Source organism: Bufo gargarizans, chromosome 1 (assembly GCF_014858855.1).
Source record: "Bufo gargarizans isolate SCDJY-AF-19 chromosome 1, ASM1485885v1, whole genome shotgun sequence".
NCBI classification, from domain to species: Eukaryota; Metazoa; Chordata; class Amphibia; order Anura; family Bufonidae; genus Bufo; species Bufo gargarizans.
This window is the reverse complement of record NC_058080.1, coordinates 303995296-304117191: the sequence shown is the minus strand read 5'-3', so window position 1 is coordinate 304117191 and position 121896 is coordinate 303995296. Positions and strand designations below refer to the sequence as shown.

Below are 121896 nucleotides of genomic sequence, written 5' to 3'. Positions count from 1 at the left end.
ATGTATGCAGTGGCTAGTAGATAGGTGGAGACAGCAGAACCATTGCCTTGCCCAAGTGCAGTGTTCCCCAGCCTGTGGTTCGGCTGTTGCAAAGCTACAACTGCAATCATGCCCTGACAGCCAGTGGCTGATGGCAGCTGTAGTTCTACAACAGCTGGACAGCCACAAGTTGGAGATCACTGCCTCACAGAGCGGAAAGCGACAGCTACGACATAAATCTTCGCCGAGTACCTAACGCGCATGCGCACAGCGGCGCCCACTACTGACGAAATAAGTGTTCGCCTACACTTCATCCTAACCATGGCCGGGCTCGGGGACTGTGAGTTCCTTGTACGGAGGGCGCGGGAGCTCGTCCAGGAGGACACCTGTGCGGCCCGGGCATGGCTGATCACCGCCCGCACCCTGTACCCGCAGGACTTCAATATCCAGGTGCCTGGAGCTGTAGCTAGGGAAGACCTATGAAGGATGAGATGTGCAGGCCCTCCATAGTCCTCCTGTGCCTGCACCCCTCATCCCCTCCATGGTCCTCCTGCTGTGCCTGTACCCCTCATCCCCTCTATAGTCCTCCTGCTGTGCCTGCACCCCTCATCCCCTCCATGGTCGTCCTGCTGTGCCTGCACCCCTCATCCCCTCCATGGTCGTCCTGCTGTGCCTGCACCCCTCATCCCCTCCATGGTCGTCCTGCTGTGCCTGCACCCCTCATCCCCTCCATGGTCGTCCTGCTGTGCCTGCACCCCTCATCCCCTCCATGGTCGTCCTGCTGTGCCTGCACTCCTCATCCCCTCCATGGTCCTCCTGCTGTGCCTGCACCCCTCATCCCCTCCATGGTCCTCCTGCTGTGCCTGCACCCCTCATCCCCTTTATAGTCCTCCTGCTGTGCCGCGCACACCTCCATCCTTTCCATAGTCTTCCTGCCCTACTGATCATTCCTATCCCCTCCATAGTCCGCCTGCCACACCCCCCCAGCTCCTCCATGCTTTCCATAGTCTTCCTGCCCTACTGATCATTCCTATCCCCTCCATAGTCCGCCTGCCACACACCCCCAGCTCCTCCATGCTTTCCATAGTTGTCCTGCCCTACTGATCATTCCCATCACCTCCGTAGTCTGCCTGCCGCACATTCCCAGCCCCAACATCCTTTCCATAGCTGTCCTGCCCTACTGATCATCCCTATCCCACCAAAAGTGTTGCAGATTCCATCATGTCACAAGTATGGTGTGCTGTACAGCTGTCAGTCCATGACTTCTAGGGGTTGCAGGTCTGGGATCATTGCATGCATAAGGCCATGTTTGTGTCACATTCTCCTCGTGTTGCCTTTGTGTAAAGGTACAAATAGCCTGCAATATGAAGTGATCTCATAAATAGGATGTGATCTTGCACTTGGATCTCATGTGATCCCATCCATTCATCTCCATGGAGCCCTAGTTTCAAAATGAATGTGCATGCAACTTTCATGAGTTTCAGGAGCCTTGAATTTGGGTGGCACATGTGTGGTGACCTCACGTCTGTTTTTCCCTTCTTCAGTATGAGATGTACACTATTGAAAGGAATGCAGAGCGAACCGCCTCAGCTGGAAGGCTGTTGTACGACATGTAAGTCTGCTTCACCAGTAGTATTTCTATTAGTGTATTAGGGCTGGGAGTAGTAGTACATAGCGGCACAATGAGTAGATTGTCTGATATTTACAGTTTAGATGAGGCAGGTGTCAGACACCCTTGTGGCCGGTCAAATCTTGCTTACTTCACACCAAAAACGCCGCACTTCATTAATATATTTGGCTCATTTTTTTTTTAACTGGACAAAGCAGTCTCCTTTTTATAAAGCTTTTTTTTTTTTGTGGGGGAAAGGGGGAAAAAGTGTATAATGCTTCATGCACAAGTCTGTGAAACACGGACTGTGTGATACCGGCCTGGATTTCTTCTGAGTGCAGGAGTGCACGGCGTCATTGGTTGCTATGACCCCGTGCGCTTCCTGCTGCCGCAGTACAGTAATACACTGGTATAGATCATAGCAACCAATGACGCCATCCTCTCCTGCACCGAAGAAATCCAGGCCGGTATCACACAGTCTGTGTTCATGAGGCTTAAAGCAGTGGTTCTTAAAGGGAACCTGTCACCTCCTAAATACATGTAAACCCGCCCGCAGTGTGATGCTAATCATACTTTTCATCTTGCAGTCTGATGCTGCATGAGGTCAGAAAACTATCTTTTATCCTCCGTCCGTGCCAATTTGCATGTCAGCTTGAAGTCAAGGGGGCAGCGGCCTCCTTGATTCAAGTCAAGATAACCACGCCCCTGTTGCCTTTGAGTGACAGCCTGCAATTCGGCTTCACTTTCTGAAGTCTCGCGCATGTACGGTGCCCTCTATTTTACTGCGCGATCCCATGTCAGGGCAAAGCCAAATTGCGGGCTGTCACTCAAAGTCAAGAGGGGGCTTTATTACCTTGACTTGAATCAAGGAAGCCGCTGCCCCCTTGACTTTAAGCTGACATGCAAATTAGCGTGGACGGAGGAGGATAGCTGTCACACTTAGACCCTAATTTCAATTTTCATATATGTAGTTACTAATACCATGATATTCCAGAATCAGTTACTATTAGACTGACTTACCCCATATTTAATAAGATTCAGCCCTTAGCAACCAGTCTGCATAAAACTGCAAGTTCACTATTCAGTTAAGATGGCAGGCACTGCCCTCACCCTGAGGCTAATCCCGCCTGCCCTCACTAGCCAGTAACAATAGCCCCCCAAAAGTGTCAGTAACCAGAGCCCTCCCCCTAAAGGGTTAATCTCCTGCAGCACAAAGGAGTCCTCTTACCACATGTTGCTTTCATTTATACACTGAGAAGACGGCAGATCTCCCTTCCCTGGTCTGCTCTGCTTCGACTCTGCATTCTCCAGCTCTGCTGAGCGAGGGAGCGTTTGCCAAGCGCAGGGACAGGGAGAAGTGCACACAGCCCAGGCACTGTTATCAGCTGCTGGGGAGGACCTGGCTTTAATCATTTACTTACAGTCCCTGGCTGTCAGTAATCTGACCTTGCACGCAGCATGCTTCTGCGTGCTCCGTCCTTCAACACATAGACGGACCCTGCATAGCAACCTGATTTTAAGCACAGGTAAAAATAGGCAGTACAGGGAACAAAAATGTGGAATTAAGGGTTAATTGAATACACAGTGAAAAGTTGAAATAGGGCCACCAAGGTGATATTAATCACCACAATCCAATACTCCCAAAAAATATATATGACAGTTAAAGGCCTCATGCACACGACCGTTGTGTGCATCCGTGGCCGTTGTTCCGTTGTTCTCAATGGGTCCGTTGAAAACTCGGAAAATGCACCGTTGTTCATCAGCGGCCGTGATCCGTGTTTCCTGTCCGTAAAAAAAAAAATATGACCTGTCCTATTTGTTTGACGGACAACTGTTCACGGACCCATTCAAGTCAATGGGTCCGTGAAAGAACACGGATGCACACAAGATTGGCATCCGCGTCCGTGATCCGTAGGTTACTTTCATACAGACGGATCCGAAGATCCGTCTGCATACAAGCTTTTTTCAGAGCTGAGTTTTCACTTCCTGAAAACTCAGATCCGACAGTATATTCTAACATAGAGGCGTTCCCATGGGGATGCTTCAAGTTAAAATATACCCTCGGATTGGAGAAAACTCTGATCCGATGGTATAATAGGGACTCCTGACTTTACACTGAAAGTCAATGGGGGACGGATCCGTTTGCAATTGCACCATATTGTGTCAACGTCAAACGGATCCGTCCCTATTGACTTGCATTGTAAGTCAGGACAGATCCGTTTGGGTCCGCACGGCCAGGCGGACACCAAAACGATTTTTTCTTCATGTCCGTGGATCCTCCAAAAATCAAGGAAGACCCACGGAAGAAAAAACGGGCACGAATCACGGAACAACGAAAACAGTTTTTGCGGACCGCAAAAAAAAAACGTCTGTGTGCATGAGGCCATACTTTAAAGATCGTTTTCTGACCTTATGCAGCATCGGACTGCGGGATGAAAAGTATTAGTATCACACTGCGGGCTACCCTGAGGGACTGCTGGCGGGTGTACTATGGTGATGGATCATGTGACGGACCATGTGATGAACGTAGTGACGTCATCAAAGGTCCTATTCTTCACAAAAGAAGACAGAAGAGATGCCAGCTGCGCGAACAAGTGGATTAAGGTGAGTTAAATTTTATTTATTTTTAACCCCTCCAGCGCTATTGTACTATGCATTCTGTATTCAGAATGCTATTATTTTCACTTATATCCATGTTATAAGGGAAAATAATAATGATCAGGTCTCCATCCCGAAAATATAGCACTGCATCTGCACTTGCTTGGGGATGGATGCTTACGATTTTCACGCAACCCCATCCATTTCTATGCGGCCTGCGTTACATGAAAAATGCACAAAGAGGAGCATGCTGCGATTTTCATGCAACGCACAAGTGATGCGTGAAAATCACCGCTCATGTGCACAGCCCCATAGAAATGAATAGGTCCGGATTCAGTGCGGGTGCAATGCGTTCACCTCACGCATTGCACCCGCGCGGAAATCTCGCCGGTGTGAAAGGGGCCTTAGTGTTAGTGTAAAAAAAAAAAAAGTGTGTTCCTTTGTATTAAAATGTACCGGTCTTATTTGTTTGAGGCGCCCTTTCTTGGAGAACCTGACAGATTTTTACAGTTATATTTGTATTTTTAAGGTTTGTGACCTTTTCGGACCAGCCTGTGGTTTGGAGGGAAATTAGCGTGATAACTGCTGCTCTTCGGAATGATTTACAGGACAAGCAAACACAGTTTTTAAGAGGTAAAATTGTTACCTGGAATCTTTAAATACTTTGTTTTGATGTTCGAAATATTGCATGCATTATCTTGGGCGCGGATTGTAGATCCAGGTCATAGAAAACAATGAGGCACATTTATTAAGACAAAGAAAATGAAAATATGTAGGGTATTCACATATAAGCTGGTAATGTATAATAAATTCAAAAAATTGGTCTTTCTCGCCCAGTTTCCTTGGGGGACACAGAAGACCTTGGGTATAGCTCATCTCCATAGGAGGCGTGACACTAAGTGAAGACTGTTAAGCCCCTCCTCCACAGCTATACCCTCAGCCTGGAGAGAGAGACTGCCAGTTTTTGCTTAGTGTCCAAGGAGGCAAGACACTCCCTGCTCTGCAGGGCTGTTTTCTCCTTTATTGTTTTAAAATTTTTGATTTTTACTTTTTCTTTTCTTTTTGTTCCAGAATACGGGACAACAGAGACGCACATGACCTCTCTGTTTCTCCCGGGGTTGAGCTGCGCCAGTGCCGGTCATCCGCACTGCTGCCTCCCCCACAGAAGGCAAGGTGGACCAGGGCAGCCCAGCTCCCCTGCATCCCGCCAGCGCAAGGGTCGCCCGCACGCCAAGCCCCTCTTCCAGCGTCCTGCCACTACGGTGCCAGTAGCTGAAGGGGCGACCCTGCTGGAACGGACCGAGGGTGAAGACATCTGTGGTGAGAGAGTGGCTTCTCCAGCCCTACGTCCCCTCCCTCCCCGGTCTCCTGCGTGACTGACCCCCATACTGGTAGCCTATCCGAGCAGAGTGGCTATAGGGTGGCCCTGCTGGACCTAGGGTGGTCCCTGGGGTGCCGCAAGGCGGCAATCTGCTCCCTCTCTTCCCCGCCATAGATCATACCGCTGGTGCAGGACGCGCGCAAAGAGGGGGTGCTTACCGGTGCGCTGCTCAGGACCTGCTGCCGCTCCTGACGGCATGGGTAATCCTGGGCGCCGCCAAAATTTAGTCCAGGCTTCGCGGCCTGCTGGCCCGCACCATCCGGTGCTCCTTCCTCGGGCCCCTGACTCTTCCGGGCCGCGGGGTGGGCACCCGCGGTCTGCATTGCATGTGCGCACTATGCTCTAACTAGGCCGGCCGACCATCCGTCCGGTTGGCCGGACGCCGCAAATTTGGGCCCAGACATCGCGGCCTACTGGGCCGCACCTCCACGCTCCTCTCGGGTCCCTGATTCTCCCGGCTGCCGGGTGGGCTCCCGCAGCCGGCATTGGATAGCGCTGTGTTCCAACAGGTCCCGGCCGGCCGTCGGTGCATTCCGGCCGGCCGGGGCGCTGCATGGTTTGTTCAGGCTTCGCGGCCTGCTGCGCACTTCCGGCGCTCGGGTTGGGCACCCGCGACCGGTACGGGGGCTCCCGCGCCCGGCTTAGGCCGGCCGATACTTTAAATACTTGCGGCCCCGGTCAGCCGGGCGACGCTAAAATTTAGGCCCCGGCCTACTAGGCTGCAACATTCTGGCCTCTGGGGGGGGGGGGGGGGGGGGGGGGGGCGGGAACTCTCCAGGCGCGGATTCTTCCCGCCTGGAGGTTCCCCCACCCCCAGGGGTTCGCTGCGCCGCCCCCAGGCCAGATGCCTGTTAACCCTTTGGGTACTGGCCGGCTCCTGAGGGCCTGTACGGCCTGTGCCCCTGTATGGTGGCCCCCTTTCTGCCTCAGGGAGGCTGTAATATTAATAAATAAATAATAATGATAATAAAAAATAATAATAATAATAATAATTCTATTATTTTGTTTTAAACAACTGGACTTGTGGGCTGCGCAGGACGCGGCAGCCTCATCATTCAGTACTGCTGTCTGTATGCATGCCCCCCTCTCTTAGGCGGTGTGTCGTGTTCCCCGGCCGCGGCGCCTCCCAGGCGTTTTTTCTAGCCCTCTCCCGGGATTCGGCGCTTGCCAAGTGCATGCAGATTTTTTTCTGACCAGACTTCGTCACCCACTCCAGTTCTGGTGGCTGCAGGTGCATGACCCTCCTTCCTAGGCGGAATACTGCACTCTCCCTGGCTGCGGCCTGGCCTCGTGCATGATCCCCCTTTTCTAGGCGGACTGCTGCACTCTCGCCGGATGCTGTGTTGGCCATATGCACGACCCCCCTTCCACAGGGGGACGCTGCACTCACTGGATTCGCTGCCGGCTATGTGCATGAACCCTTCCATAGGTGGAATATTGCACTCTTACCGGATACGGTGCTGGCCATGTGCATGAACCCCTTCCATGAGAGGTATACTGCGCACTCCCCGGATAAGGAGGTATACTGCACTTTCCCCGGTTACGGTGCCGGCCATGTGCATGAAACCTTCCATAGGCGGAATACTGCACTCTCACCGGATACGGTGCCGGCCGTGTGCGTGAACCCCTTTCATAGGTACACTGCACTCTCACTGGATCCGTTGCAGGCCATCTGCATGACCACCACCCCCCCCCCCTCCCCCTTCCGTGGGCGGTGTGCCGCACTCTCACTGGATTCGCTGCCGGCCATGGACATGTCTCCTTTCCTCAGGCGACATACGTGCACTCTCATCCATGGCGGCGCTCTCACTGGATGCGTGGCTAGCCATGTGCATGACCCCAACATTTCTGGGCGGAATACTGCACTCACTGGATGCGTTGCCGGTCATGAGCATGCCCTCTAACTTGGGTGGAATGCTGGCACTTCCATTGGATACGGTGCTGGTCTTGTGCATGGCCCCCCATTATTCCATGGGCGGCATTTTGCACGCTCACACGATCCACGGCTGTCCTTGTTTATGCTGTGCTGGACTGGTACACGTCCCCCTTCATTGGCGGAGTGGTGCACTCTCACGACATTCGGTGTTGGGTGGATTTTTGCACAATCACTTAATGATAGAATAACCTGTGCATGCCCCCTTTCACTAAAGTGGACCTTCCTGCGTTCTGCTGGATATGTGCGGCCATGGGCATGGCCCCCTTCTGGGCGGAGTATGGTATGTCCTACCTTTCCGGAGTAGGTACTGGCCTTGGCATCCTCCCCTTTTTTTGGGCAGGCCTCTGCAGTGGTTGCCAGGTATATTTTCCCCCTTTTCTGGGCGGACTGTTTGCGTTCCATCGCATGCCGTACTAGTCTTGTGCATGACTACCTTTCGGGTTGCACTTTGCACTTCCATTGTTCCGGTTGGACTCTGGCTGATTCTTCGCTGAGTGACTATTTTTTGCAGTGGGCGGACTTTCTTGTGCGCTCTATCCGTTGTTTGGGCCGTGTATGCCTTCTCCTCCCATAGGTGGGTTGGCCTTCTCACTGCTTACGGGGCTACTCGTCCGTATGCCCCCCTTTATCCTGAGATGTACTTTTTTCTCTTGGGATATGGTGCTTCCAGCAAGCCTTGCACTATTCTCTAAAGAGCTCATTCGGTCCAACTGTGTGGGCCTGAGGTGGTGTCCAACAAACAGCAGATGAATGCCCAATGTATTCAAAGGTATATACCTTTTTTTATAAGTAGACGGGCTCTACTTGTTTGCTACTGCACCTAGCTGGGTGGTACTCATTCCTTTCGTGGCCCTTCCGCCCGGGGTGTGTTCGTGGTCCCTAGATACGTACCCATTCGTCCTCCCGCGGCATTGTTCCCCTGCGCTAGTGGTCACATGCTCGGGAGTGCTGTTGTCTGCAGCGCCTCTCGAATTCTTCGTTGGCTCGTGCAGGACTGCGATTCCCTTGCCTGCTGCAATTTCCTCCTCTTCGGATGCAGTGTGGTATGAGTCCTTCCTCTTGGCGCCTCTGCGCTTCTGTCTGATCTGCTGCCAGGTTCGGGCTGCTATTCTCTGGAAGGTCACCCAACTTCTCTTGGGTGCTCGATTACCCAGGTCCGGAGGACCTCCGCCTTGGGTTCTCCAAGGTATTCGCCTTCTGCGAGGCGGTGGACCGGGCGTCTCTGTGTAGCGGGTTCTGCTTTTCAGCTGGCCTATGGCTTCCCTGTTGCCCACTCCTCCTCCTTTCGGTTGGAGGGTGTTATGCCGGCCTCTGTCTCCACTGCCTTATCTCGCCGGCTTTGTTTGGCTCCCGCTCGGTACGGATCACTCCGATGTGGCTTCCCGCCGGACTTCAGAGGCTGTTCTTTCACTGTCCTCCCCTCTGGGGAGAGCATGGTTGTTCATGTGGATGGTTCCGGTGTTCCTTTTGGCCTCGTGCTGTCTCCCTGGTTCACACTGGCTGTATTAGCTGTGTGCCTATTTACCGAGTCTACCGCGTGCTGTCCTCCCGCTGAGTGCAGATTGCATGGTCCTGCTGTAGACTTGCCTTCTTGATAACTTGGGGGGACTACCTTTTTCGATCCAGATTGTCCTTTGATCTCCCACACCGGGGCTGTACAACGTGGTTACATCAGCATGGACTTTTGCCTGTCTTCTCCTGGTATCTGGCGGATCCTTTGGGTTCTTTCCATCTGTCCTCTGCTCCCCCACTCGGGTGGATACGGGACAACGTTGTTCGAGGGCCGACGGGGCTAGTTTTGTCGACCCTTCTGCCCGTGTTACTGGTCTGCGCCTGATCACATTGGGTTTTCGCCCGCTTGCCAGGCGACTCCAGCGGGTTCGCTACTGTCCACTCCTGGCTGTGTTTCGTCCAGGATCTGTCGTAAGGCTTAGGGTTTTTTTGTATGGGGTTCTGTGGGAAGCTGTGCATTCCCCACTCTGAATTTCTCTCCCCATGGTTCTGTCTTTTACTTGGGGTGTCAAGTGTCGGCGCTGTTCTTCCTCTTCCAGCGTTCCCGGCCCTCTGGGCCTGCCAAGACCTTCTTCCTCGGAGTGGCTCTTTGGTTCCTCTGTACTGTCCTTCGGTACCGCCCTGGGACTATATACTGAGCTCTCGGCGCTCCAATCTTGTCCTTGGGGCCGTTACAGAGGTTCTCTCTACCCCTTCTGTCCGGTACGGTTGTGTTCTGTATCAGTCGTGTCTCTGACGGGTGCCGGAATGGCCCTTTTTTTTGTTACGAGCCTTCTGTCTTTTCCGGGACAGGGCTGTTCTACATCCCGTTTTTCTTCGTTCCTTCCTTCCTTCTGAAGGTGGTGTTTGCCTTTCGCTTCAACACCTCACCTATTTGGACGTTGTTTGGGCCTTGCCGTTTTTTTTACTTGGAGATCTCCGACTCTTGTAGATGTTCGGCCTCTTGGGTTTCCAGGAGGTCTGTGCATAGGGTTGACGGACTCCAGGGTGGTTGTCCTCCGCTTGCTCAGATTGGCTATTGCTGAGGTTTCCGCACCAAGGGCAGGATTCTGTCTTGGTGTCACCGTTCATTTCACCAGAGCGGTCGGTGCCTCCTGGGCCGGAGGCATTGGGCTTCGGCCATGCATTTGGGCAAGGCGGCCACAGGTCTACCTTGCACGCCTTGACAAGTTCTACAGGGTGCATACTCTGACTTTGGCAGATGCTGCCTGCCCCGCCTGGGTTTGCGGGCGGCGGTTCATTGATGCCTTTCGGGTGCTTCACCTTGGTGCTGTGGTCCCTCCCCCTTTTGGACTGCTTTTGAACGTCCCAAGGTCTTCTGTGTCCCCCAAGGAAACTGGGCGAGAAAACGAGATTTTTGTATAACTTACCAGTAAAATCTCTTTCTCGCTCTTTCCTTGGGGGACACAGCACCCACCCATTCATTGTTTTTCTCTGTACGGTTTCCGAGTTTTTGTTACCCGTTGGGTAGTTGGCTTGTTGGTTCCTTGTTGGACTTTGCCTTTTCTCACTGCTTGGACACGCAACTGGCAGTCTCTCTCTCCAGGCTGAGGGTATAGCTGTGGAGGAGGGGCTTAACAGTCTTCACTTAGTGTCACGCCTCCTATGGAGATGAGCTATACCCAAGGTCTTCTGTGTCCCCCAAGGAAAGAGCGAGAAAGAGATTTTACTGGTAAGTTATACAAAAATCTTGTTTTTTTAAGGGGTTTCTTTTCCTATAATTTCACGCGAGCTCCAGTTCATGCACCGGTGCTCTACCTTGCCCTGTGCAGGATCGCGCAGGGCAAGGGCTCTTTTATTTACTATAATACACTGTGAGGCAGAAACTTCCGCCCAGCAGTGTGTTCAGTGATGGGCGGGCTTTAGCACTCCCCTAGCCGTTTTACAGGCTAGAGCAGTGCTAAAGCCTGCCCATCAGTACCCATAACGTCACCGGAACTCCACAAAATGCCTTTGCCCTGTGCGATTCAGCGCAGGGCAAAGGAGAGCATCGGAGCATGAACCCTGACAACCCCTTTAAGACCCCAGCAATGACATTGTGGTGTACAGCTGGGATAAAACTACGACTCCCATCAAGCACACTTGCTGGGCTGCTCTTGTAACTCCCATAGAGGTGACTGGAGCTTGCTAGAATTTGTAGTTTCACAACTGTTGGACTGACGGAGGTTGCTGACCCCTGGTGTAGAGCATATTTAAAAAAAAATAATTAAAAAATTGTCCTACTGGTAGGACCCTCACAAATCTAATAGTTATCCTCTACCCTGTGGATAGGGGATAACTTCTAACAACCAGAATACCCCTCTCAGGGTAAGAGGTGTCGGGGTATGTTCACATGCAGCAGATTTGTTATAGAAATTTATGCAACTGTCCCATTCATCTGAATGGAGCTTGTAGATACACACGCTTATTAAATTAAATTAAATAAAAAAACACACTTTCTGATGAGTGGATTGAATGTTTCAAGGTGTTGTCTCACTTCAGCAAGTAACATTTATTATGTAGAGAGAGTTGATACAAGGCACTTACTTTGCTAGCTGGCTTTATTTTTCCATCACAATATGCAATGCTTGTTTCCATGGTTATGACCACCCTGCAATCCAGCAGTGGTGGTCATGCTTGCACGATATATGAAAAAAGGCTGGCCTCCTGGTGGCCGAGACCGTGGGACTGCACATAGGATAGTGCTTTTTCCTGTAGTGTACAAGCACGACCACCACTGATGGATTGTAGGGTGGTCATAACCATGGAAATGAGCAGTGTATGTGATGGAAAAATGAATCCAGCCAGCAAAGGAAGCAATCTGGACAAACACAATACATTAGTAAGCGGCTTGTAATAACTTCCTCTACATGATAAATATCATTTGCTGAAGTGACACAACCCCTTTCAGTCACAGATGTGATGCCAGGGTGCTATCACTGCTAGCTTCTCCCCTCCCAGGAAATAAACCCTTTCAATCTGCTCCCAGCACCCTGAGCATTGCTTCCTGATATAATATGGAGATCAGATCTAAGTACCAGGTCTTGTGTTTCAGTCACAGCAGGTGTTGAAAGTCAGTAGTGCGCCAGAAAGTCAAATTTACACCAACTATAATTTTTGATAAAGTTGAAATGCTGTGGAAGGCCATGCCCCAGCTAATAAGCCCCACACTTCAGGAAATAAGCAAGCATGGCATTGAACCCTTTTCTGGCCTGCACAGGGGTTGATGTCTTGCACACGTCCTAGGATATGATGGCGGTAGTGCATAAACCTCTCCTTCACTCCATAGGAAGCTGTAGCTGCACCCACGTTCTTCCTTCTCCATGTCTTTAGTTTGGTGATTGAGGAGGAATCTGTGCAGGCTCTTCGTACAGTAAATGCAGACTGAGATGGAAGGGGAGGAAAATGTCCCTTTCTCTTAAGTTTGTTTACAGAGTTTCTACTTCTGATTTAGAATTGGCGCACAAAGACATACGGTATATTTATTTTTTTCCGCACCTGATCTGCATTTTGTCCTGGTCGGATGTGGAATCTTTCACTTTAATGGGGACAGCACATGGTGTTGGGGGGGCAGCGTCTGTTAGGCATTTTAATACCAGTAAGGGCTCATGCACACAGGCACCGACTGTGGGGCAGCCGCATGCGGATTACGACCCATTCACTTGAATGGGGTCCGCGATCCGCATCCGACAGTCCGCACTGCAAAAAATTAGTGCATGCACTACTTTTTTGCATTGCGGAGGCACGGGCAGAAACAACACGGAAGCACTCCGTAGTGCTTCCATGGGGTTCTGATCCGTGCTTCCGCACAGCATCTCCGGGTTTGCGGACCCATTTGCACATGGCCGGTGCCCCGTGTATTTCGGACCCACCATATGGCCATGGCGGGGCAACAGCCGTGTGCATTAGCCCTTAGGGGCACAGACCATTTACAAATGCCAACATGTGAGAATATAGGGCATACAGAGATTAGGAAAGTGGGTGGCAGTGCGCAGCCACAGACATAGCAAACCAATCTAAGTTCCTGCCACAGAGACATAAAGCAGGACGCCAAATACAGTAGTATCACGGTGCCAAAACTGTGCCTCCTACTGATACTTTTATATATGTCCTCATCAAGAAGATATATTAAAATAGAAAAGAATGAAAGTTAGGTTTTAATTCTTCTAGCAGGTGGAAAAAAGGCAATTGTTGTTCCAAAAGGACTATATGTAAATAAAGGGTGTCTGTTCTGTGGCACTCACCGAAAAATAGAACATGTGCTATTCTTGCCCCTTTTATGGACAAGGATAGGGCTATTCTTCAAAATGCAGAACGTACGCGGCCGTATCCGTGCTTTGCGGATCACAAAACAGGCTATGGTCGTGTGCATGATCCCTTCTGGAGAGCTACATCTGAAGGTAGATGTTTTAGAATAGCTCTACGTATACGGTGCAGTAGTCCAATATTCCATGTCCTGATTAAGTGTTGTGTTTTCCAGGCCTGTTTGAGGCACTTCCCGGTCGTGTGCAGTGTGAAATGTTATTGAAGGCTACCGAGCAGTGTTTTAATACGCTGGAACGGGCAGAGATGCTGCTCCTTTTGCTGAGAAGGTTTCCGGAGACTGTAGTACAACATGGGGTAAGGAGATTTACATTAGCCTCACTTACACACAGCTAAAGGTGCGTTTACACCGGGTGAGGAGTAGACGCTTGTCGGGAAAGAAGTGTTCCTTCCCAACAGTCAGCTGTTCGTTAAGTGGAGGAGACCGCTACATTTACATGCAGCGATCACCTCCATAGTATGAAGACAAGCAATCGCTGCTGCTGTCTTCCGTCCCCATACAAAATCTGTTCCTGGGCGGCACAGTGCTGTTTATACTGCTACCTGGGAACGATGATCGAGGGGTCTGCACCAACTATCATTTCACCCAATTAGCGAGTGTTTCACTCATTCATCGGGTGATCTGTGGACCTTTAGATGGGCAGGTTATTGAAACAAGCATTCCTATGAACGTTTGTTCACGATATTTGGGCCGTGTAAATTCAGCCTAAAGTTTTCTCTCATGACAACATATCTCCTATCCACAAAGTAGAGATAAGTGTCTGATAGATGGGGGTCCGTCTGCAGGGGTCCCCACTGATCACTAGAAGAAAGTCCTGTGCTGCTCAGTTTGCATAGAGCTGCAGACATGCATGCGTGTCCACCACTCCATGTAACTCTATGTGGCTGCAGGAGATGGCCAAGTGCATGTACTCAGGCATCACCATAGAATTGAATGGGTTATCGAACATGCATGTTCTCCACTCCACTCATACCGCAGAGTGTTGCCCTCGTTCCAATGAGCAACCATCAGTTATCAATGGGTGGGAGGCAATAAATGTCTGGTCTCTGAGGTATGAGATGATCCAGGAGAGGACCAAGTCTGTGCTACCAAGAGATGGGTAAATCCTCTAACAGAAGGGACTGATCAGCTTTGCCAAAGGCAGAGGACAGAGTAATGTCATTTCGCTTTAGCAGGTCTTTGGTTAGGGCGGTTTTAGTTCATTGGTGTGATCAGAAGCCAGATTTAGCTGGTTGAAGGAGTAGGAAGAGAGGTGGGAGGATAGCTTAAAGTGGACGTGTTCAAGTAGCTTTAAGGCATTCGGGAGATGTGATATGGAGCAATAGCTAAAAAAAAAAAAGAGGATGGGTCAACAGAAGGCTTTTTAAGGATGAGTGTGATGGTAGCATGTTTAAAACGGGAAGACACCAGTGGTTAGAGATGGGTTAGGCCAGGGCTAAACACTGTGGTGAGGTTGGGGGTGAGGTGGGATGGGATTGGGTCTAGGGCACAGGTTGGGAGAAAGTTGGAAAGTTTTTCTGCTGAAATGGTGGAGTAGGTAGTTTTGGAGAAAAGGGATGGAATAGTTGTATAGAGGGGCTGCGGGGACTGTAGGCTAAAGCTTCCTCTCTGTCTTTAGTTTGTTGTGGCAAAATTTTGAGCTGAGGGAGTGCATTCCTTATTTATAACATTACATTTTGGAATAATTAAATTTTGTGCACTTTCAGGAGCTACACATTTAACCCCCTTCACTACCAGCGCTGTACATGTCCAGCGCTGGAGCGATAGGCTCGTGCATGCAGCAGGCACCATGGCCGGCGGGTCTCTGCTGCTTCAAACAGCAGAGACGCGTGGCTAATGACTGCGATCTGCATTATTGTCTGTAAAACCTTTTAGCTGTCGTGATCGTGGTGCTTCTTACTGACATCATCTGTGGCCAATGAGGATGCCGGTAATTGGTTTCAACACAGCTGGGTCTCTCCAGGGTATTGAAGCTGCAATTCTTATTTTGGTCAGCAGGTGGCATGCCAACATAAGAAGTGAGCAATTGTGCTCTCATCATTGATCTATAAGAACCATGATGGTTCAGAATCAAAATAAAAAAAATAAAGCTTTGTAGCCTCAAACATGAGCTGCAAAACCATTATATAGTAAAATAAATTAATAAAAATACATAAATGACAAAATAGTACCTTTTTTATAAAAAAAAAATCTATAAATAACAAAAAAATCATGGGCATCAAAGCATCTGAAAACGCCCGTACTATTAAAATATAAAAAGATTTTTTTTAATACGGCGAATGGGGGGGGGGAGATAAAAATGGGCAATTTGCCTTTTTTTTTTTCTCCCATCTCTTCGCTTACCCAAAAAAGTTGTAAAATGTGATCAAAAAGTCGCACACACTCTGGGAGTCGGCCCCCCTCTAATCTGATCTGTTATTGATGACCTGAGGATAGGTCATCAGTATTTAGAGAAGAAAAAAGAGAATGTACACTACAAAAAGCCACATCCTTAGGCCTCATGCACACGACCGTTGTTGTGTCCCGTGTCCGTTGTTCCGTTTTCCGTGATTTTCTGCGGACCCATTGACTTTCAATGGGTCCGTGGAAAACTCTGCTAATGCACCGTTTGTCATCTGTGTTTCCAGTCGGTGAAAAAAAATGACCTGTCCTATTTTTTTTTTTTTTTCACGGACAACGGTTTGCGGACCCATTCAAGTCAATGGGTCCGTGAAAAAACACGGATGCACACAAGATTGTCGTCCGTGTCCGTTTTTTTTTCCTATCATTTGCATGGCAAACTAAACTTAGATTTTTTTTTTTTTTACTTTCCTTCATGTTTGGAGATCCTCCAAAAATAAAGGAAGACACACGGAAACAAAAACTGACACGGATCACGGAACAACGGAACCCCTTTTTGCGGACCGCAAAAAAATACTGTTGTGTGCATGAGGCCTTAGACACAGCATCTGATATGGTGCCTGTCGGCTAATGGGGCCAACTGGGGTGTAGAAATGTAGGATCCACAATATAACATTAGTATCCATCCTTTGCAGCACAAGGTATAGTGGTGCTGCTGTTGCATTAACATAGTAGAGGGGGGCGCCTGCTTGACTTTTCCATGTTCACACCTTAGAGTGTCCGTTCTGTCTTTTTCTCTTTGACAGGTTAGCTTGGGTGAAACCTTGTTGGAAGCTGAGAGTCTGGAAGACCAGGAATCCCCTGTAAACTGTTTCAGGAAATTGTTTGGTAAATGCAATGGCATAAAATATAACTAGTACATCATCAAATATCTGAAAATGGGGTTGCTGCCTAATCCCTTCCTGCCCTGTGCCCCAATATTACATTAGTGTAAACTAGCATACTGGTAAGGCCCTGTGCAACCACTTGCTGGCACCCTGCGCTAACTGCAACCACTGGAGATAATCTGGATCCTGGTCATTTAAACTCATTTGGGTAGAACTGGCTTATTTGCCCATCGCAACCAATCAGATTCCACCTTTCATTTCTGACAGCTCCTTTGGAAAATGAATGGTGCAATCTGATTGGTTGCTGTGGGCAGTTTGATAAATGACCTCATAAATGACCCATTGTCTCCCAGTCTGCAATTTTAGGGTGCTGAGGGATGCTGTAGCCTAATAGTGGCCCTCCCATGCTGCCATGTACAGATTACTATTCAGCCTGCCTTTGGCCTTTTTGCTGCTATAATGCCCTACAATACAGAAGTTTTGCAATGTTTTACGTTGAGAAACAGAATCTCACACATTACTCACTGTGTTTTGAAAAATGAAAAAGGGAGATTTTTTAAAAAAAATTATACTTTATGTAATTAAATGCATTTCTAAGACAAAAAAACCTGTACATAATTGGTATTGCCACACTTGTAACAAGCAATACAGTAAAAAATGATCACACTATTTATCCCATGCAGTGAACATTGTGGGGGGGGGGGGGGGGGGGTGCCAAAATTGCTGTTTCATCACCACTGAAAATTACAACTCATTCTGCAAAAAAAAAAAGTCTCCCCTCAGCTCTTTGTAACTAGAAGGAATAATAAAGGGATGGCACCAGATAGTCATAAGAATAGATGCTGTACAGCTGTTACAAGGGGGATGTAACTAATTACCAAAACAGAAAAAACGTGGATAGAACAGCACCCAAAAAAAAAGCGAATTCCTTTATTGATTTAACGGACATGTCAGGAGAGGTACAGGTCTGCTTTAACTTCTTTTTTATTTATTATTTTTTTTAGTGTGTGATGTTCTCCCTCTTATTATTAACAACCTGGATGTCCGCTTACCCTCCAGCCTGTTATACAAATACCTGAACAAAGCTGCAGAATTCTATATCAATTATGTGACGCGATCGCCACAGACAGATGCCCAGCATCAAGGTATAAAGGACTGAATTCTCTAAATGTTACTTATTTACTGTGAAATGCAGTTTGGTAATTGTTTACGCTCATTTCCACTTATTTTAGATGTCTGCTTTAGAACATTTTATATGTTTGACTGCGTTATGATGTTACGTTCCTTCATTCTCAGGTACACAGGATACATCTGATTTACTGTCGCCTACCAAACGAACCTCCCAGAAGTACATCATCGAGGGTCTGACAGAGAAATCTTCACAGATACTGGACCCTTGGGATCGACTTTTTAAAATCATATCTGTGGTTGGCATGCGATGTGAATGGCAGATGGATAAGGGAACCAGGTTGGAATGTATAATGTGCTAATCATATTAATTCTCTCATTTCTTGCTCCATAATAACTGATGATATAGAAAAACAGTTGTTTCTTCAGAATATATAGCGCGTCACTGTTGTATGGAGCGCTTTTAAAGGGAACCTGTCAGTGGCAAAAGCCATCCCAAACCGCCAGCAGTACCTTTAAGTAGACGGCAGTGAGTTTCAAATGATGATTTTCTTACTGCATTCTGATGAGGCAGAAGTATGAAAAACGTTCTTTTATCCTTTGTCTGTGCTTTCTTCCAGTCAGGCTTGAAGTCAAGGGGGCAGTGGCCTTCTTGCTTCAAGTCAAGGTGACCGCGCCCCCTTCCCTGCCCCTTCGCTGTGACTGACGGCGCTTATGCCCCTACAGCCAGCTGGCTTTGCCAAACAGCCGGCTGTCAGTCACAGGAGAAGGGAATGGGAAGGGAGCGCGGTCACCTTGACTTGAAGCAAAGAGGCCGCTGCCCCCTTGACTTCAAGCCTGACTGGAAAATTGCGTGGACGGAGGATAAAATAACGTTTTTCATACTTGTGCCTCATCAGAATGCAGTAAGAAAATCATCATTCGAAACTCGCTGCCGGCTACTTGAAGGTACTTCTGGTTTGGGATGGCTTTTGCCGCTGACGGGTTCCCTTTAAGTCTGTCAGCAGTTTTGACCATGCCAAACTGCTGACAGTGCTAGGTAAGGGGCTAGGAAGAGCAGGACAAACACACCTTTTGCCAAGCTTTTATTTTCAGGAGTAGTGTAAATATGGAATTTTATTCTGCCCTGCACTGCTTCTTCAGGTGGACTGGAAATGGAGCTTCATTGTGAAGTGGGACAGCTTGATGCTAATGTCTGTAAAGCGCTGCAGAATATAGTAGCGCTATATAAGTGCATAAACTAAATAATAAAAGTGCTATCTACACTGAGCTGCTTCACAGCTGATCTCTGTTCTATGAGGCAGCTGTAGCATCCGACCAAGAGACCACTACAGCAGTCACTCGGCAGGAGAAGCGCGGTGAAGCAGAGGGCACTTCACAGTAAAGCCCTTCCCTGGGCAGTTCCAGGAGTAGAACCTGGCAGAATAAAAGTTCATGCTCTCACCATTCCTAACTATAAAACTCCACCATAGGTAGTACTTTAGTGCTCTCCCCAGCCCCTACCTAGTGCTGTCCAAAACTGCTGGTTACTCCCTGTAAATCCACTTTTACGTACTCTATCATTCCTATTTGCCTTTGTATTATTGAAGCTATTGGAAGGTTTTGTGGGATAATTTGTGTGTTGTATTTTTCTATGTAGGACTTTTAATGACCTTTTTAATCGCGTCAAGGAACTCTGTCGTTACATCAGCAATTTTGACAATGAAGCTCATGCAAAATATAAGAATCAGGTTGTGTACTCCACTATGCTGATATTTTTCAAAAGCGTCTTCCAGTACATCAGTGCTATTCAGCCTTCCCTCTTCCAAGGTGTGTGCTTTATATATGTTACTGTACCCTGATAATGACCATACATCGTACATGTACAGGAGCTTTAATCCAAGGCACTGTATGTGTATGGCGCAAGATTAGTTATTTCAAGAGCAGGTCAGGTCCCTGGCTGTATGTGACAGCCGGGAACCCCAAGAAGAAGACAGAAAAAAGGAGTGGAGCTTGGGTGCAACAAGAGCAATGGAGGCTCCCTCATTGCATTAAAGGCCTAATTTGCATATTAAGAAAAAGTATCATAACTGGAATGAACCCTTTAAAGTTGAAAAGTGCAAAATAAAAAAAATTGTTCCCCCTCCCCAGAGGTTTTTTAAGGGCATATTTTGTTTTTCTCTCTATAAGGCACACCTAGATTTTAGAGGAGGAAAATAAGAAAAAAATATTTTTTCTCACATCTCACTCCCAAATGTTAATTAGATCTTAGCTCAGTTCCCCAAAAAGACCTCAGATCAGACCCCCAAACAGACCTCAAATCAGACAAAAAAATAAATCAGCTCAACTCTCCTGCTGCTCCTGAGATCCAGCACTTTTTCCTGCCGCGCTGTGCTGGAACCTGACACCACTCCCTATTCCTACTGTACGAATAAGCACGTCCATAACCCTAAGTTTACAGCGCGTTCCTACGCGCTGTAAAACGCTCAACAAGGAGAAACCAATGCTTCCCTATGGGAATGGTTCTCACCTGGGCGTTTTACAGCGCGTACGATCGCGCTGTAAAACGCCCGACGCTCAAACAAGTTCTTGAGCTTTTTTTGGGGCGTTTGTCACGCGTTCCCGCACATAGATATTCGGGAACGCGCGACAATGTGTGCACGCCTGTCTCTGTATGCGCGATTGTAAACGCCTGTACAATCGCGCATACAGAGCGCTCGTTTCAGAACGCTCAGGTCTGAACCCAGGGTAATGGAAGCGCTCATTAGTGTTTGTCCTATAAGACGCATTGACATTTTTCCCCCAATTTTTTTTTTGGGGGGGGGGGAGTGTGTCTTACAGGGCAAAAATACTAAAAAATGTATAATAAAATACAAGTGAGAAAAAATACTAAAATACCCATGCAGACTGAAACTGCCTCCATTGTCGTCCCATGCAAGTGTAACTATTATTATTATTATTATTTTTTATTATTATTAATAATAATTTTATTTTATTTTTTATTATTATATCAAAAGGACCCAAAAATAGGGAACCCATTTTAATTTATTTTTGTCAGTTTGCATATTTCAAGAATACATTTATGATTTTATTTTTTTGCAGTTTTTCCTAAATAAAGCTTAAAGGGAAAAGATCTCTAACAAAAAGTTAATAATGACCCCTAGGGCTCATGTAGAATATCAGTCACCATAAATTATTTTGGTAGTCCAGCAAATAAAGTGAGGACGGTTTTGCTCACAAAACTTGTCTGCTCATTAACCCCTTCACACTCCATGCAGTAAATGTACGGCCATACATTTACTGCATGGAGATGGCAGCAGCTCCATGCTGGGACCCCCATCGATCCCAAGAATGGAAACCCTGTATCTCCTGCAGCCCCCCCTGAAATGAACGAAGCAGCCATTCACACATGTGGCTATCTTCAGAACTCCCATAGAAATGAATGGGGAGGCCACACACAAGTGCAACTGGGCACTCCATTCATTTCATGGGGTCTGCAGGGGATACGGGCCCCATTCTCATGACCGGTGGGGGTCTCAGCAGTAGGACCCCCACCCATGTAATGTTTATCCCTCTATCCTTTTGGATGGGGGATAACTTCTACCAACTGGAATACCCCTTTAATTATGTATTCTAAGAGGGATGGAAAGGATGGGACTCCTAACTGATTCAGAAAGTAATACTGTTATATTTACTTATGTTTTCAAGGACCAAACACTCCCAGCCAAGTTCCCATTGTCCTCCTGGAGGACACCTCAAACGTTTTCAGTGAAGTTGAGATTAATTCTGGAAAGCACTTGCACAAAAGGAGGAAACTCGCAGACAGCAGGGAGAAAACCATGGTAATTTTAATTTACTTTGTTTGCATTTTATTTCCGTATGAACTAAGCACACTGAAAACAATTGCTGAGAATAGTTTAGATGAAAAGCATGTTTTCAACCAGCTTCAACTCTAAAACTGTAGTGAATAAGAAATACATACAGTGAACCCTCTGTAAAAACCCACCTCTTTGAGCAGACACCTCTTATCCAGACCAGATTTTCAGTTTTGCCATATATTAGGCATACTGACCATCTTACTAAGGGTACTTTCACACTTGCGTTTTTCTTTTCCGGCATAGAGTTCCGTCACAGGGGTTCTATACCGGAAAATAACTGATCAGTTTTATCCCCATGCATTCTGAATGGAGAGTAATCCATTCACTTTGCATCAGAATGTCTTCAGTTCAGTCATTTTGACTGATCAGGCAAAATATAAAACCTCAGCATGCTACGGTTTTATCTCCGGTGAAAAAAAATGAAGATTTGCCTGAATGCCGGATCCGGCATTTTTTCCCATAGGAATGTATTAGTGCCGGATCCGGCATTCAGAATGCAGGATCTGTCCTTTCTGTCTGCGCATGCGCAGACTTAAAAAAAGGTTAAAAAAATTATTGCCGGATGACACCGGAAAGACGGATCCGGCATTTCAATGCATTTTTTCGACTGATCAGGCATTTTTAAGACTTATAAGGATCCTGATCAGTCTTACTAATGCCATCAGTTGGCATACATTTTGCCTGATCCGGCAGGTAGTTCCGGTGACGGAACTGCTTGCCGGATCTCTCTGCCGCAAGTGTGACAGTACCCTTAGGACTACTCCCCTTTACAATGCAATTTTGGATGGTTGCTTCAAAGGCATCGCTGTATTTTGTTTGGTTAAAGCAATATTTAGGTGTTTCTGTCATTTTTGTGGTCTTTCATAGACATTAAACTGTTATATAATCCAGTGTTGGACAGGGGTGCCTAGGGCCCACCAATGAAATTCCTTTCTGGGCGCCTACTGTACAGCCCTATTCACATTAAAGCTGTTCTGTCCTGTAGCCCCTGTCAGTATCCTGTTGACTAGCTCTTGCCTTGAACACCTGTTCACACAGCGGCAGGCAGCAGCAAGGTGGCTGATATGGGGCTCCCCTTAGCAACTCTGAGACGATGGGTCCCTGGGGAAAGAGTATATTGGCTGCCCTGCTTTTTCACCTAGAAGTCATCTCATATAATCTATGTGGGAACATGTTCACGTTAAACATATTTATTGTATTCTTTAGAGTTCAGATGATGAAGACCTCTCAGGAAAAGGTCGAAATCGTCATGTGATTGTTAACAAGAATGATCTTGCTAACCCTAACGAAGTCTTGGAGAGCTTTAAAACTGCAAGAGAATGCTGGGATCTTCTGCATTCTTCAGAAGCTCTTGACAAAGGTAAAACCGAAAACTTAACGTATCGTACCAATCTCCTCACTTCTGCTTCACACACTGGTACCAGTGGCCCAGTTCTTCAGTTTCCATTACTGCCGTGCCTTTTTTTTTTTTGTCCTAATCAAAGTGCCACTTCCCATTAACACATGGAAAAGCAGTGTAACTGCCCCCCTGAGTAGTGGTACTAGAACCCACCCTTCTACCTACCAGCCACAAGTAGTGGGTAGTGAGGTAATGTAAGTAGCAGTTGGCACCGTTAAGCCCTTAGATGCCTGCTCTCAACAGCCACCACAGCATCTAAGAGGTTCGACAGTTGTGTTGTCACACCTAATGTCCCCTCCAACATCATTACAGGGTACAGTTGGCTTGTGATACCAGCCAAGGGGGTCTGAAGGCCCCTTTACACTGGGACATTTTGCAGGCGATTGTCAGAAGGAAGTGTTCCTTCCCGGCAATCACCTGCTTGTCAACGAAGACTGCTGCATTTACATGCAGCGGTCTCCTCCACAGTATGGGGAGCAACAATTGCTAATGCTGTCGCTCATCCCCATACGGACTTGTTCTTTACACAACACAATCTGCTGCCGCCAAACGACACTTTAGCTGCCTATACACATGATCCAATTACCTGCCGAACCAGTGTTTTGCCTGTTCATCGGCGGCACCTGTAAAGCGCCAGATAATTTCCAACGAGCGTTGCTATGAACTTGGCAATTATCTGGCGTATTCTCAGCCTGTGTAAAGGGCCCTTGAAAATGGCCTATGGTCAGCTGCCTACCGAAACCTAATAGGCATTCCGTCGTTCAGTACTGACAAGTATTGCAGTAAAACCATGATCAGTCTGTTCCAGCCTCCCAGTGCCATAATCGTACTAACCCATAGAATAAAGTAACATGTTATTTATGTGCAAAGTGAACGGCAACTTAGTTCATGAGAATTGCTGATTTTTCCATTTCATCCACCATAACGGCTACAGAGTAGATTGACCCATTGACCTCTGTACGGGCAGAAATGCACAAAGAGAGTTTAAAAGCCCCCACCCACTTTCTCCCTTCACTGTTTCCTGTGACTACGGGGGCATTACACAGAGGCCTCCCAAAAGGAAGGTGAAGAGTTTTAGTTTTATAATTTTGTTCTTTTTTTATTTTCCTTTAACCCCTTCCCGCCCAGCGCCGTAATAGTATGACGCAGCGGGACGTGAGTTGCCGCCCAGCGCAGTACTATTACGGCGCGTTGATCGGGCAGGTGCTGCGCCCGCCCGATCAGTGGCAGGGTCCGGAAGTCACTGATAGCCGGACCACTGCTGTATGCGCCCGCATCGGTGAAAACTCTGATGCCGGCGCATTAACCCTTGATTTGCCGCGGTCAGTGCTGACAGCGGCACGTGCCGCTATGTGGAGAGGGAGGGGGCTTCCATCGGGTCCCCGCACTGCTGTGACGGGGACCCGATGGCAGGGAAGGCAGCCTGATGCCTTACTTAGGCCTTACTTAGGCAGCGTGGCTGCCTTCCATGACAGCCTGTGAAATCCATCCTGTGGTTAATAAACATAAAAAAGTCCTACCTAATCCCATCATCCAACAGAAAGTTTCTGGGAGTAATGTTGGACTCGGTATGCGCACTGTGCCACCAATGAGTTAAATGCAATGGAGGGAGGGAGGGGGGGCCGCACACTGGCCACCAATGATATTCAAACTGGGGAGGGAGGGGGGTCTGCCCCCTGCTGCCTGGCAGCCCCTGATCTCTTACAGGGGGATATGATACGCAGGGGGCAGTCATGTACACAGTTTTTCAGTATATTCTAACTAGAAGCGTCCCCATCACCATGGGAACGCCTCTGTGTTAGAATATACTGTCAGATATGAGTTTTCACAATGTAACTCAAATCCGATGGTATATTCTAACATAGAGGCGTTCCCATGGTGATGGGGACGCTTCAAGTTAAAATATACCATCGGATTGGAGAAAACTCCGATCCGATGGTATAAAAGGGACTCCTGACTTTACATTGAAAGTCAATGGGGATGGATCCGTTTGCAATTCCACCATATTGTGTCAACGTCAAACGGATCCATCCCCATTGACTTGCATTGTAATTCAGGACGGATCCGTTTGGCTCTGCACGGCCAGGCGGACACCAAAACTACTTTTTTTTTTTTTTCATGTCCGTGGATCCTCCAAAAATCAAGGAAGACCCACGGACGAAAAAACTATCACGGACCAACGGAACCCCGTTTTGCGGACCGTGAAAAAATACTGTCGTGTGCATGAGGCCTTAGGCAAACCTGGATCCTAGGGAGTTGGAACAAAAAACTGTCATCCCTAGACAGAAAGATAGTCATTCCATACAGAGTCTGATCTAAATTCATGGAAGAAAAATATAGATCTATCAAAGGGCGTCATCTAGCTGAAAGACCCAGAGATACGGATTGTGACAGACGCAAGCATGTAGGTTGGGGAGCAAAAGAAGCCTCCTCAACCTGGCAGGAAAGGTGGTCAGAAAAGATAAAAAACAGATCCTGAAATTACAGAGAGTTGCGAGTGGTCTGGGAGACTCTAAGACCCCTTTGCAGACGAGCGAGTATTCCACGTGGGTGCAATGCCTGATGCGAACACACTGAATCCGGACCCATTCATTTCAATGGGTCTGTGTACATGTGCGTTGGTTTTCACGCATCACTTGTGCTTGGTATGAAAACTGCAGCATGTTCTATATTTAGCTTTTTTTCACCCAACACTGGCCCCATAGAAGGGAATGGGGCTGCGTGAAAAAAACGCATCCGCACTTGCTTGCGTTTTTCACGGATGGTTGCTAAGAGATGTTTGTATACCTTTTTTAGTTTTTTTATCACGCGCGTGCAAAACGCATTAAATCGCATTGCACCCGCACGATAAAAACTGAACGCGATCGCATACAAAACTGAATGACTTTGCTTGCAAAATCTCGCATTTTTCACTGAAAGCATTCGCGATGCATCCAGACCTAATCCGCTAAGGCTCGTCTGCAAGGGGCCTAAAGGTGACTCAAGGTCTTCTAAGCAAAAAACATCTAAAAATATTTTCAGACAGTACAATAGCTGTCGCCTATTTAAACCATCGGGGGGGGGGGGGGTGTAACAAGGTCCCCAAGTTTGAGATCTGTAGAGGGAAAAAAAAAATTCTGGGCAGAAAAAAAATGTCCTATACTTTACAGCGGTTCATCTCGGTATCAGAAATTTTAGAGGCAGATTTCTTGAGCAGAAAAACCCTAGACCCAGGGGAATGATTTTTAAATCCACGAATCTTTCAAGAAATATCTGCCAAATGGGGCTTACCGCAAATAGACCTGTTCGCCTCAAAAAAATAAATAAAAAGTCAAGCGTTTTTACTCCTTAGATCCCAGAGAGAGGCCATGGGCAGTAGATGCTTTTTCCATAAAATGGACATGAGATCTAGCATACACCGTCCCTCCTTGGGCTCTAATTCCTCGTGTTCTACAGAAAATTCTAACAGACCCAGTAATGGTGATATTTATAACCCCCTACTGACCCAGAAGAAGCTGGTTCTCCATTCTAAAGAAAATGGCACTGGAGGATCCTTGGTTAATACCCTTATAGAGGTATTTTCAAACTGTCAGCCTGGATCCCGAGAGCGAGATCTTAAGGAGTAAGGGACTCTCAAAGTTATATGTACATTAATGGCCAGTAGAAAGGAAGATTACTTCAGCTATCTACCTATAAATCTGGAAGTAGTACTGTAGTTGGTTGGGGGAAGACTCTCCAAATATATCCTCCCCATGTATTCAAAAGATTTTAGATTTTCTTCAGAAAGGGCTAAACCCAAGTCTTAGGCCAAGTACCCTTACCCTGCTTTCACACCTAAGCGTTTCTCAAACGCGCGTTTCTATGCGCGTTTTTGTCGCGCGTTTTTATGCGCGTTTTTTGTAATAGTAAACGCGCGTTTGACGCGCGTTTGGGTGATTGACAGCAGTGTTGTCCAAAGAGTCTATGGCCCAAACGCGCGTCAAACGCGCCAAAAAAAGCTCCTGTACTTGTTTGAGCGTCAGGCGTTTTACAGCGCGTTCAAACGCGCTGTAAAACGCGAAAATCTGAACCAGCCCCATAGGGAAGCATTGGTTTTCATGTGTTGCGCGTTTTACAGCGCGTAGGAACACGCTGTAAAACGCTCAAGTGTAAACTTAGGTTAAAGGTCCAGATCTCCACTCTAGGTGCATTCTATGATACAAATCTAGCTGATCATAGATGTGTTAGAAGGTTCATAAGAGTAGCATCCAGACTTGGACCATCATTAAATCCTAAGGTTTCTCAATGGGATTTAAACTTAGTCCTAAATGGGTTGACAAGAGAACCTTTTGCTTCCATTTCAGACATTTCCATTAAGCACCTCTCCTTTAAGACTGCTTTAATAGCCATAACATCAGCTAGATGCCTGGGAGAAATCCAAGCCCTTTCATGCAGAGAACCTTATCTTTGTTTTTTCCGAAAGGATAGTTCTAAAATTGGATCCAGGGTTCCTTCCTAAGGTGGTTTCAAACTTCCATAGGGACCAGGAAATAGTCTTGCCATCTTTCTGTAGTGACCCAAAAAGCCCCACAGGAGAACAATTTCATCTTTTAGACGTGAGGGAGACTATTACCTGGCGGCCGCTACCGTAGAGCTTTTAGGAAAGATGACAATCTATTGATTCAGTTTGCAGGACGCAAAAAGGGGAAGAGGCTTTCCAAAGCATCCATAGGTCACTGGATAAAATCCACTATATCATGTTGTTATTCCCTAATGGGTCTCACTGGTCCTACTAGAATAAAAGCCCACTCCACCAGAGCTATGGCTTCTTCATGGGAGGAGAAAGCTGGTGTATCTCTGGATCAGATATGTAAGGCCTCTACATGGTCTAGTATCAATACATTCGTAAGACATTATTGTCTAAATATCTCTGCTTCTACATATCTGGCCTTTAGACAAGTTCTGCAAGCAGTATTCCCCCCCCCCCCACCGTATAATCTGTTAGGTCTCACCTGTAGCCGTCATGGTGGATTCAAGGAAACAGAATTACCGGTAAGTCTAATTGTGTTTTTTTTCCCCCCCTATTCCCCCCAGAAAGAGTTAATAAAAACTTAAAATCATCGTACACGCAGACACCTTTTACTCTATTTTTCTACTTTTTGTAACCTTTGCAAATTATATCTGTTCTCCACTCCATAAATGTAGAGTTCTCCAGAATTTGTCTACCGTGGAAGACAGACACTTGGTTGTGGTTAAGGATATTCCTCACAGATATGGTCATTTATCAGGTAAGCACTTTTTCGTCTGTGTAAGTTAAATTCTACTTAGTCCATTAACCACAGAGATTAATCTTTTCAGAGTGTCTGGTCTTTGTTTGCACTCATTATTGTTTGCATCACATTCTTAGTAAATCTACCCCAGTATATCAGTTTTCCCTATAGGCTTATCTTAAAGGGGTTCTCTGGAATTGAGAAAATGAAAATACTTGAATATTACTTCATTATAAATATATCCCCAAATACCTTTCATTAGTTATAATGGCTCGGTTTGTCCTGGGAGCAATCATTAGGAAAAATAAAATGTCCGCCGTCCTACTAGTCCACACAAAACCTGGCCTAATTACACAGGAGGACAAGTTAAAGAGCTGCCCCAACTTCCTCTCTTACTTGTCAGGGATTATGATCCTGAATACAGTTTAATATGATCTTCAGATGAATCTCTGTAGGAATGGAGTTCATTAGGAGACATGAATTACAGAGAGGATAGTGGGGGTGTAGATAATGAGCAGCAGCACTTGTATGCAGTCTCCATTACCACAGTCTGTCCTCTGCACTTCATGCCTCCTCATAAACTCCATTCCTACAGATCTTCAGCTGAAGATCTTATCTGTATTCAGGATCATAATCCCTGACAAGTAGGAGAGGAGGATGAGGCAGCTCTTTACCTCAGTGTCCGGAAGTAACTTGTCCTGCTGTGTGGTTAGGACAGGTTTTGTGTGTGCTAATAGGACGGCGGCCATTTTATTTCTCTTAATGATTGCTCCCTAGAAGTGTTGTCACAATACCAAAATTTAGATTCGATTTGGATCGTAAAAAAGTATGGCGATACTCGATACCACGCGAAAAAAATAAAACGCCCAAAAAGCCACGTGCAATTCCCATTTTATGGAACGTCCGGCCCATAATCGAACAGTCCAGAGCTCTATTAGGGTGATTAGGACACTCTCCCTGCTGCCCTCTGCTTTGTGCACACAGCAGCAGGGAGATTACCATGGCTGCCAGGGCTTCAGTAGCATCCTGGCTGCCATGGTAACCGATCGGAGCCCCGCGATTACACTGCCTGGGCTCCGGTCGGAACTTCCACCAATGAGGATGGGAGAGGACCCTGTGGCTACTGCCACCAATTATTTAATACTGGGGGGGTTGGGGGCGCACTGCGCCACCAATGATTTAATACTGGGGGGTGCACTGCACCACCAATGTTTTTTTAACTATTAACACAAATACAGGAGGTGGGTACCAACGACTGAATCGCAGAGCCGACAACCGACCTCTATGACAGGGAGCTGCGATCAGCGGCAGTTAACCCCTCAGGTGCCGCACCTGCTATGTGTTTCTGCCGCCGGAACCCACCTCCTGTTTTTGTATTAATGGTTTAGCTATCATCATTCGTGGCGCAGTGGCGACAGTCCCTCCTCTCTCTCCTCATTGGTGGCAGCAGCAGCACAGAGGGGAAGGAGAGACTTTCTCCACTGTGCTGCTGAGGGAACATGGCACGCGCTGAGAGCAGCACGCTCCATGTTCTCGGATACTAGGCTGTGCGGTAGTGCAGCCTAGTGTTGGTAAATGGCAAATCCCGGTATCAAATCGATACCTGTTCAAAAGTATCAATTGGGTATCAATAATTCAATAACCGATGCAACCCTTCTCCCTAGACAAAATGAACCATTATAGCTAATGAAAGGTATTTGGGAATATATTTATAATAAAGTAATATTAAAGTATTTTCATTTTCTTAATTCCCGGAGAACCCCTTTAAGTGCTGTGGACAAGTATTAATGCTTTATTTGTCATTTGCATTATGCCTATTCTTGGGTAAAACATTTACTACTGTATTTGTGTCCACATCTGTTCCGCAATTTTGCGAGTCGGGTGCAGACCCACCATGTGCTGATCGCATCCCTACTTCTGTTCCTTGGCCCAGCAAAAAAAGATAGAAGATGTCAGTTTTTGCAGACAAGAACAGACACTTCTATCATATGGCTGGCTGTTCCAAAATGTGGAATGTACACGCATCCTGTACCCATGTTTTACAGATCCGCAAATTGCAGGCTGAAAAACAAATACCGACCTCTGACTGAGCCCTTAAAGAGGACCTGTCGCCTCTCCTGACACATCTGGTTTAGTAACTATTTCCATTCCCCATTAAGTAACAATTCTAGAGCATCTTTTCGAACTATATGTTGTACTGTTTGTTATTCCCATCATAAGTTTATTGTTACCATTCATCTTGTCATAGGGGTGTGTCCCTGCACAGCTTGGCACTGATTGGACATTGTCAGACTATGCAGGGACACCCCCGCCCCCCCCCCCCCCCCCCCCCCCCCTCCTCCCACAACTGGTAGCATCCAGCTGTCAATTTATTCATTAGCTGGTATTGGTAATATCCGAATGTGACGGCAAAGAGTCATAGGAATAGGCCAAAGAGTTGTCGTTTCATGTGAAATGCCATTAGTTACTGACAGTAGTCTAGACAGGTCCTCTGTAAATGAGCTTATGAGCTCGCAGAAAAGCAAAGAAAAGACTTTTAGCCCAAATATAGCACAATGCAATAATAAAAAATGCAATCAAAGCTGCCTTTGCCTTTTAAAGAGGACCTGTCGCCACAAAATACAGTGTAATCTGCAGGCAGCAGACCGGACAAGCTCCTATGGACAATACACATCGATGTTCACATCTTACACAGACCGATGAGGAATGAATGCTACTGCAGTAGTTCCTCCCTCATTCACTTCTATTCATTATCGACACAGACCTATCCAAAATAAATGGAGAATGAATTGCCGCTAACGTTGTCCCCCCCCCCCCACTCCCTCGTTCAACAGCTTATCGGCAGCTCAACCCTGATTACAAAAGTACTGCTGATAATTGTGCATCTTTTATTCTGATGAAAGATGCAAATCGGGACAATTATAGTTGCCAGTTATCTGGAATGAGCGTTCCTGTGAACTCTTGCTTCTGATAATGGGCCGAAATTCAGTAACGGGCCCTTTGATCGAGGGTGCTGTCGATCACTGCTAAGACTGCCCTTGTGTACAACTGAACTTAGGGTACTTTCACACTAGCGTTAGAAGAATCCGGAAATCTGCATGCAAACGGAGATCATATGTTTGCGGATCTGTTTGACAAATGCATTGAAATACTGGATCTCTCCGGTGTCATCTGGAAAAACGGATCCGGTATTTTTTTATAGACCGGAAAACCAGATTAGTCAATGCGGCAATTTCTTGAACACTTGGTACCAGATCCGGCATTAATACATTTTAACGGAAATGAATGCCGAATCGGGCATTCCGGCAAGTGTTCTGGAATTTTGGCCGGAGAAAATGCTGCAGCATGCAATACCGTAAAAGAGAGGGAACTGAAGACCTCCTGATGCATCCTGAACGGATTGCTTTCCATTCAGAATGCATTAGGATAAAACTGATGCTTTTTTATTTTTCTGGTATTGAGCCCCTAGGACGGAACTCCATACCGAATATCTTCCCAGCTCCATCTGCGCTAATAACTTGTTACCTGCAGATTGCACTGCATTTTAAGGCATTTGTGACTGATACAGTAATGTAGATTTAGAGAAGCTCTTTACTTTTCCTTAGATAATCCTTGTATACCTGAAAGTGAACTAGAAACCATGTTTTGTTTCCATCATCTGTGCTTTATTTTATTTTTTTTCCCCTCAAATTAAGTGTAATGTTTTTTTGTTTTGTTTTTAACTTGCAGTTTGTCTTTTAGAAGTTTCTGGTTCTCCTTTGATATATTGTTTTCTTCCTAAAGGGGCAACACAAGAAAGCAATTAACAGCCTTCATCTCATGGCAGCCTTGCATGGACCTCATTCTCCAACACAGCAAATGATGACTCAAGGAAACTTGGAGCAGCAAAGGTCACTTATCCAACTTGCAGCCTGCCACTTTGCCCTCGGGGAGTATAAGGTTGGACTTTAGTTTGTGTCTATGCAACTTATTTAATATCCCAACAGATCCCCAGCTTTCACCCCACCATCCTTAGAGAGGTTCATGTGCCTCCTATGTATGGCAGTTGTCTTGTTTTTTCTCTGTGCATGCACACTACTGTATGTATTTTGCTTCCGTTTTTCTTTTTCTGTGTGGAATAATTGACTTCCATAGGTCCGTGGTCCTCATTTGCAGCCAAGATTGGGATATGTTAGTTCTTTTTTGGAACGGAAATATGGATGTGGAAAGCAAACAGATGTTTTCCTTATGCTATTGGTATGTCCGTTCTGCAAAGGATAGAACATGTCCTATACTTGGCCTCAAAATGTGGTTCAAGGACCAATTGACATCAATGGATCTGAAAACAAAAAAAAAAGGAGGCAAAACGGATGCCAAACATATGTTACGGATCAATTGTTTTGCGGATCGCGAAATACATACGGTTTTGTGAATGTACTCTAATTGGTTGTAGTCCTTGCTGTAGTGGAAATCATCTATGGCTGACTTTCTACTTAATTTTAAAATGATGCACATCGACATCTAAAAAGCATACGTTACAGAGTAGACTGATGACCTTCACCAACATAGTAGGTGCGCGTCAATTTATTGAGATGAGTTGCTGATCACTCTTCACACAGCCAGTATCTGAAATGGTCGCCAAAAGATTTTAGACTGACACAAAGTTTGCTGCTTCAGGTTTTTTTTTTTCAATTTGCATTAACTCTAGATGGTTATTAAGAATTATCAGATCAATTCCAAATGTTCCATTGAAATTTACTTAATCCCAAAAACCCTATTTCAACTGCATTTAAGCCCTGCCATAAAATGACCTGCTGATATAATTTCAGTGATCTTCTCGTTAGCTCAGGAGAAAGTGTTAACAAGGACAAGGCAGCTGATATCACTCTGTCATGTTGATTGAATTACAAAAGCACACTGGTTGCTTTTCAAGGGGGTGGTGCTTGAAGTCATTGTCTTCCGTTAACCAAGGTTACCTCCAAGGAAACCTGTGGTCATGTTTGCTTTGCATCAGTAGGGATTCACAGGCAAGGCCGTTGCTGCTTAAAAGATTGCACCTAAATCAACCATTTATCTGATCATCATGCTTTTTCCATCATATTGGAGAATCATGTCACAAAGCAAAAGTGATAACCAAGCAGCTTGGCGAACAAAACATTGAAAGTTTGGGTCCATGGCCATGAAACTCCCCACATCTCAATGCCATTGAGAACCTGTGATCAATCCCCAAAAAGCGGGTGGACAAACAAAAACACAGAAATTGTGATAAACTCTAAGCACTGATTGGGCAAGATTTGGTTGAAATCGGTCAGGATTTCGCCAAGAAGCTGATATCCAGCATGCCAGGGCTAATTTCAGAAGTCTTGAAAAGGGGTCAACACTGGAGATATTGCAGCTTTCATAAATCTGTTGTATTTGGCAATAAAAGTAAAAGTAAAAAAAAAAATATATGCTTATAATTGTACTTCAGTATACCATAGAAACATCTGACAAAAAGATCGGAAAACACTGAAGCAGCAAACTTTGACACATTTTGGTTTTCACAATCTCAAATTTTGTCCTTGGCTGGACATGGTGATCCTCTGTTCTCTGCAGAGCAGCTAATAGAAATGGCTTTTTATTAGCTCCTGTGGGGGAGCTAATAAAAATGTCTTTTTCCCTGCAGAAAGCTATTTCTATTAAGACTTCTTCACATCGGCATTGGAGGCTCAAAAAGACCACACAAAGTCCTGTATGCAGAACATTTGTGCGGTAAAAAAACGCAGGTTAGGTTTGTTTCGCATATGCGTGAAACAGGTCTGGCAGGCTGTTCTGGCTGGTAACAGCCTGCTGGATCCGTCCCTGCCCTGCGCAACCTTGGAATTCCATCAGGTCCCATTCACTATAATGGGGGGAGGCGGAGATCTGGCCACAACCCAGAAAACATTATAGTGATTTGGACTGGACAGAATTCCAGCAGCACATGGTTGCACCCGGCAGGGACTGATCCTGCCGGATCTGTTTCACGCATATGTGAAACAAGAATTCCCGTACAGACTTCATTGTAGTCAATGATGTCTGTTCAGCTCTATTCGTGTCAGTTATGTGCAGAATCGGTCACGTCTGTTATTTTTGTTCTGCTCCTATGACGTAGCGGATCAATGGAAATGACTACCGGTGATGTAAACTCACCCTTAGCTGCTCTGCAATGAACAGAATCACAATGCAGAGATCTGGCTGTGAGGAGAGTGAAAGAGCATGTGTGACCAGCAGCACTCAGCTCAGTATATGGACCTGCACATACTATGTAAGTAAATTCCATCAATTCTCACTGGATCTTTAACAGCATGTAAATGATAAATATACCCATTTTATAAATCGTAAAAATAAAGCATAACTAAATCCTAAAGACGTTTTTATTTTATGCCCACAGCCAGCCTCCATAAATAGGAGACTAATACTTACCTGCTCCACTCCACTCTGGTCCTCCGTGCTTGCTCCTACATGTCCATGTTCTGCTCTCTGGACTGTTTACATCCGGTGCTGCATGGGCATTGTTAAATGCTCTACTGCAGCCAATAACTGCCTTCAGTGGTGATATGTCGGCCACTTCACTGCTGAAGCCAGTTATTGGCTGCAGCGGAGCTTGTCACTATGCACTGCAGGATGTAAACAGTCCGGAATCATGGACGTGCTGGATCCGACACAGAGGACCAGAGCGGACGGATGCAGGTAAGTATGAATCTTCTATTTATGGAGGCAGACTGAGGGCATCTTCCCAGAGAACCCCTTTAAGCTGTGGTCATTGCTCATTATATTGCTGTAATGGAGAAGCGGTAACAAGTAGCCAGCAAAATAGCGGGTAAGTATTAGGCTGCGTTCACACGACCATATCCATTTTGTGGTCCGCAAATTAAGAATCTGCTAAATACGGATGCGGTTCATGTGCATCCTGTAAAAATGCCCTTCTCTTGTCTGCAAACAGACAAGGTTAGGACATGTTCTATAATTTGCGGCATGTCCACAGTGTTTCAGACAGCACACAGATGACATCCATGTGCTGTCCATGTTTTTTGCAGCCTCATAAGAATGAATGGATGGGTCTGCACGCGATCAGAAAGAAAATGCAGTTCGGAGGCACACCAAAAATATGGTCATGTGAACGTAGCCTAATTCCTGGGTAGTGACTTATGTATAAATGTAAGTGCACACTTCCTAATTTCACACGTGTAGGTAGCTTTTACTCCCTAGGCATGCCCAGAGCAGCAAGGTGTAGTGTGCCGCACTTCAGCACAGTACCACTCACTACAATGTGCATGTCCACAAATTAAAAGGCAATAATGCAACGACAGCATTTGGAGGAGCCAGGTAATGACTACAGCGATGGGGGTGCAAATCAAAGCTGGAGGACAGGACTCTTCTGTACAGCTGGAGTGCACACTTGACTCTTTATACAGCATTTTAAAATTTGATTTTGTTGAATTTGCTGCGTCTGAAAAAAACTCAGTTTTATGGCATAGTGATATAGCATGGTAAAATGCCCCCAGATGTAACTGCATGTCCAAGGTTTGCAAAGTGCCTATGGAGCAGGGTTATGAGCTAAGCCCACTCCATAGGCATGTAATACAACCGACACCTGGCCACAATGACTGGATCGGAGATGACTGTAATGCCAGTCATTTATCCCCCAGGTGCCGTAGAGAATAGCGACCTTGCCATCTCTGATTGGACCCCTTGCGAAAAATCACTGGTTTACAATTGGTTGCTATAGCAGCCTGAGGCCTTGGGAAGTCTCTGAGGCCTGTCATACCATTCTGCAGGGTTTCATCGGCAGGCAGTAAAAATCCCATAGGCTGCAATACTATTCTATTGCAGTCTATGATATAAATTTCAGTCATCAGACTGAAATATAAAAAATATGGATGTCAGAATATGGTAAAACATGGTAAAAACTATATAAAATTGGTATCGCTGTAATCATACTGACCCGCTAAATTAAATTTTTAACTCTGTGAATGCCATACAAAAATGGCACTATTGCGTTTCGCCCCGTGAAGATTTTTTTTCCCCCCATGTTTTAGTACATTATATGGTATTTTAAATGGCGCTATTAAAAAAAAACGTACATATGTTTGACTCTTAGAAAGTGGTGAAGAAACTAAAAGCGTAATAAAATTTGGGGGTTAAAATCAGTATGGTCCACTAGCTGTAGTAGTGGTCATGGTGCGGTATGAATGGAAACCGAGGCTTATTTAGGCTGTCCGACACATTCCCCTGGAGTAGAAGTCTCCCTCTGAAGTGCTTCCTTTTTTCTGTATATATTTGTAAATCTCAAAAAAGAATTCATTAGTGTATTTAGCTTCCAGCAAACCTACTTTATATGTTTGTAATGTATACTAATGTAATATTCTCGTCTCTCTTCTTTTAGCTAACATGTGAGAAGGTCCTAGAGCTAATTAATTTTATTGTACCCCCACCACAAGAAGTTTCCAAAACGAGGGAGGAGCAGTCCAAAGTTAAACCGAAGTTCAGAAAAGGTATTTTATGCCGAGTCCTACCACTTCAGAAATATCACACTCCCTTTAAGATGTCGTGCAATGCTCCACTGTTTTGTTTCCTTATTAATGGGAACTGTCACTGGGTTTTACTCTCAGGGCTCATGCACACAAACTTACCGTGTTTTGCAGTCTGCAAACACTGATGCCGCCAATTTATGAAACTGGCTGCCCATTCTAGAAATACCTATTTTTGTCCGCAAAATGGACAAGAATAGGACATGATCTATAATTTTTGCGGGACCACGGAACGGAGCAACGGATGCAGACAGCACACTGAGTGCTGTCCGCATCTCTTGCGCCCCCATTGAAGTGAATAGGTCCGCACCCGAGCTGCAAAAAATGGTGCGAAACCAAACCACATTGGTGTGAATGCGCCATTATTAATAGTTACCACATGGTCTTTTAATCGGATCCAGACAGCAGGGCCGAGCCTTTATCTAATTGTAGCTGTCTTCTGGATTTTTTTTTTCCATTGCTGCTCTTCAAAATTGTGACTAGAGGTGAAACATGATTGGTTGGTCGCATCCAGGTCAGATCCTGGGGTTTGTCTATCTCTTCTACTGGTACGGACAAAACTATGCTTGAGCTGTCACCCTTACCCTTCATGTAGGAATTCGATCAAAGTTTAGAGCCTCCCAGCTCCCTCTGTGAGGTTCCCCAGTGGCTTAACACCCCTGTAAAATATTGTCTTACACCCTTGTGCTGTAGCCCTGTCCCCCTCCATTCCAATTCCCATTGTGTTTTGCTTCTTATTCTTCCAATATATCTGCTTTTTCCTCGATTTTATGGACTGGGTATTAATGTAACTATCAGACTTTAATAAAAATATATTGAACCATAAATGGTTCCCATTATGCTGCATGCCTTGAAAATATCTTTCTAAAGTTTTATACCTTATTGGTCAACTGTAGCCCTACATACTTTCGAGGCTCCGTAGGGAAATGAAAGGGGTTTTCCGAGTACCTTTTTAACTGTTGACCTGTCCAGGTAATCAGTATCTGGTTAGTAGGGATTAGAGATGAGCGAACTTCTGTTTTAAGTTCGGCGTCTAAAGTTCGGGGGCGGGTTAGCGGAGAATCCCGATCTGGAACCGGATATGGATTCCGACTTCCGTTGTGGTCCGTGGTAGCGGAATCAATAATCGGCCATTATTGATTCCGCTACCACGGACCACAACGGAAGTCGGAATCCATATCCGGTTCCAGATCGGGATTCTCCGCTAACCCGCCCCCGAACTTTAGACGCCGAACTTAAAACAGAAGTTCGCTCATCTCTGGTAGGGATCCAACACTCGGGACCCCCACCTTCTCACAGCTTTTCCTTGACCAGTGATGTCATGTTCATCGGTCACATGGCTTAGGATGATTCAAGTGAATGGGGCTAAGCCGCAATACCAAGCACAGCCACTATACAATGAATGGCGCTGTGCTTTGTGAGCGGAGAAGTACTGGACTATAACCTAACTAGCCATGTAACTTCCTGCATACCCCCTTAAAGTTCCAGCACCACACATGTCAATCTGAAGTGACTGTGCACAGAAGTGTGGCTAGCCACTATACTTCAATGCAAGGGGAGGTTTCTCCTCGCTGGGACGACCTCCGCCCCACACGCCCTCCAGCTGCAGTATGATCACCATGCTGCACACTTCCTTCTGCCAGGAGAGTGCCTAACTCTGACCTCACTAGACTTAATGGTGCAGGGATTACAATAAAATGCCATTGACACAAAAAAGGAACCTCACGGGTGGAAAAAAAACACTGCAAGAATATAAAAATGCCTGTTTTGTCCTGTATTAAATATTTCCCTTAGACATGCAACATCTGAAACTGGTGTTTCTTGCCTAAAAAAAAAAGCATAAAAACCTCCAGAAATGCACCAAAAACGTGACATCGGCCTTAAGCACTAAGAAAACCGCCAGTTGGTACCCGGGCCATGAAACCACATGACTAGTTGCGCCAACTTATCATGACACTTGCTTTTTTTTTATAACTTTGCTGAAACTTGCCATTTTGACATTAATACAGTCATGCACATTTCAACACCGTTAATAAATCCAGCAACTCCCCCCAATTATGTTAATCCACGGATGTGTGAACATTTGTATTGACTGTGCAGTGAAACGTCATCTCTCGCACAGGATTCAAATTGCACCCCAGGATATCTGGCTTTATCGCTGTGTAATATTTAATGGACCCTCACTCCTAAGCAATACCACCCAAACCAAAGATTATGAAAGAAATGCACAAAACACTTACATTGGGTTTTAAATAGAGAATTTATTTAGAATCAAATTTATGTATTTTCTTTCAGTGCCTCCAATTTATTCTCAGGCCAATTGTTATGAAAAGGGCACTGAGCATGGCACACTCACGAAGAGTCTAACCCCCCCCGGCACTCAGGAGAGGAAAAACCCCTGTGGAGGAAACCTCTAGGGAACCATGGTTGGAGGGCTGCCCTTCCCTTGGGCTTAGAAGGTTGATGCCAATATGTAACCACATATTTTATCAGAAGATGTACATTTACAATGAGATATGATAGAAATTAATTATAGATATGACAGGATATCAAATAGTCATACGGGTTAAAGAGTTAAAGAAACAGATTAGTAAGCAGTTACACAATATTAAACACTCTGTGCCAGCCTCTTTACGGAGATAGCCAAATTCAACCACTCCTGGCCTTATACGTAAATTTTCAGCAGCTGGCGCTGGATGTGAGGGAGATCTGGCTGTAGCATCTGTCACCCCATTGATGGCTAGGGCTAATTGGGCTGATCTGGCTGGGTGGATTGGGCTGATCTGGGTGGATTGGCCTGATCTGGCTGGCTAGGCGGGCATCCCCTTCCTCCCTCTACAGATGGTGAAGCTCCAGGTCTCCAGACACATCAAGCATGGCTCTGCAAATGGCCGTTTGTCCTTCTGTTATGGAACCTACATCTGTGGGTTCTTTATGTCATAGACTTATGCATCTATGACATCAGCAGCACCGTTGCCATATTTGCTACTTGTGTTTACTACAGATGCATGGCACATTCACTTTCACTTTGAACGCGCCAAAGTATTAACTCCAAAGTATTAACCCTCTAATGACTGACATTGTGCTTTTCTACAGAAGCCTGTAAGATGTAGTTGTCACTCGGCAGGCTTTTCATCAATATGGCGATTTTAAACCATTCTCTAATAAAAGGAAGTTAGTGAATGTATCTCCAGATTTAGCTTGTGATGTGCACATTAATGGCCTAAAACCTTATTAAACATATAAATGAACTATGTAAGAGTGAGTGTGCCATCACCAAATGTCTCATAGATCAGCTCCTCTTTCTCTTTGGAATCTATATATAGTAAGGCAGGGTCAGAATAAGGTTTCTGGGAGTACGGAGCAGTCCATTTATTTGGGGGGGGGGGGGGGGGCGGCGCAGCCTGGACTACTGTGAGGCCCCCCTCCACCACATACAGGGGGACATTTAGTAAGGCTTGTAGTATACCAGATGTAAATTTCAGTGCAGCGTGTACCATAGCATAAGTGCCAATATTTCCTAGTTGGCCTACAGAGTGGGATGGTTGTGGCATGCAAAGCATTTTCTTCTCCAGGATAGAACTCTTGTGAATTTATATATTTTTATATAATATATATATATATATATATATATATATATATATATATATATATCTATATCGATAATTCAGGGCAGCACTCCAAGTAGAAAAAATTGGGTGCCAGCGGAACGAACACCTCACCAAGGTGTATGATATAGAAATAGACACCGCAGCACATCCGTTGGTGAAAATAGTGGATCTTTATTCACCCAAGCAACGTTTCAGTCCTCTTTCTGGGACCTTTCTTGGCTTGAGAAAGGTCCCAGTAAGAGGACTGAAACGTCGCTTGGGTGAATAAAGATCCACTATTTTCACCAACGGATGTGCTGCGGTGTCTTCTATTTATATAATATAAAATATAAATATATATTATCTCTCTCTCTATCTATCTATCTATCTATTAATATTATATAAAATTATACCCCACCTATTCCACGATGCATTGCGCCCATTTTCAGGACACGTCACACCCTTTCCCAGCACATATGGGCCCCAGGTACTGATGAAACATTCCGGCACCACAACCCAACAAGTCCTGTGAGGAGGACGGGAGTGGTAGTCGTGGCTTGGATGGGTGCATTAGTTGCTCACAGTGAAGTTCTCCACTCTGGTGTTCCGTGGGTCTATGCAGTGGATGGAAGGGTGCAACGCTGCCTCCCCTTGGGGCAAACCCTGGTATTGGGTCTCCTGCATGATGTTGGCTGTTGTGCCCTTGATGTTAAATGTGTGTAGTGATGGGTGCAAGGCAAGAGGACTGGGTCGGCTGATGGTGGTGCAGGACAATGACCATGTAATTTTTGAAGGCCACAAATTCAAGGACACTTTTTTACTGAGGTAGTTTTGTCAGATTATAAACAGTCACTGGTAGTAATAAGTAAAAATTTTCTTGAGTACATTCACAATCTTTCTAAGGCTGAATATAAAATAGCAGGCTGTAAGATGGCTGACTCCGGGTCTCTTAACAACTTCCCAATTCAACCAACTTCCCAAAGTGAGTAAGTATGCTTCCCTCCACAGATCTGGCAAGGAGGGGTTTGAAAGCTTAATAACCCTTTTAAGTTTATAGTATGGGCGTCATTACATGTATATGCAGCTTACCTAGGATCGCCACCTTTTCCCGCAAAAAAATACCAGCCTAGTTTATGCGGGTAGAAAGGAAGTGTGGCTTCAGTGGCATTTCTTTGTACATATATTGGACACAATAGCTGTAGCCCAGCTTATCTGAACTTAAACTAAATGAAAACTGTTTATACTGTAGCGACAGTCGGTGAGAGAAAATGTATTTTCTGAATGCTATAAATCTGACATTTACATTTAGAACAAGACTAGGATCTCATTTCAGATTTGGTTTCTAAAGGTATGATGTCCAGCTGTATGGCATCTAGCGCTGCGATTCTGTTCTTTCTCTGAAGCTGATGAGCTTTAAAACGAGACCTTGCTCATAGCGCTAGCTAGCTACTATACAGCCCCCACTTCAGCCAGGTTGTCAGCATTAAAACAAGACCAAAATCATTGCACTTCTAGCCCAAGAAAGAGCCCTCAGAAGCAGCCCTCCATCTGCAGCCACACAGCCCAAAGGGTTTATTTCAAACAGTATTGTCCTTTTGTACTTGAATGAATCCTGTTCAGGCTGATTAGTGTGGAGGTAAAAAGGAAAACGGCCTTGGGCAATTTATAAGGGTAGAACCTGGTGACAGATTCCCTTTAAACGGGTGTTGCAGTCACCATATATAAAGTTGTGCCCTATCCACAGAATAGAGGATAACTATTAGATCTGTGGGGGTCCTACCGCTTAGTCCCACACCAATCATGAAATCGGGTATTTCATGGAGCTCCTTGAAATGAACAGAGTGGCAGGTTGGGCATGCACATTGGGATTTCTATGGGAGTTCTGGACTGTTGTCCTTGCTTCAGGTCCTGTCATTCTGAGTAATGTCCAATCACATATGTCTCTTACATTGGAAGTCCTCTGGACAACAAGTGGCTCATGTTACTAAAATTGAGGTATAGCTGATTCAATGAAGGCATTGCTTTTTATATTTTCCTGGGTTTTTATTTTTACATTGTCTCTTTGTGATAATTGTAACTAGAAAAAGACAGGGCATTGAGAATCTTTAATTAATTTAAATGGGTTTTCCAGGCTTGATGACCTGTCTTCATGATGGGTTATTAATACTCAATCAGTGAGGGTCCTACACCCCACACCCCCACTAATCGGCCTCTGGTGCTGGGACTGCTACTATTGTGCTTCCTGTTCCATTCAAAGTGCTAGTTCCAGTGCCAAAGGCTGCAAGGAACAGCTGATCAGTGGGGATATCGGGACTTGGATCCTTACCAGATACTAATGATCTATCCCGAAGGTAAGTTCTCAAAATCAGGAGCCTGGAAAAGCCCTTTAAAACCTGCTACAGAAGTGTACACTATATACTGAGTGATTGTTCCTGTTTGTATTTTAGGCTCTGACCTTAAGCTGTTGCCTTGCACTAGTAAATGCGTAATGCCTTACTGTCTTCAGCTGTTATTGGCAAGTATAAAGGTAAGTAACTTATCTTAAAAACAAAAAGATTTGGACTGGAAATCCATGGTCAGGGGACTGAGGATTTTACCAAAAAGAAAAAAAAACCTCTCCGTACTCCAGTCTTTTACTCCTACCAGTGCCTGCTGGACCAGAAGTGTAATGTGCATGTCACTGCTGCCAGGCCAATCAGTGGCCTCAGCGGTAACCTTGGGCACGTCATGGGCCCTTTTCTGTGCGTCACCAGTGGGGTGTGGATGGAGCAGGGACTGGAGCTCGGTGCTGGACCCAGACTGCTTTTGACAACTGAGTTTTTCTGTTTTAACTTTGACACTGGGAATCCATGGCGCCAGAGAACCCCTTTTTAAAGGGCTTGTTTATATTACAAAATCAATTTTAGAAGGAAGTTAGCAGAGGAGGGGCCCCATGTTTAGGACTCCCGTTCATTAGCCAGATATAGGGGGAGGTTTCTCATTTAGTTTGCTCCAGAAAAGTGGTGTTCAAGTCGCAAACTGTGCGTTTTCGACTTCTTAAAAGCGACTTTGGAAAAAAAGGTTGCAAGTGGCATTTTTTTAAATGACACACTCTGCACTTTTCTGGGGATGTGGCCAGCTCCTGCGACAAATCTATCTTCATTTATGCCAGTTTTCTATCGCAAATGAAGCCAGAAACCTATGGCAGCTCTGAGCTGCCGTAATTTTCTCTTTAGGTGCACGGACTGCCAGAGGATCCACCTAATTTATGATGAGACGCATCCTCCGGCAGCACAGCGGTATATCGGGAGCAGTAGAAAACGCCAGTTCTGATACGTCTCTCCCATAGTCGTTCACGCAGCGGAAACACCGCTCATTGATCTTGGTGAGAACTGTGCAGTGTTTTATTTTACCTGCAGTAGTATTGCAGGGTAATGGAAAATTTCTGAGCTGATTTCAGTAGCAGGACAACCTGTGATCGGGTGGCCCTTCTGACAAATATTCTACAGTTTTCAAACCAGCATCTGGATCTGAATTCGTTTCTAACTGCATGTAATTAAAAATTTTGCATAGCCACTAAGTTATTCAGTAAAATATATTTATAGTGCCATCTGCTGTTTGTCTCCCCCCCTTTATTTCTTTGTCCTGCTCACTGAGATGGGCGCACATGCTCAGTTTCATCCTTTACCTGCCTACAGAGCTGTGATAGGGAGAGCTGAGACACGCCCCCTTAGCTGCAGCAGAAAGGACACTCCCCTTGAGCTGTGATAGGTAGAGCTGAGACACGCCCCCTTAGCTGCATGCAGAAGAAAGGACACTCCCCTTGAGCTGCCAGCTTGATATAAATCTAGCAGAGCATTGAATGGAGAGATCTCTGGATCCATGTGAGGTACAGGGCTGGTTCTAGCTTTGTTAGAAAGAGATTGCCATGTACTATATGATGTCTTATTTCCATTTTTTACATTAGTCATGGGATAACCCCTTTTAATTGATACATACACAGAAATGTACATACTGTATATACACACACACAATACTCGCCAACATCTACTTGCATTTCAAGCATTAAAGGGGTTATCCAGCAGATAAAAAACATGTTTCAAAAAGGGACAGAATGTGTAAAAGGAGAAAACGAGCAACATTCACCAGTACAGTCAACCAGTGCCGTTCTTACTTGGTCCTCGCTTGTCTTCCTGGTCCCTCTCTCCATGCATAGAATGTCAACTGCTCATTAAATGTCTGTCTGAGGTCGGTCACCATTGTGGCCAGTGGATTGGTTGAGCATGTGGAGAGCCACTAAGAAGTATAGTCCGGCTCGGGACCCTGTAATCATCGGAACACCAGGGGATGGCCTGGGTGATTTGCTTGTTTTTGTATTTTTAACCCCTTCTGACCCAGTTGTGAGGACAAACCCTTTAGTATCTTGAGGGATCCGTATTAGAGATTTTCAGATTTCTTTATAATAGAAATCTTCTATCTGGTCAGTGAGGTATGATATACCTTTTTAATGTGACTTTTAAAATGTCTAGCATTCCTTCTCTTCCGGTGAATATGGTTTTAGCCTCCAGATGTTTCCTCTCAGATTCAAGCCAACTGCAGAATAATAGATGTCCACGAGATTCTATTGCAAAATGTACTTTTTGCTTTGTGAGCTGCATTCATAGAGATGCCTTTCATGTAGCACTTAATTTCTTACTTGTGTAAATGCATACCATTCCTGACCACCATTTGCCTTTCCTTCTCTAGCTCCGAGCCTTCTCTGATAATAGAGATGATATGGCTCTTGGTCACCTGATTGTGCTGTTGCAGCATGACTGGCCGAAAGGGGAGAGCCTGTTCTTAAAAGCTATAGGAAAGATTTGCCAGCAAGGAAACTTCCAATATGAAAACTTTTTCAACTACATAACAAGTATGTTCATATGATATTTGTATTGTAGACTTCTTACCACAATTTAACAAATTACCATAACAGGTTATTAAAATTGTATCAAACTGCTTTTAAAACAATTGCGTGATACTGGACAGCAGATTTAAACCATTAATGACCCTTAATATCCCGTAAGCCTCTTGCACATGATTGTATGCACTCCGAGATATACTGTCCCGTGAGCGGGCTATATGTCCCGGAGCGGCATTGATCGTGTGCACTGGAGCACATGGCATCATAGATTACAATGATGCTGTGCACGTCGGGATGCCCGCAGGACTATTGTCCCGCACTCATATGATCTGCAGAAGTGTCCTGTGCCGCTTTGGAGAGTATGCTTGGCTGTCTCATGACAGCTTAGCTGCTGCTCTAATGGCTGAGATTGAATGAACCTCAGATCCTGACTGGTCACCACGGTAAGGACTGACCGACCGCAGCTTGATCAGTTGGGACTGGGGAACTCCTGTGCAGTTCGTCCTGAGGACCTAGAAAAGACCCCAGTGCTGCCTGTATTCTAAGCCTGCTGCTAGGATACACACAGTGTAAGTAACACAGAGTATGATGTATAGGCATATGGAAGCATGAGTGCATCATTAATGTGAAATAATCCCTTAATGTGATTACAATAGAAGGAAAAAGTGTACAAATTTGACTATTCTCTTTATTTGTATAAAAAATACACTTAGTAGGTATTGACATGAGGGTAAAGCCTGAAGAATGAATTTACTAAATCAATGATTAAGGGTACTTTCACACTAGCGTTTTTCTTTTCCGGCATAGAGTTCCATCCTAGGGGCTCTATACCGGAAAAGAACTGATCAGTTTTATCCCCATGCATTCTGAACGGAGAGTAATCCCAGGCATAAAACAGGCAGCATACAGCCATATCAGTTTAATTAGAAAAAAATAAATAAATGTATTACTGTGTCATTAAAGGGCTTGTCCGGATGTTTAAAGGGACTCTGTCACCACTTTCTAACCCCCACTTTTAAAACTATAGTTCTGTCCATGGAGCCCCTGTGATTTCAATGGTGGTGTTATATGCGAAATCCGCAGGCTCGTTTTGGTAAAAAAACCTTTTATCTAACCTGTCAGTCATGAGGATAAGGTGCCCAGGGCGTTTCTCCCGGTCTGAACATGCCGCCGCCGTTGGTGCCCAGCTCCTCCTCTGCCTTGAATTTGCGCCGCCTGAATGTCAAGAAATACGCCTCCGGCTCTCCCTCAGTCCCCCCTCCTTTTCTAAAATTTCGCGCGTGCGCACAGGCCTGTGCCTGATGCGCCCGTGCGGACTTTTCGATTCAGCCTCATTGAGCGAAGTGCGCATGCGCATGCGCACTTCGCTCAACCTCCCGCTAACGCGAACACTGCTGCACGCGCGGGATCTTAGAAAAGAAGGAGGGGGGACTGAGGGAGAGCCGGAGGCATTTCCTGACATTCAGGCGGCGCAAATTCAAGGCAGAGGAGGAGCTGGGCACCAACGGCGGCTGGCGGCATGTTCAGACCAGGAGAAACGCCCTGGGCACCTTATCCTCATGACTGACAGGTTAGATAAAAGTTTTTTTTATCAAAACGAGCCTGCGGATTTTGCATATAACAACACCATTGAAATCACAGGGGCTCCATGGACAGAACTATAGTTTTAAAAGTGGGGGTTAGAAAGTGGTGACAGAGTCCCTTTAACCTTGGATAATCAATATCAGATTGGTGTGGGGGGGGGGGGGGGCGACCGACTCCTGGATAGGTCATCAGTATTAAATATTAAACACCCAGAAAACCCCTTTAAGGCCCAGACTTTAAGAACAATACTCGGCCGTTCTCGGACCACTAGTGATTGGCAGTCATCAGCAGTCATTTTTTGTGTGTCAAAAGGCACCAGTAAGTACAGATCTGCAGGGGATCGGGAAGAGTTGAAAGTGGAGCAGTGAGGGATTGGTTAGGTAAGAGATATACAGTTGCAAGAAAAGTATGTGAACCCTTTGGAATGATATGGATTTCTGCACAAATTGGTCATAAAATGTGATCTGATCTTCATCTAAGTCACAACAATGGACAATCAGTCTGCTTAAACTAATAACACTCAAATAATTAAATGTTTCCATGTTTTTATTGAACACACCATGTAAACATTCACAGTGCAGGTGGAAAAAGTATGTGAACCCCTGGATTTAATAACTGGTTGAACCTCCTTTGGCAGCAATAACTTCAACCAAACGTTTCCTGTAGTTGCAGATCAGACGTGCACAACGGTCAGGAGTAATTCTTGACCATTCCTCTTTACAGAACTGTTTCAGTTCAGCAATATTCTTGGGATGTCTGGTGTGAATCGCTTTCTTGAGGTCATGCCACAGCATCTCAATTGGGTTGAGGTCAGGACTCTGACTGGGCCACTCCAGAAGGCGTATTTTCTTCTGTTTAAGCCATTCTGTTGATTTACTTCTATGCTTTGGGTCGTTGTCCTGTTGCAACATCCATCTTCTGTTGAGCTTCAGCTGGTGGACAGATGGCCTTAGGTTCTCCTGCAAAATGTCTTGATAAACTTGGGAATTAATTTTTCCTTTGATGATAGCAATACGTCAAAGCCTTGACACAGCAAAGCAGCCCCAAACCCTGATGCCCCCACCACCATACTTCACAGTTGGGATGAGGTTTTGATGTTGGTGTGCTGTGCCTCCTTTTCTCCACACATAGTGTTGTGTGTTTCTTCCAAACAACTCAACTTTTAGTTTCATCTGTCCACAGAATATTTTGCCAGTACTGCTGTGGAACATGTAGGTGCTCTTGTGCAAACTGTAAACGTGCAGCAATTATTTTTTTTTGGGGACAGCAGTGGCTTCCTTTGTGGTATCCTCCCATGAAATCCATTCTTGTTTAGTGTTTTACGTATCATAGATTCGCTAACGGGGATGTTGGCATATGTCAGAGACTTTTGTAAGTCTTTAGCTGACACTAGGATTTTTCTTTACCTCATTGAGCAGTCTGTGATGTGCTCTTGCAGTCATCTTTACAGGACGGCCACTCCTAGGGAGAGTAGCAACAGTGCTGAACCTTCTTCATTTATAGACAATTTGTCTTACCGTGGACTGATGAACAGCAAAGCTTTTGGAGATACTTTTATAACACTTTCCAGCTTTATGCAAGTCAACAACTCTTAATCGTAGGTCTTCTGAGAGCTCTTTTGTGCGAGGCATCATTCACATCAGGCAATGCTTCTTGTGAAAAGCAAACTCAGAACGTGTGTGTGTGTGTGTGTGTGTTTTTTTTTTTTTTTTTTTTTGGCAGGGCAGCTGTAACCAACACCTCCAATCTCATCTCATTGATTGGACTCCAGTTGGCTGACACCTCACTCCAATTAGCTCTTGGAGATGTCATTAGTCTAGGGATTCACATACTTTTTCCACCTGCACTGTGATTGTTTACATGGTGTGTTCAATAAAAACATTGGTAATATTTAATTCTTTGTGTGTTATTAGTTTAAGCAGACTGTGATTGTCTATTGTTGTGACTTAGATGATCAGATCACATTTTATTTCCAATTTGTGCAGAAATCCATATCATTCCAAAGGGTTCACATACTTTTTCTTGCAACTGTATATATTAACAGTATTACAATTCTTTAAACTCTGGTCTGTTTTCTGATGTATGTTTAGATGAGTTGGAACTAAAAAATAAAATAAAAATTATGTTCAGCACTATTCACACAGCTAAAGAGGATATGCCATTAATGTCTGATAGATGTGGGTTCTGCACCAATCTCCAGAACGGGGACCCCTGTTCCAACTGGTGTGGCAGCTGCCACATCCATGGAGACAATGAGTGGGGAGGTAGTTGCCCTCAGCAGTTTTTGTAACTCCCTTAGGCTGGGTCTCACAGATAGGCTGTCAGCATACAAGCTGACATGCAATAAATTGAGTGGGACAAAAAGTGTTTTTCCTAATGGAAAAAAAAAGTTTCAAGAAAAAATAGTAGACATATATTGGGTATTGCCGCGTCCGTAACGATCGGCTCTACAAAAATACCACATGATCCACCCCCTTACCTGAACGCTGTAGAAAAAATAAAATCTGTGCTAAAACGATCATTTTTTGTTGTTACATCACAAAAAGTGCAACACCAAGAAATCAAAAAGTCATACGCACCCCAAAATAGTACCCATTAAACCGTAATCTCATCCCGCAAAAAATGAGACCCTACCTAAGACAATCGCCCAAAAAAATAAAAATAAATATGGCTCTAAGAATATGAAGACACTAAAACATGAGGTTTTTTTTCAGTTTCAAAAATGCATTTGAGTAAAACTTAAATTAAAAAAAAGTATACATATTAGTTACTGCCGTGTCCGTATCAACCTGCTGTATAAAAATATCATATGACCTAACCCCTCAGGTGAACACCGTAAAAAAAATTGTCAAAAAGCCATTTTTTCACATTACATCACAAAGTGTAATACCAAGCAATCAAAAAGTCATATGCACTCTAAAATAGTACCAATCAAACCGTCATCTCATACTGAAAAAAAATGAACCCAAAAAATAAAATAAAAATGGCTTTTCAAAAATACTTTATGTAAAACTGAAACAGCCCAAAAAAGTTGCCATATTTGGCATAGTCGCGTCCGTAACAACCTGCTCTATAAAAATAGCACATAATCTAACCTGTCAGACGAACATTGTAAAAAATAAAAACAGTGCCAAAACCGCTATTTTTTTGTTACCTTGCCTCACAAAAAGTGTAATATAGAGCAACAAAAAAATCATATGCACCCTAAAATAATACCAACACAACTGCCACTTTATACCGTAGTTTCCAAAATGGGGTCACTTTTTTGCAGTTTCTACTCTAGGGGGTGCATCAGGGGGTCTTCAAATGTGACATGGCAACTTAAAATTATCTCTTAAAAACCACATGGCACTCCTTTCCTTCTGCGCCCTGCCGTGTGCCCTTACAGCAGTTTACAACCACATATGGGGTGTTTCTGTAAACTACAGAATCAGGGTAATAAATATTCAGTTTTGTTTGGCTTTTAATCTTGCTTTGTTACTGGAAAAATGGATACAAATGGAAAATGTGCCAAAAAAGTGAATTCCGGAAATTTCATCTACATTTTCCTTTAATTCTTGTGGAACACCTAAAGGGTTAACAAAGTTTGCAAAATAAGTTTTGAATACCTTGAGGGGTGTAGTTTCTAAAATGGGGCCATTTGTGGGTGGTTTCTATTATGGAAGCCCCACAAAGTGACTTCAGACCTGAACTGGTCCTTAAAAATTGGGTTTTTTAAGATTTGCTTCTAGCCTTTTAGGCTACTTTCACACTTGCGGCAGGACAGATCCGACAGGCTGTTCACCATGTCGGATCCGTCCTGCGGCTATTTCGCCGTGCCCGCGGACCGCCGCTCCGTCCCCATTGACTACAATGGGGACGGGGGCGGAGCTCCGGCGCAGCACGGCGCTGCACGGAGAAAGGCCGCCGGACTAAAATTACTGCATGTCAGGCTTTTTAGTCCGGCGGCTTTCTCCGTGCACCGCCGTGCTGCGCCGGAGCTCCGCCCCCGTCTCCATTGTAGTCAATGTGGACGGAGCGGCGGTCCGCGGGCACGGCGAAATAGCCGCAGGACGGATCCGACATGGTGAACAGCCTGTCGGATCCGTCCTGCCGCTAGTGTGAAACTAGCCTTAACGTCTCAAAAAAAGAAAATTGTCATTTACAAAATGATCCAAACCATGAAGTAGAGATATGGGAAATGTAAAGTAATAACTATTTTAGGAGGTATCACTATCTTTTTTTAAAAGCAGAAAAATTTGAAATTTTGAAGATTATGAATTTTTCCCTTTATTTATATAAAAAAAAGTAAAACATAGTGACACAAATTTACCATTAAGTACATTGTGTCACGAGTAAACAATCTCAGAATGGCTTGGATAAGTAAAAGTGATTTTAAAGTTATCACCAAATAAAGTGACACATGTCAGATTTGTGAAAAATGGCAAGGTCCTGAAGGGGTTAAGGTGGGAATGCCCATTTAACTGGGGATGCAGTTTGCTCCTAAGCTGTAGTCAACCGGAATTTTATTGTTTAAAATGTACTTCTAAGGCCGAATGCACACGGCTGTGTTCCGCGGCCAAGAGCGGTCCGTGGTATACCGGTCTGGATTCCTGTTCAGAGCAGGAGCGCACGGCGTCATTGGTTGCTATGACGCCGTGCGCTTCATGCCGCCGCTGCTGTACAGTAATACACTATACGAGTCCGCTCTCGGCCGCACTATACGGACCGATCTCGGCCGCGGAACAGGGCCGTGTGCATGCAGCCTAATTCTAGTCTATGATAAGCGTGCTTACTAATACTTTTTTCTAATATTCCTCATCAATATTTTATCTCCTTCACCACATTGCGTATAGAGTGCCATGTGCTGTATGCCTCTGGACTCTGCCCTCTAAACCCCAATGCACTACACTCTCATCTTCTTATTGGAGGTGCCTAGGATTCAAAGCTTGTACTCTGTGTCCTCTACATTATGTGAGCGTTGGATAGCAGACCCTGATGAACAGTAGACTAAATGGTTGGTTATAGCTGTTTATATACAAGACATCTGTACAAAAATGAGTAGGACTTAGATATACATACAGTACAGACCAAAAGTTTGGACACACCTTCTCATTCAAAGAGTTTTCTTTATTTTCATATTAAAATTGTAGATTTACACTGAAGGCATCAAAACTATGAATTAACACATGTGGAATTATATACATAACAAAAAAGTGTGAAACTGAAAATTTCATATTCTAGGTTCTTCAAAGTAGCCACCTTTTGCTTTGATTACTGCTTTGCACACACTCGGCATTCTCTTGAGCCCTGTCAGGTTTAATAAGTGGGATTTCTTGCCTTATAAATGGGGTTGGAACCATCATTTGCTTTGTGGAGAAATCGGGTGGATACACAGCTGATAGTCCTACTGAATAGACTGTTAGATTAGACTCTTGTATTATAGATAATAGACTGTTGTATTATGGCAAGAAAAAAGCAGCAAAGTTAAAAAAAAAACTAGTGGCCATCATTACTTTAAGAAATGAGGGTCAGTCAGTCCGAAAAATTGGGAAAACTTTGAAAGTGTCCCCAAGTGCAGTTACAAAAGCCATCAAGCGCTACAAAGAAACTGGCTCACATGCGGACCGCCCCAGGAAAGGAAGACCAAGAGTCACCTCTGCTGCGGAGGATAAGTTCATCCGAGTCACCAGCCTCAGAAATCGCAGGTTAACAGCAGCTCAGATTAGAGACCAGGTAAATGCCACACAGAGTTCTAGCAGCAGACACATCTCTAGAACAACTGTTAAGAAGAGATTGTGTGAATCAGGCCTTCATGGTAGAATATCTGCTAGGAAACCACTGCTAAGGACAGGCAACAAGCAGAAGAGACTTGTTTGGGCTAAAGAACACAAGGAATGGACATTAGACCAGTGGAAATCTGTGCTTTGGTCTGATGAGTCCAAATTTGAGATCTTTGCTTCCAACCACCGTGTCTTTGTGCGACGCAGAAAAGGTGAACGGATGGACTCTACATGCCTGGTTCCTAGCGTGAAGCATGGAGGAGATGGTGTGGGGGTGCTTTGCTGGTGACACTGTTGGGGATTTATTCAAAATTGAAGGCATACTGAACCAGCATGGCTACCACAGCATCTTGCAGCGGCATGCTATTCCATCCGGTTTGCGTTTAGTTGGACCATCATTTATTTTTCAACAGGACAATGACCCCAAACACACCTCCAGGCTGTGTAAGGGCTATTTGACCATGAAGGAGAGTGGTGGGGTGCTGCACCAGATGACCTGGCCTCCACAGTCACCGGACCTGAACCCAATCGAGATGGGTTTGGGGTGAGCTGGACCGCAGAGTGAAGGCAAAAGGGCCAATGAGTGCTAAGCATCTCTGGGAACTCCTTCAAGACTGTTGGAAGACCATTTCAGGTGACTACCTCTTGAAGCTCATCAAGAGAATGCCAAGAGTGTGCAAAGCAGTAATCAAAGCAAAAGGTGGCTACTTTGAAGAACCTAGAATATGACATATTTTCAGTTGTTTCACACTTTTTTGTTATGTATTTAATTCCACATGTGTTAATTCATAGTTTTGATGCCTTCAGTGTGAATCTACAATTTTCATAGTCATGAAAATAAAGAAAACTCTTTGAATGAGAAGGTGTGTCCAAACTTTTGGTCTGTACTGTATATCTGTGTTAGTGAGATCCCTTGTTGGACATCTTTCTCACCTGTATCATGTACTGAATTTTGTCCACAGACATTGACATGCTTGAAGAGTTTGCTTATTTGCGGACCCAAGAAGGGGGTAAGATTCATTTGGAATTGATCCCCAATCAAGGAGTGCTGCTCAAGTGAGTGTCTTTTATTAACTCCATTTCTTTAAATATTCTGTTACACATATGGTATAGTAGGGTGACCTACATTTTCTTAGCCTAGTAATATCAAACATGAAGGAAATTAGATGTGTAAGATAATAAAGAAGTCAGAAAACGTGCAATACTGTAGGCCTCAGTGGCATCTTTTTCTGTTTCCTTAAATATGCAACAATAGATCTTATGATTAGGGATGAGCGAACCCGTGAAAGTTCGGACTCGCCGGGTTCGGCCGAACTTCAGGTCAAAGTTCAGGTTTGGGACCCGAACTTGACCCCGAATCCACACCTCATTAAAGTCAATGGGGACCCGAACTTCACTTTATTATTTTCCGTTCTAACATGGTTATATCGGAAAATAATACCATTCGACTGCTAAATTAAAATAGCCATTGAGGGGTTAAAAATAATAGAAAAAAAACTCACCTCATCCACTTGATCACGCAGCCGGTATTCTCTTCTTTCTTCAGGACTTGCAAAAGGACCTGCGATGATGTCACCACAGGTCCTGCTGAATGAAGATAGGACCTCACCACAGGTCCTTTTGCAAGTCCTGAAGAAAGAAGAGGATACCGGCTGTGCGATCAAGTGGATGAGGTGAGTCTAGATCCACAGCCCTTTATAGCCAGGAACATGAAATAAAGTGTCTTAGAGAGTATGTCTGGACTTTATATAGCTACAGTATCTGCTATTAGTTTTTTTTTGTTTTTCACTATAGTGTTTTGCAGCTAAGGATAAGTTAATACTCTTTGCTGTTTTTGAAGGAGTTCTAGCACTACCCTGGGGTTGCTGCAGCAGGAATTCATGCCTGTCCTACAGGCCAGCATAGCAACCAGTGACAGGTACTAAGTCCACAAAACCTGCTCATGATGTGCGGTGTCAGTCAACATTTTGTCACAGCCCCATAGTTTTTGATGTTTTATGTGCAGTACTTTGCCCATATATTCTTTTTATTTCAGTTTGATTCCTCATCTCAGTGTAAATTTGTGACATTCAGCATTCTCCCCATGAGTGACTGGTGTATGTTGCCAGCTGGCCACTTCTACATCACATGTGACAATTACATAAATCACCCATTATACACTCTGTAGAACAGTATGACTATATGCCAAGACATTATTTGTACAGAAGAGAATGGTTTAGGGCACTGTATTTTGAGTCTCCATGCCAGATAGAGGGGGGAATGGTGAGGGAGTTGGAGTGTAAGATGTGACAGGTGATCCAGTTAAATAAAAGCACATCTATTTCAAATAAGACTTGATGGGTGACACCTCATGCAGAATTTCGCACCACAGATTAATCAAATTTATGCAAAAGGTAAAATTTGCGGCAAATCTGCATGTAATACGCTCATTGACAAAAATAACACACCAAGCAGTTGTTGGAATTGAATAAATATGAATGAATGTAATGGTATATGTTCAGTAGGCATTTATTATATTGGAGCCAAAGGAGAAGGTTATTGGGGAAAACTCTGCAATTGATGGGAAGCTCTAGTATACTGTTGGGCCACCTCCAGCCTGGATACAAGATGAGATACGGTTGGGCATTACAGGCATACGGGTTCCAAGATGAGATACGGTTGGGCATGGAGGCATGCAGGTTCCGTATGGTAGCAATTAGGGATGAGCGACTCTACTTCAGATGAAACCTCTGAAGTCGATTCACATAATACTCTGAATACTGTACAGAGCGAGTGCTCTGTACAGTATTAGAATGTATTGGCTCCTATGATTTGAAATTATTACTTTGTGAAGTCTCGCGATACTTCGGGTAATAACTTCATAAATCAATTTCTACTGTAAAAAAAATTCCCAAACTCTGGTTTGGTTCAAAGTGGAACCGAACCCGAGTTCAGAAAATGTTTTTTTTTTTACAGTAGAAATTGATTTATGAAGTTATTAGGCAAAGTCTCGCGAGATTTCACAAAGTAATAACTTCAGGTTATCTGAGCCAATACATTCTAATACTGTACAGAGCGCTCGCTCCATACAGTATTCAAACAAAGTAAGGATTCGTTCACATCACTGTTAAGCCTTTCCGTTCTCCTGCTCCATTTAGGAGCAGGAGAACGGAAAGGACGGAGAAGGCACATAACTGAGCCCTTAGAACCCCATAGACCAGGGCTGGCCAACCTGTGGCTCTCCAGCTGTTGTAAAACTACAACTCCCATCATGCTTTGCTGTAGGCTGATACCTGTAGGCAGTCTAGGCATGCTGGGAGTTGTAGTTTTGCAACAGCCCGAGAGCCTCAGGTTGGCCATCCCTGCCATAGACTATAATGGGGTCCGTTATGTCTCCGCTCAGATTATTTTGGAGCGGAGACAAAAGTTGTGCATGCAGGACTTTTGTCTCTGCTTAAAAATAATCTTCTGAGTGGAAACGTAACGGACCCCATTATAGTCTATGGGGTACTAAGGGCTCAGTTATGTCCCTTCTCCGTCCTTTCCGTTCTCCTGCTCCTAAATAAAGCTGAACGCCGATATAAATGAAGCCTAAATATGTGCTAATCGACTTTGGGCGTTTCATCCGAAGTTAATTCGCTCATTCCTAGTAGCAATCCAACATTTTTTTTTTTGTTATTTAGTTTTTGTTGAAGTGTGTATATGCAGATCTTGGGGTGGATTTTTCTGTGGCTTATAAGCAAATGCCCGTTCATCGAGTAATCAGAACCTTTTTAACTTGTTAAAAAAATCCTAGTTTGCCGGTGGCAGATCGCGCCATGTAATAGACACTCTGCTGCTGGCAAACAACGACCTAGTATAGGGAGGAGCGATGCATTAGTGATCGCTCGTCCCTATACTGAGGAGGAGATCTCTGCATGTAATAGTAACTGTCTCCTCCGCTGACGAGCAGGTGATTGACGGTAGGGCACGCTTCCATTTGCCTGTGTAATAGGGCCTTTACACATTGCGAACACCTCCCCTGCATGAACAATAAAATCAGGAAGAGCAGAGATTTAAATGTATAAACCACAAGTTTTACTAAGTATTTCCCTACAAAACTATATACCAGTCTGCTCAGCTCCTCCTGCTCTATAACATGCTGCCAGCAGATTGCACTGCATTTTGTGGTGACAGGTCCTCTTTTTAACTTGGGGTTATTTATGGCAGATAGTCCGATAAAAGTACACAATAGCAAGGTAAGTTTCCAATGATGGCATTGACCAGGAATATTTCTCTATAAAATGTTGCACACTCTTGACTTTGAGGTTATATAGGTTTTGTAGCTTACATTACTACCAAGATGACTAGTGAGTGTGGCGATGTGCTAATGCTGTTCAAGTGGTTTTTGTATGAGACGCAATCGTTTTCGAGTAGCGTGGCTAACCACATTATTTCATTGGGACTTCAAGTAGTCTGTGCTACTATGACTATTATACTCCCCTATTAATTTCTTACTTGCTCAGTGACAGGACTCTTGTGGTAATCCAACATTTTTTCACCATTAAAAATGAAGACCTATGTATTTTAGGTTATCAATGTTTGTCTGATCAATGGGGGATCTACCCCTATGATGACTAGAATATGGGGAGGTTACACTTTTTAAATAGCTGTTGTGCTAGGCATGGATAGGGGCCCTACCACTCAGACTGATGGTATATTGATTGGATATGGCGTCAACCTCAAATGGCTGGAAAGCCGTGTAGATTAAAACACTGATATTTATATTTTGAAAGCATTTATTTTATTTTATGGCAGACATCATACAGTGACCCGTGGCATTACAAAAGGAGTGAAAGAAGACTTCCGGCTGGCTATGGAACGACAGGTCTCCCGTTGCACAGAAAACCTCATGGTTGTCTTACATCACTTTTGTATTAATGAAAAGATTTTGCTATTGCAATGCTTAGCATAACACTGAACGTGCTAAGATTGCAGCCTTGTATTGTAAATATGGTTATTGTGTCCATGTATTTTCCACATGTCACTGTAAATAAAGTGTTTTTTCCTTTAGACATTGTGCATAAATATTGGTGCACTACATATAACTTGTGGAACTCTTGCTGCTGCTGTAGTTGTGGTGGCTTAAGTCTACCTGGCCATTAGCAATCTGCATGCAGTTACTGCAGCCTGGATATTCACATACAGGTGAAACTTGAAAAATTAGACTATCGTGCAAAAGTTAATTTAGAATATTGTGAAAAGGTTCTATATTGTAGGCACAAAGGGGTACCTGAGATTATGGCTTACAGCTTATGAAAACCCCAAACTCACAATCACCTAACTTATAACAAAGGCTTGAAATATCTTGCTTTGCATGTAATGAGTCTCTCATGTTGCATTACTGAAATAAATTAAAAATTTGAATATCGTGAAAAGTTTGAGTTTCACCTGTAGATCCAGATAATACCATATATTTACTCCAGTGTATGACATCCAGATCGTCACGGACCTGAACCAGTAACATTTATCAAGCATGTGCACATACGGAGGATCCATCATTGCTGGAGTCTGGAAGCAGTATTCCAGCAGGTAGCTCTGGAGCGATTCCTTTCCTACTGAGACTTAACATAATGCACTCATTCACAAAAAAATAAAATATTACATTTCATTTGATTCCAACTCCTTCATGTAGTAACAGTATTAAAAGCTAAAGGAAGCTCTAGTGTCCTGTTGGGCCACCTCTAACCTGGATACAAGATCAGATACAGTTGGGTGAAGGCATTCCGGTTCTGTACGGTATCCCAAGGCACATTTGCCTACAGCTGGGCCTGTGGATCCTGCACACTCATAGGTAGCTGAATCTGGCATCCCAGCTGGTCCCATAAATGCTCGATTGGTGAAAAATCTGGCTACAGCGCAGGCCAAGGAAGTGTGCAAATGGTATCCTGCTGGAAGCCTTGCCATGACTTTTTTTTTTTTTGGTCAGAGGTATCCTACTGAAATTGATGTTATAGCATTACTAACCTAAGCACCAAGGTTAGATGCCATGTCTGTTATTGCTTCTGGAAACATGATTACATTTATGAACTGGGCATTACTATTTTCCTCATGCTTTTTTTTTTCCCAGGAGGAATACCAGAGGAACAGCAGAATGTAGAGCAGCATTCAGAGGACTGACAGGTCCTCTTTAAGTGAATGACAGTGATCCGACATGGTTCTCATATCCAACTATATTTCACAAATTCATAAACCGTAACATCTCATTCCAGACTTGAACCACTGTTTATTAAATGGACTGCTTCATGCCCATTCATAGAATATTTTAAAATCATAAAAATAACATTTTACATTTTTGGAAAAGTAGACAGCTCCAGGTCTGGCTAAAGGATAAAAAGGTGCAACTGGAGATAAACTTGCATCATTAGTGTTTGCTCGCATTTTAGTTTATACATGAATTCAACTGCGGAGGCCACAGACAACTTTATAAAATAAGTGTTTTCCCTTTTATAGTGGCTTATGTAATGAGAAAGACATAAAAAAAAAAAATCCACAAATTGATGCCAGGTAGATATTACTGTATGGTCCAGTTCTTGATGACAGATCAAATCTTCCAGAATATCCTCTTCTTGTACAGGATATATGCGATCAGGACCCAAATAGAAGTAGCTACAAGATTCTGGGTAAGGTGCTGTCCATGTGATTGATTGTCTTGCATCTTCCACTTGAACGGAAAATAGTTTTCAAAGACTTCATGGCCAACATAAACAAGAATAGAGTTCATCCCTGAGGAGGAAAATGGATTCTATTTAAAGGGATTCTGCAGTTTTTATAAACTGATGAGCTATCCTCTGGATAGCTCATCAGCTTATGATTGGTGGGGGTCCAACACCCGGGACCCCTGACGATCAACAGTTTGAGAAGACAGTAGCACTACGGCCTTCTCGCTGTTTACCGCAGGCCCAGTGACATCACGACTTGTATTACTGGCCTGGGCGGAGCTAAGCTCCATTCAAGTGAACAGAGCTTAGCTCCGCCCAGGCCATTGATATTAGTCGTGACGTCACTGGGCCTGCGGTAAACAGCGAGAAGGCCGCAGCGCTACTGCCTTCTCAAACAGCTGATAGGCAGAGGTCCTGGGTGTCGGACCACCACCAATCAGATGCTGATGATCTATCCAGAGGATAGATCATCAGTTAAAACAAACTGCAGAACCCCTGTAAGATTGTACAGTTGATTAAAATTGTTTTAAAGAGGCTCATAGCGATGTGAACTTTGTCATTACTTCTTGGTACCTCTCATCACAGGAAGTGACCACTCAGTGGTGCTGTTTTTGGAAGCATGCAGCTATTAATTGTAACCTAGAAAACCACCTTAAAGTTCACCTCTACTATGCTGCCCTCACCGAGTACGGATCTGCCGAACCTTGCCGTTTGCAAGGGAGAGGTGTCTGATGAGACTCACTGGCCCTACACTCCCCCTGTCTCCTGACTATGATCGTCAGGTTTCTATCCCATGCGTAACATGTAAATAAATTGTCAGGAGGTGAAGCCTCTCCTCGAACTCATCTCCCTTGTAGTGAGGTTCATCATGTCGGTATTCTTAAAGCAGTAGTATAAATATGCGCCACACGGAATATTCTTTTCAATATAAAAAGGTAATTTTAGCGATTTTTCACAATCCAGATAATCCCTTCATCTCTGACCACAGAAACTCCAAGCCGCTGAAGAAGGTCCCTATGGACCGAAACATCCGACTCACATATGGATAGTGGTTACGCAACATTCAATTACCTATAAACTGGATCATGAACCTTTTTAATGTCAAAATCACTACCTTTAAATTGCAAAGAATATTCCATGTGCCGCATATTTATAATACTGTTGGATGACCGTCGGGTTTTGCTGGCACCAGGAAGTGCAAAACAGTGTTCGGTACTCCATTCTCCAATATAGTACTTAAAGCACTGACTGTCATCACGGAAGGGACAGACTGCTGTCTCTAAACCATGCTCTCCTCAGTGAAGGCAGCATGGCGCCAGTGACATTTTTAAAGGGAACCTAATCCTGGATACGAATATAAAAACACCTGCAAAACTACATTGTGCAAGGCTAGTTTAATTTGCGACATGTTTCTTGCATGTAGCTACTTTACAGCCCAAATTCAAAGGCTTCCTTGATCTCAAAGGATGGGACCTGATCCTCTTCTTCGTTCTAACTGCTCATGTACCGAACTTGTATTATACCACCCTCATTACATGACTGATCTCTGAAGACCAAAATACAATACCACTGACAGTGTTCTGAACTGCATCTTAGGGCAGGGGTCGAAATGCGGACTAGGGATGTCACACCAGCTGTCCGTACACAACTGAGCTGCCATCAATGCATCCATGACTAAAGGCTTGCCATCAGAATCATAACTACCAGCTTGGCCGGGTACTCAAGGTCCTGATACTTGCCAGTGTCAGGACATTTTGGCATTGTATATGATGCTGCTTACAAAATCCTTCAAGGGGTTGTCTCACTTTAGCAAATAGCATTTACTAAAGTAGAGAAAATTAATACAAGGCACTTACTAAGGTATTGTGATTGTCCATATTGCTTCCTTTGCTGGCTGGATTCATTTTTTCATCACATTATACACTGCTCGTTTCCATAGTTACGACCACCCTGAAATCAATCAGCGGTGGCTGTCCTTTCACACTATAGGAAAAAGCACCAGCCTATGAGCACTCCCATGGTCCTGGCTGCTAGAGAGGCCGGCACTTTTTCATATATTGTGCAAGCACGGCCACCACTGATGGATTGCAGGGTGGTCATAACCATGGAAACGAGCAGTGCATAATGAGATGGAAAAATTAATCCAGCCAGCAAAGGAGGCAATATGGATAAATCACAATACATTAGTACGTGCCTTGTATTAACTTTTCTACACAATAAATGCCACTTGCTGAAGTGAGACAACCCCTTTAAGCTGGTAAGTGTTAGGACCTTGTGTGATTTGGTGTCTGAAAGTGAACTGAGGTCAGTAATCGTTCTTTTTAGTGGATTAGGGTCATTAATTGGAGAAGCCTTTCTGGGGTCTGAATTAGGTATACTGTCCGAGAGGTCTTTTTTTCCCCACTAACAAATAATACATCTTCATGTAATCAGTCTTCAAAACATTAACACATCTACTGTTAGTCTTCATGACATACCTTCATTTGAGTGCAGACTCAGGGAAGTGGACCCTTATAAAACCAGTTCTCATCATTAAATCAACATTTTAGCCCGTAAGCATAGTTCGCATCTTTCAAGCCAGATTGTGTTTATGGGCTGAAACACCATACTGTCATGGTATCACCATAATAAACACTAATTTTGGGCCAGATGTGTGTACTGTTGTAATAAATCATGCCTAACATGTTGAGAAACTTAAGCCTAGGCAACAGGTGGACATTTTTTAACCTATGCAGCAAAAATATGTAAAAATAGAAAGAAAAAATAATAATGTTGATACTTTTTTATCCTAACCACTGGTGCAGTGTATATGGTGTTTTTTTATTTTTATGATTTGCCATTTTCTTACCTGGATAGAAAAATGGGCCACCCATCCAAACCCTTTTTACATCCACCAGAAAGTAAATCACCATCAGCAGGAAGAAAGCAAAAGAACTTAACGTCGTCACATAGGAGATGGACCTATATATGGGTTAAAAGTACATGAACATATGAAGGATCATCTATGTGCTCTTGCAGGTAGACAACATGCGCATAGACATTCAGGGGGCTGAATGGACACTTTCAGAGGACAGGAGATACTGTCACTGTAAAACAAAATGCCACAATAAGTGTAAACCTTATATTTCAAGCACAAAATTCCTTTGTTTCTGTAAATGTAACTTATAATATCCATTTATTACAGTCTGCCGGATCCGTGCTAACACTAGTACACCATGCCACCAGAAGTCCGCTCCGGCCCCATTCACTAAAAGGAGAGAGGTGGCCTGACAAAAACCGCAGCATGTTGAAGTCCGGCTGCCTCTCGGCATGTTTGCTGTGCTGCGGCCGAACCTGGACACGGTGGACTAGCAGTAGCACGGATATGGCAGGTTGTTCCCCCACCGGAACAGCCTGTTGGGCCCTGCTGCCGCCAGTGTGAATGTAGCCTAACTCAAATGTGTCACAGCCTGAACTTGTTACATCGTTAATGCGGTTGAAAAAAAGACATAAGTCCATCAAGTTCAACCAAGGGATAGGTGGGGATGTGAATCCCAGATGGAATTGAGAATTTGATTTCTGCATGTTTTCATAAGCATTTATGTTGTTTACTTTTAAGAATTCATCTAAACCCTTCCTTTTTGAAACTGTCCACTGTTCCTGCTGTGACCACGGCCGGAGGAAGTCTATTCCAGATTCACAGTTCTTACAGTGAAGAAGTTTTTCCGCTTCTGGAAACTGAACTTTTTCTTCTCCAGTCGGAGGCAGTGCCCCCTTATCTTTTGAGGGCATTTGACATGGAACAGTTTTTCACCGTATTTTTTGTATGGCCCATTTATATATTTGCGTAGATACCTTGGGTTTAGGTGACCTGAACTCACAGCATCATAGATCCCTATAAGGGCTCATGCACACGACCAGATGTATTTTGCGGTCTGCAAAAAACACGGATGACGTCCGTGAGCATTCCATATTTTTTCAGAATGGAACAGCTGGCCCCAAATAGAACAATACTATCCTTCCGTAATCCGGAAAATAATAGGACATGTTCTATACCTTTGTGGAACGGACATACGGAAACGGAATGCACACAGTAACTTTTTTTTTAAATGGAAAAATAAAAGGAACGGACAAGAAAAAGAAAATACCAGTACATTTGTGTGCATGAGCCCTAATGCTGTGTGTTCAGGTCAGTTAAACTCGTAGTCAGGCTGTGACACATCCAAGTGATACAAATGTGTGAATCCAGCCTAACTGCATACAACCCCATCCAATGTTCAGATGAGGTGTACTTCATGATGGGGTTTACTGCTATTTTACAGTTATTTAAAAAGATAAACCATTAGTCCTTTTTCAGGATATGCATTATAAATGCTAATTATATTTACACACAGAGGCGAAAAATAAAAGGTGGGCACGGTACAGCTAGATGGTGATCATGCCTAAGGTGCTCCAGTCCAACACTGGCTACATCTACAGTCAGGTCCATAAATATCGGGACAGCGACACAATTCTAACATTTTTGGCTCTATACACCACCACAATGGATTTGGAATGAAACAAACAAGATGTGCTTTAACTGCAGACTGTCAACTTTAATTTGAGGGTATTTACATCTAAATCAGGTGAACGGTGTAGGAATACAACAGTTTGCATATGTGCCTCCCACTTGCTAAGGGACCAAAAGTAATGGGACAATTGGCTTCTCAGCTGTTCCATGGCCAGGTGTGTGTTGTTCCCTCATTATCCCAATTACAATGAGCAGATAAAAGGTCCAGAGTTCATTTCAAGTGTGCCATTTGCATTTGGAATCTGTTGCTGTCAACTCTCAAGATGAGATCCAAAGATAGAGATCAGAGATAGCAAAAACTTTAGGCGTGGCCAAAACAACTGTTTGGAACATTCTTAAAAAGAAGGAACGCACCGGTGAGCTCAGCAACACCAAAAGACCCGGAAGACCACGGAAAACAACTGTGGTGGATTGCCGAATAATTCTTTCCCTGGTGAAGAAAACACCCTTCACAACAGTTGGCCAGATCCAGAACACTCTCCAGGAGGTAGGTGTATGTGTGTCAAAGTCAACAATCAAGAGAAGACTTCACCAGAGTGAATACAGAGGGTTTACCACAAGATGTAAACCATTGGTGAGCCTCAAAAACAGGAAGGCCAGATTAGAGTTTGCCAAACGACATATAAAAAAGCCTTCACAGTTCTGGAACAACATCCTATGGACAGATGAGACCAAGATCAACTTGTACCAGAGTGATGGGAAGAGAAGAGTATGGAGAAGGAAAGGAACTGCTCATGATCCTAAGCATACCACCTCATCAGTGAAGCATGGTGGTGGTAGTTTCATGGCGTGGGCATGTATGGCTGAGAATGGAACTGGTTCTCTTGTAATTATTGATGTGACTGCTGACGAAAGCAGCGGGATGAATTCTGAAGTGTTTCGGGCAATATTATCTGCTCATATTCAGCCAAATGCATCAGAACTCATTGGACGGCGCTTCACAGTGCAGAGGGACAATGACCCAAAGCATACTGCAAAAGCAACCAAAGAGTTTAAGGGAAAGAAGTGTAATGTTATGCAATGGCCAAGTCAATCACCTGACCTGAATCCGATTGAGCATGCATTTCACTTGGTGAAGACAAAACTGAAGGGAAAATTCCCCAAGAACAAGCAGGAACTGAAGACAGTTGCAGTAGAGACCTGGCAGAGCATCACCAGGGATGAAACTCAGCGTCTGGTGATGTCTATGCGTTCCAGACTTCAGGCTTTAATTGACTGCAAAGGATTTGCTACAAAAGTATTAAAAAGTGAAAGTTTGATTTATGATTATTATTATGTCCCATTACTTTTGGTCCCTTAACAACTGGGAGGCACATATGCAAACTGTTGTAATTCCTACACCGTTCACCTGATTTGGATGTAAATACCCTCAAATTTAAGCTGACAGTCTGCAGTTAAAGCGTATATTGTTTGTTACATTTCAAATCCATTGTGGTGGTGTATAGAGCCACAAATGTTATAATTGTGTCGATGCCCAATAATTATGGACCTGACTGTATGCAGACAGTAAGAACATATAAATAATATTCAGTTTTTCAAAGGTAAAAATCACGCATGTCGATAAGGCCTCATGCACACGACAGTATTTTTTCACTGTCCGCAAAACGGGGTTCCGTTGGTCCGTGATCCGTGACCGTTTTTTCGTCCGTGGGTCTTCCTTGTTTTTTGGAGGATCCACGGACATGAAAAATGAAAAAAAAATCTAAGTCAAGTTTGCCATTGAAATGATAGGAAAAAACGGACACGGATCACGGACACGGATCACGGACACGGATGACAATCTTGTGTGCATCCGTGATTTTCACGGACCCATTGACTTGAATGGGTCCGTGAACCGTTGGCCGTGAAAAAAAATAGGACAGGTCTTATTTTTTTCACGGCCAGGAAAAACGGATCACGGATGCGGCTGCCAAACGGTGCAGTTTCCGATTTTTCCACGGACCCATTGAAAGTCAATGGGTCCGCAAAAAAAAACGGAAAACGGCACAACGGCCACGGATGCACACAACGGTCGTGTGCATAAGGCCTAAGTCAGTGAACGGTTTGCATTTTCTGTCTTACCAGAGGTTTTTGTTCACCGGAATAAAACCTTCATTTGTTGAGCATTTAGTCAAAATTGCAGAAAGGACACCCTAGAAAGAAGAGAGAAAAAAATAAAATAAAATTATAATCTGCATATTTTCTACACATTTGTTAATGCTTGTACAGATTATTCTGGAATGATGAATGTCCATCTTGTCTCAAGTACGTTCCATAATACTTTACAGAGGTATTCTGGTTCCATAACATACACTTTAGTCTTTGATGGAACCAGAATACCTCTGTAAAATATGATGGAACGTACTTGAGACAAGATGGACATTCATCATTTCAGAAGAAAAACTGTTCAATCAAAATGTATATGATTAAAAAAAAATTTATAAACTTTTTCAAAATACTTTCTGTATCAATTCCTTGCAACTTTCAAGATCTCTGCTTGCTATCATACAGTAGAAACCTTTATAGTTTACTGCCAGTGAATGAATGTCTGTCCTAGTCAAGAACTTGGTGCACAGGTGATCCTACAGTACAGTTATCATTGCTGGGTCTTCTAACAAGCTGTCACATGTGTGTCCTAATTTCTAGATTTTTATCCCCAGACAATTAATTTAATGACTGCTAGCAGGGATCTTGAAAACAGTGGAAGTGAAACACATTATATTGGAGAATTGCATAACTTCTGTGTTTAAAACAAATGCTGAAACCGGAATACACTTTGTAACAGTAAATGCTTCTGATGGAAGGCAATTTTGGAATGTTCTAGTAATAGGTAAACTGTGTGTTATTGTATTCTCCATTAACACCAATCCAATAAAATAATTGAAACATGAAATCCATTGTAAGGCCAGTTTGAGACAAGCATGCTCACTGGATAAAAACACACTCAATGTGGAAGCAGGAACTCTGCTCCCTTGACTGGACCACATGGCATTATACTGATTTATAATGCTGTGTGTCTCTGCCCGACCTCAACTGTAATGATTCTTACTGATGGCATTATGTGAGTACAAGTATATCCACAGACTAATATCGGCTAGTTCTCAATCCATCCTTTATTCATTTAAAACAGGAAATGTAATATTTCATATAAAAAGAGGTAAAAAAAATCCTTTTATATCACATTTTATCTTTTCGTATCCAGAAATACAGAAAGATAAAATGTGATGTATAAAAGGTTTTTACCTCTTTAAATGAAATATTATATTATGTTTCCTGTTTTAAATGAATAAAGGATGGATTGAGAATTAGCTGCAAGTTGGATGGGCAGCTAGTGGAGCTGCTGTGTATGAGGACCTAGCCACATATTTTTCCATATTTGGGATTGATTAGGTTAGTAGAAATCATCATAGTGGAGGTCAGACAGACACACAGCATTATGTTATAACTATTATACTGCCGTGCGGTTCGGTCAAAGGAGCGGAGTTCATTACAGCAATTCGCTCTCCCACACGGACCATGTTTCATGCAGTGATCATGCTCCTCTGAAACTGGCCTAAGAATCAATAACGTCAACAATCTGTAATGATATTAATTAGAGATAGATATCTATATCTATCTCCATATGCCATCACATACCATGAATACACCCCATGTGAAGAACCTCACCAGCACCTGCTTGTGTTGATTCTTGTAAAACACAAGAATTTTCCCAGCCTGTAACACAGCAGAAAGACAGAATTATTAAAAATGAAAATTGCACCCAAGAATGTACACCCTAGGTGTACATGATATGTCTGCAAAGCTATTATGCATTTATCAGTTTTGACGTCTTCCTTGACATTTCGAGAAAATATGGGTATGAGCAGCTGTAAAACGCAGCCGTTTTCAAAACCTCTTCTGCACTGCAAATCGTTAGACTAAGGCCTCATGCACACGACTGTTGTGTGCATCCGTGTCCGTTGTTCCGTTTTCCGTGATTTTCTGCGGACCCATTGACTGTCAATGGGTCTGTTGAAAACTCGGAAAATGCACCGTTCATCCGCGTCCGTGATCAGTGTTTCCCGTCTGTCTGTCAAAAAAATATGACCCGTCCTATTTTTGGGACGGACAACGGTTCGCGGACCCATTCAAGTCAATGGTCCGTGAAAAAACACAGATGCACACAAGATTGTCATCCGCGTCCGTGATCCGTGTCAATTTTTTTTTTTATCATTTTCAAGGCAAACTTGAAAATGAGGCCTAATTCTTAAAAGGTGTTATCCGAGAATTTATTACTGATGACCTATCCTAAGTATAGGCCATCAATATCAGATCAGCAGGGTCCGACTCCCAGAACCTTTGCCAATCCACTGTTCAAAAAGGCTGCAGCCCTCTGTGAGTGCTTGTGCCTCTTCCTAGACCAGTAACGTCACCATACATCGGTCACAAGGCCTAGGTGCAGCGCAGTCCCATTCAAGTGAATAGGGCTGAGCTGCAATACCAAGCACAGCCACTATACAATGTATGGCGCTGTGAAGAGACCGCAGTGCTCACTGGAGTTCCAGTGATTGGTGGGAATGCTGGGAGTTTGACCCTTGCCGATCCGATATGGATGACTTATCCTGAGGATAGGTCATCAAAATGAAATACCTGGATAGCCCATTTAACTTCTTCACAAGCCTCATGCAAACTATACAGTGGCTTTGTTTTGAACACAGCCGTAACAAGGTTCCCATAGGGCCTCTATTGTACCTCAGGCACAGCTGATAGGACAGGTCTACAGTAGATACAGGCTACAGCGTTTACTATGAAGACACGTGAATCATTGTCCTATGTCATTTACTATAAAGATCTAATTACCTGGAGTCCAAGAAATGCCATTACCACTGAATTTATAGTTCCTAATATTCCTTCAGGATCATAAGGCATTTTTGTTTTATAGACCACCTGCAGAAAAGTACATATGTTATCAGGGTGGCTGCAGAAGATTCTAGAACTTACATTCTATTCATATGTGAAACAAACCATCTACATGGAGAAAACAGGTTCTCAGGTGATAGCATTTGAGTAGTGTCTGTAGAAGAAAAACAATGGGTGCACTTATGGGACAACAATATTACAGCAGATAGTCAGGAAGAAAGCGTTCCTTCCCGACAATCTGCTCATCGCTGGTGGAGGAGACCGCTGCATTTACATGCAGATCTCCTCCAGAATACAGGGAGGAGCGATCACTAATGCCATCGATGTGCACAAACGATCGGATTACCCGATGACTGCACATTTACATTGCACGATCATCGCTATGAACGCTCATTAGCCATAATCTGTGCGATTCTCAGCCCGTGTAAAGGGCCCTTCATGTATGGCAGGACACGTACAGTATTTCAGCAGATCATTTCAATTCATCTCTGACTAAACATATTGTTATACAAATGCTTAGAGGGTGTCTGTCAGCAGGATCAACCGTATTAAGCCAGGCATACTGCCTTGAGGGTTGACCCTGCTGATTAAACTGACGATTGTCTTGGGGGAAGGGGGTAGAAATTCATTTATGCAAGTAAGGGCTTCAGTGCACCAAGTGGCGGGGTCTTCTCAATGCACTTCAGCTCCGCAGCTTTCTATTGCTGGCCATACCTCACAGTGCACTGAAAACCTTACTTGTATAAGGAATAAAAGCCTTTTTTTCTCAGGAATGCCACAATTCATTTTCACAAGGCAAGCATTTTAATTTGCTCGATCAACCCTACCAGGCTTTATGCTTGGAGTAAGGGGGTTGACTCCTGCTGATATATGCACTTTAAAGAGGGTTTAAAAAGAAAAAAGAAAAAAGTAGCAACAAATGTAATAAGATTAGGAAAAAAATTAAAAACACACACAACCTACCCTGTTTCTCAGAGAATAAAACCTACACCGAAAATAAGCCCTAGTTTGATTTTTCAGAGTTTTTGGAGTAGGCTTGAAATATAAGACCTACTCCAAAAACAAGCCCTAGTAACAGTTCAATAAAAATAGTGTTCAAGCAGCTATACATGTAAAAAAGCAGAGAAAAAAATTGTACCCCACAACGATAAGGGTTAGTTAACGCCGGGTACCAGTTGCCACACTCGCATCACTCCACACCAGAGCCCGCTAAGGCTGGCACACACAGAACGGGTAGCGCTAGTCCCACTGACATCACTCCACTCCTGAGCACTGTGGCTGCTTCTGGTCACCAGGGGGAGCTGCTGCAGTGGAACGCAGCTGGAATAGGATGTGATGTGACGGTGATGCGCCTTTGATGTGAGCGAGGTGTTTGAGGAGGTCTGGTGAGTCAGTGTTTATGAATTCCAGTTAAATGTAGACCGTTGTACAGTACATGGAAATAGGAGAAAAATAGAAAGTTCAGCAGCTCTCACCTGCCCTTCCTCCAGCTGTGAGCACGGATAACCCGAGTCAGGTAACAGGTAACTGAATGCAGAATATTTTGAAGAAAATCCAGCTCCACTTGTATAAAAGGAATATGTTTATTTTGCTTGCGATAAAATCTCATCCATAGGTTACAAAAAATATAGCAGTCTTGTCTACGCGTTTCGGGCTACCAGAGACAAATTTCAGCCCTTCCTCAAAACAAAGCCACTGTATAGTTTGCATGAGGCTTGTGCATAAGCTAAATGGGCTATCCAGGTATTTCATTTTGATGACCTATCCTCAGGATAAGTCATCCATATTGGATCGGCAAGGGTCAAACTCCCAGCATTCCCAACAATCACTGGAACTCCGGTGAGCACTGCGGTCTCTTCATAGCGCCATACATTGTATAGTGGAGCTGGATTTTCTTCAAATTTTTCTGCAGTACGTGGAAATAGGATCTCAAGAAATTCATGATAGAATTCAGTGTTTGGAGAGTTAGGGTACTTTCACACTTGCGGCAGAGTGATTCGGCAATCAGCTCCGTCGCCGGAACTGCCTGGCGGATCTGGCAATCTGCATGCAAACGGACAGCATTTGTAGACGGATCCGGATCAGTCTTACAAATGCATTGCAAGAACGGATCCGTCTCTCTGGATGTCATCCGGAGAAACTGATCCGAATTTTTTTTTTCACATTTTTATGAAGGACGGATCTGGCATTGCAGTATTTTTAATGCCAGATCCGGCACTAATACATTTCGATGTAAATTATTGCGGGATCCGGCATCTGATCCGGAATTCTGGACGGAGATAATACCGTAGCATGCTGCGGTATTTCCTCCATCCAGAACGCCGTTCAGTGACTGAACTGAAGACATCCTGATGCATCCTGAACGGATTTCTCTCCATTCAGAATGCATAGGGATAAAACTGATCAGCAATTTTCCGGTATAGAGCCCCTGTGACGGAACTCAGCGCCGGACAAGAAAAACGCTAGTGTGAAAGTACCCTTATGCTGATGTTCCAGAACATCATGACCTGATTATATTTGAATAAATGTTTTTTTTTTCTTCAAGAATAAATGTGTGATTGTTCATGGAAAAAAATAAGACATCCCACGGAAATAAGACTTGGCTTTTTTTTTGGGGGGGGGGGGGGGGGGGGGTTTCTAGCAAAAAATAATTTAAGACCCTGATGAGTACATGTGTTTTTTACTATATTAGATTTGTTGCTAGCTTTTTTTTTGCCTGGCATAAAATGGTAAGCATCTCAGACCAAGCAGTGTCCTAAAAGCCTCTCATCAATTTTTGAAATTAAGGGGAAAAAAATACATTCCAAACAAATTCTGGGAGGCCTGTATTATAGCGAATATTCTTTGTGATGAAATGGAGGAGGGATTTATTGGCCACCTGCATTACTGTATACAGTATATAGTCCATGTAGCTTATAAAAGGCTATAAACTGCAAATACATCTGGAGAGCATGGGGCCCACCTATAAGGAGAGCACTGTGCAAGGTGAATGAAGATCAATCACAATTCTAGGCTCTATTAGAAAGATTAAAGGGGTTGTCCAGGATGTTACTACTGATGGCCTGTCCACAGGATAGACCATCTATATCTGATAGGTGGGGGGGGGGGGGTTACTACTTTAGCGTAGATCCAACTCTGGGAGTCGACACCAAAAAGGTACACAGCTCTGTCCATTGTGTAATTCATGGAGCTGGATACTGCAGCTCTGCTCCCACTGAAGTAAATGGGGGCAGTGTTGCAGTTACCAGCTCCGTCTACTACATAATGAATGGAGCTAACCTTTGAAGCTACCTCTTAACAGCAGACTGGTGCAGGTGTCAGACCAATGCTGATCAGATATTGATCGTCTATCATGTGGTTAAGGGTTCATGCACACGGCCATTGCCGTATTGCGGCCTGCAAACAGCAGGTCCGCAATACACGGGCACCGGCCGTGTGCACCCTGTTCACTTGAATGGGTCCACAATCCGGGAGATGCGGTGCAGAACGGAGGCACGGATCGGAATCACTATGGTGCGGACCGTCGGATGCGGATCACGGGCCCCATTCAAGTGAATTGGTCCGCGATCCACATGCCGCGGCCCCACGGTCGGTGCCTGTGCGTGAACCCTAAGCCATTAATAGTATAATCCTGGACAACCACCTATATGTTTTAGCTACATCATCATGTGTCAGAAATTTCAGCTTTAGGCTCCATTCACATATTATCCGTGAACATTTGGTCTTTGCACCCAGAAAGTATTTATATTATCCATAGGGCCCCATTTACCTAGGATATGACAGAAGTGTTTCATTGTGGTCTACACTGGGCCAGTATACATTAGTAACCCTGTTTGCCTTTTAGCAATGCAAGTCTTTGTAAGATCACACATTGCAGTCTTCAGTCAGAAGTATTTGTCATAATATTCTACCAACATTTCCCTCCAACAGTATGCAAACACCACCTAAGCTTACTGGAAGAGAAGACCCAACATGACCTACAACTCACTGGTGCCGATTTAGGCCTCATGCACACAACCGTTGTTTGGGTCCGCATCCGAGCTGCTGTTTTTGCAGCTTGGGTGCGGACCCATTCACTTTAGTGGGGCCGCAAAAGATGCGGACAGCACTCCGTGTGCTGTCCGCATCCGTTGCTCCGTTACGTGGCCACGCAAAAAAATAGAACATGTCCTATTCTTGTCCGATTTGCGGACAAGAATAGGCATTTCTACAATGGGCCGCAAATTGCGAAAGGCACACGGGCGGCTTCTGTTTTTTTTGCGGACTGCAAAAAACGGAACGGTTGTGTGCATGAGGCCTGACATGCATACACTTAGTACACACTAATAATATACAACATCGCTCCAAATGACACTAAGCAAAGCAAAATAACAATCTGATGCCAGCAAGATAAACTCTGGAGTGGTAGGAAGCTTGACCTTACATTAGAAGATGGATGTTGATACATATGATCTTCACTAAGAACTATGCGGTCAATGTAACCAGCTGCCCCTCCTGTGCAGTTTGGATATTTTCCAAAATCACCAATACCTCCTGGTCCAAGATAACCCCTATAAAATATATAACACATTACTATACAACACAAGCAATGAATAAGTTTGAAGGCTAAATAATCTAAGTGCTATGATGCTGCCATTAGGCTCCATAGCTCATAATGGCATTCAAGCCTTATAATGATGCTTTTATTCACTTAGCCAGAGAATTCAGTATGTGTAAGGCCTCGTCCACTTCCGTTTTTTCACGGACGCATGTTTTTTTTTGGTTGTTTTTTTACAGACAGTGTACTGGTCCGTTTATTTTAATATGTTTGTCCACATTTTTCTGCTGTCGTTGTGTCCGCAAAAAATCCATGGATGCATGTGCAACTTTCATTCATTCCCCGGACTGCACACGTCCATGTAAGTATATGGGTCAGTGAAAATCACGGAGACAACTTGGATGGCATCTGTGGTGCGTCCGTTTTTCACAGAAGCCAGATAGAAAATGCTCATGAAATTAATTTTCATCACACAGAAGTGTGAACAAGGCCTAAGGCAAAACCCAGAGTTGACTCAAAATAAAGAACAAGTGCAAACCTTTCCATTATACTTTTTCTGTCAGCTCCACTCCTGGTTTTGGCTTACAACTACTACAGGTCCTTCTAAAAAAATTTGCATATTGTGATAAAGTTCATTATTTTCTGTAATGTACTGATAAACATTAGACTTTCATATATTTTAGATTCATTACACACCAACTGAAGTAGTTCAAGCCTTTTATTGTTTTAATATTGATGATTTTGGCATACAGCTCATGAAAACCCAAAATTCCTATCTAAAAAAAATTTGCATATTTCATCCGACCAATAAAAGAAAAGTGTTTTTAATACAAAAAAAAGTCAACCTTCAAATAATTATGTTCAGTTATGCCCTTAATACTTGGTCGGGAATCCTTTTGCAGAAATGACTGCTTCAGTGCGGCGTGGCATGGAGGCAATCAGCCTGTGGCACTGCTGAGGTGTTATGGAGGCCCAGGATGCTTCGATAGCGGCCTTAAGCTCATCCAGAGTGTTGGGTCTTGCGTCTCTCAACTTTCTCTTCCCAATATCCCACAGATTCTCTATGGGGTTCAGGTCAGGAGAGTTGGCAGGCCAATTGAGCACAGTAATACCATGGTCAGTAAACCATTTACCAGTGGTTTTGGCACTGTGAGCAGGTGCCAGGTCGTGCTGAAAAATGAAATCTTCATCTCCATAAAGCTTTTCAGCAGATGGAAGCATGAAGTGCTCCAAAATCTCCTGATAGCTAGCTGCATTGACCCTGCCCTTGATAAAACACAGTGGACCAACACCAGCAGCTGACATGGCACCCCAGACCATCACTGACTGTGGGTACTTGACACTGGACTTCAGGCATTTTGGCATTTCCCTCTCCCCAGTCTTCCTCCAGACTCTGGCACCTTGATTTCCGAATGACATGCAACAGTCCAGTGCTGCTTCTCTGTAGCCCAGGTCAGGCGCTTCTGCCGCTGTTTCTGGTTCAAAAGTGGCTTGACCTGGGGAATGCGGCACCTGTAGCCCATTTCCTGCACACGCCTGTACCCGGTGGCTCTGGATGTTTCTACTCCAGACTCAGTCCACTGCTTCCGCAGGTCCCCCAAGGTCTGGAATCGGTCCTTCTCCACAATCTTCCTCAGGGTCCGGTCACCTCTTCTCGTTGTGCAGCGTTTTCTGCCACACTTTTTCCTTCCCACAGACTTCCCACTGAGGTGCCTTGATACAGCACTCTGGGAACAGCCTATTCGTTCAGAAATTTCTTTCTGTGTCTTACCCTCTTGCTTGAGGGTGTCAATGATGGCCTTCTGGACAGCAGTCAGGTCGGCAGTCTTACCCATGATTGCGGTTTTGAGTAATGAACCAGGCTGGGAGTTTTTAAAAGCCTCAGGAATCTTTTGCAGGTGTTTAGAGTTAATGAGTTGATTCAGATGATTAGGTTAATAGCTCGTTTAGAGAACCTTTTCAGGATATGCTAATTTTTTTAGATAGGAATTTGGGGTTTTCATGAGCTGTATGCCAAATCATCAATATTAAAACAATAAAAGGCTTGAACTACTTCAGTTGTGTGTAATGAATCTAAAATATATGAAAGTCTAATGTTTATCAGTACATTACAGAAAATAATGAACTTTATCACAATATGCTAATTTTTTTAGAAGGACCTGTAAATGCTCAAAATTCTAAAGGCTGAACTAAATACTTCCATGTGAAAGTCATCTTAATTAATGGAGACATCATGTCACTTTACCTTTCAAACAGTACCTGTCTGTATGACCATCATTACAAAAATGGTTTCCATTAATCCCTTTACGCACCTCGACATGTGCATAACAGGTGTGTACAGGGTTGCTCAGGAGCTGAGCCCACTTCATACACAATGGGTGCCAGCTATGTAAGGGGCTGTTCACATCTCATTTTTGTTGTACATCAAGCAGATACATTTGTAAACAGAAAAAAACATATTAAAACGGCTATGGCTCGACGTACCCATAGACTATAGTTGAGTTTGTCATGGATTAAGTTTTTTTTTTTTTGCAGGACTAAATACCGTACGTACCATGCCACACTTTTCTGTCCTGCAAATAAAAAAAATGAAAGGTTTTTTTTTTGTTTTGTTTTTAACCAACACTGGATAGCAGCTCACTGTTATTGGAAAATGTAGGTGGTCTAGCTTACTGGCTGTTCAAAAAGCCTCTCACACACCTGGTACGCATTATATCAAAATATATTAAAACTTTAGTTCAGAATTACTGATAGATTAAGGAGTGAATGATATAGTTATTGCATTCGATCCCTCACTTTAATAATTATCACGGGGACCTCGTAGTAAAATATAAAAAAGAAAAAAAGGAAAGAAAAAAAAATATATATATATTAAATATGTAAAAAATATTTAAAAATGAATAGGATTATGAACATAAATTAAAAAGGTAGTCCACACTTATATGGTTTTCAATATTCATGTCCATCCATAAGCATATATTTATGTTTAATGCCATATATGTAGATTTACACAGTAGCATCAATAAGGTCTGTGTATTTAATGGCACAGTTATCAAAATAAATATTAACCAGGACACAGCCTTATTTCACCTTAAGGACCAGGCCATTTTTTGCAAATCGACATGTGGCACTTTATGCGGTGATAACTTTAAAAACGCTTTTACTTAGCCAGGCCATTCGGAGTTCTTTTTCGTCACATATTGTACTTCATGACACTGGTAAAATTGAGTTAAAAAATTGTTTTTATTTATAAAAAAAAATACCAAATTTACCAGAATTTTGGAAAAATTAGCAAATTTCTAACTTTCAATTTCTCTACTTCTACAATACATAGTAATAACTCCAAAAATGGTTATTCATTTACATACCCCATATGTCTACTTCATGTTTGGATCATTTTGGGAATATTTTATTTTTTGGTAGTGTTACAAGGCTTAGAAGTTTGGAAGCAAATCTTGAAATTTTTCAGAAATTTTTCAAAAACCCAATTTTTAGGGACCAGTTCAGGTCTGAAGTCACTTTGCGAGGCTTACATAATAGAAACCACCCAAAAATGACCCCATTCTATAAACTACACCCCTCACGGTATTCAAAACTGATTTTACAAACGTCGTTAACCCTTTAGGTGTTCCACAAGAGTTACTGGCAAATGGAGATGAAATTTCCGAATTTAAATTTTTGGCAAATTTTGAATTTTAATTCATTTTTCCCAGTAACAAAGCAAGGGTTAACAGCCAAACAAAACTCTATATTTATGGCCCTGATTCTGTAGTTTACAGAAACACCCCATATGTGGTCATAAACTACTGTACGGGCACACGGCAGGGCGCAGAAGGAAAGGAATGCCACACGGTTTTTGGAAGGCAGATTATGCTGGACTGTTTGCTGGCTGCACACTGCCACCAATGTATTAAAACAATAGAGGGAGGAAGGGGAGGGGGCGCACACTGCCACCAATGTTAATGCAATAGAGAGAGGGCGCACACTGTGCCACCAATGCTATTATTACAATAGAGGGAGGGAGGGGGGGCGCGCACACTGGCCACCAATGCTATTATTACAATAGAGGGAGGGGAGGGGGGCGCACACTGGCCACCAATGCTATTATTACAATAGAGGGAGGGAGGGGGGGTCTAGCCACCAATGATATTTAAACTGGGGAGGGGGGGGGGGGTCTGCCCCCTGCTGCCTGGCAGCCCCTGATCTCTTACAGGGGGCTATGATACGCACAATTAACCCCTTCAGGAGCAGCACCTGAGGGGTTAATTGTGCTGATCACGGCCCCCTGTAAGAGATCGTGTGCTGCCAGGCAGCAGGGGGCAGTCATGTACACAGTTTGTAGTATATTCTAACTAGAAGCGTCCCCATCACCATGGGAACGCCTCTGTGTTAGAATATACTGTCGGATATGAGTTTTCATGATGTAACTCATATCAGACAGTATATTGTAACATAGAGGCGTTCCCATGGTGATGGGGACGCTTCAAGTTAAAATATACCATCGGATTGGAGAAAACTCCGATCAGATAGTATAAAGGGACTCCAGACTTTACATTGAAAGTCAATGGGGATGGATCTGTTTGCAATTGCACCATATTGTGTCAACGTCAAACGGATCCGTCCCCATTGACTTGCATTGTAATTCAGGACGGATCCGTTTGGCTCCGCACGGCCAGGCAGACACCAAAACGAAAAAACGGTTACGGATCACGTTTTGCGGACAGTTTTTTTGACTTTTTGATCACTTGCTATTACACTTTTTGTGATGGAAGGTGACAAAAAAAATAAATTGTTTATTTAGCACAGTTTTTATTATTTATGGTGTTCGTCTGAGGGTTTAGGTCATATGATATTTTTATAGAGCCGGTCGATACGGACGCGGTGATACCCAATATGTATACTTTTATTATTTATGTAAGTTTTACACAATATCATTTTTGAAACAAAAAAAATAATCATGTTTTAGTGTCTCCATATTCTCAAAGGAGCCATAGTTTTTTCAGTTTTTGGGCGATTGTCTAAGGTAGGGGCTCATTTTTTGCGGGATGAGGTGACTGTTAGATTGGTACTATTTTGGTGGGCAAACGCCTTTTTGATCGCTTGCTGTTGTCCTTTTTGTGATGTAAGGTGACAAAAAAAATTGTTTTAGCACAGTTTTTATTTTTTACGGTGTTCATCTGAGGGGTTAGGTCATGTGATATATTTATAGAGCCGGTCGATACGGACGCGGCGATACCTAATATGTATACTTTTTTTTGCCAATTTTTTACCCATTTTTTTAAACTTTATTTGGGGAAAATGATGTTTTTGTTTATTTTTACTTGAAACTTAAATTTTTTTTTGGGGGGGGGGGCTTTATTTTTTCCTACTTTTTTTTTCACTTTATTTTTTGTCCCACTTTGGGACATGAACTTTTGGGGGTCTAATCCTTTACAATGCATTCCAATACTTCTGTATTGGAATGCATTGGCTGTATGAGTAATACTGTGTGTATTACTCATACAGCTTCCGGCCTGTGAGATCGAGGGGGCTGGATCTCACAGGCTCGTCACCGGAAGGCATCGCGCTGCCTTCCATGTCTACAGCCGCATGGGGACCCGATGGCACCGCCGACCGCCGCCGCAACCGCAGGTAAAGCCGCAAACCGCAGGTCTGAATTGACCTGCGGTTTGCGGCGATCGCCGACACGGGGGGGGGGGGGGGGGGGGTCGGGGGGTCCCCCCCGCGCATTTAGCCAAGGTACCTGCTCAATGATTTGAGCAGACACCTTGTTCCGATCACCGCCAGGAGGCGGTGATCGGAAACATACAGGACGCCCTGTGTCCTGAAGAGGTTAATAGAACATGTCTTGTCTTCAATAGTAAGGACAAGTGTTTGGTTGTGAAAAAGGCGCTGCTTGGCTTACAATGTATATTATAGCTTCAAATATGCTGTAGCACAGTAGCTAATTTGCTTGTGGTATAGCTGAACAGACTGCAGAGGAAAAAATGGGGGTTAGTCAGTACATCCCAGTGCGCAGGTGCACGTAGCCATGGCTTAAAGCACAAAACCAAACAATGCAACAGACTCTGCAAACACATATAATAAAGTAAATACAATAGCTCCATACTCACTATAGAAAATGTACCAATGCTAATGCTACATTATAAATGTGAGATTCTTGGCAAATACATTTTGTACAAAATGATTTGTGCCTGTCCGCCATTGTGCCACCAAAAGAGGTATAATACAGTATGGGCTCAGCATGCATGTGGATCTCCTGCATTCTCTGAATTTAATGGAGGCCAGTATGGCACCAGTGGAGATAGTATTTAGTCTAGGTTCTGAACTAATGCTTTCATAAATACAATATTTTGATATAACACGTGAGAGTGTGCCATTTTGTTTTTGTTTTTTTTTACGTTGCAGTGAATGGAAGACGGATGGAAACACAAGAGAATACGTTTATTATCCATTAAACGTATCCGTTTTGATCAAGAAACTTCATACTGCCTTTAATACACTTAAATCTTTATTTATTTTTAAAAAAAGAAAGAAAAAAAAAAAGTTTTACAAAAACGTAAACTTTTTTTGTTAAAAAAATGGACAGAAACGTATTGAAACGTTTGCACATACATCAATCATATGCATAAAAAAAAAAAAAAAAGAAAACCACAAAATTGGATACATTTGTGATTTTTTTTTTTACTGTATGTCCAAACGTATCCACTTAACATACAGGTGAAACTTGAAAAATTAGAATATCGTGCAAAAGTTTATTTATTTCAGTAATGCAACCTAAAAGGAGTTGCATTAACGCAACTTAAAATTAGAATATTGTGAAAAGGTTCAATATTCTAGGCTCAAAGTGTCACTCTCTAGTCAGCTAGTTAATCCATACCCCTTGAGCAAAGGGGACCCGAGATTGTGACTTTGGGGTTTCATAAGCGGTAAGCCATAATCATCCAAATTATACCAAATAAAGGCTTGAAATATCTCGCTTTGCATGTAATGAGTCTCATATGTTAGTTTCACCTTTTAAGTTGCATTACTGAAATAAATGAACTTTGCACGATATTCTAATTTTTTGAGTTTCACCTGTACAACAAAAACAAGATGCGAACAGCTAATGCAATGTGAACAGCTAACGTGCTAGGAGCAGCCTAGATCAAAGATAACTCTTATGCTCAAGACGCATATTTGGTGTGTCAAGCAGTTGATGTGGCAGTCTGGTGCCTTCTAAAGACCGCCAGGCCTACCATGTTAGGATTCCTATTACACTATGTTTCTGACAGAGTGTAATAGGTCAGTAGAATAACAATACACCAGAAGTAACTGAGCAAGTCATGGAGTGACTGGAAGTCCCCTAAGAGGATAAAAAAAAAAAAAGTTATATATAATATATATATCTGTAAAGAATAAATCAAGGCAACTGGACGTACTGTAGATTTCTTGAAAACGTTTCACTCGTTCTTCTAACGAGCTTTCTCAATTCTGAGCGATTGTACAAAAATTCTGGGAATAAATATGTAACTGAATCCACATCTGATAAAGACTTCCCAGAAAAAGGTGTCAAGACAGCATTGTATGTGGCAGACAATAGATGTCTAACCCCCCCCCCCCACCTCTATTCAAGCTTGGCTTCTCCATTTTTACGTAGATGGCCTCCTTCACACCAATCGGCCTCCTTATCCAAAACACGTACTTGACTGTCTTCAAAGGTGTGACCTGTTCCTTTTAGGCTACTTTCACACTAGCGTTCAGAGCGGATCCGTTCTGAACGGATCCGCTCATATAATGCAGACGGTGGCTCCGTTCAGAACGGATCCGTCTGCATTATATTGTATAAAATTTTCTAAGTGTGAAAGTAGCCTGAGCGGATCCGTCCAGACTTTTACATTGAAAGTCAATGGTGGACGGATCCGTTTGAATATTGAGCCATAGTGTGTCATCTTCAAACGGATCCGTCCCCATTGACTTACATTGTAAGTCTGGACGGATCCGCACGCCTCCGCACGGCCAGGCGGACACCCGAACGCTGCAAGCAGCGTTCAGGTGTCCGCCTGCTGAGCGGAGCGGAGGCTGAACGCCGCCAGACTGATGCATTCTGAGCGGATCCGCGTCCACTCAGAATGCATTAGGGCTGGACGGAAACGTTCGGGTCCGTTTGTGAGCCCCTTCAAACGGAGCTCACAAGCGGACAGCCGAACGCTAGTGTGAAAGTAGCCTTAGATGTACATATTTAGATGCCATATACAATGCTGTCTTGACACCTTTTTCTGGGAAGTCTTTATCACCTACTGACTCCAATTACGATAATGGAATCAACACCTTTGACCCAATGCTGGGTACCCAATGCAAAGTTGCCATAACTTTGGCAACTTTGCGACGTTTCGGCTCACAAGAGCCTTCTTCCAGGCTGGAAGAAGGCTCTTGTGAGCCGAAACGTCGCAAAGTTGCCAAAGTTATGGGTGAATAAAGCTCCACTGATTTTTTCACTTTTACTTGGAGTGCAGTCCTGCTTTCTTTGAACTATATATATATATATATATATATATATATATATATATATATATATATATATATATATATATATATATATATATATAGATAGAGATTTTTCAAAGAAGAGGCAGCACTCCAAGATATGGTGAATAACGACACACACACACACACACACACACACACAGTTGTATTCAAAATAATAGCAGTCAGACATCACCGTTTTTGGCAGAAATTATATTTTTACATGGCAAATAATTTACTAGCAGGTGTAGTAGAGTAATAGAAATCCAACAGACCCAACAGTGATGACATGCATTCTGCTGATTCTCTATAATTCACTTATTGAAAGGGGCATGTTCAAAATAATAGTGTGCAGTTCAATTAGTGATGTAATTCATTCTTTGAAAAAACAGGTGGCAATTATTGCCCTTATTTAAGGAAGAAAGGCAGCAAATGTTGTACATGCTGGTTACAGTGCATTTCTTTCTGAAATTCTGAGGAAAATACTAAGGTGTTGGGGCCTACCGTATTTATCGCATACCAGGGATCATGGATCAGTTTGAATACATCCGAATACTTGAAGAGGTCATGCTGCCTTATGCTGAAGAGCAAATGGGTGTTCCAACAAAACAACGACCCCAAACACACCAGTAAAGGTGCAACATCTTGGTTCCAGACCAACAAGATTGACGTTATGGAGTGGCCAGCCCGATACCCGGATCTTAATCCAATAGAAAACTTGTGGGGTGACATCAAAAATGCAGTTTCTGAGGCAAAACCAAGAAATAGAGAAGAACTGTGGAATGTAGACCAAGCATCCTGGGCTGAAATACCTGTTCACAGGTGCCAAAAGTTGGTTGACTCCATGCAACACAGATGAACAGCAGTTCTCAGAAACAGTGGTAATACAACAAAATATTAGTTAAGTAATTCAAAGGAAAGCAAAATCTTCAAAAAATTTCAGTTTATATAGTGAATGCTTTAGTTTGTAAAGAAGAATACAGACACTGCTATTTTTTTGAACAGTCTAATATTCACTTTTCTTAAAAAAATTTTTTAGAGGAACAACACAAATTTGATACATTTTTCTTCATGTTTTGATTTGGAATAGAATGTGTAGTGTTCCCAATGCATTTGTGTGTATGGAAAGCTACTAGAAATATGTTGAGCTTTATTAACTTTTTTAAATACACTGCTATTATTCTGAACACAACTGTACATATACATACATTCACACACATTATATACGTATAAAAATAAAAAAATAAACCTTTCAATTTTTTTTAAATATTAAACATAATTGGTATGGCTGTTATTTATCCCACACGGTGAACACTGAATAAAAAAATAAAAAAATAAATAAAATAAAAATACCAATGCCAGAATTGCTGTTTTTTTGGGTCGCCTTGCCTCCCCCAAAAATGTAATAAAATAAAAAAATTCTAAAGTATTTTTATATCTAAGTAGTTAGACCCCCACCAATCAGCTTTTTGAAAAGGTAACAGTGCTTGTGTGAGAACTGCTTCCTCTTCATATATACCTGTGCTTCATCTTGCTTGTAGGATGAAGATAGGCCATCACTTAAAAGGCTGGACAACCCCTTTAAGAAAAATGAAAGCTTGAATACGCGACTTCCTCTTTGCACTACTTCTGATATGTAGTCACACTACATACACTGCAGCCCCTTAGTGCTCAGCTTACATATATTCTAAAGTACAGTATACTGGATACATAAAATGTGTTTTTGAAACTCACGTGGGACATCCGGGCACAGGAAGTAAGAAAGTCAAACATAGCCAGACTGCTTCCAGAACCAATATTATCAGCCACTGAGGCCAGTAAGAGACCACATCTTGTAAAAGGAAACATGTGCGGCTCTAGAATATAAAATTGGCATTTGCAAGCAATATGAGCACCATCATAGTTTAACATATAGGAGCTGCATAGTTGCTACAAGACTCATTCTGTTGTAGGGAATAGCAGAAAATCTTTTATATTTTAGTCTTCATATTTAAAAAATATATATATGAGGGAAATTTATGAAACGGTCTACAAGAAAAAAAAACTGCCATTGTTTCCAATAGCAACCAATCATAGTGAAGCTTTGATTTCTTCTAGTCCTCTTGGAAGATAAAGGGGTTGTGCATAACTACAGTAGTTATGATCTATCCTCAAGATAGGTCATCCATATATGATTGGCGAGGGGTGTGGCTCCCAGGACCCCCGCTGATCAGCTGTTTGAAGGGGTCACTGAGTTCGTGTGAGCACTGCGTCCTGTTCACTGTTTAAAGATCCATTCACACGTCCGCAAAATGGGTCTGCATCCGTTCCGCAATTTTCAATGGGACCGCAAAAGATGCGGATAAGCACACCGTGTGCTGTCCGCATCCGCACTTCCGTTCCGCGGCCCCGAAAAAAATAAAAAAATAAAAAATAGGACATGTCCTATTCTTATACTCAGCCACGGACAAGAAAAGGCATTTATATCATAGTGCCGGCCATGTGCGCTCCACAAAATGCAGAAAGCACATGGCCGGTGTCCGTGTTTTGCGGACCGCAAAACACTTGTGGACATGTGAATGGACCCTAACTGTACACCACCTTGCTTGTAGTGACTGTTCAGTGTAATTACAATTGCTCGTCCCGTCCACTTGAATTGGACAAGCAGTTGTAATTTTACTGCACCGCCGCTACGATCTAGTCGCATGCAGTGAAGAGGGCGCCGTGCTCACACGATCACTGTAACCCCTTTAAACAGCTGATCCGCAGGAGGTGCTGGGAGTCTTTTTTGAAGTTGTAATGTAATTAGTTACTAATGGCAACAATGGCAGTTTTTCTTGTAGACCATTGCAGAAATCTGCCACAGAGTGTATATTAAGAACGAACCCATCAGAAGGTCTCCTACCTCATGTGACCCGGTTGCAAAGAGGCATAATCACAGAGACACAGGCAAAAGGCAATATGGGATTAAAGGGGTATTCCAGTTGTTACAAGTTATTCCCTATCCACAGGATAGGGGATAACTATTAGATCAGTGGGGGGGGATCTGTACCCCTGCAGCCCCCCTGAAAAGAATTGAGCGGCCGTTTTCACATGTATGCGGCCGCTCCATTAATTTCTATGGAATTCTGGAGACAGTCGAGTCCATCGCTCTACTATCTCCAGAACTCCCATAGAAATGAATGGAGTGGCTGAAGGCATACCTGACCGGTTGCTCCATTCATTTCAGGGGGGCAGCAAAGGCTAGGAGGCTCCCATTTTCGTGATCGGTGGGGGTCGCAGCAGAAGGACCCCCACTAATCTAATAGTTATACCCTATCCTGTAGATAGGGGGATCATTTTTAACAACTGGAATACCCATTTAAATACAACTCTGGTCTCATGTACACCTGCATCTCATCATTTTAAACTTGTGCAGTGTAGATAACTTGTGCGTCTGTCACGTGACATCAAAATCTCTTCTGTTTTGCAGAGTTGCATCAACTGCAAAGTTATTGCAATCAGATGTTACAATTAAGAACATACTGACACATGTATCAAGGTGCTTATGTATGTGAACATGTAATGTCATTACCTGGGGCATGGGATCTGGTAAAGGCTTTGTAAACAGTAATTCCAAAACTGAAACCACAAGGTAAGTAAGGCTGAGCCTCTGAAGAACACCCATAATTCGGATATCACTCCAGGATACTGAAAAAGGAAAATATAATATTCATATACACACACACAAACATTTCCCATACAGATAGTGCCAAGGTACTGTACTGGGGCCTACATCAAAGATTTGATTTAGAGCAGAGATCAAATGCTATGATGTGCGTGCATTCTGCCAAATTTCTTAAATTTTGTTTTCACCTCATCTCTGAATATTTTGGCAGTTTGCTTCCAACAGAATTAACTCATGAGACAAGGATGTAATACTACCACTTTACAAAGCATTGGTGCGGCCTCATCTGGAATATGCAGTTCAGTTCTGGGCAGCAGTCCATGGAAAGGATGCCCCGGAGCTGGAAAAAGTACAGAGGAGAGCGACTAAACTGATAAGGGGCAAGGAGGGTCTTACTTATGAGGAAAGATTAAAATAATTAAATGTATTTAGTCTTGAGGTACTAAGAGGGGGGGGGGAGACATGATTAATGTGTAGAAATCTAGAAATGGCCTGTATAAAAATACGGTGAAAAGCTGTTCCACGTAAAATCTTGGAGCAAGATCTGTGCCAATTTTCCCATCTAAATGAATGTTAATATTAGACCCCAGGTTGTGCACCAAAATAAGCCATGTTCTTGTGAAGAAAGCTACCCTTTTTTTATAAAAAAAGGAAAACGCTCACATGGTCCACGGCAGTAATTTTCATTTATCACAAACAATCCAATAAGGAAAAGCTGAATGCTTCTCCAAAGAACTTTCCAAAACAGTTTCCATCTGGAGTTTCCTTTGCGTAGCATCGAGTTCACGGACAAATGGATAGAAGTTCCCATATGAAGACAAACCTAGAAAAATAAATAAAAAAGATGAAAATGACATCAGAAATATAAAAAGACACATACAAAAAGAAAGGTCTGGCAGGCCTGGATAGCAGGTCACAGTAGTAAAGTACTAGGTAGTCGATTGACTCGTATACAACACATGGTACAGTCCAAGTACCCGTGGTGTAGACAGACGCCTACGCAGCGAGCTGTAAGGAGCAGAACTGGCTGTTAACACGCATGCCATCGTATAATGAATAGATAAATGCACAATGCTTACCATGGAAAAACCAGATCAGCTATTGTCAGACCTATAATTAAGAAAAGAAAAGTTCCTATAAAGTAAATGCACCAGTTATGATTTATGAGTGCACTGTATACATCAGAAGTCAGCAACCTCCGACAATCCAGCTGTTGTGAAACTACAACTCCCAGCATGTACAAGTGCTCAGCTGTTCTTGGAACTCCCACAGAAGTGAATAGCGCTGTACCCCGCAGCTTTGTTCCCATGAGACCGGCACACTGAACTGTATTACAGCACTGTGTGTTTGTATAAGCATGTTCATATCATACCTCTATGTAGATTTTAGTGGGGGAACACAAAACCACCATAAATTCACGTGGATTAATACCCTAATGAAACTTACCATTCCAACTCTGGTGCTTGAAGAACCAGTAGCCTCCTCCACCATAATTTACAAAGACCATGATTATAAGAGAAAGCCTACGACCAGAAAAACAGGACTACATGCATCAAAAGGTTTTCAATAAGCAAATACAAATGTACAACACTTCCACATTCAGGAAAAACAAAAGGCAAATTTTCTTAGGGAATTGGTCCCTTTAAAACAAGGGCAACTACAAGATGCCCATTATGGGCTAGTCATATGTAAGGTTCTGTACTGATAATGGGGTCTTCGGGGTTCCATTATGGTGTCTGTCATTTAGACTAGAAGAATAGTGCTGCATTCCTCTAGTTCAGGGGTCAGCAACCTCCGGCACTCCAGGTGTTGTGAAACTACATCTCCCATCATGCATATTTACTTGGCTCTTCTCTGAGCTTCCACAGACGTGAAAGGAGCATGCTGGGAGTTGCCGAATGTGCTGATCCCTGCTCTAGTTAAATCTAATGAAAATTCAACTGCATCTTAACCATCCCCTACACACGAACTACTATGATACTTAAAGGGCATCTCTGAAACTGGGAATCTTTTTATATGGCCAGGCAGGATGCAGGAAAAATAAAAATAAGAATCCTCGTCACCGCCACTCCCGCCTCCTTAGCTTCCAGTCCCTTTTGAACTAGAAGTTCCATCCACACTGTGATGTACTGTTCACCACTGCCAGCCAATCAATGGTCTCAGCGCTGACATATGCAGGCATGTCATATAACCGCTGGCAGCAGTGACGCGTGTGGATTGCACATCACACTTCTGTATCATCGGGGACTGAAGAAGGACAAGAAGGGAGCTCATTGTTTGAGCAGGAGTGGTGGTGACAGGTGAGATTTAGTTTTAACCCCTGCCTGTCCACATGAAAAGAGGTTCCTGATCTTGAAGAACCCCTTTGCCCCAGAGACAAGCTTATGGACATGTTAAATATTTTTACACCATTTGTATATTATGTTCCTTCTTAGCCAAAAAAATAAAAATACTAAAAATGCAAAATCAAATAATTACCCTCTAAATGTGTCAAGGGAGCGGAGTCTTTGGGGAACATTATTCCAGGTAGCGTAATGTGCGTCCTGACATAGATCAGCCCTATTAGGGGAACCAAGCTCCTACAAACCAAACACACAAAAAAACTCTGCTGTCAATGCATGAAAGAAAGTGGAGATGTCAGATGCCAATTCCATTCATTCAGACTAGGTCTTGTAAGGTACGTAAACCATGTAGGATTTCTCATGCCAAAGGGAAGGGATTACAATTCTTGTGATAGGGTGCATTCACACGACTAAGTGTGGATCTGCAGAACATGGATACCGGCTGTGTGCATTCCGCATTTTGTGGACCACACATGGCCAGCGCTATATAGAAAAAGCCTATTCTTGTCTGTGACTGCGGACAAGAATGGGACATGCTCTATATTTTTGAGAGGGCCATGGAACGGAACAACGGATGCGGACAGCACACAGTGTGCTGTCTGCATCTTTTGCGGCCCCATTAAAATGAATGGGTCCACAAAATTGTGGAACTGACGCGGACCCAGAATTACGTGTAAATGGACCCTAGCCAAAAGAAGGCTTTGTTCAGTGAAACAGAGATGGGGCAGTGAAGATCCAGTAATAAAACTCACAGAGTTGATGAGTCGGTCAGTTTCAACAGGGTTAATCTGCTTGCATAGCCAATTCTGTACAGTAGTCAGCCTGAAAAGATAGAAAAGGTGCATTTTACATTGACATAAGGATATGCTGGACGACACACCGAGCAGATGACTTCTGGTGAGACACTGTCCCACCTACTGACTAGCACCAAGCCAGATATACAATCTATAGGGTTAGCTTTTAGATACAAACCACAGGGTTAATCGCTAACAACCACATCTGCAAAGCGGTATATTGTAGCCTTTCCTGTGCGCATACAGAACAGACCAAAAGTTTGGACACACCTTCTCATTCAAAGAGTTTTCTTTATTTTCATGACTATGAAGGCATCAAAACTATGAATTAACACATGTGGAATTATATACATAACAAACAACTGTGAAACAACTGAAAATATGTCATATTCTAGGTTCTTCAAAGTAGCCACCTTTTGCTTTGATTACTGCTTTCAGCACTCTTGGCATTCTCTTGATGAGCTTCAAAAGGTAGTCACCTGAAATGGTCTTCCAACAGTCTTGAAGGAGTTCCCAGAGATGCTTAGCACTTGTTGGCCCTTTTGCCTTCACTCTGCGGTCCGGCTCACCCCAAACCATCTCGATTGGGTTCAGGTCCGGTGACTGTGGAGGCCAGGTCATCTGGCGCAGCACCCCATCACTCTCCTTCATGGTCAAATAGCCTTACTTTAAAAGTTTTCCCAATTTTTCGGCTGACTGACTGACCTTCATTTCTTAAAGTAATCAAGGCCACTCGTTTTTCTTTACTTAGCTGCTTTTTTCTTGCCATAATACAAATTCTAACAGTCTATTCAGTAGGACTATCAGCTGTGTATCCACCTGACTTCTCCTCAACGCAACTGATGGTCCCAACCCCATTTATAAGGCAAGAAATCCCACTTATTAAACCCAACGGGGCACACCTGTGAAGCGAAAACTATTTCAGGTGACTACCTCTTGAAGCTCATCAAGAGAATGCCAAGAGCGTGTAAAGCAGTAATCAAAGCAAAAGGTGGCTACTTTGAAGAACCTAGAATATGACATATTTTCAGTTGTTTCACACTTTTTTGTTATGTATATAATTCCACACATTTGTTAATTCATAGTTTTGATGCCTTCAGTGTGAATCTACAATTTTCATAGTCATGAAAATAAAGAAAACTCTTTGAATGAGAAGGTGTGTCCAAACTTTTGGTCTGTACTGTACATTAACCTAAAAATTATATGGCACACACAATGGCGTATAATATTGACCTGATACATTATAGCATACTGATTATTTTTCTCTTTATCACATAGAAAGTATTTGTACTACAAAGTCCTTTAATTTCTTATACATTATATGGAATCCCAGATGTATATCTCTTATACACAAGGCTGTGGAGTCAGTGTCCATTTTGGTGGAGTCGGAGTTGTTATAAAATGGACCGACTCAGACTCCAAACATATATAATAAATTGGTACAGTTAGCTCAATGCAGTATGTGATGAATATATTTTGATAAGAATTTGGGAAAATGAGGAAATGTCCTATAGAGAGGCTGTTCTCTAGCCTTAAAATAATTTGATCAGATTTGAGGTCATCTATGAAGGAGGATCTGATGGAGGCAATACTATTTCTCAGAACAAATTCATTGACGCACCCCACAAATGATAGTCAGGACGTTTTTGTTGAAAACAGTTTTTTTCCCCTACTTACGCAGTGTTTTTCATATTTACAATTTATTAAAGTTTTTTGTGTTCTAAAGTTGTATTCAATAAAATATATTTATGTTCTACCTATTGTAAATAGCTTGATTATTGTGTCATAAGGGTGATTATATATGCATCTATGTTCTAAGGCATAGGGCAGCATCAGCAGAGGGAGGTGGATATTAAAGCCTAGTTGTACATGAGGGCCATCTTATCAGGGACTGACAGCTATGTATCTAGACACACTTGCACAGAGAATGCCATTTCAGTACCCCAATACAGAGGTATCTGCAAAATGGTTTGTTCCTATTGTAATGTTACAACTATGTTTATGTACACCCAGTATGACCCAATATCGTTGGCAGGGACAGGGTTAACCACCCTGTCCCTCCCTTGTTTGAAGGAGTGGGCTGGTCTGACTTCCTGTCTAGAGTAAGGAAAGACTAGTGTGAAAGTGTGAGGAGGGAGGGACCGACCAAGTCCAAGTGCTACTTGGGCCTCAGGATCCAGAGACTAACTGATGTCTGTTAAAGTCACTGGTTCTGCTACAGCAAGAAAAAGAGAGAAAAAAAAGAATAGCTTAGAATCTAGGACTCAGCAAGGTAAGACTTTGTTGCTTGTGAGGGATTACATTCTAGACAACCATCACACTTAACAATGCCCTGGCAAGACGTGCCTCCAAGACCTGTGGATAAGCATGTGGATGAAACATCCGAAGCATGTGGATGTGGATGAAACATCTGAAGTCGATTCGCATAAAACTTCGTTCTAATACTCTATGGAGCAGGAGCTCCGTACAGTATTAAAATGTATTGGATCCGATGAGCTGAGGTTATCGCTTTGCAAAGGCTCGTGAGACTTCACGCAATAACTTCATAAATTAATTTGTACTGTAAAAACCCATTTCCTGAGCTCAGGTTTGGTTCCAAGGTACCACTAGATTAAAATAAATTTAATCTAGAAAGAAGTTTTATGCGAATCGACTTCGGATGTTTCATCTGAAGTCGATTCGCTTATCCCTAGACGCTACAGCCAGAATTGCCAGATTACAGTTGCTAGTCAGAGATTCTAGTGAGAGAGACTTTAGCAAGATAGCATACCAAGAGTGCCATTATTAGCCACTTTGCCAACCTCCATACCTTACTATCTGGGAAAAGGAATTGCACTGTTTCGCGATGTCACGCAGAGGCGGAGTCACAGCAACGCTAGGGTGAGCCCCGGCGGTGTAACCGTGCAGTGCCAAAGCAGAGCCCAGCGTTTTCTCCCAAAACGGGTTCCAGGCGGCAGCCAGGTAGAATAAGTAAGTTTAAAAATGATTTCTTCTCCGTTCATCAGGCTGCACTCCACTTTCACTCCAGGCATTATCAATTTACTTTTAAGGGTCAGGGCGGCTCAGCTGTATCATCTAACTTAAAGGGTCAAATGTCTACTGCCTACTACTGATTGATAGATAGTTTAGATTCAAATACAGATTTTTCTGACCGTTTTAAACTTGGAAGAAGATATATACAGTCTGTTAGTCTGAAAACAGTAATTGTGAGATACAGAATTCCTAAATATGGATCGGTTTGTCATGACCAAACAGAAGACATTACATATTTTGGTTCAGGTCTTTGTTCAACAAAGCAATCAAACATAGCAGCTGATGATCCAGTCTGTAGTATCCCCCAAAACAGATTTGAACACCAGAATCGAGTAGCTAGAGGCCCTTATCAGCCAAAACTGATAGCATGTGTCCGAGAACTAAAATAGGGAATAAAGAAATTAATTCTCAGAGTGATTGGTATGGAAAATACAAGTGGCTCGAATACAGTCCAGCAAAAGATGCAGCATTTTGTTTCTACTGCTGTTGCTTTTCTTCTAATGATGCAACACAAAAAGGTCACGCTGATCCAGCCTTAATGAAATAGGATTCAGAAACTGGCACAGGGCTAATGAATGTTTTAAAACTCACCAACAATAAAAATCTCATATGCTGAGCACTTCTGCATGGTCAAACTTTAGTGAAGGAAAACCTATTGATGTGTTACTAGATGAGAGCAAAAAAGTTTATCTATCAAAAAAAGAAGAAAGGTGCAAAAACAGAAATCTAATGCAGCGACTGATTGACATTGTTCGGTGTTTGGCAACAGGTGGCAGACCATTTCGAGGTCACAATGAAAAAAAACTATGGCCATGAGAGAGGTTTATTTCTAAATATTGACAATTTACTTAAAAAAAAAAAAAAAAAAAAGGTCCTCTCATGCAAAGACATTTGCAAGAATCTCCTCGAAATGCTACATATCTGAGTAACCGCATCCAGAATGATCTTATTATGGCCTTACATAATATTGTGCAACAAAAAATTGTGTCAGCAATAAATGGAAAAATGATCTCAATAATTGCAGATGAGACTGTGGACACCATGAACAGATGTCTGGTGTAGTACGATATTTTAATAATGAACAGCAAGGTCCAGTTGAGCATTTTGTTTTAATTCAAAGGCTCAGTCGATTTTTGACAAAATAAGTAAATGTTCTTGAAGTTATTAAAACCGACTGGTCATCAGTGATCTCTGTGTGCTTTGACGGAGCATCTACTATGTCTGGATGCACTGTGGGTGTTCAGATGAAATGTAAAGAAAGAAAAAAAACATTAAATACTCCATGTACACTGCTATGCACATTGTTTAAACCTTGTCCAAGGTTGATTCTTGCACCTCAAGTAGACAAAACAGAACAGTTTGACTTCTTTGGCATTATTCAGACTCTTTATGCCTTCATGGAGGGAAGTAGGAGAAGTAGGAGCTCAGTTGAATACTCTAAAGTCACTGTCAAACACAAGGTGGACATGCAGAGCAGAAGCAGAGGCTGCAGTAAAAAAACTCTTCAGTTATTTTACAGGCTTTAAATGAGATCATTGAATCAAGTCGCTTAGGTAATGCTAAAATAAAAAGCAAGGGGCCTTATTTGTGAATTTAATTCTTTCAAGTTTATCTTTGCTCTGCACATGATGCACCCTATTCTCCAAATGGTGGTAAAAGTTAGCAAGCATCAAAATCTCAACTTGCTTACTGCAATGACAGTGGTGAAAAGCCTGCGCAACTCTTTGGTTTCCATGAGAAGTGACCCAGAATATTTTCAGCCCATTTTCCATGACTGTGAAAAAAAAGTGTGCCAAAAATAATATCGCCATTCCCCCAGTTGGGAAGAGAAAACCTTCTGTCCTTCTTGATGAAGCAGCAGCACAGTCTCAGTATCACTATGAAACAAGAGAGGAGCAGGACAGGATAACTTCATTTTACCCACTACTGGATTCATTGATAACTGGTATTGACCAGCGATTTGAACAGGAGTCGTGTGATATTGTAACTGCAGTAGGAAAACTGCTAAGCTTGGAGATTCCTAAAGGTGACATAGAAATCCTTGCCAACAAATTTAAGGTCAGTGAATGAATTGGAAGCAGAAGCCACACTGCTAAGGGAGTATGATGGACCTACTCCTAAAGGTTGCACCACAAATACCATCAAAGAGTGGCTTGAACCAACACATTTAATGCTTTTTATAAGTGTGTTCAGTGCTTTAGAGTGTTACCTGTGACAAGCTGTTCATGTGAAAGAGCCTTTTCAAAACGGACACATGTAAAAACCAAACTGAGGAGTACAATGTCCCAAGAACGCCTGGATGCACTCATGATATTATATTTTGAGCAAGAACTGGCTTGGTTGGCTACTTATAACGAGGTCATTGAAGAATTTAAGTCCATAAGGGCTGTTTCACACGAGCGGATGCAGTGTTACCTGTGACAGTGTCGAGGCTTGAGGAAGGCTCCTGTCTAGAGCCGAAACGTTGCATGCTCCATTGGGGTAAATAACGTTTTTTTTTGCTATTTTTATTTCTTGGAGTGCTGCCCATCAGATTGGCTTTAATCCATTTTGGGTCAGTTGCACCCACTATTTTACATTAGGGACGGTGCTGCCACTAATATATATATACACACATACACACACATACACACACACACACACACATGCCGTGTGTGTTTATGCTTTAGGGTGTACACCCTAATGCAATAGGCTGCACATGCCTATGCCGCATGGCACTATTGAGTTGTCATTTCACAGCGTAATTTTTAATTATCACTAGGTGTTACTGGGCACAGTATCTATAAGGGGCACAAGTACCTATTGTTCGCTTGCAGCACAAAACAGCTGTTTGCACAACACAGGAAATGCAATTTTTGAGCTGGCCACTAGGCCTAATAATTGGTCATGATTTCCTGTTCTGTACAAGTAACATTTCAGTAGCTATCATATTACCATCACAGGCAGATATACAATGGCAAGTAAGACCTTTGTATAGATAACACAGTATCCGCCATTCACAATAGGCGATATCACGGCTTATCTACTCCCCCCCAAGAACACTACACGGATCAGAAAGCATGACTAGAAAAGTCTCCCATAGAGGTCAATGAGATCAGCTCCTGTCCATTATGTTTACAGCCCATGTGGCTGCTCTAAAAAAACAGGAAATCTTGAAATATTTCAGGCCTAGTGGCCAGTGTAAAAACTGCATGATTTTAGGATTATTTTATTTTTGAAATATAGATAAGGACAATAAAATAAAAAACATCTCCAAAAGTTCTAAAAAGTTCTGTTTAACCTAAATACTTAAATTTAAACAATAGGCCATTTTATGATGACACATTCCTTTTAATGATCCTCCTCAGCTCCCTTCCAAAGCTGTGTAGTTCTCCAAAAGAGGCTTCTCAACATATAAAAAAATAACAGCTCAGCCAGTCACTTACTGAGGTGGGTCACCACCACGGCCAGTGAATGGCTAAACGGATATTTCCTGCGATTTCTTGTGTTTGTTGACTCAGAAGCAGGAAGAGGAGAGCTGGTGAGGCGATGTTCTTTTCTTAACTCATCTTGTCCCTTTAAATAAATTGTCCCTTTCCCCTCCCTTGCAAAAACCCTTAAAGCCACACTGAACAGGTTGTGTTTTGAATAATAATAGTTGGCACAGATGTATAAAAAAAAGGAAGAATAAATGCTTTGTAAAAAACAAAAAAAGGGAAGAATAAATGCTGATTTTCTTTTTCAAAAACAAGTTCCTGTTTTATTGCAAAACAGGGAATTAAAGTGTTCCAGTTCTATCCAACAAAACAATATAACACAATTTATTATTAACAAAATACCACTAATAACCATATTATATTCACATCTTTAAACATTAACTTCTGGAAAAGACCATCAAAGGGCATAGACAGCTCTGGCATGATCAGCGTGCATGTCTAGTTTTTACATTTTTAAACTGAATATAAAACGTTGAATGCATTACAAGGAACACGGATATTCATTTAATAAGGCATCAAGAAGACACGATTCTAAAAGTAAAAAAATACTTATCTTATATAACAATTGTCAAATAGGATTATGCTCACCTAAACAAAAATGATCCCAGAGACAGTAATATAAAGATGGCCACGTATATAAAAAATGCAATGACAATGGCTGTAGAGAAAGGGAAAATATAGGTGATTTTTGCAGAAGAGTATTGTGCAAGCAGTGCCTTAGAGTTAAAGGAGTTTTCCGGGATTTTGATATTGATCACCTGTCCTGGCGGCCAGTATGGGGGGAGAATTACGCACGGGTGCAATGCATGAGGTGAACGCATTGCACCCGCACCCATTCACTTCAATGGGACTGTTCAGATGAGCGGTGTTTTTCACGCATTACTTGTTGTGCATTGCATGAAAATCACAGCATGTTCTATATTCTGCGTTTTTCACGCAACACAGGCCCCATAGAAAATGAATGGGTCTGCGTGAAAATCGCAAGCACCCACAAGCAAGTGCGGATGCGGTGCAATTTTCACGCACAGTTGCTAGGAGATGAAGTAAATTGATAAAAGTCAATTTACTGTATTATTTTCCCTTATAACATGGTTATAAGGGAAAATAATAGCATTCTTAATATGTGGCTTTAGGGGTTAATAAATAAAATCTTAAAAAAATTAACTCCCCTCATCCTGTTGTTCGCGCAGCCGGCATCTTCTTTCAGGACCTGCCAAAGGACCTTTGATGATGTAATGAATATAGAATCTTCTATCTTCATTCAGCAGGGCCTGCGCTGACGTCACCACGTGGTGAGAGCGATTACGTCATCAAAGGTCCTTTGGCAGGTCCTGAAAGAGAAAGATTCCTGCTGAGAGAACAACAGGATGAGGCGAGTTAATTTATTTATTAACCCCTAAAGCCACATTTTAGTAAGCATTCTGTATTCAGAATGCTATTATTTCCCCTTCTAACCATGTTATAAGGGAAAATAATAAAATCTACAGAACACCTAACCCAAACTTCAGTAAAGAAGTCCGGGTTCGGGTCTGGGTATCACAAAATGCATTGCACCCGCGCGATAAAAAATGAACATCAGAACGCAATCAGTCAAAACTGACTGCAATTGCATACCTACTCGCACGATTTTCCCTGATCACAGACACAAAGCATCTGGACCTAATCCGGACACGCTCGTCTGCAAGGAGCCTTTAGTGTTAGGTTCTCGTTTTATAGAGATCGCCTTGACGCCGGCAGACAGACCCAAATAATTTTGCACAAAATGTATTTGCCAAGAATCTCAAATTTACAAAATAAGAGTAGCATTAGCACCAGAATATTTTCTAGAATTATGGCATTATTATACTTTATTTGTGCTTGCAGAGTGCTGGTGCATTGTGTTTTTTCTTTGTGTTTCTAGCTATGGCAATCTGCACCTGTGCATTAGGATATGTGACTGACCCCCTTTTTCTTGCAGCTGTCCACAGGATAGGTCATCAGTATCTGATCTGTGGGGGTCCGACACCTGCGGCCTTCACTGTGCTAACCAAACACATCGCCGTACACTGTATAGTGGAGGTCCTTGGTATTGCAGTTCAGCCCCAGTCACTTCTATGGGGCTGAGCTGCAACTAGGCCATGTAACCTATGAAAGGGTCATTACTCGGCCTAAGAAAAGCTGAGAGAAGGCCACGGCACTCTCAAAACAGTTGATAGGTGGTGCTCCCGGGTGTCAGACCCCCACTAATTAGATACTGATGATTTATCCCGAGGACAGGCCATCAGTATCAAAATCCTGGAAAAGCTCTTTAAAAAGTACTTACGAAGGTTAGTGTAACCAGGGTTCTGATTAATAATTATTTCACACGTTACATCTTTGGTACTCGAATGGTTGGTCTTCACCCACAAGGAGTAGTTTCCAAATTCTCTAAACCTATAATGAATTCTGTAGAGAGAAGAAGAAATAAAACAAACAAATCCAAAGTTGGAACATTTTGGAGTAAACGTTTTGCACCTCAAACGTCATAAAAAGCTCAGACTGCCTAACAGATTAATTCAGAAGACAAATTAACCACATCAGATACAAGGAATCAAGCAACTTCGTAGGTCACATCCTTCACAGACAATGCAATTGGGAATGGGAGAAAACTGTAGACACCTCTGCCAGCAGCTTATCTCCCCAAAAACAATAGGATCGGACATGTTGAAATCCAACAAGACTGACCCTTCTCTCACCCAACCACTGCCATAGGGGAGAGTTGGGAGGTCCCCCATACATGTTAGATTGTTGGCTGATCCCACAAAAGTACATGGCCAGCTGAAGTCACAAAGGGGTATAAGCTCACCTTTAACTTCTCAGAATTGTGGGCTAAGACTCCCAACTAAAGTGTTTACGTACCACAGACAGAGCATTTGACTGCTATAGGGCCCAGCACTGGTTGGTCCCATTCACTTTGCAACTGAGTGGTGAGAACCAGCGCAGAACGCCTTTCTCCAAAGCACTGTTAGCATTTGGCTAAAAGGCCACAGAAACACAATTGGATAAAATAGATAAAAGACTCTTCTGCCCTGGGTAGCAAAACACAGGTACCATGTTGGAAGGCTCATTGCTGTCCAACTGATATAAATGAAAGTGCCATCAACCTAGCTTGTAACTACAAAAATTGCTGAATTATGCTTAAAAAGGGGTTTTTCACCTTCTAGCGCCATATTCAATGTGCAATGAAAAGTATAAAAGAAAAATCAACTCACTTGTTCCCTGGTCCACTGTTATAGCGCAGAGGCTTTATTTCCTGCTCCTTCCGGTCCCCAGTGTCATGAGTGCCTCAGCAGTGACAGGCGAGTCAATACTTTAATTTTTCTCTTAGGCTACTTTCATGGACGGATCCGTTTAGAGCACGGGTGTCAAACACAAGGCCCGCGGGCCGAATCCGGCCCGCCAGACCTTGTCATGTGGCCCGCGTAGCCGCCGCCGGCCGCCAGCCTTCACCTTTTTATTATCATTATCACTTACACCCGATACAGGAGCCGGGAGGATCAGCTGTGAGGGAGGCGGTACTTACATCTACAATCGCTCGCCGAGAGGAGGGAGGAGGCAGGCCGGGAGGACGGGCGCTGGCAGTGTGAGTCATACGTCACGCGCCTGCGCCGCCCACTTTATGAATGAAGCAGGCAGCGTGGGCGCATGTCACACTGCCAGCGCCTGTCCTCCCGGCCTGCCTCCTGCCTCCTCTCGGCAAGCGATTGTAGATGTAAGTACCGCCTCCCTCACAGCTGATCCTCCCGGCTCCTGTATCGAGTGTAAGTGATAATGATAATAAAAAGGTGAAGGCTGGTGATTGTGAAACTTGAAAGGGGGGAAAGACCGTATGTGAATGGCTACTGGGCTGGCGCTGCTGAAAGGGGTTAATTATAACTACTGTGGGAGCGAAGGGGGGAATAATTAGCTACACTGAAGAGGGGACTGAAAGGGGTTAATAAATACTGTGAATGGGGGACTGCTGAAAAAGGGGTTAACTACTGTGAAGCCCCTTCACAGTAGTTAACCCCTTTCAGCAGTCTTCACAGTATTTATTAAACTCAGCAGTCCCCCTTCAGTGAAGGGGGGACTGCTGGGGTTAATAACTACTGTGAAGGGGGACTGCTGAAAGGGGGAAATAACTTAACTACTGTGAAGGGGGACTGCTGAAAGGGGAAATAACTATGAAGAGGGGGCTGCTGAAAGGGGTTAATAACTACTGTGAAGGGGGACTGCTGAAAGGGGTTAATAACTACTGTGAAGGGGGCTGCTGAAAGGGGTTAATAACTACTGTGAAGCCCCTTCACAGTAGTTATTAATCTCTTTCAGCAGTCCCTCCTGAACAGTTTATTAACCCCTTTCAGTCCCCTCTTCAGTGTAGTTATTTATTCCCTCTTTTGCTCCCACAGTAGTTATAATTAACCCCTTTCAGCAGTCCCAGCAGGGGACTGCTAAAAGGGGTTAATAACTACTAGGGGGGGGGGGGGGGCTTGGGGGGTGACACCATTTTCTACTGCACTGGGTGACACCAGCCCTAGCAACGCCACTGTCAGCGCTCCTTATGCGATTATATACATACGGTAACCATTAACTATTAGAGATACGATTATACAGTGAGTGGACACATAGTCCTACAGATACAACCGGCCCTTTGAGGGTGACCAAACTGCTGATGCGGCCCCCGATGCATTTGAGTTTGACACCCCTGGTTTAGAGGATACAACCGTCTGCATCCGTTCAGAATGGATCTGTTTGTTTAATCTTCAACATAGCCAAGGCAGATTCGTCTTGAACACCATTGGAGGACATATCCGTTTTCTATTGTGCCATATTGTGTCAGTGAAAACGGATCCGTCACCATTGACTTACATTGTGTGCCAGGACGGATCCGTTTGGTTCAGTTTCATCAGATGGACACCAAAACACTGCAAGCAGCGTTTTGGTGTCCTGCCTCCAGAGCGGAATGGAGACTGAACTGATGCATTCTGAGCGGATCCTTTTCCATTCAGAATGCAAACTGATAGGTTTTGGACCGCTTGCGAGAGCTCTGAACGGATCTCACAAAAACGGAAAGCCAAAACGAGAGTGTGAAAGTAGTCTTACACGTTGCAGGACGTGAATAAGGGAATACATACAGAACATGCAGAAATCAGTAGCGTGGTATTGACTCACCGACAGAGCTCTGTTTTCCCTGAGGTGGCATTAATTTGCAGTGTCATTGGATGTCGAGTATCTACTACAGTTACATCACTAGCACGTTCTATCCGTTGGTATGATATAACTAAAGTTTGATACAGGCACTATTAGGAGAAGGGAAGAAGAAGTTACCACCATCATTATGCTGGATTATATAAAATGATCAGTTTCAAATTTATTTAAATGCCACAGGTTTGGGAACAATTCTTTATCATTTGTATTTTATTTACTTTGGTTCAATATCGTTTTTCAATTAGTCGTGATAAAAAAATAAATAAAAAAAATTACATTCTTTCCTCTATAGACTTAAGTTCCCTGCATCAGCATACTGTTGCTTCCTGCTCCACACTGAATCCATGAGGGAGCTGCTCTGACAGCTCAAACACTCATTATAGTTGTATTGTAAGGGTATTTTTTAAGTACTGATTGCTTCTGTCCCTTTAATTATCATTCTGTGTAATGATGTGCCTTGTAAATTAGCACCCATCCCCCATTGTGCTGGTAAGCCCACGTTCCTCAGTGATCTCAGAGACACTGTAGGAGGGGCTGATGGGAAAAACTGTAGTCTGCACTAACCATTAATTGGGATTCAACCAGGCACTTTATCCTAGGTAGGATGTAAGTATTGATTGCCCTATCTCTTGTACACCCTGGGGTCTCTGTCATGTGTTATAACGTGGTAGATAGCCATGTATTATTGCATGGCCGACCGGATCCCTACCCCATATTTAGGCTAGTAATGTTTATTCACTTTTTATTATTCTGTATGTCATTTGTCTGTGTTTTAGTATATTTAATCACACTTGGTAAATATAATTATTCACTTAGCCTGCGTAGGTTTATTCATTCTCAAATCTGTTTACTTCACGTTACGTTAAAATAGTTAAACTCTTACCAGTTTGAGAAGAATGGAGCTGAAATGAGTGTTTATTAGCTGTCAGGAATTCAGAGATAAGGTCTACAGAACAAGCCAACAAAGCAGCTTCCTGACGGATTCACCGTGAAGCAGAAGGCAATAGTCTGTGAATGCACTGAATGTGAAAGCTGCACAGGAAACACTATTGACATTTTTTTTATTTTTAATAAAGGCCAATTTAAAAACTATTTTTAGCCAGAAATTAGTAAAATGCAATGATAAAAAATTGCCTATAAAAAGGTGTCCAAAGCGACTGCTTATATGTATAGGTATAACTGCAAAAGTTATATTTCTCCAGAATAAAGCAATGGATCATTGCATTCTGCTGAACTAGTCCTATAAGGCATTGTGCCCCGTTTATCTGCGATTTTCCTGCTGACAGACTTCCTTTAAAACAGCAATTTCCTAGTCAATAATATAAACAGTAGAACTTTTTTAGGCAATTTATCAAACTGGTGTAAAGTAGAACTGGCTTAGTTTCCCAAAGCAACCAATCAGATTCCACGTTTCTTTTGACAGCTGAAAGGTGGAATCTGATTGGTTGCTATGAGCAACTAAGCCAGTTCTACTTTACCCCAGTTTGATAAATGACCCCATTTGTTTCCATTACTCTACAATACCTCCAATAGAAGATTACTAAAGGTGAGCGAGAAACATACCCTACCTTGGAATTTTTTCACCTGACTTTGCGTACTATTTCACCTTCAATACCTGCATGATCAAATGTAATAGTTTCTTCTTCTACTCACCCCCATTTTTAGAAACCTTCAATCACACTTCATGCAAAGATCAGACATGCTGCAATATTGGTGGTGAAATAGTTTCACAATCAATCAGCCAATGGTTTAGAGAATAGTCCTAAACACAACACATGGCAATATATAGATGGTTGGGTAAAGACCACTTGGGGCTGATTCACATAACTGTGTAAGTCAAGGAAACACTGTCCATGTGTTGGCAGCATCTACTGGACCTACCTCCACTACCCTGAGCTGAACTGACTGCACCATAATATGTTATGATACAGTCAGTTCCTATCTAATTGTGGGTCTATTGTACTGTACTCACATGATTATGCAAGTACAGTACAATAGACCTGTGATCACATATGAACTGACTGTATCATAACACTATGATTCAGTGAGGTCAGGTCAGGGAAGTCGCGGTAGGTCAAGGAGATGCACCCGACATATGGACAGTGTTTCCCAGACAGTATGAGTACAGTTCTGTAGTCCTTAGTAGAATTAACAGAGCTCTAATTCTAATCATAAATGTCTAAAATATTCCCTAGCTAACAACTACCAGTACTTGTGACAGGTTTAAAGGGAGCCTGTCACCTCAAAAATACATTTCAAAGTAAGCACATTGCCATGTAAGGTAGGTGTCCTGAAGCATAACCATACTTTTCTTGTGAAAATCCAGTCCTCTATACCTGAGAAATCCCTTTTTCAACCTTTTCAGTGCACCTGGTTTCAATTTTGTCATTGATACTGGCTCTGAAATCTCTTGGGCTGTCAATCAAATGAGAGGAGGCACTGGGCAGTTTTGTTGGTGTAGCGATGGTGCACCAAACAAAGCGCCCTCACACATTGTCCACTCAAAACCTTAGTTGCATATAAAAAATAAAAAAACACACAACATTTCTCAGGATTAGAGGACTAGATTTTAACAAGAAAGCAGTGGGGTACCTTCCATGGAGGCAAAGCACACAACTATTATGGTCCTGGGGGAAGGGGCTGGCACTGAAACTCCATTGTCCGTTCCCAGCATGAAAATATTGCATTTTCATACAACCACCACCACTAGGGGGCACTGTTGCAGTGAATGGTAACTAAAATTCCTATGCACTGAGTTCCCCCTAGTGCTGGATGCAGACAGTTTCATATTATAGTATATGAAGAGAAGCAGCAAACATACTGTAGATCTGCGCAGGGCGATTTATCAGTGTATTTATGCCAATATGTTTATTACATTTTTTACTTTAATTGTTACTCTAAATTTCTTCAACTTAATAAAAAAAAAAACCAATTTGACAGAAATGTGATGGTGGCACTTTGTGTTCTGAATTGATAATGACTTCCACACACATACTGGGAATTTGTGACGAGGGACCCATACCAAGTCCTGAGACCCCTGCAAGAAAGGTATGGTATTGGTTTCAGGGCACCTACCCTACATAACGGTATGCTTATTTTCAAATACATTTTGAAGGTGACAGACTCCCTTTAAGTGCACACATCTCAGAAAATAGAAGAAGAAAAAAAACCAAAAAAAAAAAAACAACACAACAATAACAAATTCTTTACCTGGTAACACTGGTCGGAACGCCAATAAACAATAAACTTCTCATGGGGCAAATTATTGTTAATTAGCAGAAGAGCTTGATCCATTTTTAGATTAGATGATATTTTTGAAAGACCTATATTAAGAAAAGCATTAAAAAAAGATTGGAATATAAAAATTAAAAAAACACAGTAAAAGTATAAAAATAAAGTTACAGTGAAACCTCTGAGGCAACCACCCAAAACTGAAACGAAAAGTGGTCTGCTATAGGGACAGCCCTCTTATAGAAGAGGACAAGGATGCATAGTATATGATAGAATTAGAATCTGTCTTAAGAAATCTACCCCATTCTTCCAAAAAGGTGGCCTTTTGGAGAGATCATTTTTCTGTACTTTGTGACTGAAAATAGTGGAAAAGTCAGCTGGAAAAATAGCAGCAATAACTCCATGTATTGTATAAGGTTTTGCCTTGGAAATGGCTGTGGGTTTCACCTTCTCCATTGCAAAGGGCGAGATCCATGGTGAAGATCCGCAGCATAAACGGACATTCTGTAAATTTCAAAACCACATACCAGGGCAATTTACGCTGCAGCTTTTTTAGACAGCAAATTATTATTATTTTTTTTATCGTATCGAATTTGCTGCTACTGTACAACACTGCAGAATTGCTATCTACAACAGCAAATCTGAAGTACTTTTGTCATGTGTGGACATAGTCTAAACAGAGTTCCTGGGAATTCTTCACCATTTACTTATGCCCCATGCCCCCTAGATTGTATGGTTTAATGAAAGGCTCCCTGCTGCTCCTGTCTTGCACTCTGGCTACCATTTGGCTATTTACTGTACCTTGCCTGTTTATTTTCATGGTATGGACATTGTCACTAGTGCCACTGCGGTCAAAGACTGGCTTCATCAGTAACGTGCCTCCAAGCGATATGACTGGCTTCATCACCACTGAAGCCAGTCACTGGCTGCCAGTGGCACAGGTGACCATGTCCATGCCCTCGCCAGAAGTAACACCAGAAGATAGCTGGAAGTTCCAAAGAGCACAGTGGCCACCATAACTCTTAAATGGAAGAAGTTTGGAACAACCAGGACTCTTTCTAAAAGGTGACTGTCCCACCAAAGTAAGTAACCAGAGAAGGGTCTTGGCAAGACAGGTGACCGAGAACCAAATGGTCATTCTGTCCGAGCTCCAAAGTTCCTGTGTGCAGAAAGGGTAAGAAACTTGCAGAAAGTCAACCACCACTGCAGCACTTTATCAACGTGGACTTTAGAGTAGCCAGAAAGATGCCTCTCCCAGTAAAAGACATGATAGCCCACCTAGAGTTTGCAAAAAAGAACCTAGAGGACATGGAATGTGAGAAACTAGATTCGCTGGTCTGATGAAACCAAAATTGAATTTACCGGCCTCAATTCTAAGTGTTATGCCTGGAGGAAACCAGGCACTGCCCAATACCACCCATACACATATTATTAACATATACTTTTTTTGCCGTACTCTGCAGGATAGAAATATGTAGTGTACTTTGCTTTTGCATGCTTTACCTCCAAACATAAAGACAAAAACGTGACGTGAACGCAGTCTAAAAGGATTTACTGGGATTTGACTGCTGCCAAAGAGTTCCATTCTCTTAATTCCAGGAACTGTTGTTGGACAAGCTCCTACATGCACTTCATAGATAGGACATCTATCTAGGTGATGATTTTTTCAAGCTGTATCTTCATTTTAAAGTTTTTTCATTTTAAAATGTACGTCATACTTCACAAGAGAAAGTGATACGTAGAATGCAATTTATGATATCAGGATTTGGATTTTTTCAAACAAAAGCACAACTTAAAATATTAATGTAAGGCAATATAAGACAATAATGGGGAAACCACAATGGGGGAGGTTATACTGATGAATGCAATTTTAAAAATGGGTTAACAATTCAATGCTGAAACTATCTACTATGTACATTAATGCGACGTCAGTAACCAAATGACAAGTGTGATCGTGTAGGTCCTATGTGTTGGAAAACACCTTGTAGCTGGTAGATGGGCCCGACACAATTTTGATAAAAAATGTACACAAAAAGCTTCTGATTTTCATATAGTAGGTATAGCAGTAATGCAATGTCTTTGCACATGGAGCAGTGTGCCGCTGCATATAGTGTGTGCTTGCTTTTGAACTGCAGCTATAGTAGCATGCCTCTGTACTTTATTTCATATTGTTTGGAGCTGTCACTTTGTTTTTTGCCACAACCAAATGTCTGTGAAATACCACTCAACATACTCCCGTGTGATAGCATCCCTTCCGTCAATTAGTATAAAGTGTTCCAAATAATGTTCCCAGCAGATCTAGAATAGATAAAGCCACACTGCTTAACCACCACTAGAGGTCTCTATTTCTCTCTGGTTGTTATAACTGGCTACTCAGAGCTCAGCTACGGAAGCCTGTATGAGACAAAAAAAACAGTGTTCGAAATTCTGTTTCCGTCCGGTAGCTCTCACTGACTTTTCTCTGCTGCTACTTAACATGGCCCTGTAGGTAAGAAACTGCACTAATCATGGATTGTTAATGGTCTCATTTAAGCTTTAAGGGTACATTGCAATTAAAAAATCCAAAATCATTCACATCTGGTCAGAAGAGATGTTTATTAGAAGGGGTTGTGTCATATCGCTAGGATATGCCACCAATGTCTGTTAGGCGCAGGTGTCACGTGGGTGTCAAGAGCCACGTCTGACTCAGTTATACCCGGGGTCAGGAAGTCGCAGCGGGTGGCTGCGCGCTCTATGTCTAAAGATCACGTTGTTTCTTAGTGATTGTTTTCTGTGTTTGCCTTGCAATCCTTTTTGTCTCACTCAGGGATCCGTAGCTTCTCCTCCTCAGCTGTTTCTTGTCTGCCACTCCCAACCTCCTTATATTCTCCTCTCACACTTCTCTAGTTGCCAGTTATAGAGCTTCCTGCCTGGACATCTATACTGACCCACTGGAGCTGTGAATCCTGGTTGTTGTTCCAGAGTGCTACCCTCCGGATCCCTGTTGGGCTTTTTGTTGTCTCCTGTTGTCGCCCACCTGGGATTATATGTTTAGTCTGTATTGTCTGTCCTCCCCTTGGTGTTTTCCTTTAGAGCTAGTGGTGCGGACTAGTGTTCCCACCGCCCTGTTCACTATCTAGGGCTCATCTTAGGGAAAGCCAGGGTTTTAGGCACGTGATCGGCGTACGGGTGAGGAACCCGTCTAGGGACGTCAGGGCAGCCAGGTGCCAGCCGCAAGGTGAGTCAGGGGTCACCACCTTCCCTCTCACTTGGGCAGGGCCTTCCTCTTTCCCTCCCTCTGTGTCACGTATGTGATAGTCACGCCGATCGTGATAGCAGGTCCCACCTACCTATAGAACGGAGAACGCAATTTGATGAAGAACAGATGGCACATGTGCGGCCGCACTCCATTTATTTCTATGGGAGTGCCGAAAATAGCTGAGCTCTGGCTCGGCCAATTCTTTCACGCTCATAGAAATAAACGGAGAGCAGCCGCACATGTGCCGTCTGTTCTCCTTTACATTGCGGTCTCCATCCTAGAGACAGTTGAGGGTTCCAGAGGTGGGACCTGTATTTATCAGACATTGGTGGAATATCCTAGAAATGTTTGAGATGATACAACCCCTGTAAGACATCAGGCAGTACATTCTGATGTTCCAATTTAATATATCTATATGTTGCATATAAAAATACAAATGAAAGGTCTGGCTGCACACTATTATAAGTGTATACATGGCTAGTATCTAATTAACGAGCATTTCCACCCAAAATGTGTAAAACTGGTTGAATATTAGTATTCTGGATCAAGGGTATCATGTCCCCCTGGATTATTTGTATTTCACTACATTTCTTAACACCTACCAATATTTCCAGTGATAAGTAATGACTGATGTACACAGTTTATTGCTTGTTTGAGATATCATTAAGAAATTTTTGTGAAATAAATTAAAATAAATAATCCAGGAGACATAATCTTCACTCGATCCGTATTCTCATTAGATCTACCAAGCAAGAGTGAAGCTTGATTGACCAACAGCCATCTCTCCCAACTTCCACATAAACATATACACTCGGTTTGGCCAGACACCCTTGGCAGTGGCTCTTCTACCAGGAATTGGGAACATCGATGTCAACTATTACAATGCTTTCTCCCCATAAAAGGGTTTTCCGATATTTTAATACTGATAAACCATCCTCTGGATAGGTCATCATTATCTGATTGGCAAGGGTCAGACAGCCGGGACCCCTGCTGATCATCTGTCTGAGAAGGCACCTCCGCTCTCTTTAAATATGCCCACATACATTGCAGGTTCAGTACAGTGGCGGATCCAGAGCCTGGTCTCGGGAGGGGCACTTTTAGATTATTTTCTGTCCGCCGCCACAAAACAATGGTGCTTATAGAACAGACTACACAGTGTAGAGGTATACTGTATATTGTGTGGCACAGTGTAGGCTATATGTGTATAACAATCATATTTCACATGAACACTCACAGTTACTTGGCTTGGCCCTTGGGGATCTCGGACACCACTTCCACACTTTGGCCGGGGGCTCGGCGGAGCTGATGTGTTTTATCCTAATGAGAAAGATTTCATAATAAGGATTTGGAGAAAGGGCAGAGGGAGAGCAGAGCAGGGAGAGGCCGGTGCCGCTACTAGGGGGCTCATACATGGGGGAGTAATAAATCCCACCATAATGCCCCCCCCCCCCCCAGTAGAAATAATTCTCCTTATAATGTGACAGTGCAACAAAATACCCCCTTGTAATGCCCCCAGTTGAGCTAATGTCCCCATAGTGCCCCCATAATGTGCCAGTATAAAATACCCCTATATAGTGCCCCCAGTAAATGACCCCATAGTGCTCCACACCCTCCTTCCTCCTAGTGCCCCCCATGATGTACCAGTATAAAATGCTCCAGTAGATGCCCTCAGTGTCCCCCATAATTTGCAAGTATAAAATACCCCTTCTTAGTGCCCCCCGTAGATGACCCCATAGTACTCCTCTCCCCCCTTCCCCATAGTACCCACCATAAAGTGTCCCAGTATAAAATTGTACTGTACAGAGAGCCCATATAAAATACCCCTTCTTTGTGGCCTCAGTAGATGCCCCTATAGTGCCCCCAATCATGTGCCAGTAATAATAGCCCCCCTGTGCCAGTAATAGCAGCCCCCAGTAATAACAGCCCCCCCTGTGCCAGTAATAAGCGCCCCTCTGTGCCAGTAATAGCAGCCCCCAGTAATAAGAGCCCCTCTGTGCCAGTAATAACAGCCCCCAGTAATAAGAGCCCCTCTGTGCCAGTAATAACAGCCCCCAGTAATAAAAGCCCCCCTTTGCCAGTAATAACAGCCCCCCTTTGCCAGTAAAAGTATTGTATATAATGAAAAAAAAAAAAAATGAAAAAAAAAAAAAAAACACACATACTTACCTACATGTCAGCGATGCGATGCAGGCCTCTTCTGGCCTGTGTGCCTCGCTGTATGGCTCAGGCGGCGCGATGACGTCATCGCGCCGCCTGCGCCGGCCTCTGATAGGCTGCAGGCACTAGGCCGGCAGCCTATCAGAGGAAGGGAAAGGGACACGCCTCTCCCTTCCCTGCCGCAGCACAGGCAGGCATCTGTATCGCTGTCCTGAGGACGGCGATACAGATGACTGGAGATGAGCACTACCACAATGGAAGCGCTCATCTCCCTGTGCCCCGCCCGCCAATTTCTTGATGGGAGAAAGAAAAATGCAGAATTCACATGGAAGATGTTTTGTGGAATTGTGGTTTCTGAACATGGACGTGTGCATGAAGCCTTAGGGACCTTGCTAAAGAGCATCATCATCTACTTGGAAGGTGCCTCCTCCACAATGAAACTTCCTGTAAGATCATGCAAGGTGAGCCTGTACCCATGATGTATAATAATTACTATAATGCCATTACAGAAGGCCCGTAGTACATCAGTACTAGACAAATCCCAGGAACCAAGCACTTCTACAAAAAGGTCACCAGTGCCTAACTTCTTGGGTAATTTAAGTGATACTGCTGAAAGTGCCAACTACCTGGCTACTGAATAACACACAATGTCAAGCTGACACCTAAATCTGTAGTAATTTTGGCCACAACAGTGGTATATAGGAATGTGGTAACACCATGTTCAGACCTATTTCTTTTCTGCCCCTGACAAGAACATGGGTGCCTAAATTTTCTTAAAAGGGGTTGTCCGAGTTCAGATCTAAACCCGGACATACCAATAATTTCACACAGGATCGCACAGGGCAAGCGCCAAAGCCTGCCCATCAGTGCCAGTGACGTCACCGGGCTCACTGCTGGGCGGAAGCCTCCGCCTGGCAGCCTGAAGGATAGCCCGGTACGTCACCGGAACTCCAGAAAATGCCTTTGCATGAACTGCTCCGATGCTCTTAGCTCTGAACCCGGACAACCCCTTTAAAACTACAGTTTAAAAGAAAGTCAATTACCACCAACACAACAACAAAGTAGACCATAGCCATCTAACCATCTTAGTACAGTATGTACACAGCAGGCTACCAATGAAATCTAATTTCACTACACCAATAGAGCAGAAATGACATAATGGCTTTGTCTTCGATGATCACTTCACTTTTAAAAGTTGAGTAACGGCCCTGAAAAGTGATGATCCTGCTTAGTAAACTGGCCCTGATAGCCCCAAGGGTAGGGCCACATGTAGAAGGTCCACTATGTATCTCCCAAATATCCCAAAAAAATGCACTGAACAGTACAGATTTTGATGCAGAAATGCTAAAGATCTGCTGCAGAGTTCACCCTCTGAAGTCCACAATCACAATTATTGAGATGCTGTGGATTGAAAATTTGGGGGGGGTACTATCTCTCCTTGGGGAGAGAGCACCTTAGCCGGCGTGAGGAGACTTATAGACAATACATGCTCCTCTGGAATTCTGGGAAGAAAGGGATGCAAATGAGCTCTTAACAAGCTCTGCTTCACAACAAGTTATGTGCAGCGTCCTGGCGGAAAATATCTGTATCATGTAGAGGAAATCTGTGAAAATCTCATCCACTTTGCGAATACTTTAAAGGGGTTGTCTCACTTCAGGAAATGGCATTTATTATGTAGAGAAAGTTAATACAAGCCACTTACTAATGTATTGTGATTGTCCATATTGCTTCCTTAGATCTCTTAGAGCTGGATAGCCAAAATTAGCATAGGTTCCCCCTGCCCCACCCAGTTTCCCAGTAAGCGTATCAGTCACTCCCAAGCAAATGCACGACACCCCAGATTTTTGACAAATTTATAAAAAAATTTATTACAAAGAAGAGATATTAATTTAAAAAAGGGTTAATAAAATTGGCTTCCACCTCATTCTGAACACTATATTTCTCAATGCACTTACACCATACAACTGCCATAAATACATTCATAATCCATACAGTTCTATGTCCGAGGCTTCCCTAACCGTGTATTATAAAACTGAATGGCTGAAGCCAACCAAAGGGGAGCTCAGGCATAGGAATTTATACCATTACCACTGACTGCAATGGAAGCTGTAAAATCTCTTTGCACTGGGCTCTAGTAGAGCTGCTTAAAAACGCGGTGTTTTTATGTCAGGAACAGAAGATGGAGTTCAGCGTCAGGCCCCTTCCTCCCCAGGGCCCCATAGCAGTCACATCATCTGCCTTCATGGTAGGTAGACCACTGGCCTCCACAAAAGCCCCTTGAAATGGGCTGCTTTTGCAGTGGAATTGCTGCTGGGGTCACAGCCTGATTTCTGCTGCTTTCAATCACTGAGAGCCACAGGTAAAACCCCCAGCATAAAATGACATGCTGCAGTTTTTTTTCTTTTTTTTTTTTTCTTCACTGGACAAAACTTCTGAAATCTTACCCATTTTGATTGTGCCGCAAATCGCCCACACCAAATCCCTCCATGGAGGATCAGCAGCATTTACACGACATGTGGCCGCACCCCAAGAATGACCTAACCGCAATTATGTGATGGATGTAAGGAGTATACAACAATTAAGCATACAGGTCATGACGCGTTTCACAAAAACTGGGTTCATCAAGGTGAAGATGGCCATTCAGAGCAGATGAAAGAGCATAGTTAACCCTTCACACGTAAAGTTAAATGCTGAAATGTTTGCTATTTTTGTCCCAAAACCTGCTGTACATGCCTTGCACCAGATATGCATGTACTGCAAAAACAAACAACAAAGTTAGGGCTCATGCACACAACCGTTGTCTGTTCTACGGATCCGCAAAACGTGGATACTAGCCGTGTGCATTCCACATTTTGCGGAACAGGACGAAAAAAAATAATTTCCGTGCCCGTACAGGTTTTTTTTTTGTGGAACCATCCACTTCAATGAGTTTACAAAAACAAAGGAAACAACTGTGTGCATTCCGTGTCTGTATGTCCGCACCACAAAAGAATACAATAATCCTATTATAATCTGCATTACGGATAAGGATAGGGCTATTCTATTACGGCCCGAACGTTCCGTTCCACAAAATGCACACAGCCAGTATCAATGTTTCGCAGATCTGAAATTTGTGGACCACAAAACAGGTAAAACGGTTGTGTGCAGGATCAATCAACACAACCTATAGGAAAACCTGCGAATTTATTTCACTTTATAGGATGCACTGTTTTTTTTTTTTTTTAGTGCAACATACTAAAATTAGGGCTTAAGTGATTACTCGATTAAGTCGAGTAACTCTACACCAAAAAAAAAAAAAAAACTTGGTGCAAATTTTTTTGCATCAAGGATGCACTTGTGCCATGTGACCATTGAGCGTTAGTGAAGCACTTGCTATTACTCACCGCTCCCTGGTCACCTGCTGGCCGGCACTGCACTGGTTCCTGACATACACAAATTTGCAGGATATTCCGGTATTTATCACAGTCAACCTAGGGTTATTACAGCTTAGAATCGGCAGAAGTTCATATAGGGGTCTTGGACCAAACGCGTTTCGGGGCTAGACGTTGAAGGGGCAACGTCTAGCCCCGAAACGCGTTTGGTCCAAGACCCCTATATGAACTTCTGCCGATTCTAAGCTGTAATAACCCTAGGTTGACTGTGATAAATACCGGAATATCCTGCAAACAACAGAGACCTGGCACGCTGGATAACTAAGACCACAGCAAAAGGACATCATAGACCGTAACTGCAGTCCAAATCCAGAGCGGTAGCAGGCGACTAGGTTCTCGGAGGACACCGGCTCTTCAGCGTAACGGAGCGGTGCCCAGAGAAGCCTAGACCGGCGACAGCAGCAACCTGTGAGAGAATCTCTATACTTACAGTGGACCAGAGCTTCACCAGCAGACATCAAGCAGTGAGTAATAGCGGGACACCGCTCTAAAAACTCACTGTGATTCATCTACATAAAGATCCAGGAACTTTGCTCTTACTAAGAGATTGGGATATACTTGGGAAGTGAATACAGAGGACACAATTAGACCCCAAGAATACTCCTATTTTTCCACTAGTCTAGCCATTATTGGGACCTAACTGCTACAAGTTGCAGAGTGGAGAACACCTTATGTTGCATTGACGCTTTACTATTTATTCGTATATCTGTATGTAATATATTGTTGCACTGATGCCTATTTATGGTTTTAGGTAGTTCCACTATCTTCTATATATTAATTGGGTATTTTAAGCTAATATTTTATACATCCATAATTTTAAGTAATAAATTGAATGTAATCTTTATATAAATTGTATATGATAATAAACAATCTATCACCATATATACCTGTTTTTCGCATGGTTCTACTTATAGAGAGAGTGCCCAGTATTGTCTATTTCAGTATCTCAATTTGTCAGAGGAGGGGCGAATCCTCTTTACTGTGAGCACCTCCGCCCGTGGTCACATTCACTCCTGTGCGTCTCATACAATTTATATACATAATTTATTATAAATGCCCCTCTTAGAATGTATATTAGACATTTAGACAAGTAGAGAGAAAAGGGGGCATGGCTTAATAGTCCTAAAAGGGGCCAAGCTGTGCCAACATTTTGACAAATTATATTGGTCTAAATTAAGCCAACCAAGAGGTGGCATAAGAAAAAAGAAAAAGCACCTAAAGGTCACAGACGAGCCATTTATCGGGGATGTCTATTTCCATTGGTCCACGTGAAGGTGGCAGCAATCATATGGTGAAGGAATGAACACTCGTTCTCTGGCTAATCATGTCTTTTAGGTTGGCATCAAATTTTTGGTGTAAACAGCCCAGAAACCATTATTCTCTACAGGGACAAGAGACCGCTATTTTCTATACCGAGGGGATGAATACTACATGTCAATGCAACTCACCTCCTCTGACGATCAGGCAATTATCAGGAACGAATAGCTCATTCTCAATAATTACCAGTAAGGTGCACCAGAGATGGAAATCTACCACACAGCATGAGCATATCTGTTTCAGGCCTCTTTCACACGGGCGCGTGCGCCCCGTGGTCGTGCTGCGGGCCGCAATGCACGAACACCCACCATGGGGCAGCCGCAGCGCATCGCGGACCGATTCACTTGAATGGGTCCACGATCCCCGGCCTTTCTGCAAAAAGATAGGACATGTTCTATCTTTTTGAGGAACGGAAGTACGGGACAAAACCCCACAGAAGCACTCCATAGTGCTCCCGTAGGGTTCCGTTCCACACCATTCTGCAATGAAGTGAACGGGTCCGCATCCATGATGCGGAATGCCCATGTAACGGCACCCGTGTATTGCAGGTCCGCAATACGGCAACAGGGCGCACGCGCTAGTGTGAAAGAGGCCTTAAGCTGTTTAAATTAATGGGATTGTCCAGCTCTTCAACACTTCGAGTGTTTTTCTATTTTGTACATCCTTTTTTTTCCTAACATTTGTGAAGTCTTATCATAGAAGCCTATGAGAAAAATGGCAAAAAAAAAGCATGCTGAATTTTGAAAAATAAAACACAGTATTGATCCAAACGCAAAATCAACATTTCAGCACAAAAACAAAAAAAAACTAAATCATATAATATATAGATATATACAAATACCGCAAAGTTCCATATGTGGATCCAGCCTAAATGACACAGGCATCTGAAATGGCTGCGTTAGAGCAGATGAGGGGGATGTAAGGGCTGCCAGGACCAGGTTCGGTTGCGGTGGTCTCCACGGGCAGCATGTCTTCTCCGCCCTATGGGGTAGCCACTTGTTGCACACCCCCATGGTGGAGCATTACTATGTACATATCATTTACCCCAACAAAACAACCACATGTATCATTTTATCAAAATAATACTGAAAGGTCATGGCCTGCTGAGCTCACCTTCCAGGAACCCTCATTCTATGGCAAGCTGTCCTAGATGTAAGCACTGGGGCATTGCCCACTGACCTGGCATCAGTTAGCACTCATCCCAGCACCAGGCTATGGAACTTACCGTCTGCATGCTGGGTGGTGCAGTTGACTAGCAGGATGAGGCTCAGGGTGGACAGTAGGCACAGGCAGTGGGCAGAGGTGGGCCATGCCAGCCCCATCCTTGTCCTGTCACTGCCGCTCTCCTCACTCTTCGGCTCTTTCCACCTCTTCTTCCGCCTCCCCCTCCGTTTTCTTACTTCCTCCCTCTTTTCCAGGGTTTTCTCGCCGAGAGGAGCCCTCCACCCTAGCTCAGAAAGCGGCCGTGTATCGGAGTCTTAAAGCTGCAGCACACGGGTCCGTGCTTCCTATTTTGTACTATCTGGCTGTGTATGTCCTCTCTGCTCCCCTCCAGGGAACTCTCTTTTGGTATATTCCTTCCTTCTCGTAAAACTGTCATCTCACACAGAGTCCAGCCGCGCTCCACCTTAAAAGTCGCCGGCTGGAGTCAGTACAGGGGGAGGGGACTACCGGTAGCCAATCACAGATCAGACACATATGGGCGGGTGACTGAAGCGACCAATCCTTGAAGACGAAATGAAAGCCTAGCGAGCGGCCGGTTTGTATGTTAAGGTGGAGAAGCTGTCTTTATTATGGTACCTGCCAGGAACCAATCACATGGTGTAGTGTTATGCTAGTGCCCATGGGACCCATACAACATAAAAAGCAGCATTAGGCCTAATGCACACATAGCAATAAAAAGCAGCTCAGAGTGATCAGATGAAATCTGTGGGGAGACCTGACGGTATGTGTTCCTTTCCCTGCAGCGCCCCCACAGGAGACATAAAGCAGTGACATGCTCAGTCAGTACCCTTACACATCAATAAAGGAGAAGATGGTCAGTAGGTTTTGCTGCCAGGAACATGCAGATCTACTATTATTACTGTGCATAGTAATTTTTTATTTCTTCTGTGTGTTTATAATTGTAAGAGGCCAGTCCTGAGGGGGATACTGTAAGGGACCAGTCCTGAGGGATACTGTAAGGGGGCAGTCCTGAGGGGACTACTGTAAGGGGCCAGTCCTAAGGGGAATACTGTAAGGGGCCAGTCCTGAGGGATACTGTAAGGGGCCAGTACTGAGGAGGATACTGTAAGGGGCCAGTCCTGAGGGGAATACTTTAAGGGGCCAGTACTGAGGAGGATACTGTAAGGGGCCAGTCCTGAGGGGAATACTTTAAGGGGCCAGTCCTGAGGAGGATACTGTAAGGGGCCAGTCCTGGGGGATACTGTAAGGGGCCAGTCCTGAGGGGGATACTGTAAGGGGCCAGTCCTGAGGAAGATACTGTAAGGGGCCAGTCCTGGGGGATACTGTAAGGGGCCAGTCCTGAGGAAGATACTGTAAGGGGCCAGTCCCGAGGGGGATACTGTAAGGGGCCAGTCCTGGGGGGGGGATACTGTAAGGGGCCAGTCCTAAGGGGAATACTGTAAGGGGCCAGTCCTGGGGGATACTGTAAGGGCCAGTCCTGAGGGGAATACTGTAAGGGACCAATCCTGAGGGGGATACTGTAAGGGGCCAGTCCTGAGGGAGATACTGTAAGGGGCCAGTCCTGAGGGGACTACTGTAAGGGGCCAGTCCTAAGGGGAATACTGTAAGGGGCCAGTCCTGAGGGATACTGTAAGGGGCCAGTACTGAGGAGGATACTGTAAGGGGCCAGTCCTGAGGGGAATACTTTAAGGGGCCAGTACTGAGGAGGATACTGTAAGGGGCCAGTCCTGAGGGGAATACTTTAAGGGGCCAGTCCTGAGGAGGATACTGTAAGGGGCCAGTCCTGGGGGATACTGTAAGGGGCCAGTCCTGAGGGGGATACTGTAAGGGGCCAGTCCTGAGGAAGATACTGTAAGGGGCCAGTCCTGGGGGATACTGTAAGGGGCCAGTCCTGAGGAAGATACTGTAAGGGGCCAGTCCCGAGGGGGATACTGTAAGGGGCCAGTCCTGGGGGGGGGATACTGTAAGGGGCCAGTCCTAAGGGGAATACTGTAAGGGGCCAGTCCTGGGGGATACTGTAAGGGCCAGTCCTGAGGGGAATACTGTAAGGGACCAATCCTGAGGGGGATACTGTAAGGGGCCAGTCCTGAGGGAGATACTGTAAGGGGCCAGTCCTGAGGGGAATACTGTAAGGGGCCAGTCCTAAGGGAAATACTGTAAGGGGCCAGTCCTGGGGGATACTGTAAGGGCCAGTCCTGAGGGGAATACTGTAAGGGACCAATCCTGAGGGGAATACTGTAAGGGGCCAGTCCTGAGGGAGATACTGTAAGGGGCCAGTCCTGAGGGGAATACTGTAAGGGGCCAGTCCTAAGGGGAATACTGTAAGGGGCCAGTCCTGGGGGATACTGTAAGGGCCAGTCCTGAGGGGGATACAGTATCCCTCAGGACTGGTCCCTTACAGTATCCCCCTCAGGACTGGCCCTTACAGTATCCCCCAGGACTGGCCCCTTACAGTATTCCCCTTAGGACTGGCCCCTTACAGTATTCCCCTCAGGACTGCCCCCTTACAGTATCTCCCTCAGGACTGGCCCCTTACAGTATCCTCCTCAGGACTGGCCCCTTACAGTATCCCCCAGGATTGGTCCCTTACAGTATTCCCCTCAGGACTGGCCCCTTACAGTATCCCCCAGGACTGGTCCCTTACAGTATCTCCCTCAGGACTGGCCCCTTACAGTATCCCCCTCAGGACTGGTCCCTTACAGTATTCCCCTCAGGACTGGCCCCTTACAGTATCCCCCTCAGGATTGGTCCCTTACAGTATTCCCCTCAGGACTGGCCCTTACAGTATCCCCCAGGACTGGCCCCTTACAGTATTCCCCTTAGGACTGGCCCCTTACAGTATCCCCCCCCCCCCCAGGACTGGTCCCTTACAGTATTCCCCTCAGGACTGGCCCCTTACAGTATCCCTCAGGACTGGTCCCTTACAGTAAGGGGCCAGTCCTGAGGGGAATACTGTAAGGGATCAGTCCTGAGGGGGATACTGTAAGGGGCCAGTCCTGAGGGAGATACTGTAAGGGACCAGTCCTGGGGGATACTGTAAGGGGCCAGTCCTGAGGGGAATACTGTAAGGGACCAATCCTGGGGGATACTGTAAGGGGCCAGTCCTGAGGAGGATACTGTAAGGGGCCAGTCCTGAGGGAGATACTGTAAGGGGGCAGTCCTGAGGGGAATACTGTAAGGGGCCAGTCCTAAGGGGAATACTGTAAGGGGCCAGTCCTGGGGGATACTGTAAGGGGCCAGTCCTGAGTGGGATACTGTAAGTAGCCAGTCCTGAGGGGGATACTGTAAGGGACCAGTCCTGAGGGGAATACTGTAAGGGACCAATCCTGGGGGATACTGTAAGGGGCCAGTCCTGAGCGGAATACTGTAAGGGACCAATCCTGGGGGATACTGTAAGGGGCCAGTTCTGAGGGGGATACTGTAAGGGGCCAGTTCTGAGGGGGATACTGTAAGGGGCCAGTCCTGAGGGGAATACTGTAAGGAGCCAGTCCTGAGGGGAATTCTGTAAGGGGCCAGTCCTGAGGGGGGATACTGTAAGGGGCCAGTCCTGAGGGAGATACTGTAAGGGGCCAGTCCTGAAGGGAATACTGTAAGGGACCAATCCTGGGGGATACTGTAAGGGGCCAGTTCTGAGGGGGATACTGTAAGGGACCAATCCTGGGGAATACTGTAAGGGGCCAGTCCTGAGGGGGATACTGTAAGGGACCAATCCTGGGGGATACTGTAAGGGGCCAGTCCTGAGGGAGATACTGTAAGGGGCCAGTCCTGAGGTATACTGTAAGGGGCCAGTCCTGGGGGATACTGTAAGGGCCAGTCCTGAGGGGGATACTGTAAGGGACCAGTCCTGAGGTATACTGTAAGGGGCCAGTCCTGAGGGAGATACTGTAAGGGGACAGTCCTGAGGGAGATACTGTAAGGGGCCAGTCCTGAGGGGAATACTGTAAGGGGCCAATCCTGGGGAATACTGTAAGGGATCAATCCTGGGGGATACTGTAAGGGGCCAGTCCTGAGGGGGATACTGTAAGGGGCCAGTCCTGAGGGGGATACTGTAAGGGGCCAGTCCTGAGGGGGATACTGTAAGGGGCCAGTCCTGAGGGGGATACTGTAAGGGACCAATCCTGGGGGATACTGTAAGGGGCCAGTCCTGAGGGGGATACTGTAAGGGGCCAGTCCTGAGGGGGATACTGTAAGGGGCCAATCCTGAGGGGGATACTGTAAGGGGTCAATCCTGAGGAGGATACTGTAAGGGGCCAGTCCTGAGGGGGATACTGTAAGGGGCCAATCCTGAGGGGGATACTGTAAGGGGCCAGTCCTGAGGGGGATACTGTAAGGGGCCAGTCCTGAGGGGGATACTGTAAGGGACCAATCCTAGGGGATACTGTAAGGGGCCAGTCCTGAGGGGGATACTGTAAGGGGCCAGTCCCGAGGGGAATACTGTAAGGGGCCAGTCCTGAGGGGAATACTGTAAGGGACCAATCCTGGGGAATACTGTAAGGGGCCAGTCCTGAGGGGAATACTGTAAGGGATCAATCCTGGGGGATACTGTAAGGGGCCAGTCCTGAGGGGGAAACTGTAAGGGGCCAGTCCTGAGAGGATACTGTAAGGGACCAATCCTGGGGGATACTGTAAGGGGCCAGTCCTGAGGGGGATACTGTAAGGGGCCAGTCCTGAGGGGGATACTGTAAGGGACCAATCCTGGGGGATACTGTAAGGGGCCAGTCCTGAGTGGGATACTGTAAGGGGCCAGTCCTGACAGGGATACTGTAAGGGGCCAGTCCTGAGGGGGATACTGTAAGGGGCCAGTCCTGAGGGGGATACTTTAAGGGGCCAGTCCTTAGTGCAGCACGCCAGACCTGCAGGGTATTGCGATTGTGAGGTCAAGGTTTATGGGCAAGCGAGGGTTACTCACAGTTCTGTAGGAAAACCCTGGGCAGGCGTACAGCAGTGAAGGAGAGGCTGGCACAGGAGTCCTCTGGGGCACACTCTGTATAGGGACCAGGCCTGATGGTGGATGAGGTGCCCTGGATGTTGCAGGTGTTTAATGTGCCTAGGGCAAGGTCCCTTTAAGGTTCGTGACGCCAGTGCCTGTGACGGTGGCACACCGATTTGCAGTAGTAGTAAATAAGGAACACGATGGTATGGTGAACCAAACTTTGCTTTACTAGTAACAGTTCAACTTTGTACAAGTCAGTCGTCCATACAATTCCATATAGCAAGTTCCCTTTCACAAGCAGGTTTTCACAATCAACAATGGCAGGTATATTCATTGCAAGATACTCGGAGGGTAATAATCACACACACTCAGATCAGGTTGTACCTTCTCCTCAGATATAGAGTACACTGTTCCTAGAACTCCTGTCTGGTTTCTATCCCAAGGCCCGGACGCCCAAATGCTGGCTTTTATCCTTGGCAAATAATCTTCCTCCCGTATTTATCTTTGCTACATATTTATGACTCTTCTGCCCTTCAGCTTACTTGAGTTTAGCTGGAACTCTTGCTCTGCTTGGCTTATGGGAACTGCAGGTTTCTCCCAGGAGGCACATCTCTTCTACTGGGGTGAATCTTCTGAGCTGACATAGACTCTTTATCCTCAGGCAGGCTAGAATTCTTCCACTAGCCTCCTGGTGGCAACTAGACGCCTGGACTGTCTAGCTGCATGTCAGGAGGAGGCCCTCAGCTTGCCTCGGGCTGGTGCCTTCTCACTTCTGTCTCCACAGACTCCTGACTACAGACTAACCCCTCCCTGTCTGGGCCTGAACATTTATACTAGGGGCTCTCTATCTCCCTCTAGTGTCTAGGATGCTACACTACACCCCAATAGGCCTGCTATACATATCACAGGGGAACAATACATATAAAAGCATATAGAAAATACATTAAAATGGACGGGTAAATATACTGCCACTGTCCCTCAGGAGTAGGAGTACCACGTGGCCCAATTGACCCTTGTGTAGTGCCCACCTTTAACTAGTGGGACACTACAAGGGGGATACTGTAAGGGGCCAATCCTGAGGGAGATTATCTAAGGGGCCAGTCCAGAGGGGGATACTGTAAGAGGCCAGTCCTGATGGGTATACTGTAAGGGCCAGTGCTGAGCGGGATACTGTAAGGGGCCAGTCCTGAGGGTGATACTGTAAGGGACCAGTCCTGAGGGGGATACTTTAAGGGGCCAATCCTGAGGGGGGTGGGGCGTGGCCTGAGAGCGCATGGAGTAGGTCGCACCGCTCACAGCTCCTGCCGGTATCCTGACTTAATGTGTGGTAGCACCCAGCGGATTGCTAATCCTGTATACCCTGGTGGAGGGAAAGTGACCGGAGAGTGCGGCGGTGATTGTGTGGGCTCCGATATGCCGAGGAAGTCGAGCAAGGTGCCGAAGTCCGACAGACCGGAGGTGGGCCAAGATGGCGCCGATGGAGGAGAGGAGACGGCGCAGCTGACGATGAGCCAGAGCGTGGCTGCTAAACTGAGCAAGTATGCTCGTGCTGATACCAGATTGGGCGATTGGGCTGAGGGAAAGGAGGCAGACATGCATACCTCGTCTGATCAGGAGGACGGATCCCTTGATAGTGAGGCCCTGGATGCGGTGAACTGGCCGCCACTGACTCCTGCAGGCGCAGTTAAAAGCATAGTAGGCCCTAAGGCCGCGTCCAGTGAGGAGCCCACCTTAAAAGATATCATGGCTGCTGTGGCCAGCTGTAACAGTACCCTGAAGGTGCTCACAGTGCAAGTTGGCAGCCTGAGATCGGATGTGTCTATAATTAGACATGACCTACACAAGATTTCTGAGCGCACCTCTGAATTGGAGAAAAGGGTGTCCACGATTGAAGATGTAGTACAGCCGTTGCCGTAGTAAGTTAGATAGGAGTATGATGAAGGGTGGTATATGTGAGTGGATGAGATGTGAGTGGGGTGTGGGTAGCAGATATGTCGGTATGTTTTGCCATGACACAGGGGATTAAAGTTTTGAGCTGGAATGTGAGAGGTTTGGCTGATGCGAAAAAACGGCAATGTGTCTTTCATTATTTGGGGCGCTTTCAGCCAGCTATTTTTTGCTTGCAAGAAACGCATTTGACTAGGGATACTGTACAATGGTTGAGCAAGAATTGGGTGGGTCAGGTGGTTCATGCGACGCATTCTTCACATTCCAGGGGGGTGAGTGTTTTAGTGCATAAGAGTATCAGGTATGAAC

The 121896-nt window shown here is 43.9% G+C and overlaps 2 protein-coding genes across 3 annotated transcripts; one reads left to right on the top strand and one right to left on the bottom strand.

Moving 5' to 3' along the window:
* Positions 1-275: 275 nt before the first annotated feature.
* On the top strand, positions 276-58137 carry INTS10 (integrator complex subunit 10). Of its 2 annotated transcripts, XM_044305026.1 has the most exons (18): positions 276-429; positions 1524-1591; positions 4716-4819; positions 13475-13614; positions 16465-16546; positions 17550-17690; positions 17842-18013; positions 19313-19482; positions 21361-21494; positions 22737-22890; positions 28093-28175; positions 31941-32096; positions 36544-36652; positions 42726-42805; positions 45004-45166; positions 53466-53559; positions 54344-54421; positions 57280-58137. In XM_044305026.1, exons 1-18 carry the CDS (start codon positions 301-303, stop codon positions 57434-57436), a joined length of 2214 nt encoding a protein of 737 aa, XP_044160961.1. In that variant the 5' UTR covers positions 276-300; the 3' UTR covers positions 57437-58137. The 2 variants fall into 2 exon arrangements, with proteins under 2 accessions (XP_044160961.1, XP_044160964.1); XM_044305029.1 differs by lacking the exon at positions 54344-54421.
* Positions 58138-58727: 590 nt separating this feature from the next.
* LOC122945817 (heparan-alpha-glucosaminide N-acetyltransferase-like) lies at positions 58728-115120 on the bottom strand. Its single transcript, XM_044305041.1, is given in 19 exon segments — positions 58728-59247; positions 62032-62144; positions 65794-65864; positions 67348-67425; positions 68551-68637; positions 73034-73160; positions 83387-83508; positions 85206-85321; positions 85962-86111; positions 86114-86121; positions 86378-86408; positions 86745-86821; positions 87777-87877; positions 88393-88462; positions 95532-95601; positions 97246-97367; positions 100113-100240; positions 103359-103471; positions 114748-115120. Coding segments are annotated over 19 exon segments (1863 nt in total). The 5' UTR covers positions 114845-115120; the 3' UTR covers positions 58728-59065.
* Between the last annotated feature and the right edge of the window lie 6776 nt (positions 115121-121896).

Excerpts from the sequence above, each read along its gene's own strand:
- INTS10 (XM_044305026.1), top strand. The coding sequence starts at position 301 with ATGGCCGGGCTCGGGGACTGTGAGTTCCTTGTACGGAGGGCGCGGGAG. Across the intron at positions 32,097-36,543 it reads TTGCCCTCGGGGAGTATAAG|CTAACATGTGAGAAGGTCCT; the intron begins GTTGGACTTTAG and ends CTCTTCTTTTAG. Across the intron at positions 54,422-57,279 it reads AGCATAGCAACCAGTGACAG|ACATCATACAGTGACCCGTG; the intron begins GTACTAAGTCCA and ends ATTTTATGGCAG.